The sequence below is a fragment of the Dermacentor variabilis genome, chromosome 10 (genome assembly GCF_050947875.1).
Source record: "Dermacentor variabilis isolate Ectoservices chromosome 10, ASM5094787v1, whole genome shotgun sequence".
NCBI classification, from domain to species: Eukaryota; Metazoa; Arthropoda; class Arachnida; order Ixodida; family Ixodidae; genus Dermacentor; species Dermacentor variabilis.
The window spans coordinates 43275849-43397744 of NC_134577.1; the positions used below are offsets into that span (position 1 = coordinate 43275849).

Below are 121896 nucleotides of genomic sequence, written 5' to 3' on the forward strand. Positions count from 1 at the left end.
GAAGCGCGTGAGGACAGAGTCGGAAGAGGCCGCCCGGTCTGCCGACTACTCTCAGGGATTCGCTCGTAGTTTCTGTGGCCCCGTTTTCTTGTATTCGTCGCGCGATGTTCCGTTCGCGCCTCTGCCATTAGTACTGCGTATTCGGTGGCCCGATATAATTGCCGCTCTCCCTCTCTCTCTCTCTCTCTTTCGCAATGTCACCGTACTGGAGATGGAGAATTGCCCGGTACTGGAGATTCGCCTCTGTTTCTCTTTTGTCTTTCTTGCGCAGGGTACCCATATGGATTTACAAGATGTGCGAGAGAGCAGCAGAAATAGCAACGGATGGCACACACCATGCTGGTTATGTTCTTGGCAGCAGTCGCGTCTCCTTCCCGCCTTAGCTGTACTGAGAGCACAAGATGCCACAAGGCTTGCGCCATTCAGCGATAATATCACGGCCGTAGGCGGAAGCCTTTACACTGAAACGAACATGAACCATGTTTAGCATTATCGTTTTTTTTTCTAGTTTTTTTTTTCAAACCAATTTTTTACACAAGGCTCCCTCAGTTTGTGCCTGGCGCAATCGGTGAAGACGCCTAAGCTGTGTGCTGTTTTAATTTTGCATAGCTGATTAGAAACCCCGATGTTTTGCTGTGATAGCAGATCGATTTGTCACTTAATTCTGTCATTTAAAGCGAATAGCTATCCTTGGCTCTTTCGACCGTTTTCGTGGTGGGTACTCACTGCTACGTTGGCTATATCACTACGGCGAGGGAACCCGTCACAACAGCGAAGTTGCGTAAGTGAGGGAGCCCCTTTTTATTCCATCGCATGTTATGCGCTCAGAGTGTCGCTAGTCAGTGGTTGGCCCGTGTCACTGGGGCGAACAGTAACATGTCATTGTTCATAGGTATGGGGCCGCGAAAGCGGCATTTACCTCACGTTTACAAGCCCGATAATTCTTGCCATGCCTTTAAAATCGTCAGAGGGGCTCCTTGAAAAGGGGGTCGCGCTTGCTGAAACCGCATATAACGAAAACATGCCATAGCCTTATCGCTTATATATTTGCAACTGTATACCACCCACGCGTCCTACAGAGATATCTTTGTGTAGAGAGAAAATAAAAAGAAGCCATTACTCGATCATGCACGTGTCGCGTGCACAGATGGCGCCGTTGTGCCGACACGCATGACGCAATCGGAGCTAAATTTAGCCTCTAGCTCGGAGCTGAGAGAGGCGTAGCTCGGCAGTACGTTTGTCGATCCGAGCGGAACAGGTCGCGTTTGAGAGAACTCACTCAGTTGTAGTAGATATAATACTTCAAATTCAAAACCTCTTCTCATAAAGAGTTATGAGGCCTACCAAGTTTGCAATCTTTTGCAGAAATTTAGCGCTAGCTCAGTTACGACACCTCCGCGTTCGACACGCAAAAGGTCCATGAATGAAGTGAAAAGACTCGGGCAGCAAGACAAGAGGGATAGACAACACCCTTTGATCCCGGTGGAAGGTTCCCATATCCATAGGAAACCCAAGTGCAGCAGATTGAAGCAAGCCCAGGAGCCCCAACTTTCTACGAGCGTGGTGGGCTCGAACAGGACAGGGAAGTCTCGGGCGCTACCTCTACGTGGGCCGTTTCTTTATCGGGGTGTACAAACAACCCCTGAAAAAGAAACGGGGGTGCTAACAACGGGGAGCAAGCCCGACTGCAAAGTTAGCCAGTAAGACCCTCACACTACACTAGATGTAACATAAGTTAGACGTGCGACCTTTTATAATACGTGAATAATTCAAACTTCCGCATTTGGTTACGTCATTTCTGTACGCTTATTGGCTTGGCAGCTTGTGCAATACCTTTAGCGTATGCCACTGTGGCTGTGTCCTCAATACAGCCTATCCAGTTTCTTTTTCTTCTTTTTTTAAAGATTAACTAGCAACGTCTAAAATGGCCTACTTGTGTCACCTAATACAGATATCCACGATAAAGTTGTAAATAAGATGGTTCTCATTGCGGTATAGGGAATGTTATTCTTTGTTGGGGGCCTGCTTTATCTCAACAAGACCAAGATTTCCTTCGGTAACGTGCCCTGGACAAAAACGACAGTAATGCGCAATGTCGTGAAATTAGTGACTTCTGAGACTTTGGTGACGCCATTTCTCCTAAGTTATGACTTCATGCACGCGGTGCATCGGGCACAAAATTAAAAAAAAAAGTTTTCGCCTTCATTTTTCTTTTTTAGTATTTGGACGTTGCTCTATCATGAAAGTGCAAATAATCTCCTCGAAAAAAAAAAAAGGAACTCCACTCATCCGAACTCCTTAAACGTTTGTCCTGAGCGTTCGTTTCAGGTGAGCCTCAGCCCCTTACATAGTATGATTTGCGTCCTCGCATTCCGATCCGCTGGCATCACCTTTGTTCTTCCTGATTTCGTCTCCATTGGTTTCACCCAACGCCAGTAGCCGGTCGGAGTAGCCTCCCGCCTATGCGTGAATAACCAACTCGATTAGCTTGCAGCTGCTGGTGCCGCAGTTAGGGTTCACAGCATCACATACACCCCCCTTCTGTCAGACCGTGTACGCATATATTTCCTACCAACGCAAACCATCGTCCACGACCAAGAAGACAAGGGCCCGAACCAGTAAAGCACGCGGCGGCGACGTCCTTGGCTTGTTATGGAGCAGGGCTCGTAATCCACGAACGCATAAAATCGAAACGCGAGGGTACTGCATCCACGCGACGTCATTGAACGAAGAAACGTACAAACAATCGATACATGGAAATGACGGGGGTGGCAAAAAAATGAAAATAGGAACAACTAGGAAGCAAGATGAAGATGTAGGCGGATAACGAGTGGTCTCATAGCGGCTTATACCGGGGGCCAGCGCTACAGCCCACAAAAGGAGGCGGCTGCCCAGCCATTGCTGCTTCGGAGCACGTTCGGTCGACTCCATTATCTGACCCGTAGAAGGCAATCCAGACGAACGCTTCGACGCTGCCTCGCCGCCGACGGCCGCATGCCGCCGCCTCTCTTGGTTTTATCGCGGAGAACATTCGCCGGGGCCACTTCGCATGTGCGTCCCTATTCCCGCTATTTTCGTATAGTGTTCGAGCTTTTCATTTCTCCGAACACCCGAATTGTTTGTTTGTTCGGTTCGTTTTATCCGATCTCTTGCTGACGGGAACTCCTTTGGTCCACGATGCCGCCTGTAAGTGCGGCATCGAAAGTGGTGTTCGAAGGAGGCGGGGAGTTTGATATGAAAATGAGACCCGGGCCTGGATTGAATAAGCAAAACGGCGGCTTTCCCAGGTGGCCGCGGCGTCGTTTTCGCCGCCTACGCAAGGAGCAGCGAAGTGATTCGCAATGGCCAGACGCTTCATATTGCGAGGGGCCGGCGTCAGAACAGAAAGAGATGAGTGCTTCTTTCAAATACTTTTTTGTTTTCCAACGCTGGTCTTATTATGTTTAAGTAGAACTTGTAGTTGCGCGAGTTGGTGCGCCCTTTTTCCTGGAGGGAGAGGAGGGAGAAAACAAGGGTAGGAAAGGCAGAGAGGTCAACCAGAACAGCATCCGGTTTGCTACCCTACACTGGGGGTGGGGGAAAGGGGAATAGAAAGAGGAAGAAAGGGAGAGAGTAAGCACTGCTTTTTCCTGGAGTTTAGCGCAAAGCAAACGACCACCTTGTTAGGTAAGATTGTAGCCTTTTCTTCGGCACACATCGACACTTTACGACATTGCTGAAAAGACTTAATTTTGTGTCCTTTGCCCCGCACGAGCTATACAACTATACGTGATAGGCTACCATTATTAGACAACAGAGGTCTAGTCTCGAGACCTCAAATATTGTACTGCATTGACTACTAATATCATCGCACGGATAATAATAATGCGCATCATCATCCATTCACGGCTCTTTTTTTTTTCCTTTCCACCTTTCGCAGATTGGAGTTGCAGGTAAGATCCCACAAACTCGGACCAATATCTCTCCCTTTCCAGACTACTACTACTACTACTACTACTACATACAAAGAGACAAAGGGCGAGCTCTCACTGACAAGTCCCGAATGTATAGTAAGCACCACGCAGGCTCAATGTACTTTTAGTTTTTTTTCTTTTAAGCATTTGCTATATCGCAAGTAGCAATGCAGTAAAGCATCAAGGTATCTCGTTTCGGAAGCGTGCAACCAGACAAGGCCATCACTAACAGTTCTGTCCGTTTGCAAAACCAGGTTGCACTAGACAAGGTCATCAATAACGGCTCCGTCCGTTGGCAAAATCAGGGTACCAAGCAAAACCATGGTTTAAGCGAATTGAACTGTAAAACTGAAAACCGAAAACAAAACGTTATTTTCGCGCGAACCGACGTTTGAGTGGAAAGTTACGATTTGTTTGTTTTTTCAGTCGGGAGCGAAACGGAAAACTAAAAAAAAAATAATTGCTTTCGGTTTAGGTTGGCCACCCTGTCTGGAACATTCTAGTGTTGCATAGCCGGCACTCGTGGCGCAATTAAGCTACCTCACACCAGCTTCCTGTCACTTTAGAAGCGGTGGCACTGTCTGCGTGGTTTTCAACGTGTCGCGACAGGAGGCAGCCATGTCAGTAATACACCAGTGAAGGCTTGAAATTGGGGACCGTGCTATACCTCTCCTTCGAGAAACGCCTCCGTGCTGGGCAGTCGTTCCGACCCCACTGGTATGCAAACTGAAGCAGGTGCAATAGAATAACACACTGTTTCTGATCGGTATAAATGTTATAAAGCAGGGATAAGGTGCCTCAGAGAAACTGGCCAAGATTCGATAGGACGACGTATCTTCGTCAAGGACCTTTCACGAACGCCTTTGGTAGAGTCGGGCATTCCTATCTAAACGTTGGCCAGGCTTTCTCAGGCCCCTTATGCCTGTTTACAACCTTTATGCCGAAGTGTGCTACTCCATCCGTCAGCCCCCTTCTTGATTTTGGAGATTGTTTCTGAGGTGTGCTTCAGCAACGTGAATTTTCAATTGAAGTTTAAGTTCCTATCCTCGTTGTTGTTGACAAGGCTCACATACTAAACGGGTATGACCTCTCCTCAAAATATGTGGCGACCGTCAAGGAAAGAATAAAATCAGCTTAGGCGTTGAAAAGAGTTCTATGGGGCTATTAGCACTGGAGCTTAGCATATTAACAGCAGCGCTAAAACGCAGAGCCTAGCGAACGGAAGTTTTCACTGGCACATATTGATATTTTGCCTCAGCCAATTGTGTCCACACTGCGATTGTAACATGTTGCTACCTCGCCTCAGGCACATGTGTCCAGCTGCTGACCTAACTAGGCACCGGCGTGCTATGGAAGGTAGGAGTGCATGTTCTCACAACGCGACAAACAGAGCTTGGCTCACCGCATCCTGCTAAATCAATAAACCTTGGTACGTGGGCGTCTGTCATCGTTCAAAATGGCGTGCCGTTTTACAGCGAAGCTGCTTACCTGACGGACGTGGATACATGAGCCGTATGCGTGGTCTCGTAGGGGGCGGGTATCTGGCCTGGCTAACGTCCGTAAAGTGAGCAAAAAAGGTGGCAGCGCTGCGTGGTCTCGTAGGAAGGTATTTGGGCTGGCTCGCGTAACGTCCGTAAAGTGAACAAAAATTTGGAGGCCGCTTAAGCTTCGCCTTTAAGAGTGGAACGCGATAGCGTTCAAAGATCCCTGAGTGCATCTCACGCCTTCTGGCAAGTCCAGCTTATGTAACCGTAATGTTCAAAGGAAAGCGCTGGCGGCGAACTAAATGCACGAAGGCGCGCTTTCTGGAAAAAACGCGGCGTCTTGCATGGGCCTCGATGTGGCAGAGGCGAGCGCCATGGGAAGATGTTGCAAAGAAACAGGCGCGCCGCTTTATGGCCTTTGAGATTTGCCCTCACAAATCTGGCAGACCATGGCCGCTCTATGAATGGTAGAAGCGCTGGAAAAGGAGTTTGTGCGTTTTCTTTCTTTCTTTTAGTTTTCGCGCAACATAATTATGTTTTATCGTTTATTAAGATTACAATGCGAGGCTAACATATCTGTAGGTTGTGTGTAAGCCGCACTTTACAATTTTTCTGCGTATTTTACCTTGAAAAATTCAATTATTTCAGTAATTTCCTTGCGCCACATGGAGGGGGGCCTGCGTGGTTGGGTATGCGTGATTCGAAATCCTTTCTGCCGCAGCGACGTCGAACACTGGATGCGGGAGTCCGGACGCCGGATTTTCTGCGACACGGGGCCCTCAACACTACCGCATAAAAAATGATGACGAACGATAGATAGTACGGCGCAGAAAAACGATGCGCGATTTCATCGCGCGCCCCAGCTGCGCATCGGGAGAGTGCATCCGCGCTGGCCGCTGTAGCTGCCGGCTTCTCTAGCCTGTCCTCAATAAAACGGCGCGGCAGCTGCGGCGGGAAAACTCGGGGAATGTGCGTCGCGGTAACCGCCGCGTTGTGTAAGAACCGGATTGTGCATTGCAGAGATAGACCATTGCAACAGCTGCAACTCCAACAAAAATAGAAAAAAGTGGAAAGACCACGCATTGTGAACACGGCCGAAGAACAAGCCGAGTACGATGAGAGGCGTGGACAGCAGAGAATGCGACTATAACCAACGGCAACGTAACGGCGCGAAAGCGGAGAACGCGACCAGCGACTTTGCCTCCGAAGAACGTCAGCCAGGGCAGATGCGAGTCTAATCGTTGGCGTCGAGCGCAAGCTACCAATGAAGATCGCGCACTGGAGGCCGCTCGTAAGCGTCAAGCTGAGTCGTTCGAGTTTGCGTCCAAGTGGTGGAAGCGTGAGTTGCCACCTCCTTCGAGTTTGACCGCGGGGCGGATTCCAAATTCGGGAAAATGTTTCTGGACGCAGAGTTCGGACATGGCTGCTCTGTCTGCGATCGACGGCTTCGCTGGCTAATCCGGCACCATACGAATGGCTCGGCCCGAATTTTTCTTTTTTTCGCGATCTCCCTTCCGGAAGGCCGTCAGCCTACTCCATTTCCACACTTACTACTACCGCAGCGTCTTCCTAGTCATCGCTGGTTCGCATATGTAAAGAATAGCAGCGCAAACGTCCCAGTGCGACCGTCGCAATACGCCACTTGATTGCAGCTCGATAAAATTTGTCTTTCTTGAACTTCCCTTCGTAAAATTTCGCGGTAGGTTGTGTACGTCAGGCCGAAACTGTCCAGCGCTGGAGAAGACCACTGGAAACGACAGGGAAACAGAGTGCTGGAGATAAAATAGAAAGGCGGGGGGGGGGGGCAATATGCGTAAGAGCGAGGATCGGATGAAAAAAAAAAAGGAAGACGAGGAGAAAAGACAGCAAAACGAGTTTCGCAAACGACCGACCGACCAACGCGCTTCGCTAAGCTTAAGAGGAGGAGGAGGAAAGCTGTGCTTCGCGGGTGCGCACGCACGCGCGCGCTCTCGCAGCGGCTCACGTCGCGCACTAAACCGAATTCAACGGCTGGAGTAGAAGCCGCGGAGAAGGAGGAACGGGAGGGAACCATTATACGGCCCACTTAAGCGGAGAAACGACGCCTTAAAGGAAAAGGAACGGCCCGTTCACTTGAAGCGCCCGCCCGCCTGTCTCCCGTCAGCTGCGGGAAGAGAGAGGAAAGGGATGAGTGAGAGAAATAGGGAAAGACGAGCGGAAGCTAAAGAAAGCTTGCACTTAGTGAGTCGGCGGCGGAGAGACGGGGAATAGGGAAGACGAGTGGAAGCTAAGCAAAAAGCGGGGCGTCAACTGAAACGGCGACTGTGGAAGAGTCGTGGGGGAAAACGGGAAGCAAAGCTGCACTGAAGAGGAATTACAGAGGCAAGGACGTTTACAAGGTCACAAACGATGAACAAGCTTGGCGGTAAAGCTAGCGTTACTGGCGGCGTCCCCACCTTAGTTTAGCAGATTTGGAAAATAAAAACGGACCGAACTGTGAAACTCCGAACATGTTTTGCCTTTCAAACATTTACCAATGGAAAATGTAAGGCAAAAGAAACGGGCGGCGCTCCTCGAAACATAACTCGAGACTTTGTTGGTTCATCATGCGACTTGACGCCCAGTAGCTAACCTGGGGCTGCGAGGAAGCCGCAAGATGTGTTGAAGCTTCGGAATGACCCCCTGCGGTTCCACGACGTGTACCGAAACTACATCGCAACCGTACTTCGAATCCCCGTTAAGACGCCGTAGCGAATCGAACCCGCGACCTCATGATCCTACAACAGAATGCCTAAGCCACTGAGCCAGCTCCGCAAGCGAGCCATTAATACGGTGGTAGCAGAATGCAGTGTCCTAAATATAACTTCGCTAGTTACCACGACGATCAATCGCATCATGTTGGGCCCGCCCGTTCTCAAGAGATCACTGAAGATAAGCAGCAGTGCCCTTGGCCAATCTCAGTAGGGAGATTATGTGTCAAGGACTAGTGCTAAAGTCTCTGCTGACGGCGCGGAGTAGGTGAGGCGTTCGCGGCAGATGTCCCCCCCCCCCCGTTCCCCCGAACTCTAGCAAGTATCAGTATTACAAGTCCACGTTCGGATTATCCCTGCAACGAAGCACGAAAGTGAATAAATGCCACAACAGAAATTGGCACTTTTCAATGCTGTTGCCAACATGGCCGGGTCGCCAGAATCGCCACTGTTTTTCGCAAAGTCAAACGCGCGCACAAAGACGCCATTACGAGAAGTTTTAAGCGTTCGCGTTAGTCCCACCGCAAAGCATCCATCGAATGGGACTATCATGCATCGAGGAAAACACGCTAATCTGAACGTCAAACGGGCTACGATATCAATGCTGCGTCACTTGGTGCCAACATAGCACATGCAGCGAAACTGGTGCAATCTCTTCTTTAAGGGACTGTTTCATTGCAAAGACGCATAATCAAGGAGCGCATGCGCGTAAAGCATGTGAGAGGTGCAATTGTTGCTACGAGTTCAGTGGGAGTATATAGGAAGAAAACGGAACAATTGTAAGGCGGGAGATACGGGAAGGCGACGGGAAACTAGCGCCTGTGGCAAAATAAAGGAAAGAAAGATACAGAAGAGGGCGCACTGATCGCTGAAGGTTGAAAGAGAGAATACGAGCCGAGACGCCTTTATCTTTTAGAGCGACAAAGGACGTAAAAGAGCAGCGAGGTTGGGCAAGAGCTCAAGATAACGGCGTACTTCAAGTATAAACAACAAGATTTATTGTACTGGTATAGAAGGGAAGGATGTGGGGAAAAAAGGGAAACTTCGGACGGACAACGCGCCTTGAGCGCGGGTAAGGAAACAGAGAGAGGAAAGGGTAAGTGAACGTGGAGAAGACTTTATAAACAAAATAGGACGGAACGTGCGTTACGAGATAAACTGCCGCCGGTGAACTGGCGCTCGGGAGGAAGAGGAAGAGGGGAGACAAGACGCGGAAGCGAGCGAAGAGAAAGGGTTGTTCGGGGCCGTAGAAGAGGCCGTTACGATCGGCTATCGTTCGAGCCCCCAAAGTGACTTAATGTCGATATAAAAAGAACGACGCCGCCGGCTTTCACTTTCTCCCGCTTTCTCGGCAACGTGAACCACGGTTGGGTTAGTCAGGCGGCGCGCCGTTCTTTTTTTTTTTTCCTTCTTTCTTGCTTTCCCTAGATCGTCTCCGCCGGCCGGCTCCAAAGCGGACGCGAATGCCCCCCCCCCTCCCCCCGCTTCTCTTACAAAGGCGCGCCAAGTGAAGCGAGGGAGAGGGAGTCGCGAGGCCACCAGCGCACTTTAATGGGCTCCGGCCGAGCGATTCAGCGAGCACTTGCCGGCCGCACAACGACGCCTGCTGCAGGATATGCGTGGAGGGAGACGAGGCTCCTAAAGCACGGTGGCGCTCTAGAATGTCTATAGAAGAAGCATGGTGCCGCAGTGATAGCTGCGCTTCCGTATTTGCTCTAAATGCGCGCCACCCGCTATGAGGATAGCTCCACGGACGATTTAAATGAATATCCAAGCAGGACCTGTCGACAAATCGCTACGTACTCCTACGAGAGCAGGCCGATCGTAATCTACAACAACGCTGCAGGCCTGCCAGTAGCAACGAAAAACGACAACAGCAGCGGCAACAACGAAAAGAGCAGGGAGACTTCAGCGGCCAGGTAGGATACACAGAACGGTACAAGAATCGAAACCAAGACATTTCCACAACAGAGCGGCATGGTTGATCAGCCACAGAGAAGGGAGCTACTGTTCGCATCAATCGCAATGCGCAGACTACATCGTGCAAGTGCGAGCTGCCGAGACGAGCTACACGTCTCACTGGAGAACTGAAAACGGTGAATAAACGCCGACGATAGCATACGCCGTCACAGTGAGCTTCGAATAAATGAGTGCACCAGATGCATCGCGCCCGTAATTATTCTGTTACCGCAGACGAGGCTTACGTATGAGGGAACGAGCTCTTCGTGCTCACTTTATTGATTTTGCATCCAAAACGCCATGCATGACACCCTTACGGTCATTACATCCTGGGACATAGCAGAGAGAGATAAAGCATCGACGTAGATGTGCGCACCCAACGCCCAAGGGCGGCAAGATAAAGAATGACTCTCGTCTTGAAGGGGCGCGCGGGCTTGTCTCGGAAGGCGCGGTGGGTCCGTTCAAGCGATTTCCTCTTCGCATCTGTCTTCCGACCGGAGAAGACGAATATGCAGGCGGACAAGCACTACTCGCATACTTTTAGCCTAATTGCGAGTCGCGGGATATCTTCGTCCGCTAGGCGGCGAAAACGAGTATAGCGGACGAATCCTCAAACCCACAATGCCCAACGCATTACACCTGACATAATGAGTTTGACTCCTCAAGATGACGATCTGAGCGCTGGAAACTTAACAAAAACGCCCTAGTATCTTTCATGACAAGCTGGAGTGAAGTTTCAATTGTTGTTTCAGTAAGCCGTTTCGCGACCGAATAACTGTTACTAGAACTAATTTCGGCATCAGATACATTTCCTTTTTCTCTTCTTTTATTACAAATGTATTCCTTCTGGCTAGAAATAAAGGTGGTCAAGTCGTTATAAATTTCCTTTCTATGGGATAGACGTTGAGCTTTTCGACGTTAAAAAAGAAAATGGCCGTAGTTAGGCAGCGATGGCGTTATAGGGATTGAGCATGATATTCTGGGCTCCTGCGTGGTGGAAAGGCCCGCGTGAAATTATCAACGCCAATAGCTGCACTACGCTGTCTTCCTCTGTCGAGGTAGTGCCCTGGGAGTAAAATCGTTTCAATGAATGAAATAATTAATCAGGCGGATTTTATAAACAAAAGTTATCATTCTTCTTTTTCCCCGTTAAAAACGCAGTTTAGCATTAAAATATTTCACTGCTCCTTAAGCAAAAGGCTCCAGTCAGACTTTTCGTGCTAAATCGCGAGCAAGACTTCGAAGGCTGTCGCTTGGCAGCACTAGCACTTAGTTGCGCAGCGCAAACGCTGGGTCGAACGTTCGCGCTCCGTGTGCTCTCATTCACTTTTGCTCTCTTCCAAAATATTTTTTTCTAGGATACGATCTTTGTAACTAGCTTAATTTCTTAGCTCCATCTGAGTCTTCCCTTCCGAAAAATGCGACAAGTTTTTCGAGCCGAGTGTGACGCTTTCGCTCCAAAACCGCACCAGTACAACTCACTCACGTGAAGTAACATGACCTTCGAGGTTTTGAGGTGATCATAGTTTGCAAATGGAAATCAAATCAAAACAGTCTGCACTATAGCGACAGGCTTCTTACAAGAAGCCCCGTCGTTGAAGCCCGGATCACCGATCGGGGAAACAAGACTACAAAAAGGGACATGGCGAGGGAGAAAGAGAGAGATAGTCTGGCACGTCTTAATGCACAGCGCAAGAGCAGCTTGTTTGAAATGAACCGAAAGGGCCGCGAGGCGACAGCATCCGAGGCGCGGACGGCGGATAGGCTGGACGACTGACGCGGCAGAAAGCGAGAGAAACAGCGCCGGCTGAGCAAGGCGGCGCTCGGCAAAGAGGACAACAAACAAGGAGAAAGCAAGCGCTGAGGACGAGATTGAGAAAGGGAGCAAGGCGAACCTCCTCCTCCTCCTCCTCCTTCCTCGGCTTTTATCTTTTCATGCGCCCCGCGTCCCCGGGAACGACGAATCCTTTTATCCAGCCACTAAATAAATAGGCGAAACGCCGCCTGCTGCCGTACTGCTGCTGCTGCCTGCGTGCCTGCCTGCCCTACCCGGTGCTTCTTCGAAGCAGCCGAGCGCGCGCGCGCTTGCCTCCAGAGCCGCTCAACTCCTGCACGTCGTTGCTCTTCCTTTATTTTCCCCTCCTCGTCCCCATCTTCTCCCTTTACTCCCCATTTTGCACCCCCCGATTCCTCCCAGCATCCCCTCCTCTCTCTTTTTTTGTCCTTCCCCCCTCCTCCCTATAGAGCTCCGGTCATCCTCCTTTGGTTGCTTGTCCTTCGGTGCGTTTCGATTATTGCGTGCGTGGCGGCGCTCCTACTGCTGCTGCTGCTGCTGCCACCTTATCCTCCGGTTCCGGCATATTTTTCTTGTTTACGCCGGGTCCTCCGCATTGCCCCGTCGAACACAGGGCATTTCCATGTTTTTTTTTTTTTTGCTATTTCCTCGCTTCCTTTGTAGAATCCGGCCTTCCTTAGTCTCAACCATGCCCACCCATTTCTTCCCTCTTTTCCCACTTTTTTTGTGCGACGCATCCCGAGGCCGGTTCCCGATTCCTCCCGCGCCGCGGAGGAACATGTTCGTTCATTCATTTGTTTATATTTCGAGGACGTGGTGGAAGGGACTATCGGGGGAGGAGGATGGATTTCGCTCTCCCTTCTTGTTTTACTTCCCGTACATTTCCATCCAACTATCGGTCCGGCTGTCTTTACATTCTTCCGGCCTTCCTTCTTTCTTTCTCTGTGTTCCTTCTTTTTTTCTTTTGTCTTCGTTCACTCGGCCGCGGCGGCCACCGTTTGTTCTTCTCCCTTCGGTCGCAACGCGGACCGCGGAAGAGGACGCTCCTGAATTATTGAACACCACTCCGCCGGACGCTCCCCAGCGCTGGAACGCGACGCCGCGAGGGAGTGCCACTCCATCTCTTTCTATCTCTCCCTCATGTTTCCCACTCTCGTTTCTCACCCTTTTGTAGGACGCTTCTCATCGAAGTCGAAAAAAAAAAGCTGGGATACAGTTGAGAAAGTTTCGTAATAACCACCAGCGCGCCGAAATACGAAGATAAAGGTAGAAGAAAAGGCGCACAGAAACTAACGGTCGCATCTTTCTACCTCCAAACTCGTGCTATGCTTCCAACCTCTCGACTGCTGGCCCAAACGCCACGCCCATTTCTTCCCTGAAATAACAAAGTGGCCGTTGTTTGCATCGTTCCTTAACGTGGGATAAGTTTCTTTTTTCCAAGCGAAACAATCACGTCACGTTTGTTTTCCTTCGCCTCCGTAAACTACGAGATAGCACTCCCTTAGACGCCTAACTCAATGGCAAGCATTTCAAATAAAGTGAGTGAATTGTGTGGGCATCTAAAGTGCGCAAGAACACAAGCTTTCTCATTGGATCGCAGATGATGTTAAGGCTGCTCAATGCGATACACTTGCACGTGATGAAGAGACGTCACTCCCGGCAAGAAATCCTCAAAAAGTAAATAAGTGAAACGAAAACGAGTGAAGGGCTTCACCTTGTGAGACCAATTTAGTATTCTCCCCAAAAATACAAGCCCAGTTCTAAACGCACTTTCAACATGCTCTATACTATAAATACTATTGGGAACGATGAAGCGTATGGTTAAAAACAAAATAAAAAAAACACGTGTATGGATAGTAAAACCTTGATTTGGGCAAGTTGGGCCACACTTGGTTAAAACGCAGTGCGACTGGTACAAAAACAAGAACAAAAACAAAGGACGCTTGTCCTTAGTTTCAGAACACATGTCCTGGGTATTTCCATCATGTTGTCTATGTCGCGGTGGCACTGCGTTTTAACCCAATATGATTGTTTGGTACGAGAAGAAAACAGGTAAAGACACTAATATTAGCCGGTTAGTCGGATTGTCCGGTTTGCTACCCACCAATAGAGGAGGGGAAAGAGTGAGGGTAAAAACACAAGGGAAGAAAGAGACGGACCCCAGTAGCGAATGCACAACGTACACAGAATATTCCAAATACACGGAGTAGCTGCTTGTAGAGAGAGAGAGAGAGAGAGAGAGAGAGAGAGAGAGAGAGAGAGAGAGGGGGGGGGGGGGTCGTTAATGAATCTTGGAAAGGTGTGCACGTCAGCACGCCTACCACGATACTCGAGATGGGTATGATGAAAAGTGATATGCGCAGTGCATGACAGATAGAAAACCTACACAAATATGCACCACAACAATCGAAACACTAAAGCACAGCCAAGCAGGGGAGTGCACCGGCCAATGAAGACATCGAACAACTCATGATCGAAAGCTGCCATCGCATGAACAAAGGAATCGTTATCAGAGAAAAGCTTTTTATGACGTCTCCACCCCATGGCGCAGCTACATTACGCCCACATAAACATTGAATTTTGCATGAAGGTCAAGCATGATACCTTTACTCGGGAACCTGGGAAAAGAAAGAGCAAGAAATAAAAGACAGGTACGTTAACCAGTTGATATCTACGGTTGGCTATCCCGTACTAGGGAATGGGAAAAGGGGTACGAAAGATGAGAGAAATCGATCAAAATAATTGAAAAATTGAAAATTGAAAAATAATTGAATTTAATTCCTTACTACGAAAACATACGCGTGGGCGCTCTCACAAAAAAAAAACACATCAAAAGAAATAAAAACATGTATAAGACGATGCGTCTTAACACAGCCCCCTAAACATTGCAGCTGGTCCAAGTTGTCATTACGCGTATTTCGCAGCACATTCAAAACGAAAAATACGGTAAACCTTTGCTATAACGAAATTGCTTCATTCGAGACATCGCTTTTTTCGAAGTTGAATTTCTTCATCTCGCGTTAATATGACTGCTTTAGGTCTTCCACTTTTAACGAAATGCTGCTTATAACGAAGTCCAATCTCTTGCGCCGACAACGAGCGTTTACAGAAAATGAAAAAAAGAGGAGACACAAACAACACGAAATAAATGTGTTACGAAACGCGACGAGGGCACGGGACTACACAAACCAATGCGGCTACGAAAACAGCCATGCGCGCAGAGAAAGAAGACCCGGCTAGGCCCCGACACGCGGCGTATCACAGGTGACAACAAAGGGGCCTCAGTTCGCGGAAAAAAACAATCCCGACACGACAGAGACACAAAACAAATAAAAAAAAAAGAAGCACGGGGGGCGAGAGGGGTCGAGAAGAAAAAGAGGAAGTAAAAGAAAAGGAGCGCCGGATAACCGGAGCTCGCGAGCCGCGGCCTGGACACAAAAAGAAAAACGGGCCGACCCCCCTTCAACTGTGCCGCTGTGTTTCAATCATTGTCCTCACGTCAGGTACAGGTGGGTACATCCAGAAAAACCAACCCCTCGCCCATGTTCTCTCGTTCACTCCTTTCCTTACCATGCGGCGCCTGATTATTTCCTTCGATTTACGACCCCCACGTTAGTGCTCTGCCTGCATCCGTCGAGATGCGTTGTTTGTTTGTTTTTTCGTCTTCCCTGAGCCCCTATATAGTGTCTGTTAACGCGCCTCCTCCTTTCCTCTTCAATGCACATTTTAATACAGCCTGCAAAGCAGCGCTCAAAGCAGCGCATCGGCATTCAAGGCTGCGTTTATTCTATCTAGCGCAATCCACCATCAAAAAAGTGGGCGCTTTCCAAACCCGTGACGTCACGGTTAATTAGAGCAGGAACTTCACGATGGCTCCACCACCAACATCTCTGCGTTTTCGGTGTCCCAGATGCGTATTTTGCGAGTATAGCTTCCCTTGGCATTCCTCTTTAGAGCCCCTTTAAAACAACGCTCGTTGCAGGAACTCTGCTCGACAAAGAAACCCTGTAGAAATTATCTAACGCGCTACAAAAGCTCTACGAATATGCATAAACTCTACTACGCGCTTCTTGCAGCGTAGAAGGGCGTCACTTGGCATATGTTTGTCAGGTAAATGGAGTTCGTCTCGAAATGCAGACAAGGGGTCATCGACGTTATCGTGACGTCATGACACACAGCAAACCTTGCTGACATTGTGCGCCAATAAGCCTAGGAGAGATAATGTTGATCACAGAAGCACACAAGAGAGCTGCGCGGGTGCCCTGTGGCTGCAGCTCGCGCGTGCGGTCACGCAAACGGATGGAGCCAACGTATGTATCGTGACGTCATGAGGAATCCTGGAACGGAGGCTGGTTCGTAGAAGCAAGTCTTGCGAGGCGCTCCGACGCTTGGCAGCGCTTTTTTCCGCAGTATAGCGGGATTCGCTTATAGCCCAAACGAATACAAATTCAAAAAACACACAAATCCCAAATATCACGTTAGAACACCTTATAAAAACTGCAGCGTATGAAGTGAAAAAAAAACTAGACTCCCACCGTTCGTTACCCCAACATAAAAATACGCGTACATCGAGATGTTTTCGGGAGCCCTTCGTACGGCGGTAAACTTAAACCAGATGATAACGACTACTGTGAGATGCGCTCACCGCTTTCACCAAACTACGATTTTATTCTATGATAACGTATCTACAACTGGGTATGGGGTTGTTTTAAGGCGAAAGCCTTTCTAGGCTCATGGTGAAGTTTGTTTCCGCAGACCTGACCGCCGGAGTGTCATCACGTCATATTAAGACATATTAAAGAATCAAAACTGATTGATAGCGACAGTCAGTGAATGATAACGTTGTAACAGAGATTGGTAGAGGTTAATAATGACTACTAATGACTACGAAATGAGAAATACGTCTAACGACGTCTTGTAATGACCACAATTCATTACATGTGACTAAAAATGCTTAGTAGTGAGAAGTAATGACTAAAATAAAGAGGAGAAAGAGAGGAGGCAAAGAGAAAGAGGCGAATGATAAGAGGAGGACGAGTAGGCTTTCACCGTTGACCTCTTATGAGAGATCTTAAGAGACCCTGTAATGTTTACATGTATGAGGCCCGATATATAAAAAGCCAATGGCTGCCATATTAGAACACCTGTTTTGTGTGTGTGCATGTGTATTTATATATCATAAGGAGCCAACATACAATGACACCAAGGACAACACAGGGGAAAGTACTAGTAGTTAATTATTTAGTTAAAGAAATATTAATTAATGGAATGGAATAAAAAAAGAACTTCCGGCAGGTCTGGAACGATCCCGTAATATATATATATATATATATATATATATATATATATATATATATATATTACGGGATCGTTGTAGACCTGCCGGAGTTCTTTTTTTATTCAATTCCATTAACTAATACTTATTTAACTATATATATATATATATATATATATATATATATATATATATATATATATATATATATATAAAATATCCCGCAGACAAATTTGCCCCTAGGCATAAATCTCCCGCAGTACTGATCAATGCCGAACAAAATTTGAGCGCAAAAAGACGCCACATACTTTCCCGTGGGCCGGAACTAATAAATAATCTCGAGCGATGGACCGGTAATGGACAAACAATAACAACCGAACCCAAACCATCAAAATCTCCACCAACGATAGAGTAAACAAATAAAAAAAGAGACCCTGCGGGGCGGTTGTTTACCCTGGCTACAGCAGTACAGTGAATGAGTCAGAGCACCATCTATCGTGCGGAGCCGTCAACGCAGGCGCAGCGCCAAACAAATGCCCAATTTCAGCTCCCACGCTGCCAGTGCTCGGGCTCGTGACGCGAGAAATCCAGGCTCCCTCCGTCGACCTCCTCCGCCTCCCTCTTCTACCCATCTAGCTCCTACCTCTCCACTCCCGATCTATGCGCAGCGCTTGCCTCTATTTCCACATTACATGCCCTCTGTTTCATCCTTCGCAACACTTTTCGGTTTGTTTGTTTTATACTCGAACGTTTATCTCTTGAGACACGAATTCCAGCTCGCTCCATCCTCCGCGCGTATACACCCTCTCCCCCAGCGCTCCACCACTCTCTCGAATCCGGAATCCAACGGCCTTCCGAAACGTTCATTACCGGATATAAATCGTTTTCCGGTCGCAACGCCCGGGCGCAACGCCAGGAAGCCCTTCAATTTATTTCCGGGCTCCGCCACCACGTACTACGTACTCGGCACACGAGCGCGCGCTTTTCTATCGCCGAACCCACACCCCCCTGCCCCCCCCCCCCCCCCACCCCCAGCCCCGGCTTCTCCCAACCACCGCTAGCGACACCGTGGACAAGGATCGCGAGGTGCACGCCGAAAAGAGAGAGAGGGTGGGACGCTCCTTCAACAAGTTTCTCTCGATGCCGTGTCGCGAGAACGATACGCGTACGAGCGCCGCAGTCAGAGCAACCGGTTGCCCTCTCACGCGATGCGATGTTTTTCCGCATTACTAAGTTTTTAGTGGCAGAGCACGCTTTACAGGGGCAACCTCGTACGACTCGATAAATCGTTTCAAAAACGCCACCGACTACTGAAACTAAGGGTACCGTCGAGGAAACAAACGAGAAAAAAGAAACTTTATCGGTGAAACCACGGAATTCTGCATGAGGCACACGAGTGAAAGAAATCAACTCACTCAGCTCATTCCCTCGCGCAGGCAATGCATTGAGGGATTTTAACGAAATATTTCCGGGGGAGCATTGACTTAAGTTTTCCATTCGAACTAGTGATAATGTGAAAACGAGTGAAATAAAAGGAACGGTAGTGAAGTGACAGCAGGCGGGAGAACACACCTAGTCGGATTCGAAGGTATCACCTACGCTCACGTCCGTAAATAGAACCCTTTATAGACATTTATTCGTTCTGGCATTATTGCTGCGCTTAGACGGTTTTTGTGCAATAACGCATGGTGCTGTCGTTCTTGAAAAGCCGGTAGCAAATGTGCTGGACCGTTTAATGTTCAATCAATAAAACAATGAAACAATTTGTTTCCAAAAATTAAAGGAAAGAAGAAAGAAGCGTAGTTAATCGGGCGCGGCCGTGGTTCATCTGCATCCCTTGCTCTCCTTTCCTAAGAATGATGCAAGTTGTTTTATTAAAGCACCGACACGAATAAAATCGAAGGGCATGAACTCGTTCTCTTGCAGGTAAAGTTCAACGTGTTCAGGTGCATTTATCTGTCCATGTTCATCGAAACGGAGGAGTAAGAAAATGAAAAATAAACAAACGCAGCCTCGAAAGGCGCCATATTATTGACGACCGAAACCGGACGAAAGACCGATTAGAGGAGGGGAAACCGAAGACAAAAGGATGAGCGATTAAAACGAAGGACACGAGACTTCATCGATCGGCGCGAACAGCAGTAAGAAAGAAAATAAAAAAAATAAGGAAAGCAGCGAACCCTTTTCTTCGTTCGTCAAAGGACGAACTCGACCGCGCCAGCATCGCAAGGGCGTTTCTCTTCGCTTCATTTTTTTTTTCTTTTCTCTATGTGCCCTCTCAGAAATCGTTTTCCCGAATGTCCCTTTTCAAAGCCCCTAGTTTCCCCCATAGCGTACAAGCTTTTTCTTTTTCTTCGACGCGCGCTTACATTTATCTCTTCATTGCCCTAAAAGCGCGAATCACGCGAGCAGAACTCGAAGACAGGATTGGTCGAAGCCAGACATCACGTGAACTCCGTTTTCTTCCCTGCCTCCGTCGTTACTTTCAATATTTTCTTATACTCCCGGGGCTCTTTTTAACTTTTCGCTCTTCAAACCACGCCCATATTTATCGAATGATCCCCGCCCTAAAACGCAATGCGGCGCTCTCTCGCCCGCAGGCTTCCCAATTCACTCTCCTTCAAATTTTTTTTAAAGCGCCCCCGCGTCTTTTTTTAAAAAAAGTACCGACTTCAAACGCGAGGCGGCGCCCGACGTCGTCCAATAATCTGCCGCTCGTCGTTTGGCGCCTGCGCTCAATCGCTCAAAGGCTGAGCCTCCCGACCACGCCCTTCACTTTATTTTTTTCTCTCTCTCTATTTCGAGTTTTAAGAAATGCGTCGCTTTAAGCTAGCCGACGGTTAAGTCCTCGTTTAATTCAATCGTTTTTTTTTTTACGAAACTACCCGCCTCGTTATAAAGGGAAAATCAGAAATCCACCCGTTCGTAGCAATTGCTACAAAGGAAGCCCATACGGGTTCCTTTGTAGCAATTGCTACGAACGGGTGGATTTCTGATTTTCCCTTTATAATTACTTCTCTCCACCTTGCGGGCTTCCGCAAAACTACTACGTCACCCGCCTCGTTGGCTCGGGAAAACATTGCATTTTGCTGCTGCCAGGAGGAATTTGCCGGTTCGACTCCAGAGCGGGACAACCGCATCACACTGCATAAGAAATGTAAAACAGCCTCCATGGCCGATCAAGAAGCGTTATCTGTACGAAAATAGTATGATAGCCTTTAATGAAATAAGTATACGGTCTCAACAAGTGACTGCAGCTCCTTCGTTAAAAGATCTTTCCTGTCAAGGGTTAACTAGCTAGCAGGCAAGAAGTTAGCGAAAATCCACACACACACACACACACACACACACACACACACACACACACACACACACACACACACACACACACACACACACACACACACACACACACACACACACACACACACACACACACACACACACGCACACACGCACACACACGCACACGCACACGCACAGCCGCTTTGATTGCCTGGTGTAAGGGAAGCGCACCAAACCAGGACAGGTAGAATTTGCTTGAGTCTGTACAATAAAAATGTTCATGACAAGAGCAGCGCCACTATAACATGCTATATTGCACTCTCCCTACTTCAACTTCATTTTTTTTTTCATTTGCGGATGTCATGAAAACAAACACCTAGAATACCATGCCAAGTCTGTCGCTTGACTAACGGCTCTGAATGCTACTCAATTTTTATCTCTCTCCCGTAAGCACGGCAGACTTTTGAAATACGGCTTGATTATTGGGCCAGCTTTTGTAAGATGAATTCGATTACTTATTAAATAATTCAGTCATTAACCATTTACTTTATTTTACGCGCAGAGAAGCGCAGGCGCTTCGAAAGCAAGAAGCACAACAGAGTTCGACGGGGTCCCGAGCCCGTCAAGCTGGGTTTGATTTTTCAGGAAGAGTAAAAGTTTACTACATATACTTTTCCTGATATGCAAGACATACGCTCTTCGTCAAAAGTACACGGGCTGTGCTGCCTGCGACTGATTTACCTGGACAGAGATGCAGAATATGGACTGTTTAAGGGAGTTGCTGCCACAGTAAAGCCTCCAAAACTTCGTAAAGTAGCGACACTCTCCTCCTCCGCCTTCACTCCTCCTTGTTTCTCCTCTCTTTCACGCTCCCTCCTCGACCGTCGCGCCGCCTACACCGCCCGAGCGAAGAATTGGCGCCAACATGCGCTCCTCGCGACTCTGCAGACGCGCCTCGAGCGAAAATGGCGCTGAAGCACGGCGCGAGGGCCCACGTGATGCTATTAGGCCAATGGCGACGCGGCGTCGGCCTTGGCCAGAGCGCGCGAGGAGTACGCGGCATTCTCCAAAGCGTAGAACTACTTTACGAAGTCTATGGGGCTTTATGCCACAGGCCGTTCCAGCGTACCCTGGGGGATGAAGGGTTAGCGTTCTCACCACCCAGATGTCTAAGTTTCAGGAGCGCCACGACGACCACACCCCACAGCTGAGCGACAAATGTGGTGAAGGCGCGCAGTAACACGTATATTTTTTTTTATTTTCATGAGGACTGTACGTCGGGGCCCGTATTCACAAAAGAAGCACAGTACGACTTCGTTATAACGAAATTGCTTTATTAGAAATACCGCTTTACTGGAAGTTCTTCTAGTTCTCGCGTTTCTACGACTCTCCTATACCTCCTCTAATTTGAGCGCAATCCTGTGTACAACGAAGTCAATATACTGTCCGGATGACATCGTTGAAACGAAAGTTTGCTGTTCTTACGCTGAAATATACCGTAAGGGAATACTGCAGCCAATCATGGTGCCAGACACGTTTTCGAAAGTGGTCGGCCAATGGCAAGCAGCACTAGCGAACGAGATTTGCGAATTCGGCGCCAGATGGCGATCGGCGTGCATTCTCCGCAACAGTGAAAAAAGTTATGTGTGCCACCAGCATGGTATTTGCTATGTTGCAATGCATTGCTGCACATCAATGCAGGGTGTGTCCGCAGAACAGTAAGGCTATTGCCAGGAATTAAGTTCATCTTAACTTACCAATAGGAGTACTTCAGAACCTTTCAAAATATGCTCGGTGGGCGTCGATACAACGTTGCCAGCGTTTCTGTCAAGGTCGCTACGCTTCCTAGTAGGAGGCCGCGAGAATATCCTCTGAAGCCTACGTCGCGGTTCAACTTTTTTCTTACGGTCTGAAAATGGTGCCCTTCTAAACCGCATTTGATCCGGCAGGACAAACCGTAGTCTTTTAAAAAATATATAACGTATACTTTTTTTTTAAATGCGCCAAATAGCCCAGACGAAAGTTTCGAAAATTCAGAGCGCCGAAAAACAACGGCCTCTCACACATTAGAAGAAAAACCCGCCGTGGTTGCTCAGTGGCTATGGTGTTGGGCTTGTTTTGATCGCACCGCTGGTACGATCTGTTGGGAACTCGGCGCTGACGCCCGTGGTTGTACCTGGGTCGCAAGCCCCAAGGGTAGCGTTGGCCTGGCGGCCTGGGGTACAACTGGAAGCATCCGAAGGTCCCGGCAAAGCATGAGTCGACTGGTAACAACGAAACAACTTGTTTATTTTAACATCGCAAAGAGTTGGCGGTCAGGTTTGACCGAAGTAGAGAGACGGGAGAGCACTTCACTCAACAGAAGAAATCGGAGCCCCCCCTTTTGGCGTCCGGGGCAGCTGTTTTTATACTCTCGCAGTTGAGGGCAAGAAGGAACCCCTCAAAAGACGAGCACGTGAATGTACAATGGGCTAATGGTGACGCACACTGTCGTAGCGATGCCGTAGCACCATGTCGAGCACGATCTCGTAGCACCCTGTTGTAGCGCTGCCGGTCGGGCACAATGACTGTAATGAGAGGATGATCCCTGCTTTCGCTTCGCCTGGTTCAGGCACAATGACTGGAATGCGAGGGTGATCCTTTGCGGTCGCATCGCCGCAGTCGCGCCTGGAAACACCTGGCGATGAGCGTTGCGGCGACGACGATCGGGCCAAAAATGTCTGCCGCCCCGCCGCAGTCGCGCCGGCAAAACCACGTGTCGCAGGCGAATCGCAACAGACCGCCCCGCCGGGGGAAGGAGATCCCGATGGACAGGGGACTGCATCCGCTGTCCGGAGGGATGTCGCTCGATGATGCACATAACCGAAGTCGGGCGTCCCTCGACGTTTCTTGAGCGCAGCGCACAGAGAAGGCCTCGTTCTCTCGTTCAGGTTCGCACGGGACACTGCAAAGTGACTTCGGGAGAGTTCACATTTTTGTTCTCGTTCCCGGCAAGCGTTAGAACTACGCTGAAACTCAACCGCTCAGTCAGCAAGCACGGCACAACCCTCACTAAGCCCTGCCAGGCTCTTTCCCCTTTTTATACCACTGCCTAGTTCCTTACAGTAGTCTAGCATCACTCAGAACGCGTCCACAAATTGGAAAATTGCACTAGAAAGCATATCATCACTTTGAAACACTAAACAAAAGCAATATGTTAAAAAAAATCCTGCCTCAGGAAGAAAAACATCAGTAACAAACAATTTTGAGGCTGATTCCTACGTTAGGGGCTTCGACTTAAGCCATCGGCGTTACCGTTGAGACTCCCCTTTTTGTAACGCACCTCAAAGGAATATTGTTGTAAAGCGAGGCTCCAGCGCAGGAGGCGGCCATTTTTGGGAGAGATGGTCTGCAGCCATTGGAGAGGGCAGTGATCCGTCTCAATGATAAACCTCGAGCCGGCTAGATAGCATGACAATTTCTGAACGGCCCACACGAGACACGCACACTCTTTCTCGGTGGCGCTATACGCCTGCTCACGACTGGTCAGCTTACGACTAGCATACAGGACGGGGTGTTCTACTTCTCCATTTTCCCGTTGGCACAGTACAACGCCCATGCCTCGCTCACTAGCATCGCACTGAACAATGAACCCTTTTGAATAGTCTGGCGATCGTAGCACAGGCTGGTTTGTTAGGGCACTCTTTAGGGCGCTAAAAGCTCTTTCCTTTGTCTCGTCCCAGACGACTGTTTGAGGCTCTGTTTTTCTTAGAGCATCCGTCAGGGGAGCCGCGATATCAGAGTACCTAGGGATGTACCTCTGATAGTAGCCGGCGACACCCAAGAACGACCGAATATCGGTCTTGGTGCGCGGTTGCGGAAAGTCTCGCACAGCGGCCACTTTTATTTCAGAGGGGCGGCGACGACCCTGACCAATCACGTGACCGAGGTAGACAACCTCGGCCTGTGCTAACTGGCACTTAGGAGCCTTGACTGTCAAGCCCGCTTCGCGCAGGCGGGTTAGCACTGCCCGCAAGTGTGCCATATGCTCAGACCAGGATGCGGAGAATATCGCTACGTCGTCTAGATACGGTAAAGCGAATTCTTGCTGTCCCCGCAACACTTTATCCATGAGACTTGAAAAACAGTATGGCGCGTTCTTCAAACCAAAACTCAACACTTTAGGACGGAATGTTCCCATTGGTGAAATGAACGCCGCATACCTACTAGCCTCTTCTGTAAGTGGAACCTGCCAATAACCCCTGACAAGATCTAGGGTGGAAATAAACTGAGCGCTACTAACTTTCTCAAGGCGCTCCTCGATGTTAGGGTTCGGATAAATTTGATCCTTAGTGATGGAATTAAGCCTGCGGTAGTCGACGCAAGGACGAGGTTCCTTGCCCGGTACCTCAACTAAAATCAAAGGGGAGGTATAGTCACTCTCACCTGCCTCAATAACACCGAGCTGTAGCATTTTCTTTACCTCAGCCTCCATAATATCGCTCTGGCGGGGTGACACCCGATACGCCTTGGATCGTACTGGCTCTGGGGAGGTAAGTTCTATATCATGAGTAAGTACAGAAGTCCTACCAGGCCTCTCAGAGAACAGACCTTGAAACTCTTGTAATAGCTGGTGTAGTTCGGTTTTCTGCTCGGGCGACAGCGGCGCTTTACTGATAAGGTCACTAATGACTTCACCGGTGTCTTCCCTGTTCGTCACTGAGCCTAGTCCCGGAAGCTCGACCGGAAGCTCTTCAGGAACGTTTACCATCATGCACACCACTGCTTCCCTTTGTCTATAAGGTTTGAGCAGATTACAGTGGTAAACTTGCTGTGCTTTCCGCTTTCCTGGCAGACTTACCACGTAGTTAACGTCCGACAGTTTCTGAACAATTCGTGCTGGGCCCTCCCACTGCACGTCTAGTTTGTTGTTTAGCGATGTGCGCAATATCATGACCTCATCGCCAACCTCAAAACGACGGGCCCTGGCTGTCCGATCATAATAAACCTTGGCCCTCTGCTGGGCCTTTGTCATTGCTTCACCTGACAACTCCTGTGCCCTTCTTAAGCGTTCGAGGAGCTTAAGCACGTACTCCACCACGACTGGGTCGTCGCCCCTACCTTCCCATGATTCTCGAAGCATGCGAAGCGGAGACCGAAGCGAGCGACCGTACACCAGTTCAGCTGGCGAAAACCCCGTAGCCGCATGCGGCGCGGTCCTTAAAGCAAACATCACCCCAGGCAGACGATGTTCAAAACACAACGCTCTCAACACGCGCTTCATGACGGAGTGGAGCTTCTCAACGGAATTCGACTGTGGGTGGTACACTGAGCTGTGTAACAGCTTTACCCCACACCTTTCGAGAAAAGTTGTCGTCAAAGCGCTAGTAAACACTGTGCCCTGATCTGATTGGATTTCCGCAGGAAAACCAACTCGCGCAAATATGGACATAAGTGCATTGACTATCTCAACTGAGCTGAGTTCTTTAAGCGGCACTGCTTCAGGGAACTTTGTCGCAGGGCAAATCACAGTCAAAATGTGTCTGTACCCCGTGGCTGTTACCGGCAGAGGTCCCACTGTATCAATAACGAGCCGTCTAAAAGGCTCCGTTATGATAGGTACCAATTTCAACGGCGCCCTTGATTTGTCCCCTGGTTTGCCCACCCGCTGACAAGTGTCACATGTCCTCACGAAATGGTCTGCGTCCCGAAAACACCCTGGCCAATAGTACTCTTGCAAGAGACGGTCCTTAGTTTTCTTAACTCCTAGGTGTCCGGACCACGAACCCCCGTGTGACAAGCGCAACAGATCCTGACGATAGCATTGAGGCACGACCAGCTGATCGAACTCCACTCCTCGGCGGTCTAGATACTTCCGGTACAGGACTCCACCTCTTTCCACAAAACGCGCAGTTTTCCTGGCGATACCTTCTTTGACATTGCAGCGCACGTTTTCCAGGCTGCCATCCTTTTTTTGCTCGGCTATCAAAGCCGTCCGGCTGACTTTTAGCAACCTATCAAGTCCGTCTGACGTAGGCGCGATGAGCAAATCAGTAGATAGCTCTTCTAACTTTCCCGCGTCGGGCGTTTCCTCTCCAGTATCTGGCGCCTTTAACGTTACAGACTCAAGTTTATTCAGTTCGGGCGTGCTCTGAATATCGGCTTGCTGCGCCTCTGACCCTTTTTCATTGTTTAATAACGTCGGCCCCGCAACTACCGCCTTTGCAGCGAGCTCCCGAACCTTCGATCTGGTTAAGGCCTGAACACTAGCTTCACCAAACAAAAGCCCCTTCTCGCGCAGGAGGTGATCGGACCTGTTTGAAAATAGGTACGGGTACTGGGGTGGCAGCATAGATGACACTGCCGCCTCTGTCTCAAGCGCTCCGAAAGGTCCTTCAATAAGCACTTTTGCTACCGGCAGACACACGCTATGAGCTTCCACGGCTTGCTTGATCCACGCGCACTCGCCCGTGAACATATGGGGTTCTACGTAAGACGGGTGAACTACATCCATCGTAGCTGCGGAATCGCGAAGCACTCGGCACTCTTTCCCGTTCACGAGGAGGTCTCGCATGTAAGGCTCGAGAAGCTTCATGTTCTCGTCAGTGCTGCCTATTGAAAAAAACACAACTTTTGGTGTTGTTTCCGGACACTGCGCCGAGAAGTGACCCGGCTTCTGGCACGTATAACAAACGCCCGCTCGCCTCATCTCGAACCGCTTTCTGCGTTTGGCTGCCGCCGTCTCTTTACGTCTGGTCGGACTGCTTTCACTCGCATCCGCACTACGCGTGTCCCCCTTTAATCTCATGGGCGTGAACTTCGGCCTCTCAAACTTCGAGCCAAATTCACCCTTTTGACCGTCCTTAGCTCCGCGAGCCCGACGCGTCACGAACTCCTCGGCTAGCTCAGCGGCTTTAGCCACCGTACAAACGTCTGGCCTATCCAAGACCCAGTATCGCACGTTCTCCGGTAACCGACTATAAAACTGTTCTAGCCCGAAACACTGCAGAACTTTATCGTGGTCACCAAACGCTTTCTCTTCTTTGAGCCACTCCTGCATGTTCGACATAAGCCTATACGCAAACTCTGTATATGACTCACTTTTGCCTTTCTCATTTTCCCGAAACTTCCGACGGAACGCCTCCGCAGACAGCCGGTACTTTTTTAGAAGACTCGATTTCACTGTGTCGAAATCCTCTGCCTCCTCTCTATCCAAGCGAGCGACTACGTCGGCCGCCTCGCCGGGTAACAAAGTGAGCAAGCGCTGTGGCCACGTTTCCCGAGAGAACCCCTGCTTCTCGCACGTTCGCTCAAAGTTAACCGGGAACAAACCAATGTCCTCTCCAAGCTTAAACGGCCGCATCAGGTCAGTCATTTTGAACAATACGCGTTCTCCTGCACCGTGTGCCTGACTTCCATTACGAGCGCGTTCCATCTCTACCTCAAGACGCTTCATTTCCAAAGCGTGTTGACGGTCACGCTCTTGTTTTTCTTTCTGCTCTTTAAGTTCGCGCTCCTGTTTCTCTTTTTGCTCTTTAAGTTCGCGCTCCTGTTTCTCTTTTTGCTCTTTAAGTTCGCGCTCCTGTTTCTCTTTTTGCTCTTTAAGTTCGCGCTCCTGTCTTTTTGACCTCTCCTCAATAGTCTCAAGGCATTCCGACAGCTCGTCATCCTCAGCCTCTAACTCAAGAATAGCCCTTAGCAGTTCTGGTTTTCTGAGTTTGTCCGAGACATCCAGACCCAACTCTCTTGCAAGCTCCAACAATTTCGGTTTGCGCAACGACTTCAAATCCATGGCTGCTCTGAATGCTGCTTTCTCTACTGCTTACTATTGTCTTGCCGCAAACTAACCCGGCAGCAACGACAACCACAATTACCAGCTCTGTTTCTAACACTAACAAAAGCCTGGCAAAGCTCAGAAGAAGAAAGTCCCGCACTCACCAAACCTCGCAGGCAGGAATTCCGCGCAGTCGTTCCGCTGCAGGCAACCAGTCGTCACACAGGGCTCGTTGCACTGCTCCCGGATCGTCGTTGAGCTGCTCAGCATACAGTCAACTGCATCTCTTCGCTGCTGGCCTCCGTTGTCGCGATCTCACCGCTGGCAGACAGTTGTTTGAAGTCGGAGGTGATCTCACCGCTGCCAACCAGATGTTTTGATCGCACCGCTGGTACGATCTGTTGGGAACTCGGCGCTGACGCCCGTGGTTGTACCTGGGTCGCAAGCCCCAAGGGTAGCGTTGGCCTGGCGGCCTGGGGTACAACTGGAAGCATCCGAAGGTCCCGGCAAAGCATGAGTCGACTGGTAACAACGAAACAACTTGTTTATTTTAACATCGCAAAGAGTTGGCGGTCAGGTTTGACCGAAGTAGAGAGACGGGAGAGCACTTCACTCAACAGAAGAAATCGGAGCCCCCCCTTTTGGCGTCCGGGGCAGCTGTTTTTATACTCTCGCAGTTGAGGGCAAGAAGGAACCCCTCAAAAGACGAGCACGTGAATGTACAATGGGCTAATGGTGACGCACACTGTCGTAGCGATGCCGTAGCACCATGTCGAGCACGATCTCGTAGCACCCTGTTGTAGCGCTGCCGGTCGGGCACAATGACTGTAATGAGAGGATGATCCCTGCTTTCGCTTCGCCTGGTTCAGGCACAATGACTGGAATGCGAGGGTGATCCTTTGCGGTCGCATCGCCGCAGTCGCGCCTGGAAACACCTGGCGATGAGCGTTGCGGCGACGACGATCGGGCCAAAAATGTCTGCCGCCCCGCCGCAGTCGCGCCGGCAAAACCACGTGTCGCAGGCGAATCGCAACAGGCTGCTGAGCACGAGGTCGCGGGATCGAATCCCGGCCACGGCGGCCGCATTTCGATGGGGGCGAAATGCGAAAACACCCGTGTGCTTAGATTTAGGCGCACGTTAAAGAACCCCAGGTGGTCAAAATTTCCGGAGTCCTCCACTACGGCGTGCCTCATAATCAGAAAGTGGTTTTGGCACGTAAAACCGCAAATATTATTATTATTACATTAGAAGAAAAAGCGGTGAGGCGACGCTCGACGTGCATAAAAGCAACGAACGTGATCCTGTCCGGTGCGTTTCGTCCTTTCGAATAACCTAACTATTCTCAGGCAACGCAAGGCTGCGGGTCATGAGCTACATTAAAAAAAAATGAAGTTGGCAGTTCAGCAAGGTGTTACCTGCCTTTTTTTTCCCAAGTTAACATAATAGGTGCCCGATTAATTTCCGTGATCTCCCAATAAGTTATCAACACTGCACATCAACCGCTTTTTCTAATGTGCAAGGTCGGGAGCAGGAAACTTAATAATAATAATAATAATTGGGGTTTTACGTGCCAAAACCACTTTCTGATTATGAGGCACGCCGTAGTGGAGGACTCCGGAAATTTCGACCACCAGGGGTTCTTTAACGTGCACCTAAATCTAAGGACACGGGTGTTTTCGCATTTCGCCCACATCGAAATGCGGCCGCCGTGGCCGGGATTCGATTCCGCGACCTCGTGCTCAGCAGCCCAACACCATAGCCACTGAGCAACCACGGCGGGTAGCAGGAAACTTAAAACGGGAAGGTGAAGAAAACAGTGGACTTGTTGGAGGCGCACTAAACTGAAATAATTTAAAAACTGAAAAGTGAAGAAGGGTGTAAACCGATCTATAACTCACCCCGCGCACACGAAAAGGGTGTATAAAGGAATAAGTTAGAGACAGAGTTACATCCTTTTTGAACAATGGTGCAAACATAACTATAACTCACCTCGGCGCACCCAAAATGAGTGTAAGGGAGTAAGTTATAGACAGAATTACAGCCATTTAACTTTCAAAGGTGTAAATCATTTTACAGCGTGCAATACCGAAACCTTCGTAAGCCTTCGAAAAGCCTTCGTAAGCCAGAAAAGACGCAGGAACGACAGGCGGACGCGTGGTGACGCCACGTTGAAATATCCGCACCAGCTCACCGTCACAATTTGGATTTTGACAGCACCTGCACAGGCCTATCACTTCTTTTCATCAGTAAACAAGGGCAATGTTATCTTCCAAAAGAGCCAAATATAAAACTTGGCACGTTTCAATAACTTTTTACTGAGCCACAACGGTCGAAAAACAAATTGGACGCGTCACTCTGACGTACCAGCGCTGTCGTCAAGCGCTCGAAATTTCATTTACCTTCCCCCTAGTTTCCTTGTTATTATTCAACCAATTGCCGCGAAGCATCACAAAAAAAAAGTTTCGAAAGAGAAACATTTTTTTTTTCAATGTAAACTGGTTAAGTCTGTCTCTTTCGAGTGTTTTAAAACTAATCGAATGAAAGCGTACTAGCCATCCACACGCTTCACCGCTGTTCCGCTGAAAAATGTCGCGCTCCTGATTTGAAACCTCGCCGATTCGCTTCGGGCGATTCGGGCAAAGTACCGTACAGCACGCGCCTCTTAAAGCGAGATCTCTTTGTTCGAAATATTACTTTATTCGAAGTCTTTTTTCATATTCTCCCATTACAGTGACTCGTTTATCTCCTCCGGTTTGAACGAAATACTGCTCATAACAAAGTAGATTCCTATTTCGCTGACTTCGTTACGGCGAGGGCCTACTGCAATTATAGAATCAAGGGACCGGCGCGCGCTATTCTTTGCATTCCACAGGAGCTTTTAGCTTGAATCCACATACGCTCTACCTAAATTTCTATGCGAGCTCATTCTTCGCACTTGTTCATTGCTCAACAGCAAAACCTAGCTGTAACGAAGCAATCTTAGACAGGAAATGGACTTTATTAAAAACAGCAGTTCGTTAAAACGAACTTAAGCAGGAGTCATACTAACGCAAGAACAATGAAAAATTGAATAAAGCGGTATTTTGCAAGAAGCGATATGCTGTAACCAGTTTTTACTATCTATATAGAGATCAGCCATGCTCGAACAAGATATTTCTCAAGCCGCAGCTTGAGCCTGAGTTTTATCGCTACCAGATACCTTTTTCCTGTGAACCTCCGTCTTGTAAAATCATATCTGGATCATCAGCCTATATTTACGTTCACTGCAGGACGAAGGCCTCTCCCTGCGATCGCCAATTACCTCAGTCTCGAACTGATTCCAACTTCCGCCAGCAAATTTCCTCATTTCATCACCCCAACTAGTTTCCTACCGTCCTCGACAGCGCTTCCCTTCCCTTGGAACCCATTCTGTAACTCTTAACTGACCCCCGGAATCTACCCTACGCAATACACGGGTTGCTGAGGTTCATTATTTTCCATTAATGACAAATATAATATTGGCTATCACCGTTCCCTCTCTGATCCAAACCGCTCTATTACCGTCTCTTCCCGTTGCGCCTATTATATTGCGATAGCAATTACATGGACACTCCAAGCGCATCCCGTCGCCGTCGCCGTGATTTTCCGGATAAAGTCCAAGGGCGAAACAGTAACCGCGCGTCGTATGCTGTACGTGCGAGTCAAAGCAGGCGACGGAAGCCGACGATCGCGGCTCAATCTGGCGCGCGCGAACGAAGAAAGCGGAGAGCAAACTCGCTGCTTTCCGTCGCGCGTAAGGCCGCGGGAGGAAGGGAATGAGGGAGGGAGGGGCGGCTTTGTGCTATGGCAGCAACTTCGAATTCGCGACAGGGCGCAAGGGCAACTCACGATCGCGACTCAATGTCGCGCGCCATATATGCAGGAAAGTGGGGGGTGGCAACGCGGGAGGGTGACGGGGCTGCTTCGACTCCGCCAACAAGTGCGTACTTTGTACGGTAGCGCTCGCCGTATCCTGAAAGTAATCTTCAGACGGCAGACGGCGCTGTGTTCCCGCCGCTCTTGTGTTGAAGCGATGGGCAGTAGGAAGATCACTTTGCTCGCTGCTGCTGCCGCGCTTCCTCGCACAGCGCTTGGACAGCAGGTGTCCGCGCTCATTGAGCGTGATGTGTTGTTTGTTCGTGCGCGCTGACACCGTATGCGTGTTAATTCAATTAGTAAGCCAACGTTTCCACGTTTATACGGCCGATAAAACTATCCTTCGTGTAGCTGTGCACTAATTTGCCATCGCAATCGATGCTGCGCCTTGCGGGCGAAACTGCTACTTCTTTCATGCTACTTCTGTTGTGCTTGAGTTCTTTGTTAATCTGTAAATTTCTGCCCCATATGTTAGGACTGGTACACTTTTCAACGACAGTCGTAAGCGCCCAGTCTGGATTTGGTAGTAGTTGCCGTATACATGCACTCCAACCAATTTTTATTGTTCTGTAAATTTCCTTCTCGTGATCAGGGTCCCCTGTGAGTAATTGAGCAAGATAAACGTACGCCTGCACAGACTCTGGAGGCTAACTGGCGATCATGAATTCTGCTTCCCTTGCCAGACTACTGAATACTACCTTCCTCCTTCTGCCCATTAATCTCCAACCCCACTCTTACACTTTCTCTACTGACGTTATCAATCATTTATTGCAATTCTTCCGCACTGTTGCTGAAAAGGTCAATGTCATCTACAAACCGACGGCTCGTGATATTTGCTGTCGGTCCTCCCTCCTAAGCCTTCCGACGTAGTCTAAGAGCTTGATTGCTTCTAAGCATACAGTGAACACCATTGCAGATATTGCCTCCTTGCCTCACCGATTTCTCGATAGGTAATTTTCTACTTTTCTTCTGGAGACCCAAGGTAGCTGTGGAATCTTGTAGATATATTTATTTATTCATTTATTTTCAATACTGCCAGTCTCTTTATCGAGACCATAGCAGGTGGGCATGTTGTTACTATGTAAGCGTTGATACAACATTATTCAGAGAACATGTGAATACAAAGTACAATGAACTAGATACGCTACATGTAGGTACACAGTAAAGTCTGGAAAAATACAAAATGCAAAAAAAGAAAGACATCGTTTCATGCATATAATTAGTGAAGTCAGCTATAACAATAAAACAGATGTTATAAATACAATAAATTGTCATTCAATACAATCTCGTGAAATATAAATGCAACAACAATTTACAACCTAACAGTGCATAACTTAATACAATCTAACATAACATAACATAAGAGTTAGATCTAAACAGTGTAAAAAACAAATTTGCATAAGACTAAAATATTTCTAGCAGTCATTCCTTATTCTTTTCTATCATATTACTAAAAATTGAAGGTGAGTCTATATCAGCTATTGCTGGGTCGAGGTGGTTCCACTCCCTAACAGCAGTAGGGAAAAAAGAGTACCCAAATGTGTCCGTTTTACAAGGGTACTCAACTAACATTTTATTATGCTTATGGCGTGAAATACGGGACGTAGAGAAAGTGATGTATTTTGAAGAATTTATGTTAAAGCGGTTGTGCAACAGGTTGTGTATGAATTTTAGTCGAGCTTGCTGTGCTCTGTTTGCCAGTGTGTCTATTCCGGATGAAGTCAGGAGTTCTGTGGGCGAGTCAGTGGTTTTGTACTTGTTGTGAATAAACCGTATTGCTTTCCTTTGAACTTTTTCCACTTCGGCTGTGTTTGTCTTTGTGTGAGGAAACCAAACCGTGTTGGCGTATTCTAGTACTGGCCGCACAAAGGCTTTATAGCATAGCAGTTTGATATGACTGGGAGCAGATTTCAGGGACCTTTTAAGGAAGAGAAGCTTACGGGTGGCTGCTGAAGTGATGTTGGCAATGTGCTTATTCCACTTCAAGTCTGATGCTAGTCAGTCCTAGATACTTGTGTTGCTGAACATTAGTTAGGGGTGTACCATTGAGAAGGTAGGTGAATCCTGATTTAATCTTCTTTGTTGTTACTACCATTGTCACTGATTTCTTGATGTTGATAGACATTTGCCATTGTTCACACCAGGCATTTATCTCGTTAAGGCGTCTGTTCAAAGTAAGGTGATCTTCATAACTTCTTATTTCTTTATATATAATGCAATCATCTGCAAAGAGCTTTATGCTGCATGTTATGTTATTGACGATATCATTGATGTAAATTAAAAATAGTAAGGACCCCAAGACCGAGCCCTGGGGAACGCCAGATGTGATAGGAACTGTATCAGATGATGCTCCATCATGGAAAACGAACTGTGAACGTTGTGATAAAAAATCCCTAGTCCAGGCTGTAATGCTTCCATTTCCAATAATTGACTCCAATTTTGCAATTAACTTGTTGTGACACACACAGTCGAATGCTTTGCTAAAATCTAGAAATATTATATCTGTTTGACCGCGGTTGTCAATAGTCTGTGCTAGGTCATGTATAACTTCAGTCAATTGTGTTACTGTTGACATCCCGTGCCGAAATCCATGCTGATTGGCTGTTAGTATGCCATTCTCTTCAAAATATGTTGTTAGGTGTTTTAAAATTGTATGCTCTAGTATCTTGCACGACGTACTAGTTAGTGATATCGGTCTGTAGTTGGAAGGAGAGGCTGTGTCACCTGATTTATGGATTGGTATTATCTTTGCTTTTTTCCAGTCATCTGGCACACGTCCGGTTGAAAGTGATATGCGATAGATAATGCCAAGATACCTGCTGCACCATTCTGCGTATCGCTTTAAGAATTCGTTCGGGACGTCGTCAGGGCCACTAGATTTTTTCGTGTCTAATCCGAGTAGGAGGTTAAAGATTCCTGAGTCAGTTATGTTTAGTGAGTCGATGGTGAAACCTGTAGGAATTATTGGGGGGACAAACCCGTTATCTGCAGTAAATACCGATTGGAAGTACTTGTTGTATGCATTGGCTTGAGAAACTTTTTCATCGTAGGGTCGTTCTGGCGTGATTACTTTGCGTGCACGAAAGCGATTCCAAAATCTGTGGGGATTACCTTTTACGAAGTTAGGCAGGGTAGTATTAAAATATTCTTTTCTGGAGTGGCTTAGTTTGACTTTAAGTTCTGCCTTGGCGGTAATCAATTTTGATGTCCCAAGTGATTGATTTTTAGCTTTCTTCAAAGACCGACGTAACCTTTTCACTTTTCGTTTCGCATGAATTACCTCACGCGTTACCCATGGGTTGTATTTGCGCGATTTTCTTGTTTTTAAAGGTATAAATTGTTCAATGCAGTCATGTATTACTGTCTTAAACTTAACCCAGAGGGAATTTGCGTCTGCCGAAGGATTGCAAGCCATTTCCGCAAAATCCGTGAATTCATGTGCCATGTACGTCAAAACACTGGCGTCGTCCGACTTCGCAAAGTCGATAACGGTGCTTTCTAAGGACCTTTTTTGTATGCTAAACGACAGAGGTAGGCGACATATTGGAATATTGTGGTCGGATATACCTTCAACAATACTAGTGTGCATTTTGTTTACAAAGAAGTGATCAGAGAGTAGTATTAGATCGAGTATATTACTTGCAGTACCATGTGAGCGTGTTGGTTGATCAACTACTTGTTGTAGGTTGAAGTTAAGCATTAAATCAATTAGTGCCTCTGAAGTACGTGATGAGTAATGCATTTTCTTCCAGTTAATTTCTGGAAGGTTAAAGTCCCCCATGATGATAATTCTTAGGCTGTGAGCGTGGCACTGCAGAAACTCATGTATGTTCTTTATGGAGCTTTCGTCCGAGTCAGGACTTCGGTTAACGCAGCCTACAATTATGGCAGTGTTGTTGCAGGTAATTCTGCAGAACAAGGCCTCAGCATCCCTCACATTTGGCAACGGTTCGTATATATTTCTCAAGATATTCACGCGTGTCTTCTTTACTCCTTGATTACGCAAAGCCTCCATGACTGCTGGTATATTTACTGAATCAAATGCCTTTTCATATTCTATGAAAGCCATATAGAGAGGCTGATTGTACTCTGCAGATTTCTCAATTAACTGATTAATGAAATGCATGTGATCCATCGTAGAATATTTCTTCCCAGAACCAGCCTGTTCTATCGGTTGATTGAAGTGTTGCCCTCATTCTGTCTGACACTATTAGAGGTGTGCTATTAGTGATTTTTTTAGACCAAATCGAATATTACCCGAATCGAATCGAATATTTTTAGAAAAGTTTTAGAATAATGAACAGCCGTTATCACAATTAATATAAATCTATGTTAACATGCTAGTATTCTTAGAGTTAGGAAAACCACAAATGGAGCATTAGAAGCAAACAAGCGAATTCATAGGCCTGCACAGGTCACTTGAAAGAGTGAGAATGATCGCAGTACAGCCTGTGAAGTATAGGTACTTAAGCCTCGTAGCGTGCTGCGCCACGTACAATAAAGGACTGGCTCACAAATAAACCAAGAGTAACAAAATATAATAACATGATTACAAGATATGAGTGCTGCCGCTAAACAGAAAGTTACTAGGTAGTATATCAAGATATATTCATACAATAGATAGCACAGGTGGGAGCATTATAGCAACATAAATGAATACGTCACGCAAGTACGAGCAAAATATACATGCATAATATGTGCTAAAGTAGAACGCTACATGGCAACACCGCGCAAGAATTCGAGGTATTTATAGCAATCGCGCTCAGTTGCGATGGTAAATTATTCCAATCAGTGACAGTTCGATGTATGAAAGAACGGGCGATAAACGATACGCAACAACTGATTCGTTTGACTTATACGAATGATCGGGGCGCAAAAAGATATATTAGGGTGGTGTGAAAAATATATAATGAAATGTAATAAAATGAAATGATATCCCCGTAATAACAAACTTATTAATGCTACTTTCTCGCCAATTACAACTGGTACCAAATTTGCATATCTGCTATAGGCTCGCAATCTGATCCTGTGAAATATTAGTGTACATCTTTTACTGATCAAGCAATAGTAACAGTTGAAAGTGCTTCTACAAAATTTGTAGTCTTAACGTGCTGAGTCGGTGAGCTTCAAGATGCCAAGCGACAGCGTGGCTGGATATACGTCAACACGTGTCACCAAGAGCCAGCGACCTCGAAGAATTGCCGGTCTTCTTGTGTTTCAACACGAAAAGAAGAAGAGAAAAATAGAGTTCATTGATATCGTTTGCCACCGTTCCGCATGTCACTGACCTCAGGCGTTTCCCACCCGAAACACTTGACGTTTCCCGTCCCGCCAACACGAACGGAGTCAACATTTAATTGCCACCGCCCAGACTCACTTCGCCATCTAGCGGGTAAGTGTGAAAGCTTTACACCCTTAGGTACTGCGCGCGCTTTGTAAACCGTCAATAGAGTTCGTTCTTTCTCCTTGAAGTTGATCACGTCTGTTCAAGGTGATAAGGGGCGTTGACGAAGCAGGAGGCAGACTGTAGGTAACAAGGCTTGGAGATATATTGCAGGGAAAATGTTTACATCCGAATGCAGAGTTTGCATAGAAGAACACTGATGACAAACACAGACACTAAAAACACAAGAGTTCCTTCCAAGATCTTCCTAAGTTAGAGCCTAGGACAACTGTCCCTACATGCGACCAACTGAGTCTGACTCTTCGGCCACCATGTGTTTACGGCCCTGACTAGCATAGCTTCGTACGAAGTCTTACCGATCAATCAGTGATTATAGCTCAGAATGAAAGTAACGGGTTCCAGACAGTCCTTAAATACACTTCAGTAAAAAATAGAAATAGGAAGTAGCAACCGCTGGCCCACCTCAACATTCTCCTAACTAATGGTGTTACAATAGAACCTAAACCACCTACTCGCTTCTGGCTGATCTCGATAGCAGTGTTTTTAGACTTTAGGCAAGCGTTTGACACTCTGTCCCATCATGGCTCTCAATATCTCCTATTCCCAGGCTCTCCGCGATTCATCGCTGCATGTGTGCCTCTAATTTCTGTCCTCACGCTTCCGCTCACTTTGTCCGCAGGCCCGCTCTCATAGAATACCAGAACTCGCACACGCACCAGCAGTTAACAAGCAACCCGCCGAAGGAGCATCCTTTTTCCCGAATCCTACGCTGTCACTACGCTGGCATCTATGAGCTTTTAACTGGGCTATTCTTCAGTCTGGGAATCCTTCGCACCGTCTACACGCAGGTCACAGAACGTGTAAAAGGCGCTTGCCATTGTGGGTCCGTTGTCGTAGGCAGTTAGACCGGACAAAAGGGGGTGCGACATCATCGCCCCCACCTTTGGTGACGGTGTCAACGCTCCCACACTCATGAGTAGGAATCAGTAGGTGATTCCCCCAAATTCGAGCGCTTCACACACGGTCAATGACCGTGCAGAGAGAGAGAGCCGGGAAATTGCTTGTATACCTACTACGTTACGCCACCTGTTCTTCATGTTTGAGAGATGAGCGGCTTAACGGTACGGAAGCCAACGTAATTAATTTGGTCGGGGAACCTTCGCTGGACCGAACAATCAGGCTGTATACTCATTACATAGTTTTCGTACATTTCAATTTCGCATTTCCTGGATTGTTCTCACATTCCATTACAAATGCAACGATTGAAACACGCACGCATAATTTTGGCGCTTCACGTGCAGAACCCATTCCGAGATATGCCGTATGGGGCGGACTGCGGACTAATTTTGCCCACCTTTGGTTCTTTAACGAGCATTGAACATGCGAATTGGAGCCACACGTCATAGCCACACTAAGCTTCCACGGCGGAATCACTGAAAAAAAATAGTCATACGCAGGGTGTCCACCAAGTTCACATTTCCTAATCCCTGAGTTTTCCAGGTTTTCCATGAGTGCCTTTGCGAAATTCCCTAAGTGATGCAGAACTATGTTTTATGTCAAGACGGGCTCAAACCATATCGCCCAATGCTGTCACTCTCTAGAAAACTCACGAAAGAAATTTTAAAGAAGCGACTTAATCCAACTTGAATACTAAAGAGTAGTGTTTATGTTATTCAAAATGAGAATAGAAGGGAGGGGTTAGTAAAACGCACAGCAAATAAAATGTCTTCGAAAAGAAATTGCAAATCGAGCCAGACATTTTCAAATACGAATAAAAAGGAGATGCATACGGAAACAAATATATCGAATGTGAGCTATTTCTATCAACTGATAGCAAGCTCAGTGGTATGAGGCCCGAACTTTGTCACAACTAAGATTCTATCTCAACAGCTCATAAGTCAAACGCAACGGTCCTGACATACTCTCAGCCCGCGAATGACGCCTCAGTGTTGTGTTTGACTACTTTAAAGAGTTTATTTTGGTTTGGATGAGGGACACCTGCATCTCGGCATCAGCCAACACTTTGTTTTTTGAGCTCAAGCTCCTCCAAAACGGCGGCAGCATGCTTCCTTTCCCGTTCATTCCTCAATGCTTAGGTTCTTTCTGGTCTTGTCCTCCTTCCGCCCCTCATTCATCCCACGGACAATTTGAAGCATATTCTGAGTCAGTTACAAAGTCCACGTCCGATTTTTCGAACTCCCTAAGGGCCGCCAAAACGTCCGAAAAATCGGCCAGTTGCAAAAAATAGATGCATGTCATTTAGTTCCCTTAAGGGCTCAAACCGCAACAGGCACATTCGAAGACGCTCTGAAGGCCTGTCCGTACCCGTACTACGCATATCGGTGGGCGTACTGTAACAGAAAATACCGGGTGCACGCATGTATGGTTAAGGAATACATACTATCTACCGTGGCAATAGCCCCTTTCCACGCTTGTTATGCTTCACTGCAATACTTTTGCGTATGCTTTACCAAGTAACATTTCTGTATAAAGGCGAAGCTGGCTTTCCGGAACCGGAATTGTTCAACGCATCGTGCTTTCCAAGCTCCTAAGTGAATCGCGAGGACCACCTAGACGGAGTCGGTGCCATTGCTGAACACAGCGAATTCTTTCAATGAAGAACAAGGCACCCAACGGCAAGAAGCTTCATAGCCAACGTCGAAGCAGCTAGGTCTAGCTTGGCCGGCAGCCAGCGGATCTGCGTGCGAGAGCGCCGGTTCGAGGCGGCGAGGTAATCAAAACGGCAGCGGTGGTGGCTTTGATAAATGCCGTTTCAGACCTGCGGTCACAGCAAAAAGTCCGGAAAACAGATGGCGAAGGATTCTTGCGTCCAAAATTTCAGACTTTCTGATACATTGACTCTATGAGTACGTGGTGGTGCCGCGAAGCCGTCCAAATTATCGGGCATCCGGAAGGTCAGTCGTTGACTGTACAATGGCAACTCCTCCATCCGACGACAAGGCGTCAAAGACGATTCATTACGATTACTGTCTGTTACTCGAGCCAGCGTTACCGCAACTTTCGACCCTTTAAATAAAATTACAGCTAATTTTCCCTGATATCGGCACAAATTCCCCGAGTTTTCCCCGAGTTTTTCGAGACTACTCAATAACCCTGAGAATTTCCGGTTTTCCCGGTTGGTAGACACCCTAAAACGCCTTCGTACAGCCGCAAATCAGTTCCGTAAGGAAATGACAGTATCCAGCTGCCCTGCGATGAGACACCCCAGGCGGAAGTCGAAGAATTCGATACCACTGTTGCAACGAAACGATACGGCACGGCAAAGCCACCTGGATAGCCAAGCCTACGTGCTTTATGTCTTATGACGTCATGCTACTTGAACCGACATTTTTCATTGCAAAGCCCGGCGCCACGAAGGCGGTGGCGTCAAAATCACCGCGGCTTACTCGCGAGCGTCCCCATTTAGATTCCACGGCAGTTGGGCAACGTAGGTAGCATCACGTCATGGATCGAAGTGCAGCAGCCTTAAGAGGAAGCTTTAGCTCTAGTGCTCCTACCTAACCACATGTAAAAGGAGAATCCGTTTTTCTCGGCAACCATTAAACCAAATCTGACGAGGTTTGTTGCATTTAAAAGAAAAACTTAAAATCTAGTAACTGCTGGTTTCGAATTTTTGAGTTAGCTCGCCAATTTTTTTTATTAATAATCGGCAAAAATCGAACATTTTCAAAAATTGAAACTATCATGTTTACAATTCTGTAACTCAACAACCAAAAAGGATAATACAATTCTGTGAATTGCATCTAATAGTACATCTTAAGCGGACTAAACTGATTGGTTACACATGAATATTTAAAAATTTTAGTAATATGGAAATACAGCTTTTGCAGAACCCTATAACCAACGTAACAAATTCACGTAGGATGTAAAATGACATATAGAATTTGTACGCTTTGAATGGTCTAATGATGCCGTTTACAGAACCGCGATATCTGTTCTTGATGAAGAGCTATGAATTTGTAAACTTCGTGCTTCTATTTTTTTTTTTTCACACGGTCGAATGTTCGAAAATCTTTTTAACAAAATTCAAGCCGTAAATCGAAATTCCGCTACCAACAGTCCCTAGAATCTGACTGTCTCTCTCAAGTGCAAAAAAATTCATTAAAGTCGGTCCAGGGGTTATCTCAGAAAAACGCTTTTGCGTTTTACATGTATTTGAATAGGCCGCGTCGGAGTTGGGCCTGAGCTAAAGCTTCCTCTTAATTGTGGTATCTAGGAGCCGTATAGGGCACGCGGTGGCATGGAAATTCGCACCTCAGGGATGATTACCAACCTGCGAGCGAGTAACGACATTACTGCCCAACGCAAGCAGCTTGCTGGACCTTCAATACTTGGGGCACCACACGCTGAATCGATGAGAAACGCACCGCAATCTTTGAAGGGAATGACACTTAATAGCCGTAAAAATGTGTACTGTTTCGCGGTTAAAGCGTGATGAATCTAGCCTGTTAGAATGGAACGGAATACGAATGAATGAACGAATGAACGAATGAATGAATGAATGAATGAATGAATGAATGAATGAATGAATGAATGAATGAATGAATGAATGAATGAATTTTTTCCGTAAAACAAGTAGAATACAGTGTAGCGGTGGGAAAGTGAGGAAAAAAGCTGCTCATGGCCGTTGGACTGGCCCCAAGAACCCAGAAACATCCCAGCAGCAGGGCGGAGCAACAGATTTCATGATAGCTATCAAAAGAAGCTAGCGGTCATATAAATACAAACACATTGGTCATCTAGTCAATAAAGAAAGACATATGTGTATCACGAATGAACAAGACACAGTTTAGACATGAAGACATAACTGAGTCACTTCGAGGGGAGAAAGACAAAAGAGGAAAAGAACAACTGGAGAACACGACAGTACATCAATTTCATCACTCATCAATTCATTAAGTTGCCTAGGCAGTCTAGAGCATAGCATTTGCATGCCGTAATTGGTATGCGAGTGAGGCGCGTACCAGTATTCCAGAAATCCGGCTGTGTAGGGAGCTTCGCGCTCTTTGAGTTCAGCTATTGATTGTATACCGTTTATATTTCGTTTGTGCCCTTTTTTTTTTATAGGCTATCGTTAGACAGTATTCCACAGGATTCGTAATTTTCAAAACCTTAAGCTCTTGAAATAAGAAGGCTGATGGGAAGTCGTGCGGCTTGTTACATATAGCACGAAAAGCTTTGTTTGTTGCAGAAGTCGTACCCATACAAGGCAACAGTAGCTTAAATGGCTCATGAGTAAGGAATTGTATGTTAATTGTTTAATGGAACGGGAGAGAAAGTTCAGTGAATAGAACACGACAAGCGATTCGGTGCACTTTGCCTGCAAGGAAATCCGTACGATTATTGCAGGTCATGTGTTAGTCAAAGCGTACGCCTTAACATTTTGCGTATTCAGCTACTTCAGTCTTTGAGCAGCTAAACCTAACGTCTTCTTGCAAAATGACTTGTATATTTTTTGTCGGAAGCAGCAAATATGAGCTAGGACGGAGTTTCAGAGTGGAGACAAGGTATGCGTTTACAGGCGGGATGGTTTTCGTTTATTATTATTGTTTTTTTTATATAATTAGTAAAACAGACAGCGATCGTTCACTTCGCTCACTCAGCCAGCGAGGACGCACAGACCCCTACAGGCTTCCATTGTCACGTGGCACTTCTCAGGCACCAAAGAACTGGTACTGAACATTGACGTCACTAGCGAATCGTTGATCCAACAGCAACAGTTGGGTTAGTGTCCCTAGCGCTATGCTTGCAATATACCGGGCGTTCTTTTTTCTTCTTTTACATCATAGAAAATTAGAATTGCCTATGTCGCATAACCTAATTGTACTTTTTGAGCTGTATTACTAGAGGCGGTGGCCATTACTCGGGCAAAAAAATCAAAACGCATAATCAACTAAATACAAAAAAATCGCTAATTATCGTTTGCATTATTCACGTTACAGCTCATATTGCAATTTACGAATCGTAGCCGGCATATTGCAATATGCAAGGCATATTAGCTTGGAACGAAATCTGATGATCGCACGGGTTTCCAGATATGCGCCGTGATACTTATGGTAAAAATGCACTCTATTACCATTTAGTTTTCTTTCTTTAACAAACCACAGTTTTATGCGTTCAAAAACAAATATAACTGGAACGCCAATGTGTTTTGTCACCAACATCGGGAATTATCCCGTGCGTACATCTATCTATGTGCGTAAGCACTCTAGATAATGTATGTTGTCAATTTAAGCTGTCACTGGTCATGCATTTCACAGCGCGAATGATTGTGCCGTCCGTACTCAACCCTGACATGCGGAGAAGCAGTCATATATCAAGTCCAAATGGACATATTTTCTTCATTGTAGTGGAGTAAGCTTGTTTGTCGCATTACTCGGATTATTTGTGCCTTGACAACGACAAAAAAACCTCATGGACTATGCGCACGATAAGCCTCATTGCCTGGTACGCCTGCTTCCCAGTGCGCGTTCTTACTTTTAACGTCTTTGTGTCGCGGCCATGATGCTCTTATTAACAGCAAATTTATGCGCAAATTTAGATGCCAGATGTACATGAAAAAACTTGTACGCGCTTTTCCGTAAATTGTTCCGCATTCTAGAGCGTATTTTAGGGAGGTGGTTCCAATGCGCGGTGGAAATATTTGCGCGCTTATCACCCTTGTGCCTTCGTGCAGGGCGTGTTGCTATTTCTAATTATCTTCACTTTTTATTGATTTTTGCAATAGGGCTGCATTCCTGCTCAAATGGAGCTTTACAAAAACACTTAACTGACTGCCAAAGTAAGGTCAGAAGATGAGGCAGAATAAAATTAAGAAGCTGCTGAAGAACTTGTGTGCCGTAAACACATGTAGAAGAACCCGTTGAGAGGATATCATCATCGGGTCATCGCATAAAAGATAAAAATGTTATACGGCTACACTGCCAAAACCTTAAATGACACGGACTACAAGCATACCTCACAGGTCATAAAGTAAGCTTCCACATCGAAATAGAAAACAAAACTTGCATTATTTATCTTGTTTCTACGTTCCTTCTAGAGCTTTTGTCGCTGTTTCGAGCTCGCTAATTTGCAATATATTGTTTAGCGAACGGAGCCCAGTAACAAGACTTATAAACAGTCAATTGTCGTGAAATGTTTCGTTTGTGTTGAATACTAGAAAATACCGAATTCATATTCAAAACTTCGAACATTCCCCAACCCCAAACTCAAAGTTGTCGTAAAAGCTCCTAGTTGTGTCACAGTGTACAAGAAATGTTCCTGGCAGAGTCCACCCGGCGTTGTCTTGCGGTTCGTCGGGATCGGCCATGCTGCGCCATCTCTTACATGTAAAGAGGCGTCTTTGAAGTTCGACAAATCGCCTCCGAGATCTCGCGTGCTCCTCAATCTCGGATGTCCTGCGTTGCGCGAGCGCCATCTGTTACCTCTCGGCAACACCAAACGTAAGAAGACGCGGCTGCGGTGGCGACATCTAGTGGTGTTCGAACCATACGCTTTTTCCTCAGTTTCGCCTTGAATGCGCCAGATGGCAAGGCATTTCTTTCTTAGAGCGCATCAAGGCACTCTATTGCATTCCCAAACATTGCAAGGCGCGCCCGGTATGTTGTGCAGTCCGACAGACAGCGTACATCACGCGCAGAACTGAAGTTCGGAGAAAGAAAGCGAATTGGAATGCTAACGGTATCCAATCTTTTGGCACGAAATAGATGCTACCTGTTCACTTTTACGCTTGGTTTGTAACAAAACCACGTGGCCATTGGCTTCAAGCGCATTTTTTACACATATGAACCGCGGCTCCAAACGACGAAGACGCTGACGCAAACACGATGATACACTATGAGCCATCAACAGAGAGCAAGAAAGCAAACAAGCACAGAGACACACAGCAAATAAGCGTCATCAGTAAATGAGCAACTAGTTTGAGAGAAAGAAAAAAAAAAAACAGGAGAACCAATGAACATATGAACGCGGTTGTTCGGTCCCTTATTGACTGACGCCAATTCGCCTTCATTTCTCAAGTAGTCGGGGAGAATGTAGGCGCAAGGTCGACAGCTCGAGCGTAGACGAACGTGAGTGAGTGGTCTCGTGGGGGTGCAGGGGCAAACCTCAACACTTAAAGACGCCTAGCCCCTCATTTGAGCGGTGGGAAGTGCAGCTGACCGGCAATACGCTGGCGGGACAAGAAGCTCTCGTCCAGTAAGTACGTCGAGCAGCCATGACCAGTGGAGTCCTGGAATGAAGACACCACTCACTCGACCGCAAGAGCAACACCTCGATGGTCCAAATAAATGTTTTCTCCCTCTCCCTCTCTCTTGCCGAGTAACTACGACAGATAAATGGGAATACAGAACACTTCAGAGTAAGCTTATCTTGGGACACAATTAATAAGCCGCTCGCGGGGGTGGGGTGTTAGCTTTGTGCTTGTGGCGTTGCACGCCTGAGCCCGAGGTCGCCTGTTCGATACCGGCTGCGGTGGTCTAATTTCGATGGGGGCGAAACGCACGAAACGTTCGCGTACTTAAAGGTAAATGTGAACGTTACAGACCACGAAGCGGTCCAAATTAATTAGAAGTCCCCCACTACGACGTCGCTCATAATCAGATCGTGGTTTTGTCACGTATCTTTTCTTTTTAGCTAAATAAAAAGAAACCAACGCTACCATCTAAAGCCGAAAAAAAAATGTTTTACGCATGACACACTGATGTATACGCGCAAAAGCACATAAATGGTAACGCAGTTAAACAAAACATCTCAGCCCAAGCACTCCGTACAGATGGTTAATCAGCGAAGCTGAAACGTGCGGCCCCAGTGTTTATCACTGGGTAAATCCAGACAGTTCATTAAACGACGGCTTGGTAGGCCGCTGGATCCTCGGTACGCAATTGCTGCTTGCGCTCTGCTGCGCGAGCTTGTTCCTGTGCCCGGGCTGCAGCACTACCACGGCGCAGACGAGCTCGTTCCCGGTTCAGCTCGCGGCGTTGCTGATCGAAAGTTGCCTGCTCCTCAAGAGCACGTACGACGCGTGGCCTACCTATTTCGGAGCCGAAGAGAAACTACTGCGCGAGCACTCAGCTGCGACGGAGAGCAACGAAGTCACTACTGAGGCAGTCAATCGCGCGCCTCTCTTTCTGTTTTTTTTTTTTTTTGGCGCATACGCATGGGGTTGTGCCGGAGGAGTTTTCGGCGTACAGGCGACAGACCGACGGACGGACGAATCGGCTAGCCATATATAGCTTCGCTGTAAAAGAGATTGAGGGCAACATCACCCTTATCGTGCTGCCTTGTAACTGCTGGCGGCACATGCCCGTCATCCTTTAGTTTCTTTTCTTATCACCCCTTTCGCCCTTTTATTTTCGGGATAGAGTCAATAAACACATTCTGTTCCGAACCTGCAATTACATGTCGTCAGCGTCAAGACAGCGATGTAACGGAAAGAAAGAAACCACATGGATACAAGCGTCGGATTAACGCTTTTAAATATTCGTTTTACGTCGCACGATTGACGAAGACTAATACTTTTCCCGAGGTGTTGATGCCCCCGATTTTCTAACCCTTGTTGAAAATATGTTCCGATACATGTTTCTTTTTTTAATGTTAACTGACAGTTTGTTGAGCTGATTGTTTTTGTTTGTTGAAACTCTTCGTTTGTTGCTTTTGTTGTCATCTTTTGCGGCAACGCAATAATTTCTTGCGCTGGCTATTTTGAAGTATTTGTTTGTCGCTTTTTTTTTTCAATTTTGCAGCAATGTAACTTCTCTCAAGAATACAGACAGACAGACAGACAGACAGACAGACAGACAGACAGACAGACAGACAGACAGACAGACAGACAGACAGACAGACAGACAGACAGACAGAGAAAGCAAAGGAAGGCAACACGCATGCACACCCCAAAATTACCAGACTTCCATCTGGCCTCACTAAACGCCCTACAGCCGGTGATAAATCAAAAGTTCTGTGGTAAACACTGCTGTCCAACTCAGAATTGCTGCACAGGGTGTTTCAAGTAACTCGAACCCAGTTGTAAAAACATTCGAACGGAATTCATCTACCAGGACTATCCAAGTATGTGACTAACAGAAACGCGTCATGTATAAAGAATGTACTGCAGGGGGACATTTCTTTCGCGTTTTCCTCTGGACACGCTGCGCCTTCTGGCGGCGGCGCCGTAAAATCGGCGCGTACCTAGAGACACGTACACAGTGACCGAAGTTGGCGTCAAAGAGTCGTTGAAGGGCTCTGCAATGAATACTGGAGTTTTCCTAAACGTACATCGCGTCTGCTACTCTAGATAGGTGTGATGAAAAATGAAACTATATGCACTTCACAACACAGGTACACAACACACAGAAAACACACCACTAGACTCAAAGAAATAAAGTATAATTAGAAGTTAGAATTTAGAACCGGCGTCTCTAGGGCAGATTAAAAGTGTATTCGTTGCTCGGGGCACACACAAATACGTGTCATAGGTCAAGGTACGACAGTCTGTTGAATATTTATAGCGAATATTCGGGATTTTTTTTTCTCAATGAATGGCTTCCAAGCGCAGATGAGGTGGGTATGCCTTCCAGTGTGTTGCAGCAGAGCACAGTGGGGATATTATCCAATTGATTTTCAGTAGGAAGAGTAACACGGTGCTGTCAGACATGTCTACAGCGCTTTCGACTAAAAAGTAGTTCCTTCGATACCCATACATATCAACCTGTTCGTGTTAAAAGATTATGCTGCTCTACTTCAGGATGTTGCACGTAATCGCCACTACGAGGAGGAACCTTTGCGTCATCTCTCGGCGTATCCAGCAAACGAGCAGCCCAGGAGTTCGGCACATCTGCCACGAAGCGTCGCCCTTGTGCAACTTTCATTTCATTTAGCGTTGCAATTATGCCGAAGGAAGACTAAACTGTGCCACAATATGAGATCTGACAACTGGGTGCGAAACAAAAGCACCGCGAATTACTGACTTTGCGATTCAACTCGTCACGCGCTTTCCCGTTGATTGCGAGCACCGTCGGCAGGTGGCGACTCTGGTCCGTTCCGATCGACTGCTCGCACAAAAACGCAGACGTACAAAGGAGAATGCTGCCGAGTGTTGTAAAGAAGAGAAAGCCAACGAGAGGACTTCAATGGAGAGACCCTTTCCTCTTCTCGGGCTCACCGGGGAGACTCGCGCACTCTCTCCCTCTCGCGTATCGATCGGCGAAAGTGAGCCCGAAGAGCGGCGCGGGCGCGGACACGATCTCGCCGTGAACGAACGCTCGTGCGTCGCTGGCTCCCAGAGGAGGGAAAGAAAAAGCGCGCTCAGCTCTGAGCGAATGTACAGTCAAAAACAAACATAGGACGAGAAGAAAAAAAATGAAGCGCGCACGCATCGCGTGGAACGCAGACTCGCACGTAGCTACGACGGAAACGGAGGTGGGGGAACGGACGGCGGAGAACAAAAAATAAAAATACGGAGTAATAAAAGCTCGCGCGGTACGCCCCCCCCCTCGCCCTCTCCTCTTTCGGCGTGTTCTCCTCGCCTCTACTCCACGTAGTCTCGTCATCATCCAGCAGCAGCGCTTCGAACATCGGGAGGAGCCCGGGCCAGTTCGGTTGGACACAGCGGCGCGAGCCGTGAGCGTGCCGGTCGCCGGACTTTGGTTTCTCGGTGGGTGGCTTCGGTGCTACGACGGCTCGTTCGCAACTCTCCGCGCGTGCCCCAAGCCGCACTGCGCTCGCCGAGAGTGCCCAGAACTCGAGCGAGAGACTGAGGCGGATCGTTGTTTCCCCCGTCGAATTTCAGCGGCCGCTCAAGAGAGGAGCTCGATTCGACGCGGCATCGCCCGTCAGGCTCGAACGCCGAACCCGTCGCGTCGGACATGAAGGCGTGGCGGGAGAACTGGAAGGAGAGGAGAGAGAGGTTAGTTCAACGGTGGTCCTACTTCTTCAAAGTCCTTGTCCACTCCGTATTATCCGAGCCTCCATCCGACGCGAGTTCGCAACCGACGCAATGGAGCTCTCTTAAGCCGGCGAGACACGAGACGGCGGCAGGTTCGCGCGCTTAGCGCCCCGACCTCGTCGCCTCGACACACGCCCACGACGTGGGGAGAAGGGCGGAGACACCGAAGGCGCGAAACGTCAAGAGAAGCGTTCGTGCGGGAGAGAAGCAACAGGCGTCGACGAGAATACGTTGTTGTTTCTACGCACGTCGACTACGATGTCGGCCCCGACGCGTAACGCCGTACCCGATTCCGGGAGGGGAGAACGTTCGTAACGGGACTGCGAGGAGCTGGCTACGCTCATTGAGCGGAGCGCTTTGCCATGTGCTGTGCGGAGAAGCCCCTTCTTCCCGCGGCGTCGTCTTGCACGGTGGCGGGCCTTCTTCCGACTTCGCCGCTGCCGGCTTTTGAGAAGAGTCCCAGCGGTCGCCGCGATGCTGTGAGCAGGTGAGCGGCGTCGGTTTCCTTAGGTGCGCGAAGTTGACGTTGTTCCGGCCGTACGTCGCTCGGTGGTGCGCGTAAGGTCGGAGCGACGTTACTTCACAAGTTCGCGAACTTAAGTTAGTGGAAATGTTAAGTGGATACAGCGCAACGTAATGGACGAGAACGAAGAAAACGTACACTGGGGAGAATTTACACCTGTAAAAAATTAAATGTACACTCGGAAGCGATATACGGACCACCCGCTAGCCCAAAAAAGAAATGAAAAACTTAATTTACGCGAAATTAAGAAATTCAGACGCACCAACTGAAGCTCGCGAGAGCACTGGAAAGTTCGCAACACGAATCAAGCTTGCACTGCCATCCTCAATGTCAAGTTACAAACACAGGCGAATGAGATAATCGACCTTATCGCGGATTCCGTGGTCTCAATACTGTTGCTCAAAGGAAAACCTAGTTAAATCTGCGCTCGTGTTACCTCTTCTTCCACGCCCTGCACTTCGCCCAGTTCCAGCATAAGGTCAACGTGCGCCAAACAGCTCAGTTATCTGACCTGCTGAAACTGCTGGGAGTTAGCGAGAGCTAAAGGGCTGAACGAAGAAAGAGTACACACAGCGTGACAGACGACGACAAGCGCTTGTTGTCGTCGTCTGTCACGCTGTGCACTCTTCCTTCGCTCAGCAGTTATAGTTCTCGCTAATTATAACGTACCAACTAGCCCGAAACCGACACTCCATCAGCTGGAGGAGTCGTGGTTGCAGCTCGCTTGGTGGTAGATGTGTACGTGGCTACTCAGAAATACGGCAGCATTCTAATTGTCTTAACGCTTATCAGAACAGCCCGACATAACTGACAAACCAAACCGTTATGGATCTATTCGCGGCTTTCTATCGCGATCGGTATTATTAAGTTTTAACCACCTCGGAGCAAAAACATAAATGAACGCATTATCGCTAGCTGCGAATTTCTCGCGGAAGAAGTTTTGATGAACTGATCTGGTGTGCGCTCCGCACATATTGCACGAAAACGTGTCTGTAGCCACTATCAAAACGATTACCTTTCACGACATCAGTGTCACAGTAAAATTCTTGGAGGAATGTTCTCTGACTTCTTCTAACCCAAGAATTTTCCAAATCGAAAATGGATATATAGGAATTCAGACGGCGTTACATTATGAAATAAGCCAAAGGGAAACAAGCAAAAACATAACAAAGCACTTAAACTGAACCAGAATATGTTTGTTTACTGCGCTGACTATAATCAGCGTTATGGGGAAATGTCCAACGAAATAAACTTCAGGAACAATGAAAAGTTTATATGTGATGAGTTCGCACGTTAAGAAAATAAAAGGAAGAAGAAAACAGAGCGAAACAAAAATGGCAGTGCATGTGATGCACAGGTGATGTTGGTGCGTCGTTGTACTTTTATTTGCGCGCTATTCACATGTGTTCGTGAGAAAATTCACCCAGCATTATGCCATCCTAAACTGGAACTCAGTGTGATCTCAGTGAATCTGATATCGCTCAATTAGACGATCGATTCTGTTATCGCTAAATGACACGTTGGATGTTGATCTGATATCGCTCAATGACACAACTGACGTTAAGCTCATATCGCCCCATGATGCAATCGATGCTATTCGGATGTCGCTCAATAACACACGACTTATTTCCATTCACGCGTAGAGCGAGCGTCAATATGCATCACTGAGCTACGGCGATTCACAGATCGGAATCACATCGCATGACGTCAGCCCCACCGGAATCGCGTGATTATCTGCATTTTTTCCAAAGAGACACGGTGCACCACTTTACCATGTTAAAGATGCGTCGAACGACTGGACATTCAGCTGATGCCTCCGTTGTATACACACGCACATTAATGATTTTTCAAAAGGCTGGGTCGTTTCTTTCCAGCCGACGAAATCAAATTTAACAACTAAAGGCATCGACAGCGACACCTGGGGTGCAATAGAAGCCGCACTAAAAGAGACTTCCACACAATTCAGCTCAACTGCAGGTTCTTTAAAGTGCACCTAAACCATGCGCACCGGCGTTCCTACATTCCGCAGCACAACGAAACGCACCCTGGAGTTCAAACTTCGATGTTTTGCTCGGCGGAAGAACGCCCAAACCACTCCGAAACCACGACAGCTGAAATGATTTATAGCACATCACGTACAAATTAGGTGCCCCACCTAGCATTTACTCACGAAGGGAAAATACTAGCACCCATATGGCTCTCGTCTGCGAAATCGATTACAGCACATTACGTACGAACTGGCTACTCCACCTAACGCTGTTGGCTCGACTGCAAAAGCAACTAACGCGTGAGAACACTTTCCTTGTCTGCAAACACGACATTCGGCTTTGTGCTCGGACTACTCAGCGGTCTATAAAGAAAGGAATAATATTCTTGGAAACGCACAGAACCAAATGAGCAAGATGTCTAATTGCAACTGGCGCTGTCTGGCTTGGCTGATCGCTTCGAATATTACCATAGATGAAGGGCGAAAAGTGAAACAACGCACACAACAGGAACACACACAAATATAAAAACTTAACACTACTATTGGGTCCATATTTAAAGTTAGGTAATAGGTCTCATTAGGCGAGGTCTGCGTTTCGGCTAGTTGGTAAATTGGGGTCACGAAACCAGCGCGAGCCACACACTGAAACAAAGTAAGCGACAGGAACAGCACTGACTTCAAACATTTTTTTTCTAATCAACCTGATACTTAGTCTCATCATAACAAAAATACAATAAATACAACGATATGCCAAGGGCAAAAGAAACAAGTAGAAGAACAGCTAACAACCAAACAAACAGAAAAGGAAATACGCATACACAATACCATTGTCTTCGCGATGCGGCTTCCACGTTAACACACACATACAAAAAGATATACGAGTCGATACTCTCAAAACAGCCAAAAGCGCTCTCCTTTTGCCCCACTGCGCGAGCAGCACTATCATACACGCCGAGAACGTCCCGAGGCTCGTGACAGGTGACGAAACATGCAGGCTTCCAAATAATAGGGATTGAAAAAATCCGCCGAATTCAGTTACGCAACAGTTACTTCCAATTCCTTCGTTAGAAAAAAAAATTGCTGCCATCTCCTCAAGCTCTTTCTTTAAGCCAATTTCGCAAGTTTGACTACACCACCTCTGCCGCAAAGCATGCCGGTATCAGTAGTCCGTAGAAGGCTGAAGGGAAACTATATGGTAAGAAGCACAGCTGTCTTTTTACCATGACAAACCCGCTGAGCTCGCGTGGAATAAGGCAGGTAGCAGACAATGATCGGATAATAATAATATTTGGGGTTTTACGTGCCAAAACCACTTTCTGATTATGAGGCACGCCGTAGTGGAGGACTCCGGAAATTTTGACCACCTGGGGTTCTTTAACGTGCGCCTAAATCTAAGCACATGGATGTTTTCGCATTTCGCCCCCATCGAAATGCGGCCGCCGTGGCCAGGATTCGATCCCGCGACCTCGTACTCAGCAGCCCAACACCATAGCCACTGAGCAACCACGGCGGGTGACAATGATAGGAGTTAAAAGGAGTGGAGTTGAAGAGACGCACTCTTCACTTGCCTGATTCACGCAGCCATCATCCGACCCGTCCTGACAATGTCACGGCACCGGTAACCGTCGAGCCAGAGCGTTTCCTCTCCGGTTTCTCGTGAAGGGTAGGGTTTCTCGGGAATGTTGCGGGACGGGGCGGATGACAGTTGCGTGAATCAAGCCTAACATCAACTGCAAAAATGTACAACGGCTATTAAATGACTTGTTGAGAGCTTAATGGGTGCAGATTTGACATTATTATAGTTAATCATGGTAGTTATTGTTTTCCTCGAACGCGGAAATCGGCTTCCCGGAGGTCTATCAAAAAGTCAAAACTTTTTTTTATGAGCGCATCAGCGTATCTGTATAGCTCATGACGACGCTCAGAAATAACAATTGAGAGTAGACCTTGTGCCGTGTCCAACCTCTTTCGTGCTGTGCTTGTTTCTTGAGCTCATCAATTATGTCAAGCCTAACAATGTCATTCTCTTTGACATTCCTCTCGAGGTTGTCTTAAAATCGAGAAGCAGGAAAACGGCGAGAACTACTGTCATCACGGCACCGGCAGCTGCCCCATTGCCCCCCCTCCCCCCCCCCCCCCCCGCGCTCTTCTCGCGCGCATGCGCTCTCAACGTCGTAAAGTAAGTTTACTTGCAACATACCTACACGCTACACACAGGACGTTTTTTCCGGCAAGCGGGCTTCACTGCAGCAACTATGTGTTTGCGACAAAGCAAACCCAGCGAATATATTACAAGGCGGGAACTTGGAAATACTATCCGGCTTGTTATCGGGTGCGTCGGTTAGCAATACCCTGACTTTGACGTCCGCATAATCAGCCGGACTAATTTCGCAACCCTTCAGAACCAGCTCCTCAAGCCTGTCCAGTTCGTGCTCTTGCATAGCAAGTAGGTGTCGCTGCGAAATGTCAGCACGTCGAGCCCAAGTTGCTGTCATTTGCCACGAGGCTAAATGTCATGTCCACAGAAAAGCTTTTATTCTATGCAGAGGAAGAGAGATGCAAAAAAGGTAAGGAAGTTAGCCAGAAAAGCCGGACGCGGGCGGTAATACGGCCCGTGTTGTTCTTACTTTATTTCGCGGTATTTTTTTTTTTTTTAGCGGTAATCAAGCCATGCTGGAGATTATGGGCGTCCCCCGCACTCCACATCAGCCTTTGAAAAGAGAGAGAGAGAGAGAGAGAGAGAGAGAGAGAGAGAGAGAGAGAGGTGCATAGAATGGCAGGGAGGTTAACCAGAGGAAGTTCCGGTCGACTATCCTGCGTGGGAGGGTGGTGTCAAGAAGTAGGGGGATAAAAAGAGAAAGGGCGCGGAAAGGAGCTATTTGAGTGCACTGGCCTTGAGCTTTCAGTTCTGACAGTGGACGATTCTCCAATTGGTCCCACACTCTGTACATCGCTTGCCTCTCCGCACTTATATGGCGGGCAGACACAGATGTGTGCGAGCGTCTCAACACAGGTGCACATGGGGCTGCTGGCCATTCCATTAAGGAAGGCACAAGAGTTTCTCAATGCGGCGCCTAGCCACAGACGGTAAAGCATGGTCTGTTTACGTCGTGGTAACCCAGGCAGTAGATATATTTGTATATCCGGAGACAACGAACGCAAACGACACATGGCGAAAACGTTCGAGTCCCACAGAGGCAACGCAGATTCACGGGACATCAATCGCAGCCCAGCCGCAGCGGCTGTTCGCGAAAGGGGAATCAAAACACATTGTCCACTTTCAAGTACACATCGGGCGGTTTCGCCGGCGTGTACATTACCGCTGATGTTGCAATGTCCTGGAAGCCACTGAAAGATTATGATGCATCTCTTGTCATGGCGGCGACCATATGTCTGTTGAATTTCTGAGGGCAGTTGTTCATTGGGTCCGTGGCGCATTGCGCTTTGTATGTTCTAAGGAGCTGCTGCCTTGGATTCGGAAAAAAGACACTGCCCATCGTTGCGGTGGTTATTCATCAGTAAAACCAAGTGCAGCACGGAGTGCCGAAAGCTCTGCACCCGTCGATGTGGTCCCACATGAAGTGTTTAGTTTGATTTCCCCAGATGTCGCGGGGATGATGACTGCAGCAGCAGAGTTGTCGAGTTTTACCCAATCATCAGTGCAGACGTGTTGCTGGAATCTTTGCACGTTATAAATGTGTTCCCAAGTTGCTTGCTTTAAAGTTTGCAGTGACGCTTCATCTTTCTTTTTGACGACTTGAATTGCCAATTGTACTGGCGGCCGGTGCAGACACCACAACGGTGCTGACGTTCGTGTAGCGTGCGCGAATTGTGTCGGAAAGTAGGAGTGGTGTCTTACAACACTTTTGGAAAATGCCGTATGCAAGCAAGATGGCGTGAGGAAATTCCGAGTCAGGTCTCGGATGTGTGCTCTGAGGACATCTGCAGCGATGAAGGCTGTCATAGGAGAACCTCTGGCAATGGACACCTTCGCGATCGGCGAAGATGTCCATCACACATGCAGCGTGCTAGGAACAGTGGAGAGAACCTAATTGTTGCTTGTCCACAATATGACTAGGAACAACGGGCATTAACCTCTTAGCTATCGGAATACTTACAATAGGTAGTTGAGTGAAAAATTGTTCCTGGACCCTTGGCTGGACACAAGATCAACTAAGCGGACCATCAAGGCCCTCGTTGTATTTTTCGTTAACACAGCCCCATCTTCAACGCTGTGCACGGGCACTTCGGACACGAACGTGTATCTAGCAGAAACACGTTGCCTGTCCTCATCATCATTCTCATCGCCCTCTCCTCATCCTCCTTCTGAGCACAGCGGCATGCAATAGTACGAATACTGCACTATCACTAGTACCTCCCCCAGGCCGATCGCATATCTAAATAAATCTTCCTCGCTCTTTCTGGAAGCGACAAAGCAATTGTATCAGGACCTGCTTGTGACTTTCTCTGTCCGAAAAACAACCATCCTCTAGACTTGCAGTTTTATTTGTGGGAGAAATATAACGATACCTCGTGGATCGTCGGCAAATAACAGTGGTTTCGCAACTATGTTACATGGAAAGTTGGACACCTTTAGCAGCAGCAATCGCTCCAAGCCATTCACTCACATGCACGTTAACAAAAGAAAACAACATATAATCCGGTTTGACACAATCAATGACTTTTGTATCCCAGTCGAAAACGTGCGCAGTACAAGCGTACCACAAAGCTCAGACTAACCTCTCCTATGTTTTCTTCATTAAAATCGTCCTTCTTTCCGCCTAGAAAAATATATGACAGGTAACAATGTGCATCCATCGACCCCCAAATGCTGAAGCCAAGCTCACGCTAACAGAGGGGAGTTGCCAGCTGCCACGTTGCATGACGCCAATACAAGGTTGACTATATAAATCGCCCATGGCAGCCGATTGCTCGACGTTCAAGAGAAGCGAGTAATACACCTTCAGTTAATTCTTTGCGCTGATGCAGCACCCGTCACAGTGCGCGACTCGCTGGAAACGGCGGCGATGAAAACAAACTCGATAGGGGACAAATGGGGGAGAACGCGGAACAAGGTCACAATGTGCGTCCGTCGACCACCAGAGCTACTGTCAAATTGTCGCAAACAAAACAGAGGCGTTGCAAGCTGTCGGCATCCATGACTCCAACAGAGGGTTGACGGTGCAAATGCGGAACGGGTCGAAATGCGCTTACGTCGATGACCATTGTCACAGAAAAGGTAAGGAAGATCGTGTAGATGCAATATTAAAAGAAAAATCAATCCGCCAGACAATTGTTCCTAATGTATGCCCCATGCTCGTATAGAGAAAGCTCTGAGGACTACAAAAACGATCCATTTCAAACTACAAGTGAGGACACATCGTACGATCCTGCAAATAATACAAAATTTAGTAATATATTTCGGTTCATTATAACTGGTTTTCGCATTATTTCGCGTGCACAAGTGTTTAAGATACAATGTACAGTCTTCTTTTTTATCATTCTGTCTCCCGCAGAGATTGCCAAATGCCATAATACAATAAGAATTTATATAAAAGCACGGAAGCACGTTTTATGAAGATCCTGCAGGGGTGACTTATGAAATGCGTCAGCCGCAAACCATCAGTCAAAGCCTGTCAGGTTAGAAAGATTAATCCTTCAGCGCTAAAAGGGTAATCTCTCGTCTTTCAATCCCGTGCCCCCGTTTATCCCTATATAGTGCATCCAAGCGGGTACCCTTTCGGCAGACCTCTCTGTCATCCTCTCTCCTTTTCTCACAGCAACCCTCTCCGCTTTCCGCCTCATCCTAGCGGGTTTCATAGTTTGTACCTAACTTTAAAAATTGAAAGACGAAACAATTGCTGGTGCGCCTAAGCCAAGTGTGTCAAATTGCTTGTGAAGCGGAGCATTTTTTTCTTTCTCTCTCTCTCTCTCCCTCTTTCTCACTTGCACCCATTCTTGGTTAAAACCCCAGATTGTTCATGTGCAACTGTTACACAAAGGGCACACAAGCTTTAAATTTATTTACGCATGGGTCGTGCTCCTGTGTGCGGGCGCCTCTCATCGCAATTATTTTCTTGACAAGCACCACACATCGTCGTCGTCACGTGGCAATCTGACAGTTACAAATAGCGAGGCTCCGCTCGCGTCACCCGTTGCTGCTGCTACCTCGCGAATGAGGGTCGCAATTTACAGCCCAATGACATTATAACGAAGTGCTTCGGGCCTCCGAAATCGTTCGTTATAGAAGGCACTTTGTTGTAAAGGTTGACCTTTGCACAGCTCACAACAGAACCGGTACACAATTTTTTCCCCTTCGTTACAGGGGGCATTTCGCTGTAGCGGCGTTCGCTGTAAAGGCACTCGACTGTAGACCGAACAAGCGTCGCACCGTCTAGATCCCAGCATCGCGTCGGATCTGCAGAATTTTGGCGTGCCACTTCACGGCATGCGCCTTCCGACCTGCGCCTTACGCCCAAATTCTCTTTGAAATTTGCAGGTACTCGCAAGACGTGGTCGCACTGCCCAGCTGAGCTTGGCACGGCGTAGCGACTTCCGGCCACCCAGACCCGCCCCGCGCTAGCTCTGCAACCCTGTCTCCCTACAGCCGCCCGAGCACCGACAGGATAGACTGCTGCTGCCCTCTGTAAGTGCATAATCGCACCATTAAGATCGAAAAACAGTTCGCTCAACTTCCTCGATCGGCAGTTTTGGCGAAACAGAACTTGACTGTACGGCGTTTCAGACCTCCCTGAAATTTCTATCAGGTCGTTTAGTCCTCGCAGCTATTTTATTGAAAGGACACAAACTTCATGTTGAACAGGTTCTAAAAGTCGAAAATACAGGGAACTGTTCTGTTATGCAAGGGGTCACTGTGGCAAGGTTTGAAGTAAAGAGCACCTCAGCTGCTCTATTTATCTATGTTATATAGCATAAATTATTATGGTAAAATAAACGAACGGAATATTTTATTTCTACATCAGAGAAGCTGACGCTGTTGTGCATGGGAAACCTGCGACTACGGTTATTTAACGCCACCCTCGCGAAGAAAGAATGTTTCAAGGATGAAATGAACGAAATAAAAGAGCAAGCACAAACAAGGTAAAAAAACACTTACAATGTATTAGCATAGTTCGCGAAAACATGTCTGAAGCGCGTGTTTGTTTCGGTGTAGGTGATTCGTTGTAGGACGAGCCGAAAGAAAAAAAGAAAGACAGGAAGCGTAACTATGGCGAAAACGGGAACGTGAACATGCTTTAATATTTAGGACTACGTGCACATCAGCGACGCTACAGCTCGTTTCGTACCCGCTGTGGTGGCTTAGCGGCTATAGTGCTGGACTGTTAAGCACGAGGTCGCGGGATCGAGTCCCGGCCGCGGCGGCCGCATTTCGATGGAGGCAAAAAAAAAAAAAAAAAAGAAGAAGAACGCCTGTGTCCCGCGTATTGGGGGCACGTTAAAGGACCCCAGCTCGTCAAAATTAATCCCCCATTACGGCGTGCCTCAAAATCAGATCGTGGTTTCGGCCCGTGAAACCCCAGAATTCGTTAATTCAGCTTGTTTCGGTCAATCGGCAACGACAGCCGATTACTCGTTCCAAATACAGTGTCGGCACATGCCAGAAAGAGAAAACAAAACGAAAGCAGCAGTACATAGCTACCTGAAAAATCCAGGCAACATGCGTAGATCCTTTGTGCTGTTTAATCTGGTACTTGAAACGAAGTTTTTTGCCGGCGTGAGTTCGGTTGTTATTTTTAACCTTTAATTCCACAATGTGTCGTCTGCGAAACGGTAACCCCCAATTCCATCCCTATCAAAATTTCTGCCACGGTGCGTTGTTCGAAAAACAACACGGTATAGAAAAAAAAACAGAAACTTGTTTAAACTTTCAAACGAGTTTTGGAAGGGCCTCATTTGGTACCGGAAGACTGAACTGATAGCTGCATCTAGGGCTACGCTAAAGCTAAAAAATACGGAATGCAACTACCGTGCGTTCGGTGCGTGTTAAAGCCCCCAACTGCGGCGCCTCTCATAATCAAATCGTGGCTTTGGCCCTTAATACCCCAGAAATTAATCAATTCTTTACAGCCCAAAACTATTAAAAGCAGATATGACGTGCTGCTCGTGTGCAGTAAAAGGTTGATCGCACTTTAGCAGCGAGCTACTGAATAATCAGTAGTAGAAATTAGAAGCAAAAAAAAAACTGAATTATAAATAAGTCACATGTTTCGCTATCGTGTTTCTGGAAGACGCCAAAACTCGACAGATTCCAGAGCTTTACCAGTGAATCCCTAAGCATATGAAAAAAAAAAACATTAGTAGACGTAGTGATAAATCGGTAGTTGTGGCAACACTCCGGAGATTCGAGGAGAGCTGGCCCATTGCACGCAACTGATACATGCGTGAAGCTTCCGTCTAGGTGGGGTCGCATGGAGTAGCGATCAGAATTTGCCAATAGAGGGGAGCCCTTCTTTTGGTTACGTTTTCTGAATGATTGACACAACTTATATAGCTTTGCTGCATTTCACAGAGCTGATGCGATGCAGTGCGCATCACCAGAACGATGGAGTGCTCAACAAAGAAGGCGCGCTTTGCAAACAGCTCCTGGGCGATTCTGGCCACATATGGTAACAGGACGTTATGTGGTTTGCGTGCCGGAGCATTCGCCCATAACACGCGCGGGCATTGCCTACCAACGACGCTGCAGTTTCGATTTATTGGCTATGCAACGCACCGCGGCCGGGCTCCGCACAGAAGTTTGGTCGTTCGTACACGTCTTCAGAACTCATATCACCATGCACGCCAATAGCATGCAGGTGGAACGAGGCTTCAGGTTAAAAGCCTGCCGTCACGCGATCGCGCGGAGTTGAAGAGGCGTGCTGCGTCTACGCTCGGACATGCATGTGCCGCGACGGTGCGCGCAAAGATGTCGGGCTGGCGATGTAGCACAGTTCACAGAATCACGTTTGCTTCCACGGCTTTCGGAACGCTCATAAAAGTTTTTTTAAAAAGGCGGCTTCACCGACGTTTTCTTAGCGAGTGGTTGTCACAAAGGATTTTTTGCCAATCGAACTCTACGAACACTAATATGCGCCCATCTACACAAGAAAAAGCAATTGTCAGTCCCATCCCTCTGCAAATGAACGATCCATTCGGAGTGTTGGTAGAAATGTACCAAAGAGCACCTGACAAGGCCTAGAAGGTTACCGAAGCTCGCATCTGGCGGTGCTTATCAGCATGCGGAAAACGGTCAGTTATCACGGAGATGTTGGTATGTGTTCGTGTTCACTCGTTCTCGACAACAACGGGGCAGAGGAGAGAGAAAAAAGAAAGCAGACGAGGAGATCACGCAGTACACACATGCTTGCCCTGTAATCGTGTAGACACGCATTGTTGTCACGATATCAACGTCACGTTTGCGTGTCAGATTAGCCCAGAAGGTAGAGAGGACCAGAATAAAAAGCGTCACCCTGTCCCGCTCGGTTGGTCGCTCATCGGGCGCAGAAGTTCAACATAGGTCGCGTGACGTAGGATTCAATCGCATTGAAGCGTGTCATCCTCCATTAAGCGAGTTTTACAGCTACATTATCGAGCTTGCATGTTGTCCGTCGCACACAAATGATCACATTCTTCTTTTTTTTTAAGCCACGAGCTTGTTAAAAAAAACTCCTTTTTTGCTTACGATGCATTCCACCTCGGCTCCAGGTCCTTTGAGCCGTCGTGCGTTCGTTGTGCCGCCGTCGTGCAGTGGCCAACAGTACGCTGCGAACATCGCCACGCCGTTGTGGTCTTCATGACGTCGGTATTATAAATGTCGCCATTACGTCGTATTCGACACGATCGTCGTTCTTTCTTCTTGCGAAAAAAATAAGGGTCGGTTGGCAGCGAGATGTGGTGCCGGCTTTATCACGTTGAAAAACTTAAATGTACATCACGATAAAAAAATAGAACAATCACATTATCGAATGATGCTACCATAAATCCTGTCAAGGCATGAAATGGCACCAAAGAGAAAACGGTACACTTTCCGCTGTCTTTATCGTAGAAGTCGTAATTGTTTTCGCTGTTCTTGTATCAGCGGTTCCATTCATCTGCTTAGTCTTAAGAAATATTTGTTCAACACTCTAGTATTACAAATATTTTTTCAGCAGTCTAATATGACTCCGTCGGGAAAAGTTCGCTTATTAGAGGATGAGACAAAGGACAAAGTTTCCTTTTATTCAATTGAGTGGCCAAAGGCAGCGCTGGTACGTTCGAATGAGGTCATGGGTCTTGAAAGCATAAAAGCACGTTTGCGGCATTTTCATTCAGGAAAAGCTTTAAGAATTCTATAGTTTATTTATTCGGCTTGCTTTGAACGTCAGTTCAATTCTTGTTATAAATAAACTATTACTTATAGAGAGAAGAAAATGCCTAAATCCCACGATGTTTCAGGAACTAGCGCAGAAGGTTCAAGCACGTCTGTTTTGTTCTCTTTTAATTTTTACCTCCTTTCTCACTTACCAAGACTCCAATTACGGCTGACGCGTGCAGTATTCCAAATGTGCAATTTGCGAATCCAACAACTTCAGATTTCTGGTTAGCGTCCTTCTAAGGCTTAAATTTTTCAGGGGAGGCCCTCTGGCATTGAAAGACGGGACAGCCTTCCTCACTGCTGCTGGATATTTCTGGAAGGGAATACTTCAATTATCCAAGCGTAGTGCGCCCACCCCACCTAAAGTTCACGAATCTTGCTTTCTTTTACTGAAAAAAAAAATTAATAATATAGACGTAGTCACCTTATAATGGTAACGGCTACTCCTTTTCCCATAATGGAAACAACAATACAAAAATATATGTAAGAAAACGAAAAGAAACCACGTCATAGGGTCAGAAATTCACAGCACACAGTCCTATAGACCCATGAACAATTTAATATAAAAGGCAAATGCAAGTTGCACCAATTGCTCCTCAGTGCTCGCGTTTGTTAAAGTTAAGCTGCTAGGTATATTTCTCGATCAAATCTGGTCAAATCTGACAGCGACAGCACGTTGATCGCGCCACATAAACACAGCCAGCCTGTCAAGCCACTGCGCGCAGCGGTAGTGCCACTGAAAAAAAAGAAAAAGAGAAAACGCGCGCGCCACATTCTCCTGGTTTAAGACGCGCGCCGCCACTAGTTTTCATATACAGTTCAGCACTACCCCCGCCGTATCTGCGGTCGTGAGAAAGAAAGCACATCGATTGAATCCCGAGTCGATACGAGCGGCCGAAAAGAAGCCCGCTTGACTTTCCGAAAGGCCGCCGCCGCCGCCACCCCTGCCGGGCCGTGGCTGCTCGCCAGATCTGTGCTCACAAACGCCGAGAACGCGAACGAAGGCACGCACACGGGCGGCCGTACGCAGCAGCGCCGTCGGACGCGAACAAAGAAAGGAGGCGGGCGCAAGAGAGTTCCCCCCCCCCCCCACCCCGGGCGACGGGCCCGAACAAACACAGCCCACCGTCAGAAAGCGCGCCGTAGAAGCGCGCGTTCGTTGTCGGCGCTGCAGCTCGGGCTATAACGCACGCCACGACGCCGGAGCTGTACGGATGGGGAGCGGGGGGCGACGCCGGGAAATGGTGCCGCGGCACACGACGTGCTGCCCTTCGGCCAGGTACGCTGCTGGCCGGTCACAGGCGCGAAGGTCGGGAAAGGGGAAGGGCGGTGTCGAGCCCGCCTGTCACGGTAATGAGTTGAAGTACCCATCACAATTTGAGAGAGAGACGGAGAAATACAGCGCAAGGGGTGGCGCCTCATAACTGGATGCGTCTCGCCTAAAGAAGCGTGACAGGTTGCTCCCAATGTCACAGGTGATGTGTGAACCACCCAGGTAACGTGGTCCGTGACAGTGATGCTTAGAAGTTGGGGGGGGGGGGGGGGGCGAAAAAAGTCATGCATGGTGTTCAGCGGCATAGCTTGCTTTTTTTTCTTTTTTAAAGGCGAGAACCTTAAGTGGCTTGCTACAGCGGTTCTTACCTGAAGAAAGCGGCGTCTAGTACAATGAAGCAAAACTATCACCATCAGGAACGGCTCATACCCCATCAAGCAAGCAAAGATGCAATGGCTGAATGTGAACAAAGACGGAAAGAGAGAACAAAAGAAATAACGAAAGAACATTTAGATAGTGCCATTGGGTGCTCACATTATCCACCTACAGCGTCATACGTTTACATCACTGCTGCTCGCTATGTCTTGCAAGTCTGACCCCTCCTATCGTATAGCATTAATGCATCACCACGTGTGCAGCAGGCTTTCGCCTTCACGTGTTACAGGAGCGTAACATGCTGGCGAACTTTTTTTTTTCCTATCTTCTTCCTGTTTTCCATTTCTATGTTTGTGTCACCTCCTTCCTGAAAAGTAGGCTGGCCGTTGTGCTGGTGGCAGTTGCCAGCCTTTTCATCGCTTTCTTTTAAAGCGAAGTTTTCTCTGCGAACCCTTCCGGGCTTTCTTTACCAGGGTTGTTGACTGCTGCTGGGTGCTGCTATTGTCCTGGCGATTAGCTCACACTTAAAAAAGAAATTAAATAACGCGCCTAATGGTGGAATCGGATCTCAATAACCGAGTACAGCAGCCCGACGCTTCTAACCGTCAGGCCACAATCACTTTTGTTTTCATTTTTTATGTTCGTTTTTTTGTTTTGTTTTTTACTCAACAAACAATTACAACTTCAAAATGCACCAGCGTTCCTGTGCCTGACACGTAAGGACTACCAAATCGTGACGAAAAATATGAAAAGGATGCGTTCTTCAGTAAAGTTTTGCCAAACTACATAGTTCCCATGTTGATCCAGGTGTCATAGACGATGAGGGCGAGGTCACCTGGCCGGCCATAATGAGACTGGAGAGTTGAAAATATTGGCCTCCAATCCACGCTGTGAAGGTAGTTGGACAGCGAAGCCGTAAACGACAAGTAGAACGATTACCCATGGTGACGTAGTGTGAAATTATTCACATGACGATATTCGCATGCACTTTACCTAATTATTAGCCTAGGATGTTTCAATGGCCTGCGACGTGTCTTGCGCCGCTACTTCGTGCGCCTACAAAGAGTTGACCAGAGAGAAGCGCAGTTAACCACACTTTGGCCGCGTCTCGTATGAACGCTGCACTTCAAGAGTCCTCATTATACGTGGCCTTCTCATAGTAATGTCACAATACAAATCAGTTGCCAGACGGGTTCTTCTTTGCAGACGAAATTGTAGTTACGTCACTCCCTGCTTCGTATGCTACAACTGCCGCTTCCCAGCGACTGCAGCTTATGCAACCGTAATCTTTACCGGGAAACGCTTGGGGCGAACGCTATGCGGGAAGGCGAGCTTTCTGGTTCTTTTTTTTTCTTTCCCCCGCACGGCCACGGATGCGAGCGCCATCTACTGGAGCTGCGAGAGACCCAGCGATGCACGCGGCGCGCACCTCCCGAGTTTTTATGTACGGTCACGACAGGGCCACATTGAGAGGTAGAGCTATACAGCTTCGCTGTAAGAATTATGCATGACATTCAGTTGCCTATCAACACTATGTCTACTGACGGCTACAGAAGGTTATCAGAGCGATAATACAATTTCTATACCGCCTTTCGCAGAGGGCGAGGCGGTCGAAGTCTTTTAGGACGGTTTGACGTTTCATTGTTCAGCAATATTTGAGAATTTGACGATAGCTGGGAACCACAACCCAGCAACACGCCTGGGATGCTAGTTCAGGTGCGATGATTTAATATTGTAACCAAACTAGATTATGAGGTATTAAGGAAAGATATTCTTTCGATGTATTTCAATGACATATAAAACGTGGATATCGACACCGAACTAACAAACCTGATTACCGCTCTTAATATCGCTATAACCAGGATTAAACCTGTGTGCCCTTAGATGACAGAGCAGATACTTGAAACACTTCAGACCAAAGAATATTGGTATGATAAGTGGCGACACAATCCAACGAATACTATATACAACAATCAAAAACACAGCGAAATAAACCTGTCCCTATGATTAGATCACGTAAAACAGATTATTATACGGAGTTAATTGTGCAGGCAGATGTTAACACAATAAAGATGTGGGAGATAGCGAGAAACAAGCTTTAATGAGATACTGCATATGTTAGCCTGGCGTTTCGCCTGACATGCTACTTCAGGTGGTGGGTGATGATTATGATATAACTGTGGCAAACACTTAACAGCATATACAGTCACACACACATATAGATATACACAGTAGACATATTTACAAAGATGTGGGAGATCATAAATGAAGTTGCAGGGAAATGTAAACAAATGGCACTTCCCGATGCTATTTACGAGAACACTGCAGAACAATTTAATGCATATTTTTTTCGTGTATCGAGAATTCCTTCGCTGCGAATTTTAGTGATTGTGACAATATATCATTTTCTCAGAGTCCTGTTCCGAACACTTTTGCCGTGTATGACAATGAACTCGAGAACGTCATAGCGACAGCCAGTAGTGTGCCAACGTCCAAAGCCTCCGGACTTGATGGTATCACTAGTCGCCTGATTAAAGAGAACATAGATACTTTAGGGCCAGGTTTATGTCACCTGTTAATCATTGTTTGAAATGCTCCAGGTATCCATCCCCGCTAAATACTGCTAAGGTTGTCCCTATTCTTCAAAGATAGATATCGCACTGACCCTTGTAAATACAGACCGATTTCCGTGCTCAGAATCTTTAACACCAATTTCCAAAAGATTCTTGCCAGCCGAGTTCATAAATTTATTGACAACTATCAGATTATGTGTCCGCTTCAACATGGATATCGTCCAAATTATTATACTTCGTCAGCAGTGTTAACGTTAACTGAAATAATTAATGTTGCTTTGCAAAATACCATGTTTGTTGGAGTCATCTTCTTGGACCTAAAAAAGAGCCTTCAACACGGTTGACCACTCTATATTTCTTAACGAACTGAAGCATTATTGTTTCTATGGTACCATATTTAATCTTCTTACCAGCTACCTTCAAAAGCGCGTGCAGGTAGTCAGTATGAAATATATTACATCATCACCTCAGAATACGAGCACTGGGGTCCAGCAAGGGTCCGTCCTTGGACTAATGTTATTTTCTTTATATAATATTGACCTACCACTAATATTAAAATCAAGTCCTTATGTGTGCCGATGACACTTGCATTGTGGTTACAGGCGACAACCTTTATGATTTAGAACCTAATACAAACGAAGAGTTGAAGGTCTATCAATGTAATCAACAAACTTACAATTAGCGTTAAAAGGATAACGTATGCTGTATTTCGCCCACGTAGCAAATCCCTGCCTCCTAAATGTTTTCAGTTATTAATAAACGTTATCCAATTGGATTGATTTAGCTCATTTAAATGCCTCGCGCGTGCTATTCGATAACGACCTACACTGGCAGGAACAAGTAAGCGCAGTCGTCATAAAGCTGAAATCCGGATACGACGCACTCCCTCACAAGCACGACATCATTGTGCTCTAAGAACGCTGCGTATATTACACTTTGAATTCATTCACAGCCATCTAACGTATTGTGACGAACCTTGGGGTGCGACTTACAAGACTTATCTTGAATCGGTCCGCCAGTACCAGAAACAAGCGTTGAGAAAAATTACTCACTGAAGATATAATGAGCCGAATCAGGCTTTGTTTAGTAGAATGAATGTGTTCCCTTATGATATGATACATGAATTCAAAATTGCCACATGTGCTTTTTTAGTGTTGTCAAGAATAACCTGCCGTTTCATCTTGTCTGTATTTTGCTCATGCTCTCGTGCGACTGGAAACCAGACGTTCCCAAATTTTAATTCTCTTCCTACTAGGAATGTTTACGGTCATCGTTTGATTCAGTTTACTAGGCCTAAAGTTTGCAATAAACGACCGGTAGAAAATAGGACAAGCGAAAAATTTTCTTCAATGCTTAGGAAATACTTTCTCGGCCTAAATAAAAATCCCTGATATTATTGATAGTGTTGTCTCTACGCTTATTACTTGTCATTTTATAGATATAGCAGTGCAATCTAATTCATTCTGATGCGACCTTATATATAAAACTTTCTCATTATAGCTTGAAATATTGATATTCCCGGTAATTTGACGTTCTGATACGTTAAGTGCTTGTGTATATTTATTTGTTAAACACGTACCTATGAATGATATAACATAATGGAATAAGAATGCGGTAATGTATGCTGTAACCATGGTGTATAACATTAGTACCAGTATTTACCTGACTATTACTCTTTAATTGGACCCGCAACTAGCCTTCAGCTATGGGTCCAGCCAGATTTGGAAACTCCAAACATTTTACGTCTACATAATAAATTGGAAAATTGAAAACAACCCTGGACAACCTGTCTGCCAAAGCGGTGGCTGCAACCTGTGAAACGAGACACATTTCAAAAGGAAGCTTCACCTCAAAGTCTTTCTTATTGCGGAGAAGCCAGACTTACGGCGACTTGCTGCGTACGCGCAAACACACTCCAAACTGCCCCGTACAAGGGAAGAAATATTGGAGCAACGAACAATTATAACAGTAGTGTTATAACCCCAAATTGAGCTGCGTAGGAAGCGGCTTGTGGGCGTCCCGCCCCCTCCAAAGTTGTGCAACTCCTTTGTACACGATCTATCTGCGGCCCCCCGCCTGTATCACACCTCGGGAAAGGTGCGAATAGATCAAATATGGCGTGTGGCTTCTTCGCGAACATCTGCTGACTGCCCACTCGCCTTTCATTTGTGGGCAGGAAACGAACGTGACCTTCACCGCCGAGAGACTGCGCACGGCCTCAACGACGACGCGCTGATTACACGGTGATATTGATCTATGTGCACTGCCGCACTTCACATCGGCTCGTACCGAGCCACACGGAACGTGACAAACCACCGTTGAGACGGCTTCCCAGCAGCGCTGCTGACGTGTTTAAACCATTAACTATCTAGGCCAAGAACCACGGAAATAGCGCACCGAGAATTTCTGGAAAATTATGACACATCGGACGAAGTCCTTGCGCAACCGCCGACGCCTACCGTTCAATGTGCTGCCATTTCCTCTAGCTACGAGCGAGGGAGGGGGGGGGAGGGGGGCACGCTCTACATAAGCAAGCCCTGGGCCGATACGCACTGCCCAAATTGTACGTCGCCCATTCGAGGAATGCTAGTCCACTCCTTTAACCACGTCTGCATTAATGCGAAAGTAGCACTTTCCATTTGTCAGGACATCATGACCAGGACCACACTACTTCCCTCTCCTCAGTCAATAATCCTACACATCCGGAGAAGCGTGAAAAACCTGCAGCTATGTGGCTCAATCTTTAAAGAAAGCTCTGAAACTACTATAAGGTCAGCAATGGACTGCCATATATAGTGCTAGATTTTCGGTAATGCGGGTTTGAGTAACTGCAAAGCAACTGCAAATTAATTCGGCGAGCTCGTTGCATGCGCGGGTATAAATTCCGATAAAATTTGTAGCACGTAGTAACTGCCCGTAAACTGCAGAATTTTCGAAAACAGATCTTCCAGTCAAGCGGGATTGCACAAAACACGTCACCATATACGTCATCATGCGTCACTGAAGGAACAGCCAGTCCAGCGAGGCTGAGGCCGCAACATCGCAAGCACGGTGCGAGTGTCGCTTATTGATTTTATATTGCCGTAATCTTGAAGTCCCAAATTGAAACTGTGAGCACACAGCTGCTTCGAACAAGCGCAGGGTGTCATGTATTGTATTTGTCGAACCAGATCTTGCCAATTACATTTAAATAAGCCTCGCAAAGAAATAGTACATCGTAACAGTAATCTGTCGGCTGTCACCACTTCATCGCGTCCGCTCTAAGAATCTTCTTTGCCACCGCCCTTTCTCCAAGAGGTACCTATATTGCAACTAAACAAAAATTAATATTATCTTAACCTTCGCTTATGTTTGAAAAATTTATCATTTCATTTTCATGGTTGCCGCGTGACAGCTTACGCATTGCTACAAGCGTCACAACGACCACAGCCGCGACCTGAGATGATTGTGAGGAATCGTCGTAATTACTACAACCAATCAGCTTTGCCAGTAATCATTTAATGCTTACATCTACTCTCGATTACCGGAGAGCCAGCATTCTTTTATGTCCCTAGCATACTTTGGGGAACCTTGTGAATTCGGAACCTTTGGGAATTTTTTTGACTGTCTAACCGATTTGGTGGGCCGATACCGAATATAGTGCAGTCTAGTCCACTTTCGATATCTAATGGACAAACGGTCTCATGGAGCTACCGAAGGTATCACCATGCATGGGGTGGTACTGCCATGCCCTGGTACCGGTGGTACCAACAGTAAGCGGAGCATTCTCACTTTCTTCCCACGTGACAGCTAGCGTTATGAGACGCTGTCGTTGAAGCGCTACGCCTCTGGTCGAAGACGCAGACGTCGTCGTTCTATAGACGCAGCGCCTGCGACAAGAGGCAGTGGTCCCAAACGGTGCACCCGGCGTGACGAACAGGTCCGTCAGGAAGTGGCCCTTGGGGAAGTTGGCTCCCGCGTGCGGGTAAGGCACCGTGATAAAGGGATCGCCACCCTAAACGCGCACACAGTGCCAACATAGGGCCAAATAACCGCCCCTTCCTCCCTCAAAGCACGTTAAACACATTCTTGGGTAAGCAAGTGGGGTTAGTTCTTCATACATTTTGCAAAATGTCGAAATTTGCAAACGACGGCGTTGGATATCAACCCCCGTTGTGAAAATTTCCCACGTGTCCCTTCCCGGCGCTCTCACGTCGGGGTGTTACGCTATAGAGCGTGTTGGACTAAAACACTCTTGCCTCCAGCTAGCGACTGATAGTGGCTCAGTATGCGGCAGCCCTAAACTAGGGGGACTATAGTCCGACCAGCCGTAGGTATCATCGAATGTTTTCCATTCCGCCACTACCGAAATGCGGTCATCGCGGTCGGGAACCGATTGTGCGACCTCGTGCTATACGAGAAAATGTATATGGAAAATGTCTGTATGACAGCTCCCGGTGTAGTAAAGAAACCACAGCCAAAAGAACACGTGGCACATTCGATTCTAGCACTCAGATCACGCGAAAACGTTTCTGAAAGAAAAACTGAATTACTCTGTTAGATAAATTGGCGTAATCACCACTGTGACAGTCATGCTCGGAACGGACCGTGTCGAAAGAATTCGTTATTTCCCTAGTGAGATTGTCTGACATTTCGCGCGAAGCTGCGAGCTTGTTAAACAAGAAGGCGGCGACAGCGCAATGCTAGACTGGCAGGGGGTCGTAGACTCGGCTGAGTTGCATTTGTGTTCTCCCGAATTTTTATCGTTGACACAGCTCCCCGATTGACCGACGGGTCTTTTTCCACATTACATTGGCGACGAGCAAGCGAATTGATTCGCCGACATCGTCGACTGGCCCCTGTATTCCATTGCGCAAGTACGTCTTCTGTGTAACGGAATGTGCGGACGGACGGCTAGACGGACACAGCGAACCTAGTTTCGAGCTTTTAACCACTGTCAAATAAAAAAGGAAAAAATGGAAACCTCGCAATTCCAAATAGAAAATGCACTTTAAGTTGGTCCCACGTGGTCTCGCTTTCTAGTTTCACCGACACGACACGCCTACGCGAAATGTAGGCGCAGCGGGAAGAAAATGCCGAAAATGCGTCGGTGATGCGTTCCATCTAGCTGACGTAAAAGAATAAAAAAAGAAGAAAGAAAAGAAAGCTAAGTTCTCGGTTTCTACGAGCCAAAACCACGAGCTAAAGATGAGTCCCGCCGTAGTTGGGGGCTCGGGTATTAATCCTTTTCAACAGCTGGGGTTCTTTTAACGTTTAGCCAATGCACGGTATACACACAAGCGTTGTGTTCTTTCTTTCTCAACATTTTTTTTTGTGTGCGCTCCAGCCCCGTCGGAACGTGGCCGCCGCGATCGAGTTCGAACCCACGACCTCGACTGCAGCAGGGCCACGCCACTGGGCTATACCGCGGCGAGTTGCATCTAGCTGATGCATCTAGATGATCTAGCTGACGAGAAGGCGCGTGTCGCGGTGGCTGCGGCGTGGCGAGACGTAGTTTCTTCGCTGCGAACCAAACCACGTGCTGCTTACGTGGCGAACGCCCCTGCCGCTATACCGGATCGCATCCCGCACACGCGATAAGGTGAACGTACTGCACACGGTCGGAGAGACTGCAAGGATCGAGTTATAATTAGTAGCGCCTCCGCAGGCAGGGCGATGAAAACTATGCGCAGCCCCTTCCATCGGGCGTGGGAAAGTTTGTCCGCATGACAGCGCAGACCTGTATCGAGCTGGCCTGCTGATCGATCGCACAGGGGCCTGCTAATCACTGTTGTGAACATGCAACTTTACATTTCCTTTGCAAAGCTCATGTCACAGACGCAAACGCACAGTAATAGAAAGTACACGACTGCCGTTCATTTGCTTGTCTGCAGGTGTTATTAGACATGCACTGCGGAGAAAAGAATGGATGTTGCCAAGTTCTGCAAATACATTTTATGCACCCGCAAATTGTTTTTTAGTGCAGCTCAGTGCTTAACTTCCGTGGGAACTGTTCCGCAACAGCGTTAGTATAGCAAGCAAGCTCTTCCTTGTTTTCACTGGGGACCCGCCGTGGTTGCTCAGTGGCTATGGTGTTGGGCTGCCGAGCACGAGGTCGCGGGATCGAATCCCGGCCACGGCGGCCTCATTCCGATGGGGGCGAAATGCGAAAACACCCGTGTGCTTAGATTTAGGTGCACGTTGAAAAGAACCCCAGGTGGTCAAAATTTCCGGAGTCCTCCACTACGGCGTGCCTCGTAATCAGAAAGTGGTTTTGGCACGTAAAACCCCAAATATTATTATTGTTTTCACTGGGATTAGTCAACTTTCACGATGCTTTCCGACACCGCAGCATTTCAAACCGCGCGCTACATCGCTGGCGCAAGGGGACCGCGGCAGTGGCGTTTGCTATTCAGCGAGCATCGCCTGCAAAACGCCACAGTCGAAGAGAGAAGCGGACCGCCCACTTCCCGTCGCGTCCGACGTTTACGTAAAATTTACTGAGCTCGCAGAAAGTGTACAAGTATCAACCGCGACGTCCAACGGCTGTTTGTGAAACGCTTATGGGCCTTCTTTTTCTCCTCTCTTATTGGCATGATGGAAGAAAATACTGACGCATGAACACGGCCCCTCCTTTTTTCTTGAACAGGTGCACTTAAAATAATTCGCACACTAAAGTACATAAAGGTGTAAATCTGACTATAATTCGCGCATTTACACCCTTTTTTGGGGGTGCACCCTTATTCCCCTATTGGTGTAAATTAGTTTACATTGTTGAATCGCAATTATCAAGAGTTATAAATGTTACCTTGCGTTCACCTCACACGATGAAAGAACACCTTCTTTGCGCGGGCTTTTTTTTATTTATTATTATAGTTTGTAACTTGTTTTTCACGACGTGTTCCACCGGCTCCATGCACGTTGGGGGTTAGTTAGGAAGTTGTGCGGCTGCGGTGGTAAACGGCAGCCAGCAACGCATTGTGCATGGCTGCATGGGAGCCTCGAAACTGTCGCGCGACCACAACGGAAAATAATTTACACCGTTAAATGTGAACGAGGTTGTAAAACGACGTATAACGCGCACGCGTACACCCTTTCGGGTGTAGAACGGTCGGGTAACGGTGTGCATTGTGCGCCGACTTACGGCCTTATTCATTTTTTTTGACGGTCCAAATTATTTTACGGCGTATAAGGCGTCGTCAATGAGTGAACTCTAAGAAGCGTCCAGAAAACTTGCTCTGTAAATCACGAAGCAAAGATCCCAGTCGGGCTCGGTCATCACTCTATATCCTGCTTCGCTTTGGGCTCTTCGAGTTGACGCGCGACAAAATGAAACGCCGCGCTTACCGTAACCATTTTTGTTCTTGTTGTTCTTGTTGTTCTTGTTCTTCTTGTTCTTCTTGTTCTTCTTGTTCTTCTTGTTCTTCTTGTTCTTCTTGTTCTTGTTGTTGTTGTTGTTGTTGTTGTTGTTGTTGTTGTTGTTGTTGTTGTTGTTGTTGTTGTTGTTGTTGTTGTTGTTGTTGTTGTTGTTGTTACACCGCGGCTTAGCGGCCCGGCTACCGCACCACCGCCATTTTGTTGCTTTCAGCGTCGAAGCGTATAGGGCCGCCGCAAACCTATTACCGCGAGGACATTACCGCGACACAGCGCGTCGCTGTCGATCTACCTCTTGGAGAAAACACGAAGAGCGGAGCGAATAAAAGATAACGAAAGGAGCGGTGCGCGCGAGGCTTAGCTACAGCTGCGCGCAGCGGCGCGAGAAAATTGAACAGGGCCCGTCGTTCCGGTTCGCGAAGCCTCCCTAAAAGGGTAGCCGAGTGCAGGTCAGCCTTTGTTCTTTTCTTTTCTTTTTCGTGGAACCCCTCCTCTCCGTTTTTATCGCTCTAAATTATAATTCCTTTTTTTCTCTCGGTAAGTTCTTTCTTACGTCAGCAAAGACCTTATCCACACGCTCTTTAGATTCCAATTTAGGCATTAAACTATAATTTATACAAATACTGTGGCAACGACATAAAAGTCACCGAGGCTTACCTTTGCAATATCTTTGCAGCGCTCATTCGTTATTTAGCTCTTTCCTGGGGATTATTATTATTATTATTATTATTATTATTATTATTATTATTATTATTATTATTATTATTATTTGCAACATCCAAGTGTAAAAGAAAAAAAAGCGTGCAACCAGTAATCAAGCCACACTGCGCACTGATCCAAGTAGGCACCGCCTTCCTCAATGCATGGCTGTTTCCAGGCGAGCGAAGAAAACGTCTGTTAGCACATTTGCTTTGCTTTTCTCTCGTTTATTTCTCATTTTTCTTACCCGTGTTCCACATTCCTGAAAGCTTTTGTTGAGAGCATGGCACGTACGACGGATTTGAAAGCGCTAAATGGAAATTCGAAATGCGGTTTAGAAGAAACGGCACGTCGTGGACCAAGGAATGTGTTCGCAGTTATCTTCTTTCCATTGTTAAACCCGGAAGCGTTTCTTTTTGTCGAGGTGTCCCCGCAGACTTCCCTTTCACGGAAACCGTAAACGACGTAAACAAACTATAAACAGACAAAGCTGTTACGAAAGAATCAGTTTATAGCTGGCCTCACAGTACTGAGAGCAGCAGAGTCCGCACGGCGAAAGACGCAGCCAAGACGTCTTTATATAACACCACCGATACACAGTCGCGTGTCGAAGCTCGACGGTAATTGAACGGCAGGCAACACTGTTTCTAAACTGGGCGAGCGGCCCAAGAAAAATGGTAGGCAGTTGAAAAGGTCGCAGTTCACTCTACACGTTCTCTGGCCCGCGATACTCAGGTACGGGGGCCAGCAGAGCAAATTAATGGTCTCACTTTGCCTTATTTTTTACTTTCAGTTTTTTTTTCTATTTCTTTCTGTCGGCCGAGACCACCATTGTGTTGCGTCATCTGTCGCTCTCCCAGGATCCGCTCCCCTGGGCGTAGATTTCCGCCTTAGCTGTATACTACAACCTAAATCTCCAGCTTTTGGCCCACGCTCTTGAACTTCTCTTATTCTTTCGCGTACTTTCATCCTCTAGCTTCTAAATTTTGTGGGGGCGACAGTATTCTCGTCGGCACGGCACGTTAAAATCCAGCGGCGCATTGCGGAGTTCCGCAAGCCCAGATCGCAACACGGTTTGCGTGCGCGACGTCAACCCTGACACATGCAGCCTCGCCCGTCGTGAGGGCACAGCAGTCGAAGCGGAAGAACGAAGAGACGAACATAACGGCCGACGAAGAAACGAGCAACACGAGCCACACTGTCGAAAGCGTCCTCACGACTCACTCAAAAAAAAAGAACGTCACACGCGGCTCGACATTTAGGCGTTATGAAACGTGGCTTTGACACGGACACGGCTTTGCCAGGCCTGCGTGTATGCATGCCATTTTGGAAAGCAATTTTGGTCGACCTCATCGCTAGCTACTTTCCCTTTGTTCCCTATTTTTTCTTCTTTTTTTTACTTGCTACCCTTCAGACTCCTGCGCCTTTCCGTGCCGCGGTTCTCTCGCTACATTCTGCAGCGACCTCCTCGCGTTCGCAGGTCGACACCGACGGTGTGCGAAGGGCTCGCGAAGCTGCAAGCGCTGAGCCAGGAACACGCATTCTCGCGTTGCGCTAATGGATTGGGCTCCGCTAAACGTGACACGATGCATTAGCGAAAGAAGCAACGAAGAAAGAGAAAGTAGCCGCGGGGAAAACGAAGCACGCGCATCGTTTCATCGGCAAATGCCAGCGAGCTATATAAGGGGCTGCAACCGTTCAGAGAATGCACTCGTATCGGGTTACCCACTTCCCACGCTTAACCTCACCCTCCTCGCCCCCCCCCCCCCAAGTCCCCTCATACCCACGGTTACAACTGTCCCGATTCCGGTTTCCCGCAAGACGTTCAGACACTGACCCATCCGAAGGCGGTTAATAAGACGATGCGGGTCAGAGCCTTCCGCTGTAGCAGGCTGCTCAAAACACGGAGGCACACAGAAATGCGAGTCGTGTGCATTAGTGTAGATCAAGCGCCGTGAAACAGGGGGTATGTCACCTGAAGCTCAGCGGATGAGAAATATTTGGCCCCTTAACTGAGTCTTGCTCGGTGAAAGCACATGCCAACGCTAACACAACCTTCGCACGCACGCGCGCGTTCGAGTGCGCGCGTGTGTGTGTCAAATGTTGGATTTCCTGCATCCACACCGCCAACTACCTTAAGGCACACGGAGCCCAATCGGAATGCCGGCTTCACAGTTCTGGCCTAACGAGGGTCCATTTTGTCCACCTGGTGCTCTCAAACGTGCGCCTAAATGTGCCCGCGCCATAAAGCGATATTTCGAATAAAGCGATTTCGTTATACCGAGGGGCTACTGTGTACATTTTGCACGCCTCGAACGCATTGCGCGGTTGCATTTCGTCCCGATCATAAATTGACCGGCGCTGCCGCGAAACCAAGCCTGTGATCTTGTGACCGGGTGATAAGTGCGTGGGGAGTAGAATGAGCTGCCGCCAGCACTTTACTTCAAGTAAAACAAAGTATCACTACTGAGTTGAGCCGTATTAGTATATTAACTCTACTCAATAGAGAAACAAGCTACTATTACTGCTATGAGAGCAGGCTCGGTACTAACGAAACGCAGGTGGCGACGCCACATTGAAGTTCTCGCACTAGCTCTCCGTGACGTCACGAATTCCAGTAGTATTTACTCGGGTTTAGTGAACTTTTATTCGCGAACATAGACTATATTGCCCTCTAAAATAATCAAGGACTACACAAGTTTCGAGAAGTTGTAAAGAGGAACAATATACGAAAAAAAATATTGAAGTCAATGACGTCACACCACCGTGTCCGTGCTGTGTCTGCGGCGTAAACTAAAAAAAAAGGATGAAAAAAAGTGTGAGTGTTCTTGAATCAACGTTTTTTTTCTGCCGAACAAACGAAAACATGTTCTTCTACAGTCTATCAATCTAAACCGCCTCAATACTACTTCTCATTGCCCTTTCTATTATACCCGCCAACTGGATAGCATCTCTGACTCATTTTTCTCCTTGGCCGGACTAAACTGAATTGGTATTACTTTTCCATCATCAACATGAGAAAGTAATACAAATACTGCCTCTTTAATGAAATATTGCTCGGAATGACATTTTCGTATTTCACCTCACAAGGTTTACACTGGTAAAACTCATTCACTCTCAGCCACTCACTCACAACCATCGCGGTTGCTTAATAGCTATGGCGTTGCTCCGCTATGGTTGCGGGTTCGGTCGCTGCCGCAACGGCAGCATTTCGATGGGGGCGAAATGCAACATAACGCCCGTGTACTTAAGGTTTCTGTGCACACTGAAAGAACCCCGGGCGGTAAAACGTTCATCCAGAGTCCCCCACCACATGGCATGCCTCACAATCAGATCATGGTTATGTCATGCAAAACACCAGAATTTATTCCTTTACACCGAAGCTGTACATGGCTAGCCGATTAGTCTCTCCGTGCGTCTGCCACCTGTACGCCGAAAATTCCGACGCAACCCCATGCGCATGGGCGAAAAAGAAAAAGAGAGGTGCGTGATTGGCTGCGTCAGTAGTGACGTCGTTGCTCTCCGTCGCAGCCGAGCGCGCGCGCAGAACTTTCTCTCCGACTACGAAATGGGTAGGCCATGCGTCATGCGTACTCCTCAGGAGCAGGCAGCTTTCGATCAGCAACGCCGCGAGCAGAACCGGGAAAGAGCTCGTCTACGCCATGCCGACGCTGCAACCCGGTCACAAGAACAGGTTGGCGCAGGCGAGTGAAAGCAGCAACTGCGTACCGAAGATCCGGCAGCCCACCAAGGCGACATTTAATGAATCGTCGGGATTAGCCAAGTGATAAACACCGGTGCCACACGTTTCTGCTTCGCTGGTTAACCATCTCTAAGGAGTGCCTGGACGGTGACTTTTTTTGTTCTTTTACTCACTCGCTTTTGTGGCTGCTACCTGTTTTAGTTCCGGCGTGAGCTAACGCCTCCAGTTTCCTGGAAAGTAAGACGGAGCACCCGGAAGCGTTTTGCACTCCAACCTCTCCATCTTCTCAACCTCTCCGCCTCCTGCCTACAACCAACCAGGATTATCCAACCTGCCTAGGTACCTCGCGAAACAGTCCCCGCTTCGGGAATCTGGCGCTCGATGCCTTTCTTTCCTGACTTGATCATCCCTCAGTGAGCTGGCAAAGCCCCCTTCGCATACACGCTTTCGCTGCGAACACCCCCAAGAGAAGAAAGTGCAAACAGCTTGCTCGCGAGTCTCCAGACAGCATTTCTTTACCCCTTTCGCTCTCTTCATTCGGTACATTTTTTTTTCTCTAAAAGATATGTACATAAATATATTTTTCAAGCCGTAACGGGAACGTGGAAGAGCACTCCCGCGGGACCCTTTGGCCAGAGTCACCCGCTGAAAAAAAAAAAAGAAAGAAGAGAAAGGATAACGCCAACTCCTCTCGGATAGCGGTCAAGCTGCCATTTTACGCGGTACCGATTTACTCGGCGTTCAAAAGCCCTTCCGATCCATCTTTCCTCCACTTTTATTCTTTGTTCAGTCATTACTCGGCTCGACTGGAAACTAAATTCCCCAGACGTATCTTCGGCTTTCTGTTTACTTCTCTCGCGTTGATATTTTTTATTTCGCTATTTTTATCTCCGCTCAATCTTTCACCTGCGCTCCCTGGGAGTTCATGTCGGTCGGTCGACGAGGGTGCGCTCACGCAGCTTCGGTGTTCTCTAATAATAATAATAATAATAATAATAATAATAATAATGATAAATCGAAGAGCAAGAGATTGCCCCTGCACTTCGACGGTGGCGCGGTGTCCGCCGTTGGTTTGCTCGCGCCGCTCCTCCGTCTCAGCAAAACTGTGCAGTTGTGGGCAGTGTTGGGAAGGGGTGGCACCTCGGGCGTACCGCTGTTAAAAATTATTTTTGTGCAGTCGATGTATTGTCCGAAATGCAGACTGTCCTCCCTTAATGCCGGCTTGCCCTTGTGACTTGTAGAAAGTATAGAACCTCCTAATTCGTTAGTCTAACTATTTTAGCCTACGGTGGTTGTGGGATTTCCAGGTGTGTTACAGAATGCCATACGAATTTCAAGCAGGCGGGGTTCTTCAGCCCACACAAACATCTCAGTTACGCGGCCACGTGAGCCGGGGACCGCACATGCGACCTTGAGCTCGACAGTGAAGCACCACAGCTATTGATAAATGGCGGAGGTTATAATTTCGTCATGTGGTGCTTAAACAAACCTCGCGCATGCAGTCGCAATCAGCGGGCCTACCGTCCACCGTCTTGGCAATGGGTAACTAGCGCTGAAGTTTCCGAGTGTAGACAGCAGCGCCGTAACACATCCTAGCGAGCGAAGGAGACAGATTTAAGTAGTTCGGCAGAACGCGATGTTGGGATAGTTGGTTCATGCTTGAAACGTGGTTCTGGCGCAGCAAAACTAACCGGAAAGGAGAAGGGAACGAAAGAGCGCTCTTTCTGTCCCTTCTTTCCGCTTAGTTTCTTCAGCGCCAGAACTACACCTCAAGATTTAAGTAGCTCATGCTACTTATCTCCCGTCATGCCTTCCATCGCTCATATTGAGACACGTGTCCAGCTTCTCGTCCGACTGAACACCTGCACCGTAGCGTATGCGCTGGTAGCAACGCGCTTGGCCACAGCCACAGCTTGACCGGTCGCATCGGGCTAAAAAGCAAACGTTCATACAGGCGCACGTCTGTTATCCTCGAATATGTCGTCCCATTTTCGTGGCTTCCCTATACAGGTCGGTTTCACAATATCTTAGTTGCTACACGCAAACTGTCGTAGCGGCTCCGTGACCAGCGCTGGTACCACGCAAGAGTTTCTCGGGATCGCCGACACCACTGCGTGGCGATGTGCCCGTACGAGCGTGCGCGCCATCCTGCGTTATTTGTTGCCGAAGGACCACACTCACGCGACACTATGGATGGGCGATGCAACGAAAGCACGGTGGTCATAGGCGAGCCACGGAACAGCTGGGGATATTGCCGAGATTACTGCGGGTGGCTGCATAGAAAGTGCGCAAGCACACCGCGCGCAACCTGCCTACCGACGGGGTGGCCTGTTTGCGAGTGTCGCTGACATTCCAGTTTGTTAATACGTTCTAATGACGATGATACGTTTATTCTTTCGAGAATGTGTGGTTTGCTCCGCCTCCTCACGGAGGGCGGCGTTATGTAGTTAGGTGGTTTCTTGGCTTTCCTCTTGCTACGCCAGATGTCAGCACATGCATTACTGGTTTGCTTTGCCTCGTCATAGAGAGCGCGGGAGTTTTGAGGCACGGACATTGAAAAATGTATGGGAGGGCAGATATACACAGCTCCGCTGTAAAAAAGAAAGGGTTTCCCGCCTTCTATAACAAAGTGTCACAAGACGTCGCTACCAGCTTTGTTACTGGCGTTCATGTTTGCCGTAACCCGGCGCATAAAGAATAACATGGGCATGGACAAGCGAAAGCTTTCTATTGGTCACCAAAATCAACATTTTGCCTCCCCCATCTCCCTCTCTAGGTGGTGTCCAAATCCACGCCCCAGCGACGGTACCCTTGGAGTAAAAAAAAAACACAATGACTAATCTCGGAGGCTTTCTTGCTGTTGGCTACATGTGCCGGAGGCGATTGCTGGAGCCGGAAACACATCATGGGCGCCATATGGGCACCACCTATAGTTACTTCCCCTTCTCCCTTTCCCTTACGTAGAGTAGAAGGCCAGAGACAAGGCTCCTCAGGCATGACTTTTCCTATTTCTTATTTCTGCAACTCGGCCTGGCGGCGAAATTTTCCCTTGTTTTTTCTTTACCACACTACAACGTATTCCGCAGTGACCAGAACTTCAGTAGATCTGTGCAAAACAGGTGGGGGCGCACTGACTGCTGTTGACAATTCACTGGGATGTGCTCGGCGCAACCACATAGTAAGTGCACAAGAGTCGATTTCGCTAGAAGTCAGCATAGCACAGCACATCTTTAACTCGATGTTTCTATGTACCGCCGAATATTTTGCCCATCTTGCTAGATGAGATCATCTCTTCTACTGAAAGTGTAACATGTTCCCATAGAAAGCGCACAGGGCAACCCTTCTTGTTGATCTGAACACACCTGAAATTGGCTACAACACGCTTACATATTCACATTACAATCATTCATAGAGAGCAAGTGCAACCTGCTGTTGAAATTGTCGTCCTTTTGCTTCATTCAGCAGCATAACTTTCTCACCAATCCCTGTGGCAATGTCTAAGATGTTTGCCTCTCGAATGCTCAAGTTATAGATGTCTCTCTTTCTGACATTTCCCTTGTGCTTCACGATAAATTTCAGCCATCACTAAAGACAACTGCCTCTGTGTCAGCCCTCAGGCAGAGCTCCTCCAGTGGCATAAATGGATCCTCTCGCTTTACTTTCAAGCATGGTGTTGGTTTATATGATTTCTCGTCCACCAGCAATTGGTCACTGCTCACAAACGAAACCAACGTTCGTTACTCAACTCGATAACGCGTCGGCAGTCTGGAATGGTTTTTCTAGATTCAACACTGACATTACAGATCAGATCTAGAAAGTTTCTAAGCATACGTCACCGCTCTCGCTAACACCGACATGGGACCTTTTTCTAGCACTGTTGGATTATTCTCATTGACCTTAATTCGCTGCCGACGTAATCGCGCCGACCTTCTGTTGCTTTTCAAACTTCTTCTTCGGTATTATCACCTGCCCCGAACTCCTCAGTTGTACCATGCTTCATATTCCACGCAAGATCACCAAAAGACAGACATTTCTATGTTCCTGCCAGTCATCACCAGTACTCAACCATCCAAAGAATAAATAAAGTCTTTCTAACGCTTACTTTCATGATCTTGATATTTTTCATAATTCGTTGTCATTGTTCTTCTCCAAGGTTCGGGATGTTGCGTGATAGTTTCACACATTGTTCAAGTGCCCTTCTCCTGCTTTTTGTTTTCTATTCACCTTGCACCTGTTGTATGTACACTATTCTTCTCAAAATTCTTTTTATTCATTGTTTCTTTTCTTATATTCCCCTGCAGTACATTTTTTTATGTATGCATGCGCCAGCACTCACACTTATGGCCGCTCCTGAGCACGGTAAAGAAATGATTGATTGACTTATTGATTGATATTATTAAATATTTATAATAAGGCTGCCCCTACCCCTTGCACCATCACCATCACAGTCATTACACAGTGGCTCACTTCTTTAACTGAAAACATGTACATATACGACATGCCAGTGTTCAAAGAATATTTTTAAATAAACAAGAAAAATAAACCAAGAAAAGCTATCGATCATTCCCTTTTATTCACATTTAGTATAGTGTTCGCATAGTGCATGTTTCTTATGAGCCAGTTCTTACGCACGCAAAATGTTTGCGACTGCAGCTACAAATTAACGACGCCGAGCTTTCCCGGCGCTGCGCGGTACTCGCGAACCATTACAATAGACGTGATTGCGGCGGAATGGAGCATCGTGCAAAACAGAAAGAAAGAAAGAAAGAAAGAAAGGAAGGAAGAAAAAAAAGGTAGAAACGTTGCGTACAGGCTGACGCCTCTCGCCGTCAGCCGGATCGCGCAGGCACGTCGAGCGACGATTGCAGCGCGTGCCGGCGAACGGATGGCGAAGCGGCGGCACAACGTAGCGGAACCACGGCCGTTCGCTGTGGCATCCGAAACAAACCACGACCGCTTCGCTGCCGACGCACACCAACGCATAAGTCGGGAGCGCCCTTGGCAGGCCGCTGTCACAGACGGTCGCCCAAGTGCGGAAATGCGGCTCAAGTTTATAATAATCACAATCGCTCAAGTGTAGCACAAGGGCCTGTAAGCTATTTTATTGCGACGGCAGTTGTGCGGTCGCATTTGCATTGCGCGCGGCTTTTAGAGCGCAGCTCTTTGGCGTCCGTTCCTGGGTTTCGCGTCGTCGTCGGCGTTGTCGTCGGCCTCGTAACCAGCTCCGCCCCCCTTTCATCCCCCCAGCGCTAGCAGCGACCGACTGATACCGCTGGATGCCGCTGTCGCCGCTAGAGAGTCAAGATAACGTGACTGCATAGAACACCGTCGCCGCCATGCAGAAAGAGGAGGAAAGGGTCCCCCCCCCCTGTTCTTGTGTGGCGGATAGGGTGCTCTTCAGTTGCATCAGTCAGTCGCTGCTATCTCTTCCCTCCTCCCTTTATCGTGTTGTCCGCTTGCTGCGCGCGCTTCTGCCCCCATCGTTTGCCGCTGGGTGTACACGCCGCCCCCCTCCCCCCTCTTCCTGCGAGTCTCCGGTTGTCAAAGCGCCGGCTCGAACTTAATTCCTTTCTTCGCTCCTCCTCCAATGCAACCCCTGTGCGGTGGCAATCAGAGAGCCAGATCGGTGGCGGCGGATCTCTATATGTGCACCGCCCGAGCCGAAATTGCCGCTGCCGTTCGCCCTGTGCGGTGGCAATCAGAGAGCCAGATCGGTGGCGGCTTGACATAAAGACAAACAGCAATTTCCTAACACTTATGCGGGAGAACATCCCGTTCCTCTCGCTCGTAACGCGTCCCACGGCTGTGACAACCTCGCGAGGCACTTGTATACATCTCGTCTTTGAGAATCAAGCATTGGTGTACCAAGTCGAACATATATCAGTCTATTTCTCCGACCACAAAGCTTCCTTCATGACTGTCAAGAACTGTTAGTGGAGTCTTTGTTAAAGGAATACGTGTGAAAAATAAAAAAAAAATTCTGTGATAGCACATACATGTGTTGCTCGATTTCTTTGCCTCAATCTATCGAAAAGGTGAAACAGCTTATTTGCTGCGCTCAAATTTCGCATTAGGAAGTAACGTAATCGTCGGTAATTTTTTTTCATTCCGCATCAATCGGAATGCGGTGGCAACTGGCGAATATCGAAACTGCAACCCGAGTATTAGTGATAAGTACCACGGACAATTTGCAATATATATATATATATATCGTCTGCGCATGCGCGAGCACGGTATTTATAAGAAAACTATAGGAAATGAATAGAAATGGAATATGCTGTCGTAGGTCGCGCTATCGCTATCTCGTGACACGCGAGCGACTCAGCCCAACTCAGCTGGCCGAGAAGCGGCCATATATCACAGATAGCGATAGCTGAGATTTGCCGCGTTTTCCCAACCACATTTTGTTGCTCGGCCGCTGAACGAAAGAAGGCGCGCGATATTTTGCGAGTCGTCTCTTTGCAGAGAAGCAACGACAGGCCACGAAGTCATGACGGTTGGGAAAGCGAACCGCTCGCTCGGCCTTCCTTGATTGGTCGGAACGGCGCTTACGTCAGCAAAAACGCCCCTGTCACCTATCATGCGAGGCCGAGCGAAAGGTTCGCTTCCCAACCGCCATCAGCTCGCGCCACCAGGTTCCGTTACAGCTTGGCTTCGCACTCCGATAGAGCCGCACGTCCGCTCCGTGCGACGAGATATACCGCGCGCTCTTGCCGGCGTGCAAGCAAGCACACGGGCACGTTGCCCCGGTTACGGCTGAGGCCAGTATGTTAAGAACGGACCGAGACGGGGGCAAACACAAACAAACCTGCGTGGACCACCGCCGGCCCAGACACAGAGCCGGGGCAAACAAAAGGGCCGTAGGGGGCGGGAATAATTCGCAAGCGGTAAACGCGAGAGAGACTGAAAAGAAAGCACGGCAGATGGCGAGGGAGACGCCGAACGACGACAACGAAGCCACGTGGCGCTGGGCCCGAGGCGATGAACGATGCCGGCCAGGCCGCGGCGCTATGGAGCCACCGGGGTGAGCCACGAGAAGGCACGTGGGTGTCAGGTAGAAACAAGATCGTACATTGCCACGAAAGAATAGAGAGTACCGCAAGCTTCCCCACGTGACGAAAACTCGAATGTGGTGCAAGGCCAGCTCTAGCGCCACAAAATGAAAAAAAAAGGAAAATTCAAATAAATGAGGAGGGCCGCAGAACGGAAAGCATTGTGTTCTGTCTAAATCGGTCCTAGCCGCTCCGGTGAAAACTTGCAGGTATAATTACTGCGGCAAGACAACGAGTATGACGACGACGATGACACGCCCGTATGTTCACCCGTACGCACGCAGACACGAGCACAAATGGAGTTCCCCTAGTTGTATTACTGCGTTCACTTATTCATCTGTATCGAGGCATCATCCGCAACGTAACTCATGATTTTGACCGGCCAGTTCTCAAACCTTGATTGAATTGTTTTGCATTTCTTCTTGCCTCCTTCATTTCGAACTATGCCTGTTATTGGCCAATCTCCCAGAGTGAGTAGGTACGACTAACCGCTAGGTTCGGCACCTACGTCTACAAAACACACGCACGCACACGTGCCCAGACACACACACACGCACGCGGGAGACAGAGAGTTCAGTGTAGAGGCGTCCGAGCTATTCGATTACATAATGTATGCCATTTTTTAATTAATGTTGCTTTCGTTGTAGCATATAACGAACCTGTATTCTGCACTTCTTGGTCACCCTTGGCCCGTGTGCGAATAAACAACACGCACACGTACAAATTATGCAGTAAGGCAAGCACGACTTCTTAATTAAACGCAGCTTCTCGTGCTACGAGACAAAACAACGCTTCGGCGGATGTAACATCTAAAAAAAATGTTAGAATCACAAAGATAATATAAGGCAACACACTGCTCGTGTGAATCCTACGCGCAAGACCATACGTGCCATTAGAATGCCATTATGCCACAGAATTTGAAACGGGTTATATGTTACGTGTCCCTATTCTACGCTGCGTTTCCTGGTGTAACGAATTCGCATATTATGTTCCTTTCGAGGAGAGCGTATCGCACAAAGCACAGCTGAAAATGGAAAAGGGAGCCGGCACAGGGCGTTAATCGAAAACGCACGACCGAGAATAAAAGTGTCATCACATTCCCATGGCGCTGCCGGGGACGCGCCCCTTTCATCTCAACAATGTATCGCCACAGCAGCGTTTATTGTTGTTTTGTTTCGTTTTTGTGCCCAGATCTCCGCAGAATCACTGTGAAAAGTAAAATATTGTAACGCAACTTAACGTAACTGCTGGCGCAAACATGTCATCTGTCACGCCACTTGGAAACCTGACGCTCTAGAAATTTTCATGACGCATACGGAAATGGCCAATCAGCGTCAGCTTCGCTTCAGCGCTGACCCACTTTGACGATTCTGAAAGCGATACGGTCAGATACACTTTCGGTAATGAGTGTCGTGTCTGACTCGATCGGGAACTCGTGTTAAGTGAACCGGGATCATGAGAGTTCAATGGCCGTAGGTAAACCGATACTTATTGCATATGGGGAGCGCTTTTGTGGCTGAGTTTATGGCAAATCAATTGTACGTAAATCTGCAACGTGCAGGAAGATTTCCGAAAGCGTCTGATTCAGTGCAATTACAAAAAAAAAGAGAGAATTACCGACGATTACGATACTCCCTAATGCCAAATTTGAGTGCAGCTCTTCAGGTGTCTTGAATTCCATCGGTCGTGCTGCTCATTGTTCACAAAGAATGCGTGAAGACGGAAACGCGTGGCTAGCGTGGAGCGAACTCTCTAGCGGCAGTGCAGGCGAAGTAGCGCTTGCGCTGCGAGTCCGAATCCCACGCCAGCGCTTTGTTTCCATATGTGGGATCGGTGGACGCGCTCGGAGCATGTCGTAGTAATGACGTCATCGGCGACTGGGTGACCGCGCACGCTATGGCGCCACGTCGTAGTTGGTAGCCGCCGCTGAGCACGTCTCGTGCGGCACTCGGCTTTCCTCCTCACTCTGCCGCCATGCTATCCTCCTCTTTCATCCTCACCCTTTCGCCGCACTCTACTCCTCCGCATTCCTCCTCACCCTTTCACCGCACTCTACTCCTCCGCTTTCCTTCTCATCCTATCACCGTTCCCTCCTCTACGGCTTTCCTCCTCGCGCTCCCTTCGCTATCGCTATCTTTCCTTCTCCGCTGTGCTCCGCTCGTTCGTTATGACGGTTACGCCGACGCTAAACACAGGAACGGGCGCCCAAGCGCTGCACTCTAAGATCGCAAATAATAATAGCAATGATAATAATAATAATAATGTAGAAAATAAGGAAGTCAACACGAGGAACACTCTCGACGTCTTAGAGGTCTTTTCAGGTTTCTTGCGGTAATTCTGGCAAGATGAAAAAGAACGTGGTTATGCCGTGAATTTTGGTAAACGAGCTACTTTACTCTGATTACAGTCGTGCGGCTTCGACACAAAATGTGTGCGAAGTTTCATGCACCACGAAGACCTTGAAAGTGGCGGCGTCTGTGCCCGTATTTCGGAAGTCACGAAAGTCAACACTGCAGCAGACTACCCTGCGTCTATCGCAAAGGGGATTACTAATTGTGAAAGTGCCAGTGTCCACGCTGTTAGACCGTGAGAGCTGCCGCAGTAAACGAATTCAGATCCGCAGAATTCCGCTGAGGACCGCTAAGCCAAAGTTTCACTTTCTGCAACTTCTATATTTGCAGTTTTTCGCAACATCCATTAAAAATGCACGAGCTAACGAGGGAATATTTTGTGATTGCTACAAGCACTCCTTGCCTCCGGCAATTCCAGAATAAGTACGCGAAAACGCAATAAAAAAGGGCATCGGTTAGTCTGTGCACCTCGTGGACATTTATGATTCAGCATCACTGACTCCACGCGATATTTCCGACTATAAAAAACGCCGACGTCGACGGCCGAACTTACAACTGGCGGTCCGACTTATAATAGGCTAAATTATAATAAGTTCTTCCTACATTTTCATAAAACCGTACATATGGATCAGGACCAAATGCTTGACTGTGTTCCTGCATATTTCGTAAGCATGTTTCGCCTTCATGGCATAGCGTATTTCTGTGAACGAGGGATTAACTGTTAGATAAATGAGGAGCACGAACGATGATATCACTGTGAAATTCATGCGTAATGTTCAGTCGTATCACCGCCGAAATCGTAGTTAAGGCAACAGAAAATGAACCAAAATTCCCGCAGAGAGAGCTTCGTCATGACTATCGACGTTAATAAAATTCGCACTGAAACAATGCAGCAACGCCGAAACGCGTCATGTATGAGGCCTGTACTGCAGCTAGGCTCCTCTCTCGCGCTTCCCTCGGCTGAAACATACCCGTTGGCCCATATCCAGCGACCCCGTTGGCGTGAAGGGAAATCGGTTAAATTTGGACATAGATAGAAACCAGAAAGTGTGAAGTATATCCTAATAATGCTAATCGCACCAACACGAATATGTAATTTTAATATGCAATTGTAATTTAATTTAATATGTGATTTTTATAACGACTTGCGTAAGGATGGGCGGCGGAACATGTCACAGCTTTGCGAACACGTCCGGCCCGCAGCAGCGTGTACCTCCCCGGCAGGGCTTGCGTGTATACGTATCTCGGCGGACAGCGAGAGCGTGGGCGCCGTAGTGTAAACATCACGGTACGATAAGAGCCTGCCGCGGGGCAGCGTATTTACTGCGTATATCGCACGCGCTTGCGTCGCGAGAGAAATAGAGAGAGGAATGGGCCGAGAAAAAGCAAACTCCGCGATATTCTAGGTGAAATAAGAGGGAAAAGGGAAGCTGCGGAACTGGAAGCGCGAAAAGGCGTAATGCAGATGTCTGATGTCGATTCGTGCAGCTGAATGGACACTGCGAGAAGAAAAACGCAGTGCGCCGGTGTCAGCGCATGAGATAGAGTGATGACACAGCCCATTCTCGGATACGCCGGGTGGGCACCGTTACAGCGCCAAGAGAAAAAAAAACATTAGAGGTGATAGTGTGGAGAATTTACCCAACTACAGCGGCTGGATGTGCTTTATTAAAGTAGAAAGGTGGGAAAGTGGGTAAGAATTCATAATGGTAACAGCGCGAAAGAAAAAACGACGGACGGGGCAGCAACTAGTTTAATTTCTCAAGTACTTTCTCAGCACGAACCAGTGTATTTAGCTCGATCCGGTAACAGATACCCTGTTAACGGATCCACGTGTTCCGGTTGTGTTTCCTTCGCTCTGCTGTGCGATTGCCTGTGTCGCTTATATTCCTTGGTGTGCGTGTATCAGTAATCTTAATTGTGAATCGGCGCTCTTCCTGTGTTTCTTTCACCGCGTTCGTCGTCGTTTTTTTTTTTTTTCGCGCTATTACCGTTACGGATGCCCTGCAGTGGGGTAAGGGGTATAGCATCTCAAAAGATGAAAGAAGGAAATCCGAAATGAAATAGAGAGAGGTGAGAGAGGACGTGTACACAACGCAGTGCAGCACGCGAGCACCCCAAAGCTGCTACAAATTACACCACGAACTCACGAGTCGCTGCACCGCATTTGAGGCCTTCTCTGCTATGAAGGATCCGAGCTAGTGTCCCTAGATTCTTACCTCCAACGTGCGTGCACAGGATTGGTATACCACAGCAACGTATGTACATCAGTCGCGCAATGTCGTCGACCGATCTGGTCGGTCGGTGCTGCCGACTGCGTTTCTTTTCCCGTGCCATTCATCCTGTATACCTTGTGGTCGGGACTTGGCACGCACGCCATACCGTCCGCAACTGCAATGCTTAAGTGGACAACACGAAGTGTCCAGTGTTACGGTTTGTAAGTGTAAAACCTGGGTTGTGTGCACGATACTAAATTACCAGGGGGAAGAAGCAAGATAAAAGAACTACTACTTTCAACACCAGTCTAAATAGTGGTGTTGAAAGAAAGCGCTTACAGAGTGTTGGCTCTTCAAACTGCTGAGCTCTACACTTTTGCGCAAGAAAACGGCCACCACACCACATTTCAGTGGATTCCCAGTCACTGTGGTACACACGGCAACGAACTGGCCGATGTCGAAGCGAAGAAAGCACTCGAAGAACCAGAGTCACTGCTTGCAGTCCCTTTTTCAAGAGCACACGCCAACTGCCTCCTCTCCGATGTCCTTCAAAAATCGACAGCAAAGCACTGGGACAATCCGTATAATCGCCACAGACGACTCCAGAGATTGGACCCTAGCATGAAATTTAGGCTACCACCGAAAATTCAACCCAGCTGTGCCAGTATTCTGCACAGACGAAGACTGGGGGTAGCATTTACGCGTGGATACGTGCACCAGATGCGACGCACCGAGTCTACAGACTGTGAGTTGTGCAATGTGATTGAGACTATAGGTCATGTGTTTTGTGACTGCCCTAAGTACTTGGAAGAGCGTAAAAAGTTGAACAATGACCTTACGCGTCTCTACAGCCCACCGTTGTCGGAGGACGTTATTTTAGGGCCTTGGCCAGACGCTCAATCGAGTTTCAAGGCCATCCAGGCGTTACTGAATGAATAAAATTTATTGATAGGAAAGACAGAGAGGTCGACATGAGCTAGTGCGCTCTAGTCTGCTACTCTGCACTGGGGAAGAGGGAAGGGGAGTGAAAGTACTGGGATGGATGCTGATGATAAGAGAAGTGGTGAGTGCTTATGTACATGAGACAGTTGCCTCGCTAGAGCCGCTCGTCGAGCTTGGTGTCCTGCAGGAACTTCAACAATACTTTTGTTGCACGCATTAAAATTGCAGTGTCAGGCCATGGGCCGAGGATAGCTTCCTCCGACAGTAGTTGTTTGCCAACGCTGGCTAGGAAACTGTCTAACGTCCTTTGCTCCAGCGTATATGCTGGGCAGTCGCACAGTACGTGTTGCAGTGTTTCGGGCACCTGGCAGTGATCACAATCAGGGCTGTTCGATTGGCCGATGAGGTGTGCGTAGCGACGGCGTTACTGGACGGCGTTACTGAGAGAGGAGTAGATTTTAATGGAGAGAAAGGAGGAGAGGTCGGCCTGGAGAGCGTGTTACTGAACTTTTTAAAAATTGTGGGCCTGGACCTTGAACTTGAAATTTGGCTTTGAGCATGCCAAATTGCTTGCCATATGTTTTACATCTTCATTTTCTCGTCATCGTCACCCATCATGCGCCTCTTTCTTCCCTCTTTCTTTCCCTCTTCCCCTTCCTCCAACGCCGAGTGGCTAGCTAGAGGAATATACCTCAGGCCGACCTCTCTGCATTGCGTAACATTAAAAGAACACGACACAAAGGATTCCGCATGGACCCTACGCGACGCGCTTGGTATTGTGGGTTTTCTTTCTTTTTTATTACAATTCTTTTTTGTTCAGCCTGTTGTATTTCTGCGCTATTTAACAGTTAAAATTCACACAGGTCCCGGTTCCCAGTTGCGGTTACCGTGGAAGGGAAGTTCAATACAGCCCGCGCTTAATAAACACAGCGTCTTCTGCACGAAACTAAATACAGACGCGTTTTTCTGTTTTTTTTTTTTTTCTTACGAAGCACTTGGCTCAGACAAACAGGACGCATAAAAGGAGTCAAAAAGGCACATCACAGTGCAATACACCTCGAAGAGAATGTACACGCAAACATTTTCCTTCTCCCAAGAAACTTCCTTAACCAAGGACCGACACACACGGTTGGTTAGAAGATCACCAAAATTCCTTATGCTATAGGACCACGTAACGTTTCCCTTCCCTCTGAGTAAGCACTCGGTTTTGAGCAACAAGTGCGGCACCAAAGTTGAGGTGCCGCCGCACTTTCTTAACGGAAAAAGCGGGAGACAAAAAATAAGAAACAATCGATGTAGCGTTACCGTAACGCTTTCGCGTAAAAGCCCTAGTCACAATTGCAGAATTCGATTACACACAAATGCACACAAATAAAGCGCGAACCTTTATTTAAGCGTAGTTACTGACTGCTAGCGAATACGACGAACGCCTTGAACGCATCATGGTTTCAGAGGCAGCATGTGCATACGTACGTAGCGCAATTCGAATCCATTCGATCTGCAAGATCCAATGGATCATTATCGTGCAGCCGCGGATGTGCAAACCTCCGCATTATGGTTTTTTTTTTCTTTCTCTCGTACGGCTGACGCCGCCGCTCCCACGGTGGTGATGATGATCATGATTTATTGGCATTATTTAGTGACAGTGACGTAGATTTAGTGATCATGATTTAGTGGCAGTTACCTAGCCTGCTTGGGTTACCCAGGTATGCATACATAGCATACAACCATGATGCGGACGCGCGGAGACGAGCGCCATCTGGTGGTGTTGCAAGAAACCCAGCAGTGCGCGCGGCGCGCGTGCTCCGCTGTGACTGGTTGGTCTGCTCGTCAAGGGAACAGCCAGGTCGCGCAGCAACGGTCAAGAAATACCAGAACGTTCGCGAAGAAAAGCTTCGCTTTTGAAATTAATTTCTGAGGTTTTACGTGTAAGAACCGCGACCTAGGTAGGTGGCACGCCATGGTGGAGGGGCTCGAGATCAGTTTTGACAAGCGGGAGTTCTTTAACATGCACGTAAATCTATGTGCACAGGCGCTTTCTTTTTCATTTTGCATTTTGCCTTCGTTGAAATGCCACCGCTGTGGCCGGGATCGAACCCGCGACCTCGAGCTAAGCAGGGCGACGCCACAGACAATGGGTAATCGCAGAGGGTGAATTCTCGAAGTGCGTTTCTCTGCATTTTACATTTATTTGTTCGAATGCACATGGCGTAACATCAGGACGAAAGGAAACATAAGCACGCAGGCCCGTTTCACGCAGATGCTGCAAAGGCGACTTATAAAAGCGTTTGTCCATGAGCCATCGTTTATAGACTTCAGGTTTGTCGCTCGTCAAGTTCGTGCTTCTAAGAGCTTCTTTCGCGGACTGTCTTTGTCCCCGGGCATGTCCAAAGTAGACGGCGGGAATCCGCAGTGGGCACAGGAACGAAGAGTTTCGGACACTGGACATCATTTTCACATGATTGACCCCCGAATATAAGCGATGACTGGTGTCAGGGGCACGCCAGCCCTAAGTCTACGGAAAGAGATTTCTTTCCCCCGAGAAAGAATGCGAGGAAGGGAGCAGACACTCAAGGGGATGAGAATCATGCGTGTTTCGCCGGAGAATAGATTTTTCTGGTAATTAAAACGGAGCAGGGATCAGAGGGAAGGAAAAGAGGTGGCCGTTCTTATGATGTAATCATTGTCGGTTTTCCATTTACACGTCACTACATGCATTCACTTTGGCATCTTAAGTATAGCCATCTTACGAAGCAATCATTCCGAGTTCTCCATTTACTTGACACCGCACGTATTCATTCCGGTACTCTTAAATTCAGCCATCTGAGTCCTTGCAACGCTGGAACTCGTTGTAATCGCTTTTGTCTTGCGCTGTATCGCCGGTACCTTCATTGTCTTGAACTGCAGCTCGTACTTAGTTGCCGAACATGTGCGCGTTATTGTTTCGTCTTATGCTTGTAGTGATTATCGTGCCCGGTCGCTATTGCAACCCAACTCCCCAAAAGCGTTTAGTAGAAACCCTTTGTCACGGACAAGGTGGGTCGCCTTCTGTGTTTCATGGAAGCGCTCTTCCATGTCTCCTCTTTTGTCCATATTGTTACCGCTACGCTGTACACCCTCGAAGATGCTTCACCAAATAGCCGAAGCCACCACCTTGCTCAGTTACGTTTCCTTGGAACTCATCTTCACCTCTCGACTCAAACTCGCGTCCATACTAATCGATAGTTGTTAATCCAAATGAAGTAATGACGAGCCAGGCTTGTAAAAGAAAATATTATATTCCGATCATCAATGAAGTAAGCGACAGCCAAAAAGCAACGACGCGAAAGCGTTGTTGCTAGCACGCCAAATGAAAGTCCCCTGCCAAGGTGGCTTCACCTTTGACGAGGACGCTGGCGACGAAGCCCTCGTCAGAGAAACGGTGAACGATCCTAGAGTGTAAATAGGCAGAAATGCTATCTTTCCAGACGTTGTCGTCTCCCTGAAGTTGAGGACCTAAGGTCATCCCATAAAGTGTAATACGAACATCCTCGCTGTTCGTCGCGGGTCGTGTGAACAACTAGTGTCGGAGATACGAGAAGTGCACCATCATATGATAGCGAAAGGACACGACGTCGTGTTTCAGTGGCTGCCTAGCCATTGCGGTATCTCCGGCAACGACCTCGCTGACGAAGCTGCCAGGAAAGCGCACGAAGGAGCAACCCTTGTTTCTGTACCTTTATCGCGGACCGACGCAGCCCAACACCTAAGCAAGGTAGCGCACCGTATGACATTACAGAAGTGGCACACACCTGAATTCACCCAAGAACGATTGCATTCCCTCGACCCCTCTATGCAACTGCGGCTGTTACCAGGACTTCTGCGAAATGAAGAAACAATGCTGTGCCGCTTACGCTTGGGCGTTGCATTCACCAATGCATATACGTTTTTGATTGGAATGACTGACAGCGCCGACTGCAATGCCTGCGGTGCCGAGGAAACTATAGAACATCTACTGTGCTACTGCCCATCTTTTCAAAACGAAAGACATGACCTCTGCACAGCTCTCAATCAGCTCGATAGAACACCGTTCACCTTGAAGAAGATCTTGGGACCATGGCCTCGCATATCGCAGCTACAAAAGGCCACGAAAGCTCTGCTGCGATATTTGAAGGCTACTGGATTGAGTCAGCGACTATGATCCGGACTGAGTGACTGAACGATATCCCCGGTGGACTTTCTCTTCTTCTTTTAATCTTTCCGTCCCCTTTTCCCTTTCCCCAGTGTAGGGTAGCCAACCGGGCTCAGTCCTAGTTAACCTCCCTACCTTTCCTTATCATTTGCCCCCCCCCCCCCCCTCCTCGCTGTAAGAAATCATCGACACCGTGCTATTCCTGAAACGCACGTTCATTTGGAGCGAGGTAAGATCAAATTTGTATATCCGTGACGGAGGCGACAGAGGTCTCTTTCTGCGAACGGCTTTTACGTAAGCGTTGCCCTGCCTTAGCACACCGATAGGTCGTTCTCGGTACACTGAATTATTTCGCCGCGCCAGTCGCAAGCAATTACGTGTCCGAAATGACAGTCGCAATTAGTGCGACGCCCGTTAATGCACGGCGACACATGTCCACTCACCGCACCAATCTACGTACGCCTGCCTGAATTATGCACGTCGGTGGCGTGTGTACCCCGAAGGCGTTGCGCAAGAGAGCTGTGGCGCAATACGTCATATATATAGCCCTCCCCCCCCCCCCAAAAAAAAAGATAAAGCGACGCGAAAGCGTATTTGACTCCATAGAGTCAAATACGTGTGACGCATACGTGTCACCGCGGTACTGTCATACGACTCCTTAAGAAGATTACTAGAAGAAAATTTGACGCTGTCGCGTGTGTACATCGCCATCCTTATGGCGGTTCGACTGGGCGTGAGAACAGTGGGTAGTAGAAGCAATTTGTTACCATCGCGCATTCATCTGAAGGTCATACGCCATGGTCCAGTCTCGCTCGCTTCTTCAGTAGTGCTATTCGACTAGCTTCAGAAATAACGGGATAAACTTTCGTTCGGAATATGAAAAGCGCTATACGATTATAGATAACAAAAACAGACAACGCACATTACAAGTGACGCGGAAATCTCTCTGTGGCCCAAGAACACTCATCAACAGAGACCACTGGGCCATGGCAGCAATCTTCGTTGCTGCAGAAGGTAGCACGGTTTCTGCTGCAGTTTACGAAGTCGAATTGCCCCAGTGGCTATTTGATAGTGCTCTCTTTGCGCACGTGGTGAATTTTCTTCCTTTCACGTCGCTGAATGTATCTCTCTATTTTCATTCCACACTTCGATATTCAGCAAAGCAGACATGTGTCTGAATGACCTTCCTTTTTTAACTTACCTCTCAAAAAGGTTATCTATCTATCTATCTATCTATCTATCTATCTATCTATCTATCTATCTATCTATCTATCTATCTATCTATCTATCTATCTATCTATCTATCTATCTATCTATTTCTTGCCCCAAAATATTGACAAGTGTACTTATCTTTATCGGGCGACCACGTTTCGCCGCCTAACAAATGTTATCGCACAGCGCGGGACGCGCCTGCATGTATCCGAAGTTTCTGGAAAGTTATCGATGCTTCTATCCGCTGTATGTTGTCACCGAACCTTGCGTTATCTGATTTCATCGCCTGACGCTAATAGTGTAGAACTTTGTGGAAGGCACGCGGGTCCCAACGATTAGTCTGGAACATTCGACGACTGCTGTATAAAAGCCGACGCGCTTGACCCGCTGATCAGATTTTCGACGAACGCCGACCGTGTTCGCCGCTATCGTTGTGCTGTAAGTGTAGCCTGTTTCTGTGGGCACAGGTTCGCCCAATAAAAGTAAGTTTTGTCTTTCACAGTACTGCTGCTGTGTTCTTCAACGTCACCACCACGTTACAATATTTTAAAGATGTGTTTATTGTGGCGGTTTTCAGACAAGTCGACAGGGTAGACGTTCTGACGCTCTCTCTCTCTCTCTCTCTCTCTCTCTCTCTCTCTCTCTCTCTCTCTCTCTCTCTCTCTCTCTCTCTCTCTCTCTCTCACACACACACACAGTGCTGTTTCCTGGCCTCGAATGCACATGTCAACAACTATTAAGCGCAACAATCTCCGGAACTGCTTTCGTGCTAGGAAGCTCATCGTTTGCCTTCCTTGGCACTTAACGCGGATGCTGGACACGCACGCATGCACACACACAAAAAAAGAAAATTAAGAGGAAGGACAGTTGCAGCCATCATCTCAATTGGGAGAACACTGTACGCGTTCCACAGAGTCTGCGGATCCGGCTCCCACCAGGTGTCGCATAGGCGGTGTCTCAAACATGGCGGTGACACGTTTCCTGATATGCAAATGCCTCTGGCGCATACAGTCCGAAAAAGCATTGCCTTCGAGACCCGTTCTGTTACTCTGAGGAAGCGGTCGCTGGATTTGGACAGAGCACATCCCTGAGGCGAGCAGCTCCAAAGGAGACAATACGAAAGCAAGGATGACGGACACATTTGCGCTGTTCGCCTCTAGAATGGGAATACCAACTGGCTCAGCATACCACCCTTTTGACGTACACCACCAGGTGTCGTCCACTTTCGTTGTTATTTCACAAACATAAACTGAACTTCGCTCTTAGGTTATTGAAAAGTTCATGGAAAACAAGAAAAGATAATTTTCCCGACATGCTATTTGAACCCAGTGTCTGCTGACAAAAAAGAAAGGGCGGGGGGGGGGGGGAGGGGGGGGCGTTTCTAAAGTTCTAAAGCGAGCTCTCGGTTGCCGTCATATTATTTTGCTATCCTTGGTGCTTTAAGGCACGAGGCGCAGCGCCGGCAAATGTGTTTTGTATATCCCCGCACAACAGTACACCGAGAAACGTTCTGGTGCTTACGCTTTCTACAATGGTACCCTCCAGGGTCACAAAGCATTCGTGTTATGAACGTGCGTGCTTAAGCGCGAGTCGCCACTTCAATCTCTACGCTTCGTGTGTGACAAAAACATTTCCTGCTGAACAGATTTTATCCTTCGTGTTACCCCAGGCTCTACCTCTCAGAGGCAAGTGATGTGCTCTGTGCTTTGACAGACTGGACAATAGTCCTCTATAACAACAGGAAGTTCTACAAGCCAGTGCTCCCAAAGAAACTCCGCGAAACACTCTACATCTGCACTGCCGAAGTTCGCGAAGTCTACGGTTCTACGTAATAGCCTCAGGACGGTGCCTACTTCCGCTTGATTGTGCACGTCCTTTATTTGGTTTGTTCTCTCTCTTTCTTTTTGTCCCCCTCTCCCCCATGCAGGTTAGCCAACCAGAAGTACATCTGGATATTTGCTCTCTATCTCTATATTATCTCTATCTCTATTTGCTTTCTATCTTTCTATCGCTCCTCACACATTTCCTCTCTATATAGCGTACGTGTGAGTGCAATTCTCACACATTTCCTATCCATAGCCATATAGCATAGTGCGCGCTAACCTCGTTTGCATACGCGCACCCTCAACTCCTGATTTCTGGCCACTTCTTCTGCAGTGTAGGGTAATCAACCGGGCTTACGCTCCGTGCGCGCCGAAGTCCATTCGCATGGCAAAAAAAAAAAAGTAAAACCAAAGAGCTCGCATAAGAACAGGCAGCCAACCCGCGTAACGTGCATTCCGAAGTCCGAAGCAGCGCGCGCCACGCCATCAAGCCGAGATGAAAACAAAACAAGCACGCGTTCCACTGCGCTCAGACCGAAACGGAAGCGGCCTACACGGGCCGAACGCGGCGTACGGCACGCTATTATACCGCCCTAATGGAGGCGAACCCGGCGGCCCGGACTATGATGACGACGAGGCCGGGGCACGTAACAGCCGTTGGAGAACGCGTAGCCCAGCCTCCTGGCACAGCGCACGGCATGTGAACGCGACCCACGCATCGTGCCCTGCAGAGGAGGAACACACGACCCGGGGGGAGGGGGAGCAAGGAAATAAATGACATACAACGAAAAGCGGCCGAGCAGAGGCAGTGAAGGGTTGTTTGAAGAAATGAACCCGATACAAGGAGCGCTATTTCGCGGTCGCTGCTACTGCTGCTGCTGCGAGCGACGACGTTCCGTGGCTCGATGAATGGTGCGATGTGGTTACGGCTGTAGTTCCCAATCCGTGGAGCCCGTAAAGAGCAGAGCCGTACACAATGGGTTGAGGCCGCGGGCTTGCGACTATTTTCGATGAGTGAGGGTAGCACGTGTGGCGTGTTTACGGTCTCGGTGCTCATTCCGTAATTCTCGGCGCGTGCGAACTCCGGTTTCGATAAATCCGTGCAGTAGGAGCTGGAGTTGACGATGACCAACCAGGAATCAAAAAGAAGAAAAAGAAAGAAAGAAGCATCGTGTTAGGGCAAGTACTGCGCTCCTCTGTGTCGTTCTTCTGCCCCATGTCCCCTCCTGCCTGCGTCGTCAGAAATTGTCAGCTGTGAAGGGAACCTGCCTTCGCGAAGCTACCCTACTTTGTCGAATATGGCTAGGGGTAGCTTTCAGCAAGTATTTTGCTTTCCGATTCGGATGGGCCGACGACGCCTCGTGTGATGACTGTGGTAACGAGAAGACTCTTCAACACCTTCTTTGTGACTGTCCTCGCTATAATTTACAGATACGATCACTCGCAATCGCGATAGCGCACTTTGACCGAAGACCTCTCACAGAGGAACTTATTTTAAAGTGCCGCCATCACAAGCCATCGCAGGAGAGGGCTACGAAGGCACTGTTGCAGTTTTTGAGGGCGACAGAATTGGACAAGCGGCTGTAGCCTGAACAGATGCTTATAGTGCTGCAAGTGCTACTGTGCTGTGCAGTGGCAGTATGCGGCGACAGTGACCGACTGTGATTGTATGTCTATGCTCCTTTCTTCCTTTACCTCTAATTTGTTATCACTTTACCTCTCCCTCCCCTCTCCCCAGCGTAGGGTAGCAAACCGGATCTCCCCTCTGGTTAACCTCCCTGCCTTTCCCCTTTCCTCTCTCTCTCTCTCAGCTGTGAAGAGTTCGATCTACTGCACGTACTCAAGCTCCCCTTCTGTGGATATCACCGCTGTAGAGAAATAGAAAGACTAAAACAATATTACTGCATCACTCATCTCCAGTTCATAATATACAACATGAATGAAACGAATTTACGGCGTTCATGCTTTGAACCGACAAGAGTTTTTTTGCGTTCATTCCAGAGATACGTCGATGACTGTTAGATGCCACAAGCACGCGGTTAGTGGTGTACAAACAAAATCAGCATTCCTGTGATCCAGGCGTCCCAGGAGAATCAAGGGACGAGCACCGTCAATGGCGAGCTTTATGTTAGGGGATGCAAGCGGCTTGCCTACGCAAGAACTAGGGGTGACGGTACTGCGCACGCGCAGACTCCTACGTCTGTGCCTGCGCATGCGCAGTACTGTGGCATCTATTTCTTGCGTAGGCAAGCCGCTTGCATCCCCTTATCTAAAACTCTCCATTGTCTTCTCTTCCTCGGTTTATGTGTTTGACAGCGGACGCGCTAGGCGGCGTGCACGATAAAGGCAACGGTTTCATTTATCCTACACGCATAATGGGCAAGTGGTGTAAACAATGTGTCCAAACGGAACGAAAAGAGAGGAACGATATTTCTGACCGGAACGGAAACGTAACCGAAATGTTATTTATTATTTCGTTTCGGAATGAAACCGAAACATTTTTGGTCGGTTTTGGGTTCAAGGGGGAAAAGTCGGCAATCCGAAACAACCGACGTCGGGCAACGTCAGAACTAGCACGCATTTCAGGGTCCCGCATAAGCGCGTATCTCAAGGCACTCAGGCAGGGACAGTGCGAGCGATAGCCGGTCGAGCGCTCCACTAATCTAAGCCTGCCATTCGGTGCGCTAGCAGGTCGGCATCGCAGCAGCACCCAGGGCTGGCGCGCTGAAGAGCTTATCGTTTTCTACGGGTAAAACACTTTGTTGCCGAAGCCTCATCGTTCGTTTGCGCACGTTTAAGTTCGTTTGATCGGAACAGTGGTCTCGCATTTCGGCGAGCACACTCCATGACGTGCTGCTTCCGAGATCAGTGCCTTGACTCGAGGCACTGAACATGATTTCAGAATTCAGAATTGACTTACTGAGGAAAATAAATAATATGTCTTTATGGTTACTTCGCTTCGAAAATGTATGCATGCGAACCAAAAGCGTTATGAACCGTTACTGATTTTTTTTTTTTTCGTTTCGGAGCAGAACTGGAACTGAACTTTTTTCAGTGGAACGAAACTATAACCAGAACGTAAAACATTTCGTTCCGACACCCTGGGTGCAACAGAAGGTCTCCGGACTGATGTATGCGGACGACACGGTTCGACTAGCGGACAATGCAAAGGATTTACAGACACTTGCGAATATTTATGACAACACAGCCCCATATCTAGGCCTCAAACTTGGCACAGAGAAATCGGGAATTACTATCTTTATTGAAGAGACGAGTAATTACGTGGTTTCAATTAAACAGCAAGTCATACCCATAGTCAAACAATCTTGACTACGGGCATGACTATGGGAAAGACTTACTCAAGCACCCATCAACATAATGTGAAAGGGGAAGCGGAATGCAGCAATAATGAAACGTACATAACTTTGGTACACAATAAGTACATGAGGTGGTGCGTAGAATCAGGAAAGGAGTAACTGGGCCAGCGCTAACGTTCGCAGATGTCACTCTGTGCTTAAAATCGGATATCTTGTCGACGTTGGAAGTTAACCAAAGATGGGTAAGCCGGTAGGCCGGTTCATCTCATGAAACGCAGCAGCCCTTTTGTGGCTTTGCACATCGCAGAAGTGCCAGGCCGTGGTCGCATGATCTTACCTTCCGGTAAAAGGATGCGGCATAATTTCACCAAATCTGTCGGAAAGGCAGGCCTCCAATCTTGGTGCGAGGGGCAGCCAAGCAGGAGTCGCTCTGAAGTTCTTTTTGTTTTTGTTTTTTTCTAAGCCGCACGTGTTACAACTAGCCACGTTCGCCATTCCAATTAGGGATGAGGTTTCCGTAATGTATAGACGCCTATCCGCCGGCGACAACTAAGGAATCTGCCACTTCGAAGGTCGAATACACCGTGCCGGCTCCCGGAGCGGTAAAAGTTGTAAAGTGCGGAAAAGATGCGACGTTATCAGTAGCAGCTTCGCTGCGGGACGATGCGGTCACGTGACGCAAGCGTCACAAATCCCTTTCTCGTGTTAGTCTCTAGTGACGCAAAATATACGGTTCCACTGTGCTAAAGTGAATTTGTGAACGCATGTTTCGACGATATTGCAGTGGATACAGATACAGAAGACAATGGACTCCTTTGGCCGAAAAATGTCGCCCAGAGGTGCGTCACCCCCTTACAAGCAGAAAGTAACAAGTCTTTTGAACCCCGCAAAGTGCTACTAATGTGATCTATCGTGCAAGAATTTCATGCGTCTTATCCTTCATTACTTCCTATACTGGTAACTTCAGTGACAAATCAACATATGCAGCGTATTCATAGTTGAAGCTGCAGTAAGGTGTCGGAGAAGGCTCAAGCGGCTAAGAACGAAGAAACAGAATAGGAGCGTAAAGCCGGATAACTTTAAAAAAAGAAAAAAAAGGTAAACTAGATTGTAATTGCGGTTTCGAGTTTTTGAGACGAGAGTAATATTCATGAGGAACCGTCCACAGACACCACGCGCGCGGCGGTGTGATTACGGGACGTTTTATCGAAAACCGGCACGGCCGGCAGAGGAGCACGCATGGTTGAGAAGCCGTGTCTGTCGAAAGCACCTAGAGAGGTCGTCGCAGCTTAAACGAGGTTTTTAATTTTGATTGAACAGAGTGCCAGCAGTCTGCGTCGCAGGAAGGTTGGACAAGCGCAGGGAAGGCAAAGCGAGACGGGTGGCGAGTGAGGAAAATGAGGTAGGTCACAGCGCGAATTCAGCAGTCTCTGTCTCTCTCTCAAAAAAAAAGGGAAAACATAGAGGAAAAAAAGAAGAGAGAGAAGCGCTTTCGTAAATCCGGTCGCCATAGCAGGGTTGCTTGTAAAACAGCGCCGGCGTGACCGCGTCACGCCGCCTCTGTCGCCGGAGCGTGTAAAATTGCCGCGAGGCATCGCGCCCCATTACTTGATTCTCTTTGTTTATTTCGTTCGCGTTGCGCTTTGTTCTGGTTTGTTTTAGACAGCACTGTAGGCGCAGGCAGGAGCGCATGCTATCGCGCTGTTCGGGAGCTTTCTCTGTGCCTTACATTTCTTTTTCTTTTTTTTTCGGCTGTTTTTCTTTCTTTGGTGTTACAACGTTGGGCGATATTGCTGTCGCTCGGTTCCGAATGTCGGCGTCGGCCATGAACGCGTCTCGGCCCGTGTTTCAAGCAGGCGCGAGCACCGCGCGGCACGTATAATACCTGCGATCCCACGCGTCTTCTGGCTACACTGGCGCCCCCCCCCCACCTGCGCCCCCCTCCCCCTAGCGTCGTGCTGCGCAACAACGAACACGCGCCGGAGATTGCGGCGTTGACAGTAAGCATAGAAACGTGCAGCACGGCCGAGAGGAGGAACGAACTCGGAGCCTATCTCTCTGCGTCGTACCAGCTATGCCAGCTTATCTCGAGGCAACGGGTGTACCCGACGACCGTGACCTTCGAGATCGACACGTGCGCAGTGGCAGGATCCCGTATACGGGCCATCGTCCAGCTCCTGCTCGAGCCATAGCTGCGCACGTTTCGACATCGTCACAACTTTGTCCTGCCAAGGCTCTACGGGTTCAGTGTGAGCGAGTTACGAAACAGCCCCACGCATCTTGGCCCTTTAGCGACGGCACGTCAACAGTTGCACCGCGGGGACTTCACAGCGGGAACAGATGAGCAACTGCGTAGCCTTGAGGCTGCAACCTCGCGACGAAGAAGCGGTTTGCGCTCACCTGTAGACCAATGCTCGTATTAAAGAAAAAAAAACGCGGAAGTATTGCGAATGCTGTTTGTGCATTCTTGATGCTTCACTGCAACTGCCATTGCCATCACAGCTCTGCCAGTGTGACGCTACACTACTGTGGCGGCTACCACTGGGTATAGCTTTCATGAACTCGCACTTCTTCCTCATGGAAACGGCAGACTCTCCTCCGTGCGACTACTGCAGCAGTGAGTAGACCACCGAGCACCTCCGCTGCCACTGCACCAGCTTCGACGTCCAACGTCAGCCTCTTTGGAGCGCACTCAGTCGGCTGGACGCTCGATTCTTTGCAAAGAAAAAGATTCCGGGTGTTTGGCCTCGTCCTCATCAACCCAGAAAGCTGCGCGCGCTCTCATCACTTTTTGTTTTTAATCTACGAATCTCAAAAGTCGCTTGTGGACGCTCTACGCCTACTACACGGTGCGAGTGAGCTATCTCCTCGTCGCCTTCTCCTTTCTTCTTTTAATCTCTCATCCCTTCTCCCCTGCGTAGGGTAGCAAACCGGACGTTCCTCTCATTAATCTTCTTGCCTTTTGTTTCGGTCTGTATCTCTCACACACACAAGAAAAAAAGCTCTTACGCTGTTCGTAAGAGCAAATTCCAGCCAATCGTAATGTTGGACGTACAATTAGCGAAGCCCGTCTGCCAATGACAAGCAGCACATACGAAGAAAATGCTTTGTGGATTTGGCTCCGGAATTTCTTTACTTTCGCATTCGCGTTTAGTGCAAGCGGGCCTAATTCCTGGAGCCGCGTCACCGTCTGTCGGCGCGCCCTGCGCCTGGACTGCGGAGGTAAACGTCGTCAAATTCCACCATGTTGTCCAATTGGTAATGACGGTGCTGTGAGCCAATCAGAGAGCCCTCTCAGAGCCCTCTCAGCCAGTCACAGCTGACAAGATGGCGGAATTCGACAGCGTCCTGAATAGCGCCCCGCCTTGGATGACAAGCAGCGATGACGCCAGAAAAGACGTACGACGAACGAAGACCCGCGGCAAGCACGAGATAAGAACAGGCTGAGCGATATGACTCGGCCGTGCTTTCCGCCAGTTCCCGGAGTCACCGAGAAAGGATGGCTGCCACCTAAGCGCACTGCAACTCCTGGTGTGTATATATTGTAATGGGGGTACGATAAAGAACTCCAGGTGGTCGAAGTTAATCCGGAGTCTCCCCCACTACGGCGTGCCTCATAATCTAATCTTGCTTTTGGCACCGTAAAACCAAAGACTATTTCTTTTTTGGTGAATGTAGTCGGGGATTAGTCAGGAGATACGTGATACCTCCTGGGTAACACGAACACTACTCACCTAAATCCGATACAAACCATCCAAAACCAGGCAATTAGAATAATCCCGTCGAATCCACACACCGCCAATGCTAAACAGTTACTACAAGCAAATAACATTCTAGACGTTGCAGCCCTTCTCAAGTACAACCTTGCCACTTTTCTTTTCAGACTAATAAATGACAAAATCTCATTATCGCTAATTCCTATATCATCTTTAACAAATACTAACTCAACTCGTTTCGCGCTGCATAATAACTTCATTCTGCCCAAAGTGCGCACTAATTATGAGAAACAGACAGTTCACTTTGCAGCCATATCATCGTGGAATACATTACTATTTTTCATAAAACTCCTGAAACCCCATCGATATTGTGATGAACTGAAAAATTTTCTGTTATGTGAAATGTAAGTGACACTGTGCACTGTATAATCCGATTTTGGTTTCAGACCTACCATTCTTATGTACTCCAACATGTAATTATTTTCTTTCTTTAATTTCTTTATTTTTATTCCGTTTTTACTTTAGTTTTATCTAGTTTCGAAATATTGCTTACTGCCGATATATTGCCTATTAATTACTTCATCTACTTAAATTTGTATCTCATTATTTATCATTACTGCGATTGTACCAATTGAGCTGCTGTTGCTCACCAAATGAGCTTTTATGTTAACCATGAACAGGAGGTCCCAATTCAGCTTTAACTATGGGACCTCCTTCTGTATACCACAATCTGTATAGTATTCTTATGTAATAAAAATTGATTGATTGATTGATTGATTGATTGATTGATTGATTGATTGATTGATTGATTGATTGATTGATTGATTGATTGATTGATTGATTGATTGATTGATTGAAAGGGTCCTGTTTACTCAGATTACGCTCACGATGCGCATGCCGTCGCACATAACCCAACACCAGCGATTATTCTGATATGTACAGGGTGATTCGTGAGCGTCGGTAGTGTACGAGCCTGCGAGTTAAGATTATGACGAACTGCGAGTGTATTCGTCGAGAACGTTTTCATGTGAACGTTGCTTGTTGCTTTTTTTTTTTTTCGTGGGCACAAGTTCACCCCATAAATAGTTGACTCGTTCACCCCGGCGCTTCTGACAGTGCGATTGCTCAACGTGAAAGGGCAGATTGCTCTGCGACTGACTGATTTTTTTTCTTTTCTCTCCTTATCCTTTCTTCCCTTTTCCCTCTCCCCAAGTGTAGGGTAGCCAACCGGGCACGTCCTTGGCTAACCTCTCTACCTTTCCCTCTTCGTTTCTCTCTCTCTTGCTTAATGTCGCTATACAACGTGACAATACTGTGGACAGCCTATGAGAAAGTCTTCCACGGAAGCGTCTAGAGTGCCAGGCTGGATTGTTATACAGTTTTGTTGCGCTGTGTCTCTTCTGTTTCCAGCTTGGTACGTTCGGCTTATTTCGCGAGAGCTCATTAGAGAGCGTTAGATTAAGGGGACGCAAGCGGCTTGCGTCCCCTTAATCTAAAACTAGGGGCGACGGTACTGCGCATGCGCAGTACCGTAGGGGTCTGCCATGCGCAGACCCCTACGTCTCGGTTTGCGCATGCGCAGTATGGCGGTACCATGGCCCCTAGTTCTTGCGCATGCAAGCGGCCTGCGTGGGCAAGAACTAAGTGTCACAGTACCGCCATACTGCGCATGCGCAGACCCTTACGTTTCGGTTCGCGCATGCGCAGTACCGTCACCCCCAGTTTATGCGTACGCAAGCCGCTTGCGTCCCCTAATTTAAATCTCCCTATTATTAAGTCACGGTGACCGCGTTCGCGAGTCACGAACGCTCGACGTCGTCCTCCCTTCCGCACAGGATGCCCGCGGCGCGCGTGTCTCCGGCGGACGAACCGGCGGCGGCCTGGCCCGCCGCTGACCGCCGGGGACCCGCGGCCGCCGCCCACGGCCTCGGAGGAGCTCCTTCCTCGCCCAGCGACACGCCGCCGGCCACTTCCGGCCACCGACTCGCCTCCTCCAACAACGCCCACCGCACCTCCGACACGGGAAACAAGGCGCCGTGTCCCGTCACGCCTACCAAGGCCACGACGCCAGGTGGGTCGGCGCGGTTCCGTTCGAAGCGCCAGTGGATGAGTCAAGTGCACACAGGGGATTGCTCTTATTGTTGTTGCGATGGCAGTTACATGGGCACTACAGGCGAATTTTTTGCCGTCGCCGTGATGTTCCGTATAAAACTCCAGTGCCATAAGACAGCGGCCGGCGCGTCGTGCGCAGTGGGTGCAGAGGCAAACGTGCAAAGGTAGGCCGAAGAGCTTAGTGGCTAGATGCGTGCCGGGTTCTTCCGCCCCCAATGTTGTTTGCTTGTGCGCGCGTGACACCATGCTTGGATATTCGGTTACCAAGCGAATGTTTGCTGTAATTTATACGGCCGATGAACAATGAACTACGAACCTTGCTTCGCGTAGTTGTTCCATACTGTGTATCGTTATTAATTATTGTTTTACCCATCGGGCGAAACTGCTTTCTTTTATTTTTATTAATCTTTTGTTGTTGTTACTGTTCTTCGATTAATCAAACTGGAAGGTATGCCTCTTTCGCGCCGGCTATTTCGAAGTCTCAATTCTGAGGTAGAATGACTTCGAAATTTTGCACAATGAATTAAGGGGAACGTAGTAGTGGCACACTCCGGATTAATGTCGACCACCTTGGTTTCTTTGACCTGCACCCAAACGCACGGTACACTAGCGTTAGCGCGCACTTCCACCTGCCTGACAATGCCGTCACTGCATCCGGGGATCGAACCCGCAACCTCGTGTTCAGCAACCCTACGCCATAGCCAGCGAGACGTCACCACGGCGGTTGTATTCCCAAATCCCAAGAACACTACTACTCAGGTGGTGGGGGGAGGCATTGAAGGAACACTAAGGAGACAAACTAGATTAGTTAAAACCGATAAACCATTTTTTTTTCAAAAACAATATTGTCGCTTATTTCGCGGTAATATAGTTGGTTATTAGAATATAAAAAGGGGAAGGACAATGCTGCTTTTGAATTGCGTTCCGAAACCCCAACATCGGAAGCTCAGTGTGACGTCAGGAATTTCATTTTTTTTTTCGTACTTAGGGTCATTGTAACCCAGTAGAAGTGCTAGACGCTTGCTAAGTTCAGCCTTTTGTACTTTTTAGAATACAATGTAGTTCTTTCTTACTGATGAAGAATATTAACTATAAAATATGAACTATTATAGGCTCCAACGAACGTCGTTAACATCCATGACGGCGGTTTGGCGCGGGAACTTCAAGGTTGCGCCGCCACCAGCCTTTCCTTTATAGCGTCTTATCTCGCTTGCCAAGCGCCTTGTCACGGTAAGAATGGCTAGTATTGTAGTATGAAGGGTAATTTACACATACAGCACATTCCCGATTAAATCTCTTTATTTGTATCTTTAAGAGAATGCAATATTAAAATGACACCGCACACACTAACAGGTGTCACAAATATTCAAGCAGCGTCAACACGGGTACATTCTTCAAAACCACGATCTAGTTGTTTGGCACCATGCAGGGAATTTATTTTCTCTTTGTTTTTCTATTTTTCTTTAGATGTAGAAACATTGGAAGGTGGGCGATGTCAGAGCCGGCTATCTCTAACTGCCAAATTCGTTACTCAATGAAAAATTAAGATAAAGAAAAACAATAAAGGATCACGAAGCACGATATATAAAAGAAAGCAAACTACAGTACCAGGGGTGGTGTCTGATAAGTCGTTATTGTTAAATATTTACCCGAGCTGGTTCAAGAATGCACCGCGGCGACGACGTGCGTCCCAGTACAGGTTACCGTGAGAGGAAGCCGCCTGAATCCCTAGCCGTAAACGTATACTGCGTTAAAAGGGCAGAGATCACAACTATGTGTTGCACAGGCGAATCCGGAACGCGCCGGTGAATCCTACGCCATGTACGGGTTTAGAATCGGAACGCTCGCGTCTCCTACTGCAAGCCGGCCTCCGCTACAGTGTGACAACCAGCTATGACCGCTGGATACATGACAACAGATTCCACAAAACACTGCTTCAATTCATACACAACACAGGCCTCACAGCACAGGTATAATACACATATACGCTCCAAGAATTATGCCTTAAGGGCAAGTCTTTATCGCAATAAAAAAAAAAAAGAATCCTACGCCACATCACAAACACATCGGACATAAGCTCCATGTGGTTCAATTGAAACGCATGGAACCTAAAAGCAGCTGTAGTATGTCCTTTCCCGCTTTTATTTCTCTGGTGGTGAACCAACGAGGAATGGAAGCGTTAGTAGCACTGACATTTCTTGCCGCTTTAGATTATGGACGCGGTATACGTGAGTGTGCATTGTTGCAAACGGAAGCGCTGACTTGGCCTCGCCGACCGATGCAGACTGGAGCCCCGCGACGACGGTCACCTCCCTCGGTCTGTCGCCCTACCAGCGGCTACTGGAGGCGCTGACCAACGACAGTCGGTGGCAGAAGGACGTGGACCTAGGGAGGAGGGTGGGCTTCTACCGCTTCCGAGGGGAGCTGGGCACCGGCAACTTCTCCCAAGTGAAGGTGGCCGTCCACTGCCTCGTCAAAGGTGCATGCCTGCCTATTCTGACAGCGATTCTGATGTCTTGATGTTGGCTAGAAAAGAGTGGCTTATTACCGCACTACTTTTACGGGGTAGCTTTTTATCGGTACCCTGGGGACAGTACCTCCGCGGTGACTTGCGATAGAACGGCGGTGGGACACCTTTGTAAAATGTAAAACTTTACGAACGTTTCGATAGAACTGGTGCTGGAAGGAGATGTGTGTGTGTGTGGGGGGGGGGGGGGCGTGCTGTAAATTGAGGTCCAGGGCATGAAGGCGCGCGCTTGCAAATTCGGATTAATTCCATTGATACAATCATGTTTTTGTTTTTTTCTCGCTGCGTCGGCTATTATAGAAAATGGGAACGCAGCTTACGCTCCTGTGAGGCAGATTGGGCAGCAGCGAGCGCTTGATCATTTCCGTGCATGCCACAGCGACTAGGCGACCAATGAAATATAATACCGTGTCCGTCGTCAACTACTCGATAGTGGGCTTGTCTTATCTCTGCGACGAGCTACTTACGTGACTCATTCATATAGGTAGTTCTTCGCCGTTGTATTTTCTTTCAGCATCCTAAGTCATTGCCTGCTAATCACCTTCCAACGAATTGTTAATAAAACGTCGGCGAGGTCCCTAGCCATTTTCGTCACCAAAAATAGATCACTCCATCGGCGGCCTCGACAACGTGCACTGCATACTTTACGGCTTCCCTTCAACAAAACAGACACGTCACAAGCGAATATTGAGTCAGGATTGAAGAAGTTGGTTAAAGCGGAATACTATTAGTACTCCAGAGAGAATATCCATGCATCCCTTTCCTCAAATTCCCCCACTGCTTACTAACTACATTTTATTTCATATGTTGAAGCCCCTTATGCGACACAAGCCGATACCGCTTTCTTTTATTACAGCGAGCAGGCATTAATACAACATTCGGCGGCAGCCCTGTACTCCGATTGTACCATCCGCAAAACGGCTTCACCAATTTCTCTTCCTCACAGGACGCCGCCGTTTCTTTCCCTTTCGCCACGTCGCCGGCTCTCGGAGGCCATGTTCCGCCGTCGATACGTTTACAGCTCGCCGCCAGACGGCGACAACCACGTGCGTCCATAAAGCGACCACAATGAAACAAAGCGCTATGGGGACACAATACGTACGAGGTGCTCCTAGGTAGATGGCAAAGTGTAATCGTTCCGAAATTTACAATAGGAAATGCGGTTGCTTGCTTGAAATAAGAGGTACAATCGGGACAGTCAGTCGTACAATCAGTCGTACAGGATGATATGGGTTGAGCAAGTTTTAATGTGAGGGAAGCTCAGAGTAAAATTAATTTAGAAGAACGACTAAGGAATAGGAAAGAATGTAAATGGGTTGCAGGGGTGTTGTCGCAAATGAAGAGTGTTGGGTCACGGAGTAGGAAAAGAACTAGGAAGCTTACCAGATAGTGTGAGACCGACATAGTATATAATCGGCGTGGCAACAAAGAACGTTGAACGCAAAATCAGAGAGGCTGGGACAATATAATGAGAGGCAGCAACGGAAAAGAAAGCGGCTATGAGTGACTGCCTTAGAGGTAAGAACGAGATCAGGAAAGAAACAATGATAACTCAAAGAGAAGCTCATCAATTTTAGAAGCGAGGTCAGTGTGCCTTAGAACGCGTAGTTAGGTTAGGTTAGGTTAGGTTAGCATTAAGTTAGCAGTAGCATTAGGTTAGCAAGAGATGTACACAAAGGAAGAACCACGTGCTTGCTGCGGTAAAGCTAGGGAAACTGTAGAACATGTTTTTATTAGAATGCGACGATATCTACACAGCTGTCGGCTTAGCCTGCGCTGGCCTCCTTGAAGTCCTTGGGTTCAGGGATAAGAGAGGGAAAATAAACATGTCCGCATGAGATATTAGTAAAAGGCGGTTGGGCCGTTTGGTGGCAGAAATGTACTAGCAGAGAGACTAAAAGCAACGGGGGCATACAAAAACAGTTCCCATTAATGGCTCAGAAAGTTTGGTGTTGGGAATGTCTTGTCTGTAAAAAAAAATAATAAAAATAAGATAGGCAAAACATTCGACAAAATAAGAAAAAGTGCTTGGTGGCGCCCACTGCACCGCTTAAAACCGGACGCTCATAGCATCCATCCATCCAGCGGTAGCGGAGCAGCAGCAAAGTTAGAGCGGCAGCAAGTTGCTTTCCTATAATTTAACTGCCAACAAAATCTCAACTGCGATAAATTTTTGTACAGATATACCCGGCTCCTCCTGTTTTTTGCTTTTTTTTTTTTTTTTTTTGGCTCCTCTCGCTCTTTCGGCCGTTCTCGTGGTTAATGGTCGATAATCGATTGTCGGTGGTCGGACTTGGAATAAAAAACTTTCGTTCGCTCTCTCACTCGCTCGCTCGTTCGTACTATTCGCTTGCATTGACGATCATCATCGATGGTTTCTGTTTTACTTTCTCTCGTATGCTATAGCAAAATACTTGCTTGTAGTTGGTGACATTTCGGATGCTGACTTGTGTAATGTTGGTTCATACGGGCTACGCCTGCTTATTTTCGCACGCGTGTGTTCGCGCGTGCGCGTGTGTTTGTTTCGTGATTTACCCTGTTCTATACCCGGCTAGTTCTTGTGTTATCTCTCGTGGTGTTCTGCTCTATATCCTTACACCCTGCCCGCTTCGGCGCAGAGAAAGTGGCCGTGAAGATACTGGACAAGAGCAAGATGGACGCCAAGACGCAGCGCATGCTGGCGCGCGAGATCGCCAGCATGGAGTCCCTGCACCACCCGCACGTCATCCGGCTGTACGAGGTGATCGAGACGCTGAGCAGGGTGCACCTGGCGCTAGAGTTCGCGCCGGGGGGCGAGCTCTTCCAAAAGATCACCAGCGACGGCCGCTACCCGGAGGAAGAGGCGCGCATCGTGTTCGCACAGGTCGCCTCGGCCGTCAACCACATGGTGCGTGCGTGCCAGTGGGCAGCCGCTCTCGCCGTTTCGTTTGCGCCGATTATAACGCTATTTTTTTTCACCCGCCCCCAATCCTTCATTTCATACCGTGCGAACAAGCGGAAAATAAATCATTAGGTCGAGCAATCACTGTTATACATGCACGGCATCCGTGACTTGTCCAAGTAGGCGGGGCACTGGACAAATCCGGACGCACAGAAACATATGGTACGAACGGCAACGTTACGAAATAAAGCGCTACTTGTATTTTAATTATTAAGTGGAAAAATATCGGAAAGTAGGCGAAGTCTGAAATACCACTCGGGAAAGAGAAAGGAAAAGAAAGAACAAGCCGAAAATAACAGCAAGTTATGCGCGCAATATGCCACAAGGCACAACCACGCAACTTGTCGTTAGGCTCCTCTAGCGCTAATTTGAGTTAATCCATTAGTGTGCGTTATTTCACGAAGAAATAAATGAAACAGAAACCCATCTATTTCTACAAGAAAGCACTCAACGTATCACCTTCGCGCGGCCTTCTCTTTCTTATAACAGACGCTGTGTGTCAGGGTCGAAAGATAACGTTCTTCACAATACAATGCCAAGAGCTCTTACCGCGTGCTTTACTGAAAGTTTCAGTACCTCTTTACGAGCAACTAATGTTCATGTGTGCAAGGCGACGAAGCGGTGTCAGATCATTTTGCTAGGACTGCTATAGTCCTCTTGTAATCATCTGACACTAACAAATGCGTCTAACAGTTCATCATCATTTTGCGAAAACACCACAGAGACGGCTCGTTTGATTGCGTCAAACATATTTAAGGCACTTCAGTGGTCGGCAGACTGCAATAGAAATCTGTACACTTGTCATAACATACCATTACTGGAGAGAGTTCAAAACTTGGCTATACACGTTATAGCGCCGACCATGCGCAGTTAGCCCTTCGGCTAAGTTCCAGCGATGAAGGTAACGCGGAAAGCGCTTGCTATGACGTGTACAGACGCAACATGTACAAACAGTGTCAAGCAAGGGCCCCGATCCTTAGTTCAGTCAAAAACCTCGTCATAGCGTATAACAAAACGGGATATAACGAAATAACGGATTTAACGAAGTAAGCAACATCCCCCTTGAAATCGCCATAAAAATCCAAACTGCAGTACATGCAACAACGGATACAACGAAGTAATGGATATAACGAAGTAATTTTAGCTCCTATTTCGTTATAACGAGGTTTTAATACACTGCGGCGACATGCCCTCTCCCGCAGCACGAGCTGAACATCGTGCACCGGGACATCAAGGCGGAGAACGTGTTCATCGCGGGCCACAACCTGGTCAAGGTGGGCGACTTCGGCTTCAGCACGCAGCTGCGCTCCCGCGAGGAGGCGCTGAGCACCTTCTGCGGCTCGCCGCCGTACGCGGCGCCCGAGCTGTTCCGAGACGAGAGCTACGCCGGTCCCTGCGTGGACGTGTGGGCCCTGGGCGTGCTGCTGTACTTCGTGGTGACCGCCTGCATGCCCTTCCGGGCGCAGACGGTGGCCGCGCTCAAGAAGCTCATCCTCGAGGGACACTACGCGCTGCCCGAGTACCTGTCCGAGCACTGCAAGAAGCTCATCGCCTCCATACTGCAGGCGAGTCGCGTCGGCCCCATCCGTCGCGTGACGGAACACCGGCGTCAGAGGCACGGCGCCCTGACTGAATCGCATCGAGCCCACGTACCGTACGGAGTCGAGCCGAATCCAGCTTGGCGAGCCGCACTCGGTGTATATCGCGCTAGCCGAGCTTTTTTTCGCGCTGTCCGAAGAGTCCGCCAAAGCGTTCGCCACCCGATGCGCTGGAAGTCTTAGACGATTCGCAAGAGCGACACAGATGTGCGCAGGAACAATCCGGTACCTCGCATGACTGGTCGTACCAACAAGATTCTGACAGGTTTTCAACATATTGCAATAGTTGGAGCTGCCGTGTTTCTTGTGCGTTTTCCAGCGGAACGGGCGGTTTTGACGCACACTTGTTTCGCCTTCTTCTGGGGCGTCTCGCGCGAAGTGTTTTACCCGTGGTTGCCCTTATCTACGGTTAATATAGTCTTTCTCGCAATTGGCATCACATTGCTAAATATAAACATGGATGAATGAAATCAACTATAGGAGGGAGCATTACGCCACGCGGCCAGCGTTGACTAGCCCACGCTGCCTGAAGCCATCCCCTTCGCCTCTTCTCTATCAAAGAGTAGGCCCAACACGTGAACAAGCGCTTGGCAGACTAGGCCCAGAGTGCTTGGTTCCCGGTAGGTTTTAATCGAGGCGCACTGGTTCGGGTACTTTGCCAGGCGCTCTGTGCGCGAACGTTCTCTCCTGATATGCTTGTGCAAATTCGGTTGTTTAGTGCATGCACTTATCGCAATCCTTGCAACTTGCGAGTGCGGCAGCTGCACGTTGCAGATGCAACCGGTCTTAATTTTATTTTTATTTTTTCGAAGCGCGTGCGCCAAGCGCAGTATTATTACGCGTTGGTGGCATGATCACGTGTTGGTGACATGCCCACCGCGACATCATCACGTGTTGGCGACGACTTTTCGTGGCCTCAGTATTGTTACGTAATGCTCCCTCCTAGTTTTTTTGTTTCCCTGTTCCATGCATAGAAAGATGCCCAGCAACAAAACTAAAAGGATCCGCACACGTGTCACTCCTCTGTCACTCAAGTAAATTGTCACTACACAGCGAAGCTCTTTCTAACCGCTGATAAATTTTACCCGAGTCAAATGCACCCTGCAGAGCGCCCTTGGATTTGGCGCAGTGCGACCCGTGAATTGGTGTAAGTGTGCACAGTTAGTGTGGCCCGATGGCTTACGGGAGTAGAGAGATCCCTGTTGAAGACTAGGTACCGCCGCAGCAGCGGAAGTGCGCTTCGACGTCGACGGGACCACGTGGCCAGCGTCCTTGTATGCGAATGAAAGAGAAATACGTACTCCTTTCCTTCCCAACGGCAAAGCCTTTTCCAAAAGAAACAAACCCAATTTACGCACGAGGGTTGCTAAGCCCTGGAGCGGCACTATAATCACTTCTGGGGACGACCCTTCCGGCGCGCAAATTGCGCGGCTGATATCGGAACGTCGTCATTAAAGCAGCGACGGACACATCTACCATAAGTTTGGCTTCCACGTCGCATAGGTAGTGAGGGCATTGACAGGGTGTTCGTCGCTCCAGCAAGCCGTCACGCTGCGATCATTAGCGCAATGATTTCATTTATTTTGACGAAGACTGTGCGTACGGACATACTATGTAAAACCACGAATGAAAGGGAAAATTCTAACTCACCCGAGTGTAGTTCGCAGCCACAAAGAAAACTCATACGATTGTCCGACCTTGGTCTGTGGATCGAACCCGGGGCCAGAGCCCTCTTAGGGCGATCACATTACAACCTGAGCCATCGGGAAACAGATTGATTCAGAGCTAACGGTAGGGCGAGGCCGACTTTATCGACAACTTGAAGCGCTGGAACACTGTATAAAAAATCGCAATCATCAGAGTCATCATCATCAGAAGCAGCAGCCGCCTAATTTTATGTCCACCGCGGCACGAAGGCCTCTCCGAGCGATCTCCGGTTACCTGTTTTGCGCTGATTCCAAGTTGTGCTTGCAAATTTCATAATTACATCACCCCTCCTAACTTTCTGTTATCCTCGACAGCGCTTCCCTTCCCGTTGGCGCCGATTCTGTAACTTGAATTGTCCATCCGTTATCTGCCCTACGCATCACACAGTCTGTACAGCTTCATTGTTTTTTTTCATTTAATGTCCATTAGAATATCGGCTGTACCCGTTTGCTCTTTGATCAACGCCACTCCCTTCCTGTCTCTTAACGTTAGGCCTAACTTTTTTCGTTCCATCGCTTTTTGAGCTGCCCTTAACTTGCTCTCGACCTTGTTTGTTAGCCTCCAAGTTCCTGCCCCATATGTTAGCACTGGTAGGATGCAATCATTGTACGCTTTTATTTTCAACGACAGTGGAAATCTGAGAGGATCAGGATATTTTAATGCCTGCCGTATGTACTCCCCCAACCCACTTTTATTTTTGTGTAAATTTCCTACTCATGATCAGGGTCCCCTGTGAGTAATTGACGCCGATGAATGTAGTCCTGCACACAACCTAGAGGCTGTCTGGCGATCATGAGTTGCCAGGCTATTGCCTTGCCTTGCCGGGCTATTGAACATTACCATTTTCTTCTGCATATTGGTCTTCCATAACCATATTGATCCTCAACCCAACTTTCACACTTTCTCGGTTAAGGTCCTGAAATATTTGTCGCTATTCATCAGTATTGCTGAACAGGACAATCTCATCTGAAAACCTAAGGTTGTTGTATACGAAATGTAAGTCACTAAATAATAATACGTTGCAATTAGAGCACGTTATGCGGTCATTAGTGACAAGTAAGAACGAAAAATGTCCCAAAAGTGGAAATTATCAATAAAATGACACCGCGCACTCGACATGGAGCAGACCTCTTTTCCAAAAATCACTGCCTGGCAAGCGGTCATCGCTGCAAGCACACCATTGCTGCAGCGAAGCTTGATTCACGTTGACTGTTCAGATGCTCCCTGGTGGATCCACTTTATGAGCTTAGACATGCTTTTATTATTGCGATATCGATTATGTGGACACTCTAGGCACATATCCGCCGTCGCCGTCGTAGTGACGTTCCGTATAAAGACCAAGTGTGACAACATCGCAGCCGTATGCTGTAGGTGCGAGCGAAAGCTTGTGAGGGTAAGCCGAGAGTGGTGGCTTCATGCGGCGTTGTCGAAGCGTTAAACCTTGCTTTCAATGCTTCACTTTCGGCGAACTTCTTTGACACCCCTACTTCTTGGAATAACCTGTATCACCATCCCTGCCCGATGACTAAGCATTAAACCTGCATTGTTTCCCCGTATTTAGGAGTTTTATATAGGATTCGGGGCTTTTAATGAAATATGGTCTAACAGCTTTACATGGACCTTGAAATGCGTGTAGTTTAGATGAGCAAATTTGGCTCAACCTTTTCATGGAGGCCCGACGCGTAGCCGCGGCATTCGAACTGTTCTATCCAGGCGGACCAGTCACTGCGCTCGGTGAAGTCGAAGGGTTCCTGCGGCTTCAAGCTAGCCAATTTGGCGCGAAAATGCGGCACATCTGTCGCCATGTCAGATACCGGGCCGAGTGTGAGAAAGCCATGAATGCTTATACGCCATTCACTAAATAACAGCCCACAGGTCCCGTGACCGGTCACTACCAGTGGTCCCATACTGGGGAACTTTGTATTATAGCTGTTGCTGCTGCTGAGCAGCGGAGAGTCGCAAAAACTTGGACCGCCTTCCCAACAATACACGTCTAAACAAAACTGTGAGCAGCGCGATTCTGTTTTTCCAATCCGCAGGTGTGCCCTCAAGACCGGCCCACTGTAGCGGACATCGGGCGCTCCGAGTGGCTCCGGGGCCAGCGACTGCCCGAGGGCTACGCCCGCTACAACATGTACCCGACGCTCGACCCGGAGGCCACCGTCTCGGAGGAGGAGCTCGAGACGCGAGCCCACCTGCGCGAACTGGGCATCGGCGAGGAGCTGATGCGGGACTGCGCCGACAAGGGCGCCCGGAGCGCCGTCACGGGCGCCTACCGCATCGTGCTGCACAAGATACAGACCGCGACGCCGACGGCGCTCGACAACGTGGACAGCGAGTCGGCCGGCACGGCGACGGGCACCCCGTCGCCCGGGACGCACAAGGCCGACCGCGTCTCCCTCGGCCCGGACAGGCTGTTCTCGGTCAAGAGCCGAAAGTCCCGAGCGTGTGTCGTGCTATGATGCGTCGCTTTCTGTGAGCCTCCGCCGCGAGAGCGACCGTCGCGATGCACCGGTCCGTCGTCGTGCCTGAAACGGCTTGCGCCAAAGCGACAACGCCGGCCGGGTGTAAGACGTTCGTGCAGATTCCGTTGCCGAGAATGAGAAAAGAGAGGCGTTAGCGTGCCAACTAGGGTCTCCCTCTGTATGGACCTTCCAAACACCTACAGCCAGAATGCCCTGTGCCATCGCTACCGTTTGGCGCCCTCACCGGTGAGCACGGCACGTATGTTATCATCGTGCATTACTCCACAATCGTTTCACTTCAACAAATGCTACGTCTTCTAGACGGTGCCACATAAACGTGTATGAGGCCTACGCAGACATATGCGTCGGGCCTTCGTCGACAAGAACGACCGTAGTTCTCATGGACGCACAGCGATGACAAATCCTCAAGGCGTGGGCAGTGCAGAAGCGACCCTGTAAGGGAACATGTAAGCAGCGACTTCGTTCGACGAGCAGCTGAAAGACATTCACAGAGGATGTGTACAGTCAAGCGAGTCTGTTCTATTCAGAAAGCTGGCTTTTCCTCTGGAGTCAATGACGAGCTCACGGCGTGTGAAGCGATGCAACAACTTTTGCCGTATCTAGGAGCCTCTCCATATGCAGCCATGTCGCGGGAATGACTACAAAAACGACCCATCCCTTCTCGCTGAAGCTTATGCACACGACCGAGCTACAGGATGGAGGAAATGGCCCCCACAGCATCCAGGACACTTGTGTCAGAAAACGCAAGAGTATCTTTGAGAGCGGCCCTGCGGAAGTTATCCTTGATGTGTAACTGCCTTGACAGCGAGGAAATTAAGGCATATCACAGGCCAGAACAGGCGAAGCTTCCTCTTAACTGGAGATCCAGGATTCTCAATGCCTCATTCCGGTGCATCTGTGGCACATTGTCTATCTTATATTTTATGTTGTGTAGATATTTGATGTCACTGGCGTGACTCCGATGTCCCCATCAGTGTCACGGAAGCACAAGAGCTCATGAGGGGTATTACAACCTCGCTGCCTGCGATCAGCAAGGCACACCAAGTCTCGTTCAGTAACAATATGTTAGCCACGTGGCCCTTCTTAAGCTGTCACAGCGCCCTGGATGATCGGATGCATGTAATTAACAACGATCAAAGCAGGGAAGGCGAAGCCTGGAGCTAATGTTTCACAACGATAACACTTGTACATGATCTATCAGCACTACAACTCGCAAAGACGGAGAATAAGAGAAGATCGCTTGCATCTGTCAAGGCGAAAGTTGGCTCCAGGCTGAGGCTGACCCTTGGTACGGATGCACGCAGTCATTCCTGTTGATGCGTCGGGCAACCATGTCCGATAGGTGGGTTTTATACGATGCTACGGACGCAAAGTCGGCCATTTATTTGCGCCATCGATAATTTTGCAGATGGTTGAAAACATAGTAAATGCATTCTTTTTACTTCGTTTTACAAGATGAAGTGGCGAGAAACAACAAATTAAAGAAATTTGGTTGTGGATGTGTTCGACTCTGTAACTTTACCAAATATGTCGAACGAATCTTAGCGTGTTTTGCAGTTCGTCATAAGTGGGTTTGACTGCCTTACTAGGGCATAGTGCAGGCGACCGCGAGTTGCAGTCACGCTTTCGTTCCGCCCAGGTGCCGCGCACGGAGCGCTCGTCCCCCCACTACGGCACCGTTGCCTCATGGCCTCCGAGACCTGCGCGTGTAATCTAGGAGGCCATGGTTGGGCACGAGTACTTTTACCACCGCCCGCACATGGGATGCCTCTTAAAATATGAAAGACACTTCCAAGACGTACGAAATAGTTCACGCAGTCCAAGCTCGCACGTGATCGCACGACATGCTATCACGAGGGCAATCTGTCCCCGTGGTTTGCCTACCGTTCGGTGTTGTAACGGACTACAAATAAGAGCCTCGGGGAACAATGGCGCCACGTCGACAATTCCCAAGGCCGTGACAGGTGCAAAATGCCGCGATGTACCTGGCATCACACGTGCGGTGAACCATGCCGGCCACGTATTTTGCACTTTTATGAAAAACATCCAAAGTTTACAGCTACTTTTGTCGCTGTCGCTTTTTTTTTTCTTGACTGCGAGTGAGCCAAAGCCTTCCCCCTCCCCTTCTTCAACAGTGTCAGACGCTTTTCGGAGTTATGAACAGCCGAGCCATAGCCCACCAGTTAATTGCTTTTGTTAACATTCGAAAGATAAGCGTTAACTACACTGCACCTCCTGTGCACTCTTACTTCAGAACTTGTTAAAAAGGTTGTGACTTCGAAATGCTTAAAGGTGCACTAATAAGAAAGCCAAAGCATTTCTTTTTCGAATTTGCAAGAAGGTAAGGCTTAGAATTAGCGGAGTCTTCATATTTAAAGAAGTATTGCAACAGTTTTTTAACGCGGTAAGAAAACGCTCGCAACATACTGGCAATCTCGCCGAGAAAGTGCGATCCAAATGTCCCACTTTCGCACAAAATCCCACCAACGGTCACTCGCTCTCTCCTGTGGTTTTCGAGGCTCCCTCATCCTACGTCCTGCCTATGACGTCATAAGCCTGCACGACAGCCCACAGACGCCATCCGTTTGAGTTATTTCTCGAGCGAAAGCTCCCGTACCCACGCGCACACCACGGTTGACACGTACCGCCCGTCTCCTTTGTCACTTTCGCGCAGCTTTGTCAAGTGCAAATCATCAGTGCACCATGGAATGAAATAAATAAATAAGTTCCCTGACTGGCATCATACTCACTCCAGTGTGTGTTATCGTCCTTGAAAAAAAAAAAGAAAGGTTGTTGTAATGCCTCTTTAATAAAAGACGTAAAAATAAATACAGTAATGGAGCAGCGGTGATGTCATGGAGCAGCGGTGATGTCATGGAGCAGCGGTAATGTCATGGAGCAGCGGTAATGTCATGAACTTTGCAGCGTCTCTCGCGACTGAGAAATTGTGTACTAAGTAAAAGAATGTTACATTACATTTTATAACTAGAGTGGACTCTAGCTGTCAACTTTTATTTAACGTTTTCGCGAAAGAGGGCCATAATACATAAACATAGCGTATATTGTGACATCACAATGACGTTATAACCGCTATGTTTTGGCGAGAAATTCAAGAAGGGCAGTTTCAGCCTTCTTCTCAAGCAATGAATCTTTTTCCAACTAAGAGTCGCGAAACGGCCTTTTGGAAGCGCACCCTGCAGGTCTAAAACTTAATTAATCTTTCGCATGATGTACAGGTTTCGCAAGACTAACCTGTACGTCATGTTTGCAGTGCAAGCACCTTCAAACACAAATGACACAACCTGCATATACAATCATTAAAGACTGCAGAAGGCTGGCAAACGGGCTTAGGATGCATGATACCCCTGAAATTCTGACCTGTTATGGAAGT

At 48.0% G+C, this 121896-nt stretch overlaps 1 protein-coding gene across 1 annotated transcript; it reads left to right on the plus strand.

The window, feature by feature from the left end:
• Positions 1-49138: 49138 nt before the first annotated feature.
• Positions 49139-121421, plus strand: LOC142560415 (serine/threonine-protein kinase NIM1). Its single transcript, XM_075672511.1, has 7 exons — positions 49139-49981; positions 58504-58650; positions 106970-107205; positions 109531-109725; positions 112392-112660; positions 113917-114279; positions 118059-121421. Exons 3-7 carry the CDS (start codon positions 106971-106973, stop codon positions 118479-118481), a joined length of 1485 nt encoding a protein of 494 aa, XP_075528626.1. The 5' UTR covers positions 49139-49981; positions 58504-58650; position 106970; the 3' UTR covers positions 118482-121421.
• The last annotated feature ends 475 nt before the right edge of the window (positions 121422-121896 follow it).

Bases quoted from the DNA above. Each gene is read 5' to 3' on its own strand.
- LOC142560415 (XM_075672511.1), top strand. From the start codon at position 106,971: ATGCCCGCGGCGCGCGTGTCTCCGGCGGACGAACCGGCGGCGGCCTGG. The intron at 107,206-109,530 runs GTGGGTCGGCGC...CGACCGATGCAG, and splicing joins TACCAAGGCCACGACGCCAG to ACTGGAGCCCCGCGACGACG. The intron at 109,726-112,391 runs GTGCATGCCTGC...GCTTCGGCGCAG, and splicing joins CGTCCACTGCCTCGTCAAAG to AGAAAGTGGCCGTGAAGATA.